The sequence below is a fragment of the Schistocerca gregaria genome, chromosome 8 (genome assembly GCF_023897955.1).
Source record: "Schistocerca gregaria isolate iqSchGreg1 chromosome 8, iqSchGreg1.2, whole genome shotgun sequence".
NCBI lineage: Eukaryota > Metazoa > Arthropoda > Insecta > Orthoptera > Acrididae > Schistocerca > Schistocerca gregaria.
The window spans coordinates 79,775,862-79,920,040 of record NC_064927.1 but is presented as its reverse complement, the minus strand read 5'-3'; the positions used below and the strand labels follow the sequence as shown (position 1 = coordinate 79,920,040).

At 39.7% G+C, this 144,179-nt stretch overlaps 1 protein-coding gene across 1 annotated transcript; it reads right to left on the bottom strand.

Annotated features, from left to right (window-relative positions):
• Positions 1–47,896: 47,896 nt before the first annotated feature.
• LOC126284388 (UDP-glycosyltransferase UGT5-like) lies at positions 47,897–108,876 on the bottom strand. Its single transcript, XM_049983276.1, has 6 exons — positions 108,758–108,876; positions 107,672–107,921; positions 106,785–107,377; positions 66,855–67,077; positions 61,362–61,581; positions 47,897–48,340 (listed from the first exon to the last, which is right to left on the bottom strand). Exons 1-6 carry the CDS (start codon positions 108,764–108,766, stop codon positions 48,037–48,039), a joined length of 1,599 nt encoding a protein of 532 aa, XP_049839233.1. The 5' UTR covers positions 108,767–108,876; the 3' UTR covers positions 47,897–48,036.
• Positions 108,877–144,179: the final 35,303 nt, after the last annotated feature.

Sequence of the window (144,179 nt, the reverse complement as noted above, 5' to 3'; positions counted from 1 at the left end):
CCAGTTGTACAGCCGACTTTGCTAGCGATGGTTCACTGCCTACTTACGTTCTCATTTGCCGAGACGATAGTTGAGCATAGCCTTCAGCTACGTCACTTGCTACGACCTAGCAAGGCGCCATTATCAGTTACTATTGATATTGTGAATCGTGTACCGTCAAAACCGACGTTCATCATTAATGGATTAAAGTTAAGTATTCCACCAGCTGCGTCCGTTTTTTCCTAAATTCTAATTTCGTTGTCATGTTCCAGACATCACGCTGCCTGCGTGAGCTAAAACGCGTGCATTTCGGCCTCCTCTAGTAACACGGTGTTCGCTCTCCTGCCAACCACAACATATACACTGCCACAATTCTGTAAACAATTAAATACTGGTCGGCAACAGCCACGTGAAACAGACACAAATTTTGTCAAGTCAAACAGCATCCTCAAAATTTCTCTTCACTCTTCGGCTCCAGACGAATCTGTCCGAGTGGTGGGAATGCGTATAAGATACAGTTCTGTTGGGGAAGGTCCATGGGAACTGAAGCATTTATCAAACATGGAAAGAATAACCAGCATCACTGTAAACTACACTGAAGAGCCAAAGAAACTGGTACAGGCATGCATATTTAAATACAGAGATATGAAAGCAGGCAGACTACGGCGCTACCGTCGAAAACACCTATATAAGACAGCAAGTGTCTGGCACAGTTGTCAGACCGGTTACTGCTGCTACAATGGCAGGTTATCGAGATTTAAGTGAGTTTGAACGTGGTGTTATAGTCAGCGCACAAGCGATGGAACAGAGCATCTCGGAGGTAGCGATGTACGACCATTTCACGAGTGTACCGTGAATATCAGTAATCCGGTAAAACATCAAATCTCCGACATCGCTGCGGCTGGGAAAAGATCCTGTTACCATGGGGCCAACGACGACTCAAGAGAATCGTTCGACGTGACAGAAATACAACCCCCTCCGCAAACTGCTGCAGATTTCAATGCTGGGTCATCAACAAGTGTCAGCGTGCGAACCATACAACGAAACTTCATCGATATGGCTTTCGGTGCCGAAGGCTCATTCGTGTACCCTTGATGACTGCACGACACAAATATCTACGCCTCCCCTGAGCCCGTCAACACCGACATTGATGACCCAAAACATGTTGCCTGGTCGGACGAGTCTCGTTTCAAATAGTATCGAGTGGATGGAGACAACCGCACGAATCCGTGGACCCTGCACGTCAGCAGGAGACTGTTCAAGCTGGTGGAGCTCTGTAAAGGTGTTGGGAGCGTGCAGTTGGAGTGCTATGGGACCCCTGAGACTTCTATATATAGTACGTACGTGTCACCTGCCAGAGTCGTATACGCCTCTGACAGGTGACATGTACGTAACCATCATGTCTGATCACTTGCATCCATTCGTGTCCATTGTGCATTCCGACGGACTTGGTTAATTCTAGCAGGACGATGGAACGCCCCACACGTCCAGAATTGCTACAGAGTGGTTCCAGGAACACGAGTTTAAACACTTCCAGTGGTCGCCAAACTCCCTATTATTGAGCATATCTGGGATGCCTTGCAATGTCCTGTTCAGAAGAAATCACCACTCCCTCTTGCTCTTACGGATTTATGGACAGCACTGCAGGATTCATGGCGTCAGTTTCCTGCAGCACTACTTCAGACATTAGTCGAGTCCATGCGGCACTTCTGCGTGCTCGCCGGGGCCCTACACGATATTAGGCAGGTGTACAGTTTCTTTGGCTCTTCAGTGTAGATATATTGCGAATACTCAACTGACGCACTAAAGATCTGCATGTGCTGCAGCACAAAGTCGTTTCCCTACTGATGGCGTGCCGTGCACAGTTGTAAGTCTCTGTGGGATAGTTCTGTTGCGCCTGACTGACGTTCCACGAACCTAACCGTCCTTGGCATGAGGTGACGTAGACACTGAACAGCGACGTACGCCACTGTACAGCTGAGTGGCTGCACTGGTGTTGTCGTGACCTACAGCGTCTGAGCCTCGGCAGGAGATGGCCCCGCCGCTGCACACGGCGGTCGAGTTCGGCTCCTTGATGCCGCTGCCGCACAGGGGCCGTGGGGAGGACGGCCGCTGCAGACGATGACCGCCCCCTGGCTGGCATCGATTATGCAAGGACATCACAGGGAGCCTAGGTTGCGAGACAAAAACCGACGATAAGCGAAGCACATATAAACTCCTATAACAAAAAGCCCTTCTCACGAAATTCAAAAATAAGGAGTCACAAATCAATAGTCAAACTGGAAGCCCAGTGCGCCACCCAAACACTGTCCATCACCAACCGTGGCCCATTTGAAAGGCTTGAGATCAAAGAAAGGATGACAAAAATAAAAATTCCTGGCCCCAGTTTCCATAATAACAGATCAGAAATGAAACTCTTTACCAAACTACTGACAAGCTCTCAGATAAAAGGAGGATAAGAATTAATGGACACAACCGCAGAATGAACCCATACAGGTTAATCAAAATTACACTACTGGCCATTAAAATCGCCACACCAAGAAGAAATGTAGATGATAAAGGGTATTCATTGGACAAATATATTATACTAGAACTGACATGTGATTACATTTTCACGCAATTTGGGTGCATAGGTCTTGAAAAATCAGTACCAGAACGACCACCTCTGGCCGTAATAACGGCCTTGATACGACTGGGCATTGAGTCAAACTGAGCTTTGATGGCGTGTACATGTACAGCTGCCCATGCAGCTTCAACACGATACCACAGTTCATCAAGAGTAGTAACTGGCATATTGTGACGAGCCAGTTGGTCGGCCACTACTGACCAGATGTTTTCAATTGGTGAGAGATCTGGAGAATGTGCTGGCCAGAGCAGCAGTCGAACATTTTCAGTACAGGACCTACAACATGTGGTCGTGCATTATCCTGCTGAAATGTAGGGCTGCGCAGAGATCGAATCAAGGGTAGAGCCACAGGTCGTAACACATCTGAAATGTAACGTCCACTGTTCAGAGTGCCGTCAATGCGAACAAGAGGTGACCGGGATATGTAACCAATGGCACCCCATAGCATCACGCTGGGTGATACGCCAGTATAGCGAGAACGAATACACGCTTCCAATGTGCGTTCACCGCAACGTCATCACCAAACACGGATGCGACCATCATGACGCTGTAAACAGAACCTGGATTCATCCGAAAAAATGACGTTTTGCCATTCGTGGACGCAGGTTCGTCATTGAGTACACCACCGCAGGTGCTCCTGTCTGTGATGCAGCGTCGAGGGTAACTGCAGCCATGGTCTCCGAGCTGACAGTCCATGCTGCTGCTAACGTCGTCAAACTCTTCGTGCAGATGGTTGTTGTCTTGCAAACGTCCCCATCTGTTGACTCAGGGATCGAGACGTGGTTGCACGATCCGTTACAGCCATGCGGATAAGATGCCTGTCATCTCGACTGCTAGTGATACGAGGCCGTTGGAATCCAGCACGACGTTCCGTATTACCCTCCTGAACCCACCGATTACATATTCTGCTAACAGTCATTGGATGTCTACCAATGCGAACAGCAATGTCGCGATACGATAAACCGCAATCGCGATAGGCTACAATCCGACCTTTATCAAAGTCGGAAACGTGATGTTACGCATTTCTCCTCCTTACACGAGGCATCACAACGTTTCACCAGGCAACGCCGGTCAACTGCTGTTTGTGTATGAGAAGTCGGTTGTAAACTTTCCTCATGTCAGCACGTTGTAGGTGTCGCCACCGGCGCCAACGTTGTGTGAATGCTCTGAAAAGCTAATCATGTGCATTTCACAGCATCTTCTTCGTCTCGGTTAAATTTCGCGTCTCTAGCACGTCATCTTCGTGGTGTAGCAATTTTAATGGGCAGTAGTGTACTTTTGACTTCTTCTGAAACAAAAGAACCAAATTGGTCTAGAGAGAGAGAAGTCCAAACCGAAAATGTAACCACAGATAAAACTATGGAAAGAAGCGGGAGAGAGAGAGAGAGAGAGAGAGAGAGAGAGAGAGAGAGAGAGAGAGGGGGGGAGGGAGAAGAACCATGCACAAAGAGAATTTCCAAGTCAAATTCGAAACCAAACGAAATATATAAGTCTCTGAAGAAGAAAGTAAAGCAACCTCAGAAAAAAAAAATGAAACAATGCTGAGCTAATAGAAAGGCACAGAACATTAAAAAGTGACTGATTTCAGGTAGCCCAAAGTCGGGCATAACGAAAGAAGAAGAAAGCACCATTTGTCACTTGACTAAACTGATGCAGAGGTTTATGCAAAATGTAAATACGAACGGCTGGACGGCCCTATCCAGTGTATGTGACACAATGATTGGCGTAGCTTACCGAACGACCAAAAGCTGAAAAGCTGTAGCGAATTGCGTCTTAGTAGTTCCTCCGAATTAAAACAGCTACCACTCAAATTTCTATTAATTTAACTCCAGGAGCGTTTAGGAGACCAGCATATTCGGCTTCGGAAACGATTATGTAGCACGCTGCATATGCTGCGTACATTAAAATAAATAATACTGAACAAGAAAGAGATCCACAACAGGCTGTTGTTGACGGTCTACTCTTATTCCTAAATTCACACTAACGTACAAAGCGTCAGCTTAAATCTTAGTGAACCTAAACTTTTGAGACTTTTCACTAAATAAAATTAGTAAAAGAAGCAGCTGTTCCGTGCTTTAGTTTCCAATACAATTTTTCTACTTGGAACATTTGTTAATTCAGAAGTTGCAGTCAGGATACCAGCAGAAAAGCGACTTTTCCCGGGAATGTGTCCCAAAATACTATATATTGAGCACACGTTGCAGTATTCTAAACGTCTTCGTTTTTCCTATGTCTTTGTGAAGAAATCAATAGAAAATTATGTTATTACTGCAGTCTCTGTTTAAGAACGGTATGTCTGACAGAGTGTCTTCAGTCTTTAAATATAATCCATGGAGAAGAAATAAAAACTTTGAGTTTCGCGGATGACATTGTAATTCTGTCAGAGACAGCAAAGGACTTGGAAGAGCAGTTGAATGGAATGGACAGTGTCTTGAGAGGAGTATATAAGATGAACATCAACAAAAGCAAAACGAGGATAGTGGAATGTAGTCGAATTAAATTGGGTGATGCTGAGGGAATTAGATTAGGAAATGAGACACTTAAAGTAGTAAAGGAGTTTTGCTATTTGGGGAGCAAAATAACTGATGATGGTCGAAGTAGAGAGGATATAAAATGTAGACTGGCAATGGCAAGGAAAGCATTTCTTAAGAAGAGAAATTTGTTAACATCAAGTATAGATTTAAGTGTCAGAAGTCATTTCTGAAAGTATTTGTATGGAGTGTAGCCATGTATGGAAGTGAAACATGGACGATAAATAGTTTGGACAAGAAGAGAATAGTAGCTTTCGAAATGTGGTGCTACAGAAGAATGCTGAAGATTAGATGGGTAGATCACATAACTAATGAGGAAGTATTGAATAGGATGGGGGAGAAGAGAAGTTTGTGGCACAACTTGACCAGAAGAAGGGTAGGACATGTTCCGAGGCATCAAGGGATCACCAATTTAGTATTGGAGGGCAGCGTGGAGGGTAAAAATCGTAGAGGGAGACCAGGAGATGAATACACCAAGCAGATTCAGAAGGATGTAGGTTGCAGTAGGTACTGGGAGATGAAGAAGGTTGCACAGGATAGAGTAGCATGGAGAGCTGCATCAAACCAGTCTCAGGACTGAAGACCACAACAACAACAACAACAACATCCCCCCTCTGAAATATTATTTTTAATATAGAATACAGACACATAGTTGTATAAATTTATAATTGTGAGTATTCTGAGTCTGGAAAAAAGAGGATGACAGTGCTCCCTATGACCTCTTTTACATTTATGCATAAGACTTTTTTTTGTAATTTCAAGATGTTCCTGGTGAGGGGAGTGCCCCCATATAGTCAGACCATATGAAATACATGAATGGAATACCCAAAGTATGTCACCCTAAGGTACTCTATGCTCACTACCTCCCTTAGTTTCAAGATAAGGTATGCCACCTGAGATATTTTTTCACATATGTGATTGACATGTTCCTCCCAATAGAGTTTAGAGTCAATGTAAATACCTAAGAGTTTTACCAACTTACTGCCTACTTCATCTGATGTTCCCATTAAAAGTTGTTAGGCTTTGTAGGGATTGCACAGGAGCTTATTGGCTGGGAACCAATCCAGGGCCTTATCAAGCTATAGATGGGATATTGATGTTTTCTGTTCTCTCTTGAGGTAACATCAGAAAACTGACAATATTACCTTAAGATCTCTACTGAAAGGTGTGCCACTAAAACTGGAAAAATAGAAGGATATCAGTAAACTGCTCTCAAAACGGTTTGGCAAAGCATGGAAAAGTAATGAGGGCCTCATCTTGTATTCCAGCCTGATGAAAAAGGAACATGCAGAGAATGAAGATTTCACTGAACAGCTCGATCAAGAGGAAAATTAATGTGGTGGTGAAGAAGGCACTGACTTCAGAATATGAACGATTTGCTGTTAAATTATTTTTTGTATACACATCATTACACTTTTAAAAATATTTAGGTAAGTAATGTGTATCATGCAACATTTACTTGTCTTTTTGGAAAATTTTGTAACATTATGATAATGAGCTTAATTATTGGCATTTCATATTTATATACTATGACTGAAATATTTTGTGATTTCAAATAACATAAATAATAACAGAACATCAATAATAATTCGAATTAAGGACAAAAATTATCATTATTAAGTTTTAACTACATTTACAAAACCCACCCTTATCCATGATGACAATTCCAAAACCCTCCTTATCCAATGTTGAAGTCCAAAACATGCCTTATCCAATCTTATTTTATAAATATCTTCCTTACATGTCACAAATTATATGCAGCTCTCAGATATATACATGTAAGTACCTCAATGTAATAAATACATTTCTTTTACTGAAAACTAGCAAGAACCTCGTTTTCCATCTCCTGAAAAATTTGAAAAATGGGTAAGGTGGAGTTTGGAACCATGCTCCTCAAAGGAAAAACTGGTAGAAGCAGATCTCAAGGAAGATCAATTTGGATTCCTTAGAAATATTGGAACACACGAGGTAATACTGACCCTATGACTTATCTTAGAAGATAGATTAAGTAAAGGCAAATCTGTATTTATAGCGTTTATAGGCTTAAAGAAATCTTTTAACAATGTTAACTGGAATACTCTCTTTCAAATTCTGAAGGAGGCAGGGGTAAAATAAAGGGAGCGAGAGGCTGTTTACAGTTTGTACAGAAACCGGATGGCAGTTGTAAGATTTGAGAGGCACAAAAGGGAAGCAGTGGTTGAGAACAGTTGTAGCTTATCCCCGATGTTATTCATTCTGTATGTTATGTTCTCAATATGTATATTTAGCAAGCAGCAAAGAAAACAAAACAAAAATTTCGCGTAAGAAATAAAAACTTTGAGGTTTGCTGATGACACAGTAATTCTGCCAGAGACAGCAAAGGGCATGTATGAGCAGTTGAGCAGAATGGGCAGTGTCTTGAAAGGAGGGCATCAGATGAACATCAACAAAAGTAAAATGAGGATAATGGAATGTAGTCGAATTAAATCAGATGATGCTGAGGGAATTAGACTACAAAATGAGACACTTAAAGTAGTAGATGAATTTTTGTATCGACGGTTGAAGTAGAGAGGACACAAAATGTAGACGGGCGATGACAAGGAAAACATTTCTGAAGAAGAGAAATTTATTGGTATCGAGTTATATATTTAAGTGTCAGGAAGTATTTTCTGAAAGTATTTGTATGGAGTGTAGCCATGTATGGCAGTGAAACATGATTGATAAATAATTTAGACAAGAAGAGAATAGAAGCTTTTGAAATGTGGTGCTATAGAAGAATGCTGAAGATTAGATGGGTAGATCACATAACTATTGAGGAGGTACTGAATAGATTTGGCAGAAGAGGAATTTATGTCACAACTGGACTAGAAGAACAGATTGGTTGGTAGGACACATTTTGAGGCATCAAGGGGTCACCAGTTTAGTACTGGAGGGAAGTGTGGAGGGTAAAAATCATGGAGGGAGACCAAGACATGAATGCACTAAGCAGATTCAGAAGAATGTAGATTACAGTAGTGAGAGTAGCACGGAGAGCTGCATCAAACCAGTCTCTGGACTGAAGACCACAACAACGACAACAACAGTGGAGCTACCAATGTTTCGCTCACAACTCACCCACTCAGTAAAGGAAAGAGCCCACTCCACAAACCACAAAGTGTCACTGACTTCCCACCATCCCTGACAAAATAATGACCTTTGCTCGCCTCTGCCACTGATGCTCAGTATCTTGTGTCACTAAACCCTGACTAGCTACATTTGGTGTCAGATAACACTGGCTTTATTTTGAGGTGTACAAGACAGGGAATTTGTGGTGTAAGATTCATAATGCCATAACCAGTTCACAGACAGCAGACTACAACCTGCAGCTGGTGGACAGTGTTTCAGTACACTGGTGAGTACAAATTGGTTCCAAATGTTTTTCCTTTTCAACTAATGCTTTCACAGTGTAAAAAACAATGTAAAGATGTCATTTTTTAAAAATTAACATTAGAGAATTTCTTTTCAGATTTTGTTAGATGTTCTTTTGACTGAAATTGTAATCAAATTTCTAATGTTACTTATTATAGAGCTGAGTGTATGTTCTTGTGGTCATACAAAGTATATTTGCAGGAATAACCATTTATTAAACAGGAAAGAATTACAATGACATATCATGAGTGTAACAGTATTGGAAAAATCACAAACAGGGGTACGTTAAACAGGAATGGGAACCACAGAAGTGCCGCCAGGCATTACCCTGAAAATTCCTTGCTATTACAACACATCCAAGCTGGAGTGCTGGTTAACATTGCCCGTTTCTTTCTGATGGAAATATCCAATACCTATGATCTTTTTTAATGAGTATAATCTCAGCTGTTTAACTAAATGGATTTCATTTCATTTCGTATATGATGTATTATATTTCAGGCAAAAATGTATAAAAAGAAATTAATTTGTTACCATCAACATGTACTAACTCTGTGTAAAATTCATCTTCTTTTAGAAATATTTGAAATTACAAAACATCTAGCATACTCAAAATTCATACTATTAATTACACAATCTAATGCTAATTATTAAATTTATTTCTGGACTCATTTTTATAATAATACGATATTGTGAAGATTCTTCTTTTGTCAAAGAAATTTGTAAACACTTTTTCTTTTGTAAATTCTTTGGAACATTGTGAGTATGGCTGAGTGAGCTAGGAGTAGTGGGCATGGCTCTGATGGAATTGGCCATGTTTTTAATTTGGCAACAACAATGTGAATTTGTGTTTTAAAATGGAGATTATAAAGTCAGTGTGATATAGAAGAACATGACTTACTGAAAGTTTATCTAATCATCTGGAACCCACAAAGATGACAAATTTCAGCCTGAAGAATCTTTCCCTACATATAAAAAACTGCAGCCAACAATATGATAAAGAAGATAAGTAAGAAAATTACTTGTACATCTTGCTGTTGTTGTTTTTGTTGTTGTTGTGGTCTTCAGTCCTGAGGCTGGTTTGATGCAACTCACCATGCTACCCTAACCTGCGCAAGGTTATTCATCTCCCAGTACTTACTGCAACATACATCCTTCTGAATTTTCTTAGTGTATTCATCTCTTGGTCTCCCTCTACAATTTTTACCCCCCACACTGCCCTCCAATGCTAAATTTCTGATCCCTTGATGCCTCAGAACATGTCCTACCAACCGGAGCCTTCTTCTTGTCAAGTTGTGTCACAAACTCCACTTCTCCACTCCTAATTAGTTATGTGATCTACCCATCTAATCTTCAGCATTCTTCTGTAGCACCACATTTTGAAAGCTTCTATTCTCTTCTTGTCCAAACTATATATCGTCCATGTTTCACTTCCATACATGGCTACACTCCATACAAATACTTTCAGAAATGACTTCCTCACTCTTAAATCTATACTTGATGTTAACAAATTTCTCTTCTTCAGAAACGCTTTTCTTGCCATTGCCAGTCTACATTTTATATCCTCTCTGCTTCGACCATCATCAGCTATTTTGCTCCCCAAATAGTGAAACTCCTTTACTACTTTAAGTGTCTCATTTCCTAATCTAATTCCCTCAGCATCACCCGACTTACTTCAACTACATTCCATTATCCTCGTTTTGCTTTTATTGATGTTCATCTTATATCCTTATACCAAGACACTGTCCATTCCGTTCAACTACTCTTCCAAGTCCTTTACTGTCTCTGACAGAATTACAATGTCATCGGTGAACCTCAGAGATTTTATTACCTACTCCGAATTTTTCTTGTTTCCTTTAGTGCTTGCTCAATATACAGATTGAATACCATTGGAGAGAGGCTACAACCCTGTTTCACTCCCTTCCCAACCACCGCTTCCTTTTCATGCTCCTCGACTCTTATAACTGCCATCTGGTTGCTGTACAAATTGTAAATAGCCTTTCGCTCCCTGTATTTTACCCCTGCCACGTTTAGAATTTGAAAGAGAGTATTCCAGTCAACATTGTCAAAAGCTTTCTCTAAGTCTACAAATGCTAGAAATGTAGGTTTGCCTTTACTTAATCTTTCTTCTAAGATAAGTCATAAGGTCAGTATTGCCTCACATGTTCCAACATTTCTATGGAATCCAAATTGATCTTCCCCGAGGTCAGCTTCTACCTGTTTTTCCATTCATCTGTATAGAATTTGTGTTAGTATTTTGTAGCTGTGACTTATCAAACTGATACTTTTCACATCTGTCAACATCTGTTTTCTTTGGGATTGGAATTATTATATTCTTCTTGTAGTCTGAGGGTATTTCGCCTGTCTCATACATCTTGCTCACCAGATGGTAGAGTGTTGTCATGACTGGCTCTCCCAAGGCTGTCAGTAGATCTAATGGAGTGTTGTGTACTCCCGGGGTCATGTTTCGACTCAGGTCTTTCAGTGCTCTGTCAAACTCTTCACACAGTATTGTATGTCCCATTTCATCTTCATTTACATGCTCTCCCAGTTCCATAATATTGTTCTCAAGTACATCGCCCTTGTATAGACCCTCTAAATACTCCTTCCACCTCTTTACGTTCCCTTCTTTGCTTAGAACTGGGTTTCCATCTGAGCTCTTGATAATCATACAAGTGGTTATCTTTTCTCCAAAGGTCTCTTTAATTTTCCTGTAGGTAGTATTGTAATGTACCCTCTTTCGTCCAGGGTGAAAATCAAATATCAAGTGAAAAACTTTCAATTCATTTAAATGCTATTTCAAACCCTGAGATTATGATGATCAATTGATGACACCCCACCAGCTTGGGTGGTCTGTATCTACAACAGACGATGTTAAGCTTAATATTTAGACAACAGAATGATACATCACAGAATACTAAAGCTAATTAAAATACCTTACCTTTAGATGCTGAATTTGGTCTCATTGTCTTGATTCTCGCCATGGTGCGTTCCATCCATCTAACATTGTTAATATTAGGTCCAGGTCTTTGTGTGCTAATGAAAACTGGTACTCGCTTTTTGTTTTACTATTGATTATTCATTTTTATTAATTTAACTTTTTCACAATAATTTCCATCTTCCTATCACATACTATTTATAGACACTCTCTATATAACATGACAGACTTCCTACCGTACTCCCATCAACAGTCCACTTCACAAAAAAACATGCTCTCCCCACAACCGTCCAACTAACTCCCTCCAACAGTCACCTTAACAATGTCCGACTCTCTACCTTTCACACACGAATGTCTTTGGCTCACACTGGTGCCAACATATTCTCCAGAAATAAACAAATAAAGTTCACATTATAGAATAATATAATAAAAAATATTTGAGCAAAATTAAATACTACATACAATAATATTAAATTAAAAAATCATAGAAATGAAATTGGAGCACTGACCCTGCAAGGGCAGATGCGACTATAAGGGTGGTATCGCACTCTTCAGTAGTCCGTTACATTACACACCGTCCTCGAGATTTCATGCAAAAGTATTTTGCAAGAGATCTCGACTGATACGCAAAGCAACGAACCATAGGTTTTTTTTTTTTTATTATTTGTCCCCTTAATCGTCTCATCTGTCAAATTATATCATGGTAATTTTCCTGAAATCATACAACACTTAATTAGTCACATATAAATACATTGGTATCTCACCTAGGATGCCTCTTCCCTACCATACTGGGTTTGATTACCAGAGTTCACTTACATATTCATATAATGATTGTACAAATATATTAGACACTAAAAGTAAGACATAAAAGATATAAATGTGGTTTTATATCGACTTGGTTTTAACATCAGCTAAAAAGGTTATTTTCAATTTAGTCCAGACATCTACTGAGAAATATGTGGCTAATATTTTTTTTTATGTAAAGAGTATCATTTGAACAATCTCAGTTAAATAAGCATCTCAGCGTCCTCATATCAATAAGTTTTCCATAATGTAATGTAACATAGCTAAAAAGTGAGAGTTTAGAAATGGCAGTGCAATGGGATCATGTTAACCCAGCCATCATCAGTGGTATCATGCTTCACTTGTACATATGTATACAATAATTCAAATGTACCAATTCAGAGGTGGCATTGCAATGGGAATCTGTAAACCCTGTCAAATGTAGTGGGAAAGTACTTTTCTCACAAATATAAATTAAATAGTAATAAAGTGAATACATGTAAATACTACACAAAGTTTTGTGTTTGTCAGTTCCTGCATGTACTTTATCCTCTAATCCTAATCCACTCCATGCTGACACTCAACCAACCTACCCTTATCTCATATTCTGTGTCTATACAAGATTAATTTCTTTCAGAGTTAGTCAGTAAAACATAAATCTGCGGAGATACAGAGCTCCATCCACATAAAAGTGTTGTTGTTTTCTCAACTGATCAGAACAGAAGCTAGCAATTGCTTGGTCAGGTCAGTTTTTCAATATAAGATAATAAAATAGCTAACACACTTCTAATCCTAAAATTCAAAGAAAATATAAATACATATATATGAAAATTCCCTCTACTCATGGCATAGGCAATGTGTAATCATGTAAAGTGTACATCTATGTACAGTGTGTAGTCCTCTCTCCATACCCAGTTCCTTTGTCACATAAAACATGTAGATTAGTTAATTATATAGCAGAATCATCCACCTTCTGCCACCAATACTCAGCCTTCAATCAATCTTGGCCATATGCACAGGACGCAAGACTATACAGTATGCAGAAGTCCAACCAGTACCAAGGCACACAGTGTCTATGTGTCTCCATGAGAACCACATAGTATACACAACTGTGGCAAAACAGGATCACCCTCACTATTAGAGTATGAATGCTGGTTCACTCAAGATCAATTGCAGTTTTTCATCCTCATACTTCAACTCACATATTTTGTAGTTAAGACAGGTTACTCTGGTCATAACTTCTCGCAGTCACATATCCATATCGTAGCATATAAGTCACTTCACAAGTGTAAATTTGTGGTTAGTGTAGTTGCCTATGGCATAAGACATGATGTCTACTCCCCATTTAATTAACCCAAACTGAGCTGACCACACAACAAAACCAAAGTTTTATAGCTTTGTGCACAAGTAAGTGAAATAGTCAGCATTTTGATATCTGCAGTTTCAATGTATATCTTCAGTAAGTGATTAATTCCAGATTTCTAATGTCATTTAGAGTGTACAGTTTTATCATATATAGACTGCTTTCACAGTTATTTCATAGATCTCAGAATCAAATCTTGACAGAATTACCTAAGTGTTTGTGTATTACAGACACAATATTGTCAGTGGCAAGGTAAGTTTTGAATTATATATCTCAGAGGTACAGAACAAATGTCACACGTCTGGAATTTTGACTAAGTAATAACGCAAGGCATAAAGAAATTTAAATATTACATAAAAAGGATTCACGAATAAAAGTTTACCACTGAAAAATCTCATCTACTGTTGTTTCTCTCCAGTCCTATCATTGTGTTTTTATGTTAGGTATCAGTAAATCAAAATGTACATTTCTAAAGGGTATGGTATCCTATTCAATCCATATATACTTGAGGTAATAGTAGATAAGCCTCACAACAGGCAATGGTACAAATTATTATACTTAAGTACTCATATTTTGTGAGTTATGCCCCAGTCCATCATTGTGTTTTTATGTTAGGTATCAGTAAATCAAAATGTACATTTCTAAAGGGTATGGTATCCTATTAAATCCATATATACTTGAGGTAATAGTAGATAAGCCTCACAACAGGCAATGGTACAAATTATTATACTTAAGTACTCATATTTTGTGAGTTATGCCTCAACAAGAAAAACAATGTATAGCATATATAAGTGTTCTAAAACTATAGTTCAGGTAAGTTTCTCACAGAAATGATAATTGTTTCACTGGTTAAAAAGTAAATGCCTGTCCAGGTATCTACTTTGTGCACAGTGCACATGTTTTCAAACAAGATAACACTAGTGATCTGTCTTGAAGCAACATGGCCCAATACTGCATTAAAAGTCCATAGTTATTGGACAAGACAAAGTTATGCAATAAAAATGATAATACAAAAAGTTAAAACTCCATAAGCATAAACAAGAATAGAAACATGAAAACTTCTCTCCCCAACACAAATACTTAGCATAAGAGTGTGTTGGTCAGTTACTCATAAAGTCTGGTTCATAAAGGATCTTCATAACAAAATGTTACAAACAGTTTACACTGTGTATAATAAATATCAATAACAATGATATTAAGCATAATGTCTAAATGAATAAGCTCTTTTGAGCACAACATAGTCATATTCAAACAGATGAAGTATGGCCTCATCAACTTACACTAACACAATGATACTAAGATTAAAAATTTATATTTTCAAATCACATGAGTATAAAGAAACATTTAAGTTTTGCACTCATCGTGCAAGGCAAGAGCATAAGATATTCATTGTAATAACCATAAATATATACAAAGCAAAATGCAAGATTAAACAGCAAAGATACAGATCAAGACAGAGTCACAAGTTTTCAAAATTGTGACACTGTAAACTTAGCTTGGACTTTTATAATGCTTCAACTCCATGATGTTACGTAGACCAAAAAGTTTTCTAGATTCACGATAGATCAACCTATAGGCATTTGGATGTGGGTTCTCAGATATCACAAATGGTCCTATATAAATATCAAAGAATTTCTTAAGTTCCCCACACAATGTTTTCACTAGGACTAAATCTCCCACATTAAACTCGTACATTTTCCCCCTCTTATCATGTCTACTTTTCCTAATTTCCCCTTGCTTTTTCATGTTGTTCCTTACAATCTCCTCTCTTTCTTCTTTTGACAAGCTGTTACATGCTGGAAACTCAATCAATTCACTAATAATATTTGGTGGCTTTTTATCATAAAGTATCTCATGTGCAGAGAATCCTGTTGAACTGTGCTGTAAGCTATTCATCACATCTTCAAGTTTGCTAATGTAATGTATCCAAGTGTTGTGGTCAGTATGACAGTAAGTCCTAAATAATCTCCCAATTTCATGCATGTATCTTTTGGCTGGGTTGCTGGATGGGTGATAAGCTGAAATAAGTATGTGGTTGATCTCCTCTCTCTATATAAATGTTTCCCAACTTTTGGATGTAAACTGTGATCCGTTGTCACTAAGAATTGCCTTGGGTACACCTACACATTTAAAATAGTCACGGGTAAAACATGAAATAATGTTTTTGCTAGTAGCATTCCTCAATGGGTACAACTTAATAAATTTGGAAAATAAGTCCACCACTACAAAAACATACATAGTGGTTGGTAGTCACCCATACAAGTCAATTGCTACAACATCAAGCTGCTGTTTCGGAAATATATTTTGCATCTGACCTCTACTCGTTTGATTGGTTACCTTGACACTCTGACACAAGTCACAAGTGGACAAGATTTTCCTCACAGTCCTCGCCATATTGTAAAAGTAAATGTTTTCTTGAATCTTTTGTATACATTTTGCTGCCCCACAAAGACCATAACTTTCATGGGTATATTTTACAAGTAATTTGACAAATTCATATGGCCAGTCTAACTTCCATACCTCACTATCTTCCTTCATCCTCCGAAATAATATATCCCTATGAACTTTGTAATACTGCCCTACTTTTTCTTTTCCTTTCTTTCCAATATAACTTTTCACCAGTTTCCACTCTTCATCATGATTCTGAAACCGTCTAATGTCATTGCAGATTTTCACGACATCTTTTTCCTCATTTATCCCTTTTAAATACATAATTTTAAATTCATTACCTCCTTCATCACCATTGTCACCAATAGATTCTCCCAAAGGATGCTTTGAAAGAGCATCTGCTATGCAATTTTCATCACCTTTAATACACTCCTGGAAATGGAAAAAAGAACACATTGACACCGGTGTGTCAGACCCACCATACTTGCTCCGGACACAGCGAGAGGGCTGTACAAGCAATGATCACACGCACTGCACAGCGGACACACCAGGAACCGCGGTGTTGGCCGTCGAATGGCGCTAGCTGCACAGCATTTGTGCACCGCCGCCGTCAGTGTCAGCCAGTTTGCCGTGGCATACAGAGCTCCATTGCAGTCTTTAACACTGGTAGCATGCCGCAACAGCGTGGACGTGAACTGTATGTGCAGTTGACGGACGTTGAGCTAGGGCGTATAATGGGCATGCGGGAGGCCGGGTGGACGTACTGCCGAATTGCTCAACACGTGGCGCGTGAGGTCTCCACAGTACATGGATGTTGTCGCCAGTGGTCGGCGGAAGGCGCGCGTGCCCGTTGACCTGGGACCGGACCGCAGCAACGCACGGATGCACGCCAAGACCGTAGGATCCTACGCAGTACCGTAGGGGACCGCACCGCCACTTCCCAGCAAATTAGGGACACTGTTGCTCCTGGGGTATCGGCGAGGACCATTCGCAACCGTTTCCATGAAGCTGGGCTACGGTCCCGCACACCGTTAGGCCGTCTTCCGCTCACGCCCCAACATCGTGCAGCCCGCCTCCAGTGGTGTCGCGACAGGCGTGAATGGAGGGACGAATGGAGACGTGTCGTCTTCAGCGATGAGAGTCGCTTCTGCCTTGGTGCCAATGATGGTCGTATGCGTGTTTGGCGCCGTGCAGGTGAGCGCCACAATCAGGACTGCATACGACCGAGGCACACAGCGCCAACATCCGGCATCATGGTGTGGGGAGCGATCTCCTACACTGGCCGTACACCTCTGGTGATCGTCGAGGGGACACTGAATAGTGCACTGTACATCCAAACCGTCATCGAACCCATCGTTCTACCATTCCTAGACCGGCAAGGGAACTTGATGTTCCAACAGGACAATGCACATCCGCATGTATCCCGTGCCACCCAACGTGCTCTAGAAGGTGTAAGTCAACTACCCTGGCCAGCAAGATCTCCGGATCCGTCCCCCTTGAGCATGTTTGGGACTGGATGAAGCGTCGTCTCACGCGGTCTGCACGTCCAGCACGAACGCTGGTCCAACTGAGGCGCCAGGTGGAAATGGCATGGCAAGTCGTTCCACAGGACTACTTCCAGCATCTCTACGATCATCTCCATGGGAGAATAGCAGCCTGCATTGCTGCAAAAGGTGGATATACACTGTACTAGTGCCAACATTGTGCATGCTCTGTTGCCTGCGTCTATGTGCCTGTGGTTCTGTCAGTGTGATCATGTGATGTATCTGACCCCAGGAATGTGTCAATAAAGTTTCCCCTTCCTGGGACAATGAATTCACGGTGTTCTTATTTCAATTTCCAGGAGTGTATATTTGATGGTGTAGTTAAACTGCTGAAGAAAAAGTGCCCATCTCGTGATTCTACTATGGTATAATTTACATTCTTGTAAGTAGGATAGTGTTTTATGATCTGAAAAGACTATCACCTCGTGACCCAATAAATAATTCTTAAATTTGGAGAAAGCCCAATGAACGGCTAACAATTCCTTTTCTGTAATGGTGTACTGCCTCTCGTGTTTTTACAATGTCCTGCTGGCAAAAGCAATAGATCTATGTTCTTCCACCCCATTCTGACTTCTCGCTTGGAAAAGGTGTGCCCCTAAACCATAGTTACTACTGTCAGTCATAATACAGAAAGGCAACCCAAAATCTGGCCTACATAAGATTTTACTATTTACCAACTGGTGTTTAATCTCTTCAAAAGCAATCTGACAATCTTCATTCCAATCCCATATAGTATTCTTTTTAAGCAAATTCCCTAAACAAGGTGCATTAAGAGCCTGAGTAGCACAATACTTCCTATAGAATCCACACAGTCCGAGAAATGACTTTAGCTGTTTCTTATTCCTAGGTGGTGGAAACTTTGCAATTGCTTCAATTTTCTCATCATCTGGCATAATTCCATTGTCAGATATAATGTGCCCCAAAAATTTTAATTGTTTCACTGCAAATTTACATTTCGATAACTTCAGTGACATTCCTCCTTTTCTAAACTCCTCACAAATTTCCTTAAGTAACCCTATGTGTTCTTCCCAACGTTTACTGGATACCAAAATATCATCTACATATATAGTTAATTTATGTAACAATTCCAACACATAATCTAATGCTCTGATAAACTCTGCAACAGATACATTCAGCCCAAATGGTACTACACTAAAGGTATAACATTTTCCATTATATGCTGTGTATTTCTGAGATTCCCTTGCTAATGGTATTTGATGAAATCCAGAGGTCAGATTGAGGCTAGACATAAACTTTACATGTTCAAACTTGTGTAGTAATTCATCAATGTATTCAGGATGATCAGTTTCCCTACATAATAATTTATTGAGGAACCTAGAATCTAGGACAAGTCTTACACTATTATCCTTCTTGGCAATGGCTATGATAGGATTATTATATTCACTATTACACCTCTGAATAACCCCCCAAGTCTGCATCTTTTCCAACTCCCTCTCTACAGCTTTCCTCCTGCTTAATGGAATCCCATAAGGTTTAATGAAAAATGGATCATGCGGTTTGAGTACAAGTTTACATTCATACCCTTTCACTCTGCCTGGTCTGTCACTAAATACATCAGAATATTCCCATAAAAGTTCCATGAGATCAGATTGTTGTTCCCTAGTTAAACTCTCTGCTTCAGCAATCTTATTTTCTACTATGCTTTGATAATTTTTGTCATCAATAGAAGTCTGTTTTTCAAAAGGATCAGTGCATCTCCCATCATCTAAATAATCCACCCCCCTGATCTGATTATGACTATTACTATTCTTCTCAATGAAGCTCTCTGTATACAACTTATTTTTATCTGTTGGTTCCCTAAATTTGACAGTTTTGTTTTTCCAATTAAATCCCATATCCACTTTTACTATCCAATCCATACCTAGAATTATGTCCTCACTCAGGTCCGGAATGACAAGACAACCCTGATTAAAGACCACATTTCCAACTTTGAAAGACGAAAGAATTTGACATTTTACTGTTTTACTGAATCTTCCTGTCGCTCCCCTAATTTTAACCCCAACTACTGGGGTTTTTATTTATCCTATCCCTCAATTTTTCACTGATTCCTGATATCAGGCTTCCAGTATCAATCAAACAATAACCTGTCCAATCATTAATACAAATTTGCACGTATGGGCTCCCTACAATTTCACTCTCCTACTCACCAACATCTTCATGCATCAAATCATCTTCTATGCTTTTAAAATTCAGATCATCATTTTGTTTGACATAAGCTAAACTATTTTCAGTCTGTACATTGTGCAGAAGCCAACTAGGATTCTCAACACAAACATAATTAGACACATTATTATTATCAGTAATCATAGGCAATTCTTTACATTTTAACCCTGTTTTTGTTTTTTCCCACCAAATAGGATATACCTTCTTGCAGATGGATAACAATTGTATCCAAAACATATTATGTTTATTAGCCTCATTAAGGCTGTCCCACAATCTACAAATGAACTCTTGTCCCTGGTTTCCTAAGTTAATAATTACCTTCTCTTCATTCGCAATATTAATGTCATCCCTGTCTATCCCCTCGATTACTGGTGATGTATTAACCCACGTGATTGTAGACTGATCCTCTTGTACTGAATGATTATTTTCTCTAACACTATTACCCTCCTCCTTCATAACTACATCTGCATCATTCTTAATCACAACAAATACTCTTATCTCACTTCTATATTCCATATCATCACTATCATCAACTGCCTCTTCCTCAGCATCATTTAACTACTCACCATTTGACTCAACTTCCCTAACCTTAGCTACTTCAGTACGACTTCTCACATCAACATCACACTCTACTTCTTCTAATTCTACAACCTTATTATTCAGTACTTGATTGACATTCTCACCCACAGAAGTTTTTACATCACTCAGATCTCGATTTACTGCAATTTCATCAGAATACATTAATGCATTTATTCCGAAGGTATCATAACTATTATTAACATAGGAACACCCACCTACATCCCCACTCACATCACTTTCTTCCTGCCTAAACAAATTATTCATTATCTCCCCACTAACCTCTGAATCTTCATTACTAATGTGTCTAGAATTATCTGTGCTCATAGCCTTCTCACTGACTTGCTGCCAAAACTGTTTATCAAATGGTCTCTTATCAATTTCCAGTGCTCTTGTCACGTTATTACTATGTCTTTTTCTGTAATCATTTTGCCCATACCTATTCTGATTCCACTTAGCCTGATTTCTAGCATTATATCTGTTCGTCCCAAACTGACAGGCCCTCATTGGGACGGGTCTTAGTTTAACCGGCCTTGCCCATTCCCATCTTGTCTTCCGTCTGGATTTTCCCATTGTCTATTTCTGTTCCCACCATAATAATTACCTCCCTTATTCTCATGTTGACGCCAGTTGCTATTCTCTCCTCTATTGAAATCTCCCTGAAAATTACCTTGATGATCCTGCTGATTATTCCCATTATGATTATTTCGCCTACCATTATTCCCATTATTAGAATTTTGGTTCCACCCTCCATGATTTTGTTCATAATGATGCCCATTAAATCTTTTGCTTCTTTCTAATGCACGGTCCAATTTCTCCACGTAATTCAAAAATTGTTCAACTGAATCATCTGGCCCCTATACCAAGTCCCACTGAACTCTATTTGGTAACCTCCTTTTTAGAGCGTCTATTTGCGTTAGTTCATCAAAAGGTCTGTCTAAATGCACCAACTTTCTTAGCTGTTTCTCGCAAAATTCCCTCATTGTACCATCACATTCTTTATAATTAGGCGCATTAAGAAAATCACTTTTGATTTTAGCCTGAATAGACGCTGAGAAAGATTTGTTCAAAAACCTTTTTTCGAATTGACTATAGGTTAAATCAGAACTGGAGGTTAGATTAGCCCACGACAATGCTTCTCCATCTAAGAATTTTTTAACAAATTTGATCTTTACAGTGTCACTCATTTCGAATGAAAAATTGTCACGACAGTTCATAATGAAGTCAACTGGGTGTAATTTTCTGTCTCCAGGAAAATTACACACGTTTGTACCCGGCCAAAATCCGTTAAATCAAGTCGCTACCGATTTCATAGCTAAATTATCCCGAATTTCATTTAATTGTTTCTGTAGTCGAACTACCTCATGCTCATTGTCTTTAATTACATTGTTACAAGAATCTACATTATGTTCAATAATTTTCACTTTTTCTGTTACCTTGTTTTCGAACAATGACAATTTGTCATCGACATTTTTCGTATGTAAGTCAATTCTGGTAATCATTTCCCTATTTTTAATTTTTCTCTCACTCGAAAATGATTCAAAATACTTCGCGGTTTCTTCCACTTCCCGTTTGATTGTTAATTCGACTTTATTGAGTTTATCTTCCACATTGTCTACCCTATCTTCAATTTCGTCTGTTCGCTCCTCCAAACTGGTTTTCGTCTCTTTCATTTCCAATCTGATAGTTGAACATTCATTAAAGAATTCCTTAGCCAATTGGCTATTTTCTTTTAAAAGCTTCTCTTCTAAATCAGACACTTTCTTTTCCATACTTTTCGCGTTTTCTGTAATTACATTATTCAAGAAACTAAATTGTTCAGAACATTGCTTATTCAAACAACTAAACCATTTATTCAAAGTATCGAATTGTTCAGCATTCTGTGTTAACAGTAATGGCAACATAGCGGACGTATCTAATACTTCAACCTTTCCTTCCGATTTTTTACCTGCCATTTCAGTACTAGTACTTGCTTGAACACTTTCGATAGACTTTTTATCCCCCTGCTGATTTTGTTCCAACTCGTCTATCACGATCATTTTTAATCGAATTAAGAAACTCTTGCTCCGACAAAACGCCCAAAATGTCAACAATACAAATAACTTAATAGGTGTACTTATCTCGTTTTTCCGCGTGGTCCCACGTCCGTTATTATTTACTTTTCTTATTCTTGTTGGACTGTTACTTCCATTTGTCAGTAGATTATATTTCCTTTTATTTAGATCGTTCTCCTCTTCTTTCTAATACATTATTAGTCCATACCTGTTAACATAAAACGAGTATCAGTCCAATAATGCAATGGATCCTGGACAAGAGCCCCCAATTGTAATGTACCCTCTTTCGTCCGGGGTGAAAATCAAATATCAAGCGACAGACTTTCAATTAATTTAAATGCTATTTCAAACCCTGAGATTATGATGATCAATTGACGACACCCCGTCAGCTTGGGTGGTCTGTATATACAACAGATGATGTTAAGCTTAATATTTAGACAAAAGAATGATACATCACAGAATACTAAAACTAATTAAAATACCTTACCTTTTGATGCTGAATTTGGTCTCATTGCCTTGATTCTCGCCATGGTGCGTTCCATCCATCTAACATTGTTAATATTAGGTCCAGGTCTTTGTGTGCTAATGAAAACTGGTGCTCGCTTTTTGTTTTACTATTGATTATTCATTTTTATTAATTTAACTTTTTCACAATAATTTCCACCTTCATATCACATACTATTTATGGATACTCTCTATATAAGACGACAGACTTCCTTCCGTACTCCCATCAACAGTCCACCTCACAAAAAAACACGCTCTCCCCACAACCGTCCAACTAACTCCCTCCAACAGTCACCTTAACAATATCCGACTCTCTACCTTTCACACACGAATGTCTTTGGCTCACACAGGTGCCAACATATTCTCCAGAAATAAATAAAATTCACATTATAGAATAATATAATAAAAAAGATTTGGGCAAAATTAAATACTACATACAATAATATTAAATTAAAAAAATCATAGAAATGAAATTGGAGCACTGACCCTGCAAGGGCAGATGTGACTATAAGGGTGGTATCGCACTCTTCAGTAGTCCGCTACATTACAGTATCTATCTTACCCCAAGTGAAACAAGCCTCTACATACTTACATTTGTCCTCCAGCCATCCCTGCTTAGCCATTTTGGACTTCCTGTAGATTTCATTTTTCAAACGTTTATATTCCGTTTTACCTGCTTCATTTACTGCATTTTTATATTTTCTCCTTTCATCAATTGAATTCAGTATTTCTTCTATTACCCAAGGATTTCTACCAGCCCTTGTCCTTTTACCTACTTGATCCTCTGCTGCCTTCACTACTTCATTACTCAGAGCTATCCATTCTTCTTCTACTGTATTTCCTTCCCCCATTCTTATCAATTGTTCCCTTATGCTCTCCCTGAAACCCTGTATAACCTCTTGTTCTTTCAGTTTATCCAGGTCCCATCTCTTAAATTCCCACTTTTTTGCAGTTTCTTCAGTTTTAATCTACAGTTCATAACCAGTAGATTGTGGTCAGAGTCCACATCTGCCCCTGGAAATGTCTTACAATTTAAAACCTGGTTCCTAAATCTCTGTCTTACCATTATATAATCTATCTGATACCTTCTAGTATCTCCAGGATTGTTCCATGTATACAACCTTCTTTCATGATTCTTAAACCAAATGTTCGCTATGATTAAGTTATGCTCTGTGCAAAATTCTACCAGATGGTTTCCTCTTTCATTTCTTACCCCCAATCCATATTCACCTACTATGTTTCCTTCTCTCCTTTTTCCTACAACTGAATTCCAGTCATTCATGACTATTAAATTTTCATCTCCTTTCACTACCTGAATAATTCCTTTTATCTCATCATACATTTCATAAATTTCTTCATCATCTGCAGAGCTAGTTGGCATATAAACTTGTACTACTGTAGTAGGCATGGGCTTCATGTCTATCTTGGCCACAATAATGCGTTCACTATGCTGTTTGTAGTAGCTTACCCACATTCCTATTATCCTATTCGTTATTAAACCTACTCCTGCATTACCCCTATTTGATGTTATAACCCTGTAGTCACCTGACCAGAAGTCTTGTTCCTCCTGCAACCAAACTTCACTAATTCCCACTATATCTAACTTTAACCTATCCATTTCCCTTTTTAAATTTTCTAACCTACCTGCCCGATTAAGGGATCTGACATTCCACACTCCGATCTGTAGAATGCCAGTTTTCTATCTCCTGATAATATCCTCTTGAGTAGTCCCTGCCCAGAGATCCAAATGGGGGACTATTTTACCTCCGGAATATTTTACCCAAGAGGACACCATCATCATTTAACCATACAGTAAAGCTGCAGGCCCTCGGGAAAAATTACGGCTGTAGTTTCCCCTTTGAGCTGTTCGCAGTACCAGCACAGCAAGGGCGTTTTGGTTAGTGTTACAAGGCCAGATCAGTGTATCATCCAGACTGTTGCCCCTGCAACTACTGAAAAGGCTGCTGCCCCTATTCAGGAACCACACATTTGTCTGGCTTCTCAACCGATACCCCTCTGTTGTGGCTGCACCTACAGTACCGCCATCTGTATCGCTGAGGCATGCAAGCCTCCCCAGCAACGGCAAGCTCCATGGTTCATGGGGGGGGGGGGGGGGGGGGGGGGGGTGGTTATACATCTTAATCCTCTTTTTCAAACATTTTGTACAACTTATTCCTCTCAAAATGTTTGAAAAAAAGCAATTAATCTTATTGGAGAGACTGAAAAACTACTGGGTGATGTGGGAGGGTAAGATTACACAAGGCATTATCAATAGTAAAATACATTGATTATTAATCAACACTGGGGCTCACATCTTAGTGATAAGTAAACAGTGCACTGAGGTCAGGAGATATGGCTCTCCAAGATACAAGTTAATTGTTATAGGCAGTAGTGATGTATATTCAGTAGGCTGTATGTCACTGACCTTTCACATACAGGGTGCATGATTCCAGGAGGTTGTGGAAGTCGTATCAAGGGTAAGCGATGAATATGATGCTATCCTAGGGTTAGATTTCTTGAATAAACATCATGTCATAAACAACCTCGAGCTGCAAACAGTGGAGCTTAGAGAACCATTGTTTCAATTAGGTGACATAGCTGCCAAAGTCACACTGCCACAAGATTCCTCTCCCCAGAAAGAAGAATCAACTAAACTGTTACCTTCAAGGCACATTCGCAGATAAAATACCATTTGGTACAGAAAAACTACTTTGGGTGGACATTAATGCTGCTTTACCCACAAACACACTATGCATAGTGGAGCCTCTCGAGCAAAATAATGAATTAGACACAGCAGATTGTTTTGTGTGGAGGAGTGTAGTTTGTGCTGCAACAATTGGAGTACAGAAGATACTGGTACATATAGATAATTTTGGGACAAAAGACAAGGAGTTACAAAACGAAATGTTATTAGCTAATAGTGGAAACATATCAGAGTTTTGCTGTATTTTTGGGTTTAAGAGCATTGCAGAATGCCGCCCATGCCCACCTGTTAACAGAAGAATTTTTTATTTCAGGCCTCCATTGGTATTTTTCAGTTTATTTTTGTACTCATACTGTCCTCACCAGCTGAGTTTTGTTAATTTTTCACATTTTTTATCGAATACTCACCTGCTACAAACTGTAGATTTTCATTCTGATGTGTTTTGCTGGTTTGTTTACATATTTTGATCACTGTTTTGTTCCTCATTTCACCTGTAATTTTGCACTGTTCTTTGTATTCATTTTTCTGGTCAACCAGTTCAAGTTCACTAATTTAAGATTCCAGTGTTTTTAGTTTCTTCAAAAGGTCACAGTTTTCTTTTTTAAGCACATCTATAATTTTTTTTCAGAAAACTCATGCTGTAATTGCACACTGTTGTCTGATACACATTCATTATAGTACAAGCCTGCTTTGTTTTCAGTCTTGTAGCAATTGGACTTATACTTTTTAGTTTAATGCAGATGCACTGCAAGCACTTACACATTTTTGACACAGCTTTTTGCATCTTTCATACACAATACTTGCACTTACACAGTATTTTGTACATAATTTACAGACCATATTTTACTTTTCACCGATTTGATTGTTACGTTAAGGCCATAAGCCACTGTGTTGTCAGTGGTGAGAGATAATGTCTGAAATTTGGAGTTCTTGGCACTCTCTTAACATTGTGGATCTCGTAATATGCAATTTCCTAACTGTTTTTGAAATGTAGTGTACCTTGCATCTAGCTTCAACTTCTATTCTACATTCAAAGTCAATTAATTCCTGTCATGCAGCCATAATCACATCAGAAGTCATTTCACATGAATCATCTGAGTACAAATGGTTTCTGCACCAATGTACTGTCATTTTACACCTTGTGTACTCTATACTATCATCATCTGTATATGTACATATGACTATTTGATGACTTTTGTCACATGAGTGTATAATGTTTTAAGGAAAATGTAGTATTTTGTTTTGTGACAAATGAAGAAGACATTATTTTGTTACCTTTAATGTGGTTCTACTCTGGATAGAATTACTGAAGGCCTCCTTAGACACAGAACAAGCATATGACAGTGCATGTAGAAACAAGATTTGGAAGTCCCTTGGGAAAAGAAGAGTAGAAAAGCAGATTACATTAAGCATAAGAGAAATGTATGTTTAATGAGAGTTGTTGTAACTGCGACCGGGACGGTCGTGGGGTAGCAATGATGGAAAGCATGGCGGGACCCACGGAGAGGCCTGCGAGCAACAACACAAAGGGAGAGGATGAACACGACCAAGGAAGTACAGAATGAATACAACAAGACTGAACAATGGAATCACAAGGAAACAAACACGTTCACTTGTACAGAGAACAAGAAGTACGCTGTCTAACGCTAGGCGAGGTGTCAACCGACGTACGCAAGATTAGACTGGCTGGCTGAGCGAGAGGCAGATGCTTAAGTACGCTATTGGCCACTGAAAGACGTGTTCCACTGTGGCACCCCCACACTAACAGTGGGCCAGGAGGCATGCATCGCTACAGCTTGCGGCGCTATGGTGCAGAGACCTCTATGGGTCTTCGACGTTCATGACATCTGGCACGGTACCCGATCCCTCCCCCCTGAAACTTGCGTGTAGTGGTGGAAACGCTCCTGACGGTGCCAAGGTGGGCGGCAGTGGGAAGAGGAACTGGGCGTATCAACCGCAATTGGTGGGGTGAAATGGACGCTTGAGGTATCCATAACAGCCGATCCAGAGTCCAGGGCAAGGGAGAGAGCAGCAGGTCCACCCGGAGGTGAAAAGGGCCGTAGGCAGGCCCATGGGGAGACAGCAACCAGGGGCTGGGACGGTCACTCGAGGGCCATGTCCGTACCCGAAAGAGGTAGGGAAACAGGCAGCGGCACGAGACCCGTGGCAGCACGAGGGTGGAGCTGATTATGATAGCGGCACTCCAACCCTTTCAATGTCTGCACCAACGTCACACACCCCCCATGGGCTGTGACGACCGTGGCGGATGTCCAACCTGCCTTGTGCCTGTACTCGCGGGGGCTCACATGGCCGTGCCAGGGGCATACCACTGTGAGGGCTGGGAGTGGGGGCGGGAGGAGGAAGGCATCAGCAAATGGAGCAGGGTCTGCAGCTGTCGTCCATGAAGGAGCTCTGCCAGACTGCATCCATCAATTGGCGTAGTGCAATAGGTGCTCAAAAACAGGCTAAGGGCTGATGTGGTTGGAGATGTGTCGACCACCTTACTAAACTGGTGTTTGAAAGTGCAGACAACCCTCTCGGCAGCGCCATTGGACGAAGGGTGGAAAGGGGGACTACGGATATGTTTGATACCGTTGGCCTGCCAGAAGTCGTGGAAGGAGGAAGCCGTGAATTGGGGACCATTATCGGAGACCAATGTGTGGGGCAGGCCCTCGATAATGAGAACCTGGGCCAGGGCCTTCAGTGTAGCCTCCATGGTGGTGGATGCCATGCGGACAACATATGGGTATTTGGAGTAGGCATCAATGATGAGTAACCGCATGGACCCAAAAAACGGGCGCGCAAAATCAACATGGATGCGATCCCAGGGCCAGCGAGGCACCCACCTGGTGACATGCAGACAGTGCATCCATGGACCAGGTGCTCAATATCGCCATTGATGCTGGGCCAATACACATGCAGGCGAGCAAAAACTTTCATACGGGACATACCCCAGTGAACACGGTGTAACAAACTGAGCAACCGAAGCCGCAATGCCGGAGGGATGACCACCCGATGGGCATCTGACTCCGTGGCCAACAGAAGGTCATCATTGACCATGGAGAGCCTATGGGACAGGTGGCGCCAGGGGCTGAAATCGGACTGCATCAGACGAGTAACATAGTATGGCCACCCGTGGACCACGTAGTTGAGAACCTGAGCAAGACAGGGTCGCGGCGGGTAGCCGCAGCAACATGAGCAGCCATAAGAGGCAGACTGTTCAGCGCATCCTGGCGGGTGGAATCAATGTGAAAGCAGAGGACCTCCTGTTGTCAAAGGCAGGATCAGGGCCTGCTGGGAGATGCGAAAGAACGTCCGCATTAGCACTGTAGACAGTGGGCTTATACCAGACGGTGTAAGTGTAATTACATTAAAACAATGCCCAGCGCTGGAGTCATTGAGCCATCCACTCGGGAAGGTGGGAGTGGGGTCCAAAAATCGTAACCAAGGGTTTATGGTAGTCAGGAGGGTGAACTTTGCCCCCAAAGAGATAGGTGTGAAATTTTTGGACAGCAAACATGATCACGAGGGCCTCCTTTTCTATCTGGGAGTAGTTCCGTTCTGCTGGTGTCAACGTCTTAGAGGCAAAAGCAATGGCCTGTTCAGAGCCATCAGCATCCCGGTGTCCTGGGACGGCCCCAATGCCATATACCAACACATCAGCTGCCACAACCGAGGGGCGGTCCGGAGAGAAGAGAGTAACGCAAGGGGCGGACTTCAGCATAGCCTTTAAAAGCAGAAAAGCCTGGTCACAGGCAGGAGTCCAAATAATTGCGATACAAGTGAAGCAGCCTGGGGCAAGAACTTTAAGTAATAAGTAACCTTGCCCAAAAACACCTGCAGTTCAGATAAGTCCTTGGGACGAGGAAGGGACTCAATGGCCGCGAAATTATGACCCGAAGGGTGAATGCCATCTTTGCTAAGCCAGTGGCCTAAGTATTCCACTTCCAGTTGAAAGAAAACAACAGCCGACAGTGTAGACCAGCAGACTGCAGAGCGTGAAATAAGGTGCTGAGGTTTTGCAAATGTTTCTGGCGGGAACGCCCGGTGACCAAGATGTCATCCAGATAATTCATACATGCAGGGATGAGTTGTGTAAGCTGCTTCAGGAATTGCTGGAAAATGGTGGGCGCCGCAGAGACACCAAAGGGAAGGCGCTTATACTTATACAATCCAAAAAGCGTGTTGATAATCACGATGTTCTGAGATTCGGCATCTAAGGGCAACTGGTGGTATGCCTCAGCCAGGTCGATCTCAGAAAAATACTCCCCCCAGCAAGCTTGGCAAGAAGGTCTTCCTGTCGGGGAATGGGGTATGTGTCAACAAGGGACTGAGCATTGACTGTAGCGCCGAAGTCCGCACACAGCCGAAGGGATCCATTGGGTTTCCGTATGACCACCAGTGGTGTCGCCCATGCAATGTAAGTTACAGGTTCCAGCACGCCAACGGCCTGGAGCCGATCAAGTTCCTGCATGTCCACTGGCCATAAGGCCACTTGAAGGGGCCAGGCCCGGAATAAATGAGGCTGTGCATCCGGCCGTAGGGTGATGTGCACCTGAAAGCTGGAAGCACATCCGAGATCCGGAGCAAACAACGAAGCAAAAGCTGAGCACAAATTGTTCGAGTCCTGAAAGGGAACAGCCGTGGAAACGACCTTAACTTCATCAGAAATTGAAAAGCCAAACAGTTGAAAAGCAGCCAAAAAAATATGCGAAGCTGACGGATGAGGAGCCGGGGAACACGCATGTACGTCGCCTGGACGACAAACTAGCCACGAAGAGGAATGGAACCGTCCTTGTAGGCGACCAAATGGCGAGTGGAAGGTAACAACACAGGAGAGCCCAACCGAGTATATGTCGCCATATTAATCAGGGAGACGATGGCCCCAGTGTCGACCTAAACACTGAAATCCTCTGTCAAAATGTAAAGCGTGAGGAAAAGTTTCTGCACTGATGGATCATCCTGAAGGACGATTGATTGCAGAGCATGGATGGTATCTTGAGGCCCAGGAGGAGCAGGACTGGATTGAGTCGAGTGACTATGACAAACCAATAGGATGAGGCCCTCCTTGTTACGCAGCGTGCACATTTTCCAGCGCTGGGGACAATCAGCCCGTGAATGGGCAGTAAAGTACTGTGGGCAAGATGGAAGTGGGCCACACAACCGGTGACAATGGGCGACCGAAGGCACCAATGCCGTAGAGATGTCGGAACACGAGGAGTCCTGACGGCGCCGGTCTCTGTCGGCCGGGACACGTCGACATCGCAAGGGCAGAACCCGCCGTGACGCCGCAATCGCTTTCACCCATAAGACACTCATTAGCCGGTTGAGCAATTTCAAAGGAGTGGGCAATGCGGAGAATTTCTTCCGAGGAGGGGTTGTCAAGTTTCAATGCCGCAGTATGGACCTCAGGTTCAGGAGCCAGATGAACCACAACATCCTCGATCAGGGAGGCCACATACGAAGCCTTACATTGCTGATTGGTGCACATAAACTTGCATCGACAGCTGAGACCCTGGAAGTCCATGACCCAGGAACGATACGATTGACCAGGCTGTTTATGGTACTGGTGGAACTCCAGCTGAGAGGTGACCACATGGTAGCATTGGGAATAGTTTCTTCACATAAAACTTCCAGGCTGATAGGCCGTGGTCGAAGTATAAAACTCTCTCCTGATGTTTCGTCTCCAACTGCGGGAGACACCCTCGGAGGTAAAGCGGCGAACTGCTACCTCAGAGGATGTCTCCCACAGTCGAAGACAAAACGTCAGGAGAGAGTTTTATACTTCGACCATGGCCTATCAGCCCGGAAGTTTTATGTGAAGACAATACCGGCCATGAAATCTTACATTGTATGATGGGAACAGTTTGTCAGCCAAAGGCAGATCTCCTGGAAAGAGAGAGCCACAGGAACAGACAATGCTGCCAACTTGCCGAGAAAAAAGACTGTGTCTGGAGAGACCAAGACAAAAACAACGACCGCTGCAAGGAGCCGTTCGTGACTTGAAAAGCCGTGAAATTTTGTTTCAGCTGATCTAAGTAGTTTTCCCAGTCCTCTTTAGCATCATTAAAGGGTGGAAATGACGGCAGATGCGGGAAAGCATTGGACACCTGAGGACTCTGAAGCTGTCCGTTAGCAACTTCAGTGACTTTTGTAAGATGTCTAACTGGAGCTGCTGCTGCTGCATGAGCAGCTGCTGTTGCTCCAGAAGACACACCAACTTCACCTCCCTACCAACAATGACCACCGTTTAGCTCGTGGCCAAAATGTTGTAACTGTGACCGGGACGGTCGCAGGGTAGCAATGACGGAAAGTGCGGTGGGACCCGTGGAGAGGTCCACAAACAACAACACGATGGCAGAGGATGAACACGACCAACGAAGGACAGAATGAATACAACAAGCTCGAACAATGGAGTCACAAGGAAACAAACACGTCCAGTCGTTCAGAGAACAAGGAGTAAGCTGTCTAATGCTAGGCGATATGTCCAGAGACGTACGCAAGGTTAGACTGGCTGGCTGAGCGAGAGGCAGGCGCTTAAGTACACTTTTGGGGGCGTCGCTATCGGCCACTGGCACCACGTGTTCCACTGTGGCGCCCTCCCATTAAAAGTGGACCAGGAGGCGCACGCCGCCACAACTTACGGAACGATGGTGCAGACCTCTATGGGTCTTTGACGTCCATGGTGTCTGGGGAAGATTCAAATTACACAGCGCGTGGTAAGAGAGGAGTGTGAGATGCCTGAAAGAGGAGACAGATCAGAACCAAAGAACGACTTGAAGCAGGGAAGTGCTCTCTCAAAATTGCTCTCATCATTGTGGGGATGGCTAACATAATGTCTAGAAGGACACAAGGAAGTGGTGAAGGTAAGACAAAAACAAAGGTGTTTGTGGATGACTTGATGGTTTGGGGAGATAAGAAGGAGGAATTGTGGAAGCATTTCAAAGTATGGCAACAAATAGACAAAATAGGGTGTGGGATGAAATTTAGAGTAAGTACTCGTATCTGAGGGTATTTTGAGTTGCAACTGGAACAACAGCTACTGAGATGAAATTCTTGAGAAGCAGTGCTGAGTGACAAATAGGGACAGGTTAAGGAATAAGAGGATCAGGGAGTTTGTGAAGGAGAAACCATTAAAGGATAGGATGAAGGGCTCGAGGCTTAAATGATGTGGTCATGTCAAGCGAATTTAGGAGAAGAGGATACTCAGAAAGGTACATCATCTTAAAGGGAAGACAAAAAGACCAAGTGGAAGACCAAAAAACAGGTGGCTGGAAGGAGAGAAGGACTGCATGTGAGAGAGAGAAGACTGGATAGAGGTGGAGAGGTCCCTGTCCAACCAGACCTAGGCAGCAGTTGAAACTGTACAAGAAGATGATAAATTTGGCTTTTTCTCTGGAGTGGATTTACTGCAAAGTAACTGGAAAATCATAAAATTTCAAATTTTGTCTGAATTTGCCTTGTTCTTACGGTCTTAGTTGTAATACATCTTGTTCTTGCTTTATCCATACATAGCAGAAAATAACAACATACTTCCTTTTATTTTTTATGATTATTCATATTATTTATTGTGTGCATGGAAAATTAAGAAATAGCTTAAAATGTGTACATTCAAATACTAAGGAAATAAAATTAACATGTCATTAAACTACAACTATTTCTTCAAATGAAACATGTCCATCTCTGATACTGCTGTGAGGAGGTTCTTCTTGGTGGGTGTGTCAGTACAAAATCTCAAAAACATTGAATAGGTTGTCTGTGGTCTGGACTTCTCCACACTCCCACAGAATAGATCTCACACCAATGATGCGTTTCTCGAACTCTCAGGGGCTAAGCTAAGCATTCATTTTGTGGGTGTGCGCTTGGCGGCCCTGGGGTTCCTGAGCCAGGGACTGGTAAGTGTCAGCAGTCCCCTGTCACCATAAGCTCTGGTCATGCTTCAGTGAGTACTGTGTGTGGCACAGTGTGGAACATGTGAAGGGAAAAAAAAACACGACAATCTCTAGGTGTGCTGTGTGACGATAAGATACATGGACACATGGCTCTCGAGATGGAACAGTCGTTAGTGGAGAACCTATGTGGAACCTGCCACACCTCAGTTGAATGTGGAGCTCTGTCTAGGTGGACTTTTATTTCCTTAGCTGCTCGCAGGACTGCGATGGAGTGTTCGAATTTTTCTCTTCCTCCTCCCGTTACAGAAGATGGGCCACTGGTAGGCACCAACAGCCAATCAAACTAAAGGTCTCTAGTAGCCAGGTCTCCAGAACATCCAGAAAGCTCACTGCCTTGGGGAGTATGCAGTAGAAGGTGAAGTGCACAACAGCCTTGAACTATAGCAAAGGGGTTGTGAGTTGCAGGGATCTGGTTGCCATTTCCTGGGATGGACTGAAAGCTTGAGTGATCTCAGGAAAGCATTGTTGATGTGCAATACATAATGAAAAGGGTGGATGGTGATCTTGTAGAATCAGACTCATTTATATTGATTTTTAGCAGCACAAAACCTCCAGAGCATATTAAGGTTGGTTTCCTTTTCCTCAGCATGAGCCTAGAGAAGTGGTTGGTGCTTGCTAGATTTTGGCGTGAGCCGCACCCTAGAAGTGAGTTCTCATTGGTCGTAAGTGCTGACAGCCAATGAGAAGTGAGACGGAGAGATATAGTTTTGAGTGTGGGAGAGGGGTGAGAGAGTCACGAGCTAGCTTTGATTGGAGGCGGTAGTGCTGGATGTGACTTTTCGCATTATGTGTAGGATGAAGTCTTGGGATGACTTCCGCATTATGGTCCAGTGTTAATGGTATCTGGTGGTGACCAGAAACTGTTTATGAAAACTTTAGAGTGTTGTGATCATTCATTCCGACAAAAATCACGAGTGAACTTTGAATTATATAGCGTGGCAGTACTGAGTATATTCTTACTGAGTATTTTATGGCGAGCATAAACTTTAACTAAAGACAACCACTGAATATCATGTGCAGAAGTAATTGGCCAATCATTGACTGTGTTACAAGTAATTGGTTTTGGATTTTGGGAAGGTAAAAGTTCTGGCTGTTTTAGGTATGGTGATAACTGTGAGCAGAAACTTTAGTAGTTTTCGTAAATTTGGGCTGATGATCTTACTTAATGGCAATAAAGATCTATTGAAGGTTTAAATTTGAACTTCATGTTTAAAATATGAGTGACATCCCCTTTCTGAATCATTTCTTTAATGTACATAGACAATTTTCAGCAAATTTTACTTATAGTGGCCTCCAGCGTGTAGCTATGAGGTTACAGTTTCCTCAACACTGCTTTTCTGTGATCTCTTACGTAGCTGCAGTCAGGAGTTTATGTGTGAAGATCTACCACTGTAAAGAGGTAGGTGAACAAAAAATTATAAAAGAAATTGCATTGCAGCAGCTGGAATGTATAATCTGTCACAATTGGAGCATTGCACGCTCGCACGTAAAAATCCGGCACAATTGGTGCATCGACTGGGAAAGAGAATGAAACATTTCATTAAAAGCAGTAGTGTGCATGTAACCGGATGATAAAAAAGCACTAGCGAATAAATAGGAACTGGGGAAAGGACACATATTAAGAGCGAACTATCGCCACATGGACAGAAAGACAGTGATAACCCATGAACTGCGAGTGTGTTTGATGTGCTTGGCGGATGAATTTTGCGGTTATGTCATGCTGACTGAAGTAGCTGATAATGGCGACATCTGGCAGACTATGAGCTACGAGATGACGCAACAGCGGCTGAAGCATTTGGCAGCACTGACCGGATTGGTGGCCTATTAACTGGTACATGGTGATCGGACCCGCAGCCTCAGCTAGCTGTGTTGGAGACATCAGAAGCTCAAAGTTAAGTACTGTGCTTTTTAAAACTTTGTGTGTGTGTCTGTGTGTGAAAAAACTGAATAAAATGGCTGAGTGTAAGCAAACATTTGTAGAGGACGAACTGAGGGTAGATAGGGGGAAAGAACAAGGGGAAGATATTTATGATCACATGAACTTTAGTTTGGATGTGTCCCACCCCAATTTCAGTACTGGTTTGACAGAGTCATTAAGTGTTAATTATGGATCGGAGGTGGAACAGAATGTATCAGATCCCAGTGTTTTAGATCTACCTGTGGCAGTAGCTAATATTAATGGAAACATTGTATCAGTAAATGATGGGGCGAAAGATAGTGTGGCAGGTATGTTAATGAGTCTGTTGGCAAAATTGAATGGTTTAGATGCTAATATGACAAAAATGGATTCTAATATGACGAAAATGGGTACCTCATTAAGTGATGGGATGGAAGCTAAAATGACAAAAATGGGTAGATCATTAAGTGAGGATATGGAAGCTAATATGACCAAATTAGGTTCAGATATGACAAAAATGGTTGTGCGGTAGCATTCTCGCTTCCCACGCCTTGGTTCCTGGGTTCGATTCCTGGCGGGGTCAGGGATTTTCTCTGCCTCGTGATGACTGGGTGTTGTGTGATGTCCTTAGGTTAGTTAGGTTTAAGTAGTTCTAAGTTCTAGGGGACTGATGCCCATAGATGTTAAGTTCCATAGTGCTCAGAGCCATTTGAACCATTTTGTGACAAAAATGGGTTCTGAGATAGATTCAAAAATGAGTGGGTTAGAGTCAAAAATGAGTAATATGGGTGAGGAAATAGAATCTAAGCTGGATTCAAAAATTTCAGATGTAAGAGATTGTTGGAAGCACGACATGGCAGTGCTTAGTAATAATGTAAAAATTTAAATAAATCAGGTTAAACAGGAATGTACGCAAACTATTGTTCAAGTAAAAAGTGAATTAACTACACAAATCGAACAAGTTACTGATGACCACCAGCAATTTAAAGTGCATGTAAATTCAGAAATAGTGAAGGCTCGTGAATATATCAAAGGGATAGAAAATTATAGTGAAATAAATCACACTGCCTTAGAATGTAAATTGAAGGAAGATAAAGGGGCACAGCTAATAAATAAAGTCACTAGCTTGGAAACTGATATTAATCAATTCAGTGAATGTGTGAATGAGCAATTGTGTGATCATGACTGTTGGCTAACAAAAGTAGAACAGTGTGTTACTAACAATAGTGGTAGCATTATGTCTAGTGGAATAGTAGAATCCACTAAAATTGCTTATGTTACCCATTGACAGTTTCTCAAGTTTGATCCCAATAAAAGTGTACACCCATCTGAGTTTTGGAATGACTTTGAGGATTACTTGCCTAAAGTGTGGAGTGATAAGCAGAAGATCAGATTTATTACTTCAAACTTAATGGGGGAGGCAAGAATCTGGGGGAACGTAGCCTCAGAAAAATATACTAAATTACAGGAATTTAAACATGCTTTCTTTGAGGAGTACTGGGGTAAGCGAAAGCAAATGGATGTACTTAACCATTTCTGGTCTGGGGAAAAATACAACCCCAAGAAAGAAGGAATAAAAAGATTTGTACAAAGATGGGTAACTACTCTGTCCTATCTTAGTAATAAAGTAGAAACCATTTTGGGGGTAGAAAATAAGCTACCTTGGAATTGGAAGAATAAAATAATATCTGCACCTAGAGACAATGTAGATAAATTTGTACAATATCTAGAACGCATTGAATCAGTACTCAAAGAGGAGGAAAGCACGAGAAGAGAGTATCACCCTCCTGTTAGGCAGAATGACAATCGCACTGATGTAAACATAAGCAGAACGAGTGTGCAGAGAGGAATCGGATATCGAGGTAGGTCACGAGGGAGAGGCAGGAGATATGATAATCGGGTCAGTGACCGGGGGCAGTACGGAGATGGCCGACAGATGTCAGGAGGTGACACAACCAGCTGGCGAAGGACGTCAGTCAGCGGTGATGCACCACTGTCGGAAAACTTGTAGCTGTCTATGATTATGTATTTAGCATTCATAGAAAACTGCATTCCCAGTTAAAGCTGCTGGCAAAACCATTCATAAGAAAGGCACCAGTAAAACCACCTAGCACTAATATAGTTGCTACAAAAGAAGGGAAGAATAACGGGGAGCAACAGGAGACAGCAGAATTAATTAAAGTAGAGTTAATGGGGCACAGTAATATTAACAATAAGAAAAAGAACATGCTTGTCGAAGAAGTAAGTACTGATAATAAGGTTTTGAATCAGGAGGCGAAGGTAAATCTGCACAGCGAAACAGATGACCATCTGTCTGACAGTGATGGAAACAGAAATGAAGCAGAGGTCATAGATGTGCTTAACAGGTTATTTGAAGTAGTTGAGGGTCGTGAAGAAGAAGAGAAGAAGGAAGAAGTGGAGGATATATATATTGCTGATGACACCTGGGTTAGGGTCGCAGAAACAGAGGTGAGTAAAGGAAGAGAAACACTAGAGAGATGTTTCGATTTAGCACTAGTGGACAGACTGGTAGGAGCTGCCACTAATAATAGGGATAATATGAAGCATGACGGAGACCCTGTAAGCGTGAATGTGATATCCACCCAGAAGACAGGTTTTGACAGAAGGGAAATGGTGCAGGATTTATTAGACAAAGTAAAACTTGAAATCAAAAAAGAGTTAAGGGTATTAAATGAGAAGGTATAGTGTTTAATAGATACAGGATCAGAGGTGTGTGCTGTGTCACAAAATTTTGTGAATGGACTTCCAGATAATAAACAAGTAGTAAAGATGCCAGTAAGTGGCTTAAATATAATTGTAGCAACAGGAAAAACCAAGAAGTTGGTAAAGCAAGCAGTATTCCTATCCATATTTGTAAATGAGGTAGTAATTAAGCAGAACTTCTTAGTAATAAGTGGACTAAGTGTAGACATGCTGGTGGGTGCTGATCTTCTTAGTAAACATGAAGGATGAGTAAATTTCTGGACAAATTATATAGTGGTTAGAATTAATAGTAACTTTATAACAATACCCTTCATAGGTAAGAGGCCATGTGATGATACAGAACTGAATGACTTTCCAATCTGTATTTGCAAGACCACAAAACGGATGGAAGGCTACAATGAGTATGGTGGAGGTAAAGAAGTGGATCTGTCTGAGTTGGATAGCATCAGAGGAGAACACCTCAGAGGGCTTTGCACTCTTTGCAGAACTAAGTGTGTGACGAACACTAGGTCTCAAGTTGTATGACAATACTATATCCTTTCATTTCGTATTGCCAACCTTCCCCTTATTTCATTCAGAACTTTTTACTATCTTCTTTCTTTCTTCACTATCTAGTGTTAGAGAGAGTACCAGGAGGTTGTTCTGGGAAGAGAGGCAGGGTGTGGCCTGCATAATGTCAGTAAAGGAGTGAGAGGCAAGGTGTTTCCTACTCAATCGTAGAATTAAGTATGTGAGTAAATGGCATGAGAACCTGGGAGGTTGTTTTGGTAAGGAAGGTTAAGGTATGATACAGAGCAGCAAGGCTGTCTGTAAAATAATAGTAATATGTTATAAGAAGAATATTTGTGTAAGGTAATGAGAAAATGTTTCAATAAGAATGTATGGGAGGAAATAATTACAGAGCAGCAAGGCTGGCTGTAAAACGGTGGTAATGGGTAACAGAGCAGTAAAAGTGTTGCCTGCTAAATAATAACAAACAAAGGAGTGAGAGGCAAGGTGTTGCCTGCTCAATGTTGGTAAAAGAAGGAGAGGCTATGTTTGTAAACAGAGTGAGGTAATGTAAGTAAATGAAAATGGGATCAAAGCTTAAAAACAGATGGATGTACAAATGAAAGAAGTGAGAAGGAACCTGACATAACCCAGAATAAATTGAGATGTTATTAACCATTACTAACCTGAGTGAGTGTAGTATGGATATGACTATGTAACAAATACTGAATGTGACTAGAGAAACCTGATGTTGAATTTTGTGAAACCTGAGTTGGAGATAATTGTAACAGAGCAGCAAAAGGCTGGCTTGAGAAACCCTAAGTTGACTTTAGTCAAAAGGAACTCATATATGAATCTGAACCATTCAAGTGCCCCAGAAGTCAATAGAACAATTTTAAGATTAGTAGTTTTAGGGAATGTGTAGTGTTTATATGTGTTTTCAGATGTTGTTTTTCTTGTACAGGACTGCAGGAGATTGCCTGGAGAAAAATTGTATATATATATGAATACTTTTGTGTTTTGTAAGGTTACGTGGTGTACTGGATTTGGAAAGCCATAAGCACTGGCTGAAATTGGAAGTGTATTTGAGTATTATTTGTTAGAAATAATTTGTATATATTTATATGTAACAGTAACTTGTTTGATTCATTGCGATGAAAAAAAAATTGAAGAAAAATTAATAGTAAATGTGCCACTTTGGTACTGCCTGTAGGAAAGTTAGTTCACTTTTAACTAAAAAAAAAAAAAGAAAAGGTATTTGTAAATGGAAATATTGGAAAGAAAATTTTGCATGATGACTTGGAAAAGTAGAGTTATTCAGTAAGAGTCATGAAAACTATGATTAAAATAATTTTGAGAGGGTTATTGTGTTAGGTTAAAACGTAGAATTTAAGGATGGAAACTGAGGCCAGCTGAATTTTTCAGGTGTTCTGGCATAAGGTTGTAGTAGCTCGAGACTCATATGGACCTCCAAAGCAGGACCGAGTTGGACAATGAGTGCTAGCAGAAGTGAAAAGTGTAAGTGTTCAGAGGTGACGCTCACCAAAGCGATTATGTTGTTAGTGTGCGTGTGATGTAAAATGAGTGTATTGTAGGTTTGTTTCTTTTTCAGCGACTTGTAAAAAAACATATGAAGATTGTAACTTTGTTTTAGTATTGATGATTTAACATATATGTCTAGAGTTAACCGAGTGTAGGTCATCAGCCCTAGAAATTGATGAATGAAATATATACAGAACCAGAAATGACAGATAATAATGGTTAAAGTAAATCATTAATAGAAAAATATTAAGAAACAAATATTTATTAAGAAATTAAAAATTTTAGTTCCTCTGGAGGTGTATGGCGTCGCAACTAGTGCGCGATCGCACACTTGTCTATTGAAAGCTTTACTTCAGAATGTATGTGGGCTGCAATGTAAGCCGGTAAAGTATTATACGGTTAGTAACGGACAAGTTGTGTCCTGCAGACTGACGTCACGACCATCTGTTGCAGCTGCATGTGTGAAAGCAGTGGAGTAGCGCTGGCAGGCCACTTACATTATACGAAACTTAAAATATTAATAACTAATGGAGGAATAACCTGAGGAACATCATAATTTAAATAAATACAATGATGTAATAGTTCACCTTCAGTGACTATGTACAATGATCTGATAACACTTTCAGTGTTCATATATAAATTTGGAAAATTTTAGTTTCAGAAAACCTCTGTGACTTTCTATAATAATAATTTCAAGAATACTAAGTAAATATGTGTATTGTGTGTTAGGGTGCGTGTGAATGAGAATGTGTGTTTGAGAGTAGGTGGGACATTCGGCATTATTAAAAATCATTCATGTAGTTCTCTACAGGAACTGGCAAGTGATCCAACTCTGTAACGTGGGAACAAATCCACTAGGGGTTCTCCTACTAGTGGATGTTGGATGTCCAAGTATGTATGTTTATGTATAAGACAGCCAGAACATTCGCGACTACATAATAAATTTCCAGATGTAGAGTGAAGCTTATAGTTCATTTTGTTTTGTTTATTTAATTAGAGAGTTTCGTGTTACTTAATTTGATGACGTCAATGAGCCTAGAGAAGTGGTTGGTGCTTGCTAGATTTTAGCGTGAGCCACACCCTACAAGTGAGTTCTCATTGGTCGTAAGTGCTGACAGCCAATGAGAAGTGAGACGGTTGTCCGCCTAGCGAGGAGAGATATAGTTTTGAGTGTGGGAGAGTGGGAAGAGAGTTGCGACCTAGCTTTGATTGGAGGCAGTAAAGCTGGATGTCACTTTGCATTATGTGTTAGATGAAGTCTTGGGATGACTTCTGCATTATGGTCCAGTGTTAATGGTATCTGGTGGTGACCAGAAACTGTTTATGAAAACTTTAGAGTGTTGTGATAATTCATTCCGACAAAAATCGCGAGTGAACTTTGAATTATATAGCGTGGCAGTACTGAGTATATTCTTACTGAGTATTTTATGGCGAGCATAAACTTTAACTAAAGACAACCACTGAATATCATGTGCAGAAGTAATTGGCCAATCATTGACTGTGTTACAAGTAATTGGTTTCGGAATTTGGGAAGGTAAAAGTTCTGGCTGTTTTAGGTATGATGATAACTGTGAGCAGAAACTTCAGCAGTTTTTGTAAATTTGGGCTGATGATCTTACTTAATGGCAATAAAGATCTATTGAAGGTTTAAATTTGAACTTCATGTTTAAAATATGAGTGACATCCCATTTCTGAATCATTTCTTTAACGTACATAGACCATTTTCAGCAAATTTTGCTTATAGTGGCCTCCGGCATGTAGCTATGAGGTTACAGTTTTCTCAACACTGCTTTTCTGTGATCTCTTATGTAGCTGCAGTCACGAGTTTATGTGCGAAGATCTACCACTGTAAAGAGGTAGGTGAACAAAAAATTATAAAAGAAATTGCATTGCACCAGCAGCAATGTATAATCCGTCACAATTGGAGCATCGCATGCACGCACGTAAAAATCCGTCGCATGGGAACAGAGCCAAGGGAGGGGTTGCTAGGATTATCAAAATAACCCACATCGCTCCTCTACTCTCCCCCTGACTATTGACCTGCAAGCAGTTGCTGTTGAAATTCATGTGTGTCAGAGGATCACTGTTTCTTCACTTGTAACAGAGTCTGAGGATCTGACAGACCTTATTGGACAACTCCCAGGACTATTTCTCATACTGTGAGACTTCAATGCTCATTATGTCTTGTGGAACTCGAGCTCTAGTTACCTGTGGGGTTTAGGTTCTGGGGAGCCTCCTGACATCTTATGAGCTGTGAATCCTCAACACAGACGCCTACACTCATTTCTGTGCTGCTACTGGGTCATATTCAGCCATCAACCTCTCTTTCTTTTCTCCAGTCCTTGTAGACTCTGTTCAATGGTAGGTCACTGACAACCTTCATTCCAGTGAACGCTTCCCACTCACATTCACCTACTATATGGAGCATTCCCTGAAGAAAGCCACCAAAAAGGATAGTGAACAGGGCGAACTGGATGCTGTTAAGTGAGCTAGCAGTGTTTGAAAGCCGTGACAGTGCCCAGACTAGGTGGATTACATTACAAAACTGATAGATCATGCTGCTGGCTTATACATCCCAAAGTCCTCACATCTTCTTAGGAGGCATCCTGTACCTTGGCAGACTGAAGAGTGCCACTAAGCAATGTGGATCAGGTACGCTGCAGTTCGTCACTTTAAGTACTGCCCATCAACAGAGAACCTCACAGCTTTTTGGGTTGCAAGAGCCAAAGCTTGACACATAATTAAGGAGAGCAAGCAAAGGTCATGTCAAGTATTCCTGAACTCCATCAGTTGTTCCACTTGTTCTACAAAAGTATGGGAACCCATCAGGAGCATTTCTGGTAAACACTGTCATTCACCAGTAGCAGCAGTGCTGAAACAGGAGTGCCCCAGAGACATTGCACAGACACTAGCAGAGCAATTTGCAAAAACTACTGCCAATTCCAGCCAGGATCTGGTGTTTACTATGTGAATGTAATGAGGGTAGAGTTGGACATCAGATCCAACAATTCTGAGTTGTAAAAATACCCTCTCTCCATGTAGCAACTGGAATCGCACTGTCTAAGACTCATGATACTGTACCCATTCACGACTAAATCTGGTACTGCATGCTTTGACATTTGTAAAAAGAAATCCCCCTTAACTGTCCTAATTTGAGATGGCAGACAAGTCACTTCCCCAACTTATGGAGAGGCAATTCTGATACCTCATCTCAAACAAGGATAGGACTGCACATGTCCCAGTAGTTACCAGAGTATTGCCTTAAAGAGTGGTGTAAAAAGACCCTGAAAGGAATGGTTAACTGTCATCTGGTCTAGTTGTTAGAGACAAGGCAACTCCTTACCAGCTCTTAGTGTGGTTGTGGTTTCTGAATTCATTCCACTGTCAACAACCTGACTCTGCTAGAGGTGGCTATTCAGCTGGCTTTGCTACATAAACATCACTGCACTGGCATACTCTTTGGTGTCAGTAAGGCATATGATACTGATTGGACACACAATATTCTTGCAAAACTGCATCTGTGGCTCTTTCATGTCATATGGTCTTTCCTGTCTCAGCAATTTTTTAGGTCCCAAATTGGTCAGATCATTTTCAACAAGAGAATGGTGTCCCTGAGGGCAGTGTTTTAAGTATTATCTTCCTTGCTACAGCCATCAATGGTATCATGTCTATTGTACAAAGTCCTGTACAATGCTTCTAACTTGTGGATGATTTTTCTGTTTCCTGTTCCTTCTCCAGTGTAGCAACAGCAACTTATTAGTTCAAATTTACAATATGGAGGTTATAGGAGTGGGCTATGAAGACAGGTTTTTAGTTTTCTATAGGTAAGTGTGTGTTTGTTCTTTTTAAACTTTCTCATAACTTTTTAAACTTCCTGACTTGCATATGAGCGACACCATTCTACTTTTTAAAGACTCAGTGAGGCTTCTGGGCCTAACTTTTTACTCCAAATTGCCATGGTTACCACACCTGAGAGACCTGAAATCCAGAACCTAGAAGGCACTGAATATTATAAAATGCTGTAGCCACAGGTCTTGGGCAGCAGACAGGGCCATTGGTGCAATTTTATAGGTTTTTTGTGCGTTCACAGCTAGACTATTGATGCACAGTGCATAGGTCAATGAGGCATTCTTATCTGAAGATTATTGATGCTATACACCATGAGGGGATTTTGCTAGCCACAGGTGCTTATAGAGCCAGCCCCATACCCAGTATCTGTGCTGAGGCTGGGGAACCACCACTCCTCATCTGGAGGCAGCTCCTCATGGTGCATTAGGACTGTAAGTTCATTACAGCTCCAAATTCACCTCCATACCATACTCTTTCTTGTCTGTCTCTGGAATACTTTTTCTCCTATTGTCCATGAGCAACAATGCTGTTTGGGATTAGGGCTGAGCATGTGCTGGAATCACTTTGTGTGGAGTACATCCGACAACAAATCAAGGGATTTATCTGACTGCCACCATTATTACTACAGAGGCCCAAGGTAATTTTAGATTTAGTGCAGTACAGGAGAGATTTCACTCCCTAATATGTTTTTAATACTTTATTTTGTGACATATTGAATTACCACAATGATTTGACAGTGGTCTCTATGGATGAGTCAAAATAAGCGGATTCCATTGGTTGCTCTGTTATTTTTCCTGATTGTGTTCTCAAGGTCAGACTACCTCGAGACTTCACTATCATTGACGCCAAACTGTATGTGATTTTCTGAGCACTGGAGTAGATGAGATGTGCATCAAGTGCTAAATTCCTTGTCTGTTCTGATTCTCCAAGTGCCCTTCACTCTCTACAACACTTGTACCTAGCAGATAAAATAGTCCACTATATCCAGGACACCCTCCTCCAACTACAACAGCTGGGTAAGGAGGTGTTTTTCTGGTGGGTATCAACACCCATGGGTATTGTGAAGAATGAAAGAGCAGATGTAGAAGTCAAGGACATGTGTTGTGATCCTCAGTTAGTTCAGTGAGTCATTCCTTCGTACACTGTCTCCTCACTGTTGAGGTACAGAATCATGCCTCGATGGGAAGATGAGTGGCTGAAGTGACAGATAATAAGCTGCATATAGTAAAGTGCACTATGCGGTCACGGCGTACATCCTTCCAGCCATGAAAATAGGATGACGTCCTCCTTACTTGTCTTTGCATAGACCACTGTTCTGCGACACATGGTTTCTTGCTCCAGTGTGAGGAAACTCCAATGTGTCGGGCTTGTGGAGTACAGATCACAGTGCACCACATTTTACTAGGCTGTGTTTCATTTTTGGGTCAGAGGGCAGTTGCAGATTTGCTGCTGGATCTGCCCTCTATTTTAAGTGACAATGAAAGAAATGTGGCTACAGTTTTAAGGTTTTGTGACCTGTTCAACTGGTTTTTGCAAATTCTAGAGCGACCTTAATGTGCTAAGAGGGTAACTGGCTCACTCATGTTTTTTGTAAGTGATCATCCAGTCACATTTCCCTGTGGCTTTCTTTTTTGTTCTTCTGTGGTTTTACTTCTGTTTTAATGCCAGGTATACCACCTTTCACCCTTCTTCATTGCATTAAAGTTGGTGAGCAGAGTGATTGTGTGGATCAGTGCGAGAGAGGTGGGATTGATTGAATGAATGGCATTTTATAGGTTTCAGGTTTCTTCTCACTCTGTGACAACAATTTTAGTCATTCTATCCATATTTGTTCCTTTTAATATGTGTAATAGTGCAGATAACCTTGATGTTGAGCACACACACCCACACACCCACCCACCCACACACACAAACACACACACACACACACACACACACACACACACACACACACACACACACACACACACACACTCACCTCTAGTTCTTGAGACTAACGCTGTGTTTTTATGATGCTGAAATAAAATCTACAAAGGATCTTGCCAATTAAATAATGTTATTTTATTTTTTTATTTTTTTTAAACGTGTCTACTAGCTACTTGTCTAAGGAAACTGTTTCTTGATTTAAACCATCTGCATTAGTCTGGAGGTGCTGGTCTGGTATTTTTATAGAAAGGTCAGAAAATGGGAAGAACTGTTCATGCAGCGAGCCTCCTGAAGAAAAGTTGAACCTAAAACAAGTTAACTGCCACAGTTTAAGGGAAACTATAGCAGCCTCATCACACTCAAGTGACTGGTTAAGACATAGACTGCTGGGTGCTCATTTTATTAACTGCTGCAGAGGATAGAGTGGGAAGCCATCCCTACTATGTGTTCACATCTGTCTCAGTTACCACGGACACATGCATTAACATATCTGAGGGGAAGGACAAAAATTTTAAGATGCATGTATCAGAAAGCATCACCTGTACAGGAATGTGACAGTTTCAATGCTACAATGAGCAGCAAGCTACCTTTAAAGCAGAGCTATTCAATGTAAGACATGAACATTTGAAGAATGACCTTTGTATGGAGGTTGTGCAAGAGCTTTGGGGCAGGGTCTATAAACTCCTGTCAGGGAAGATTAAAATACCGACAGTTTTGTCAATACTTATATAAGACAATGGAAGTATGACTCGGGAATTGAGTCAGCAGAATTTCTAATAGGAAGATTCTCTCTAATGATAAACATGCACAAATGAACCACAACATCAAAGACTAAGAGCAAATCTGGAGGATGCTAACACTTCAGATTCTTGCTAGTCCTGAGTCTTGGGCAGTGCACTTACAGGGCAAATAGGTCTATATGGCTTACAATCCATTGGGTCCATATCTTCAGACTTCTTAATAATGACTATGCTTGAAGTTTCCTAGAATTCTGAGACCCTTACCAGTGTTATACAATTACTGAATAATTGTATAAGAAAGGGGGTGATTTGCAACAGTGCTTCATGCAAAACTTGTTGGTGAATCCCATCAGGATCTGGGGTCTTCTTAGCCTCAAGTTTTTTCAGTGCATCCACAACATCCTTTTGTGGCAGTTCTCAATAATAATTAATATTTCAAATACCCTTGGTGACTGTGATGGCCTACAGTTTTCATCTGATTAAGCAGAACTGTTGTATTTTCAGTTTGTTTCCTCCACTTCCAACCAGATTGGTCTACATGCCTTTGCACTGCGAGAATCTTATAGTTTATTATAGACAGAAGTGCCAACTCAATTACAATTTAACAGATTATCATCCCAATTACAGCTCAATGAAATATCTAAGTACCTGTGGAACTCCTGTAATATCTGAATTTTATCACTTACCACCTTACACTGCAGATTTCTGATTACATATACTCACTGTCAGATCTTCTGGCTTTATATCACCATATTACAGATTTTTATTTCCATTTAATGTTATTCTAGTTGCCCACTCCTCCTTGCACTTCTGCTGCTCAGCTGCAACCAACTGCTTGATTGTAATTTTTTTCTGCCTGTACTTACAACTTCTCCTCTGTTACACTTGAACCCCCCCTTATTTTTTATTAATGCAGGGTTAGTCTTGTACAGCTCTGATTGCTTAGAGACTTTTTAATATTTTTGTTCTACCAAGATGTTTATGTAGGTTGTCATATTTGCTGTTTCTGAACATATTTTCAATTTATATAGAAATAGATATGTGTTGAACTGTATCCATATTGATAACAATTTTTGAAATATATTCAACTGTTACACCAACAACTGGTACAAAAAGCTGGACCTGCCTTTTACATATGCAAGTGAAAACAAGAAATTTTGTGAAACAAATGTGGGTTGAAGGTGGGGATAGCTGGACCAGTCATTTAAATTTACGTATGTAAATACTTAACAACAAGTTTATTAGTAATAAGTACAAAACTTTCATACAGTCTTAGACTTCTTAGAAATAACTTATAATGTTAGTTATTGAAAGAACCTTTAAATAAAAATATTTTTCAGTATGTCAAAGATGTAATTATTAATCATTCTTTTTACTCTTCAATTTCTTTGACTGAGTAGAATGTTTTTGACCTGTAAGCATTCTAAGAAGATATTTAATTAACCCAACACTTGCTAAGCATATTAGTGTTATTACAGCCAAAAGAAAACCAACAATATCTAGCAACATGTACTGGTACCATGACAGATCGAGAGCTGCAGAACGAAGATGATGAGCACCATTGTGTCTTAATACATATTCAGTCCAATAAACTGCTTCCTCCAATGGTTTAATTGGGCGATCGTGGAATATGCGGTTTCGTTTCAGTACATTTTCCTTGTACCTGAAACCATTCAACAGTTTATTATGATAATTGCTCATGAATTCAGCACATGAAATATTTCTGCAAATTTAATTATGTCTGTAATCACTAAAAACGTTAGTGAGGACATAACCAGAAACTGTTTTCCCAAATGAGTGAAAATTACCACCTCACTGCTTACAGCTCATGAGGCTATTTCTGTCCATTTCATTTATTTGAGGTCTTGGCTGTGAATGAATTTCTCCAGCAAGTTGACTGCAGGAACTTGCATATCACAGAAAATCACTGGTAACTGTCTGCTATAGACTACAGTTGGCTGATGAGACCCAGGGGATAAAATATACCATTTTTTAGAGGCAGTATTTTTTTAAGACTGCCTGATGAGTGTTCATCTTAGAGGGTCAATCGTAAAGTTTCAAATGATAAAAATTAAGAATTGATGATGTGCAGAGGCAGGTGTATTGAGATTGATAATGACATCATTTGGGAATGTCTTCTGTAAATAAATATAAACTGAATTGAAAAATAGATAAAAATGAATGAGATTAAAATTAGAGAGATCTGTGATTGGGCAGTGGTAACTCAACTCTTGTGATTTTGGTGCATCATCCACATACACGATAAGAAGGGGGAAGGGTACATTTATACTGCCTCTGGCTCACTACATACCACCCACTATACATTATCCTTACAGATCACATATGCAGATATAAAAATAGAAAGCAAGAGAGACTGTGGCATATGTTACACCATGTTGGTGATAAAATACATGTTAGTGGTACTGAATTTATGCTAGTGACTTAGTACTCAGTTTTTCTTCCACAGCAACAGCTACCCTATCACATTCTACATAATCACTTTCTTTCTGGTATGCAAGTCACAGTATGGGTAAAATATAAGTAAGATACAATATGGTACAGCAGATTTACATTTTATTGAATAAATGCATACACAGGTAAAGACACACAACTGTATAACATGGATAGTATGACTGAAATGAAGTCTCTGGTCGAGTCACATATACTGTGCTCATGGCACATCAGTCATGTATTTGTAGTGGCTGTCCAGCGCACAGGCTATGGTTACACTAACGGGTCACAAGTATCCTGGCATCAAACGGCATTGGTCATATAATGAATATTACCACAATTTTTTACTGTTAAAGCACTTAATATTCAGGGAAGGTATTCTGCAACTTTCCAGTGCAGTGCATAATTTATTTCTGCTGTTTTTGAAGCATGATAAGTAGTTTTTACTGGGTTTTGGGGCAAAATGATTTCTCGTGCAACCAATGTTCTAGTTTATCTCAAAGATGTCTGATATCCCTTGCTTTGTGGATGGAAGCATTAGGCTTATGATACAAAAAAGATCAAGGTCTAAATACTTGTCTGACACTGTTCAGATTGTTTTTATGATTACTGATCTTACCTTTACATACTGAAACTAATAGTCTGATCACATACCAGGATAAATTATCTCATATCATTACATCATCTGCATTGAAATTGACTATCTCCACAGTGTCCAGACAAATCACAACATCCATGTAGGATGATGTGAGTGCCGCATTATGCTCATTGACCCATTCATCCATAAATCCTTTCGCTGTACCTTCAGAGACCAATGGCAGTATTGTTGGCACCATCATAATCCCCACTCCAGTCGTCTGGCTGATCTGATGTGGTCCACCCCGACTTCCTCTCCTGTGCCAACTTGTTCATCTCAGAGCATCACTCACACCCAATATGCTCAGTTATTTGTAGGATATAGTCCAATCTCTGTCTTTCCCTACAGATATATGCTCTACTGCTCTCTCTAGTAATCATGGAATTTATTCCCTGATTTTGTAACAAATGTCCCATAAGCCTATTGTTTTCCTAGTAGGTGTTTTCCATATGTTTGTTGCCTTCCAGTTTACACAGAGAAATTCTTCATTTCTTTTCTTATGTCAGTGTACTTCATTTTCAGCATCATTCTGAAAGCACATCACACATACTTTGGTTCTCTTCTTTCCAATTTTCCAACAGTCCATGTTTCATTCCATACAATGTTGTGCTCCATATACCCATTACCAGAAATTTCTTCTCAAATTAAAGCCAATGTTTTATACCAGATGACTTATTTTAGTGAAGAATGCTCTTTTTGCTTGTATTAGTTTGCCTCTTATATTCTCCTAGCTAGAACCTGTGATGAAGCAGGCTGGCTCCCACTATCCTTCTTTGAGTATATTACTATATCAAATATTAAATCTATATAAAATTTGGTAATCAAAAGTAGTTGCAATTATAAAATTTCATACAAATAGCCATCGGGAAAATCTTATGCACTAATAAGTAAATTTGGAAGGAAAGATCACTTTAGAATTAAAGAGCTGTTTTTCCTCATTTCAGTAACACATTTACATTAGCCCAAACTTGATTGGTTTAAAAGCATTGATAATTAAAGATTTCACCTTCTCTGAACTTCAAGTGTCACTTATAGCCAAACTACTGTACATTTCCAGGATATGTTCATATATTTATTATCACTTTAATTTTATGAAGCCAATGACACCCAAGTCGAACAACAAGAGTATCTAACTAAAAACTACCAAATTTTCAATAATTAAAATTTAACTATATGATGGCTCCCATGATCATAAACCCATGATTACCACTGCATAGGCATACTTAGTACTGCATTTTAATAGATTCAAGGGCCGATAAAAGACAAACTTTCTAACCTATAAACTTTATTAAACTTTACAAATTAATAAAGTTCATTAACATCATGGTGCAAATCTTTATAACAGCAGCACTTGCACCATTTCAGTTAGTCTGTTCTTAGTCTGCCTCTATTCTACTCTGTCATTGTTTAGCACAGCTTCAGTCTATCTAATTTGCATTTTAGCCCAGTCTTGAGAACCATTCATTTAGTTCAAACTGAGAGACCATATTTTATAGTTATGAACAGTAAACATCAAAATGTGCAAATTATGATTCAGTTGAATAATATCTGTAACTGTAGTAACAGTTTCATGACTTTGTTGTTTACTCAGTTGCATGCGAACCAATTTACAGTCTGTACTGTGAGCACTTTTGCTTCTTGAAAAGATAACTATTTAGCTCCGCATATGCCCATACTAACTATCTGTTTGTAAACGTTGTTGGAGATTGCACAAGATGTGGTCATCACTGGTAGTTTCTGAAGGATATGATTAAAGATTGATGAAATTCCAGTTTGGAACTTAAATATAGAAGCTTCTGGCTATTCATTTTAAGGATAAATCCTACAACAACGATTTCAGGTGGCTGCTGCTGCTGAAGGCTTCTACCATAACAGGTAGGTTTAGTTACATGATAAACAGCAGTGCATTATTTTGTTTCTAATGCAGGAGCATTCCTTAATTTCATCCACTACATGGTCCCCAATTTTGATGTTAAGTTTACCACTAATCTCAATTCTGTTACTCCCAATTGCTTTCATATTTCTTTAAGTTAATCTCAGTCCATATTCTGCACTCAGAAGCCTGGTCATTCAATTCAACATGTCATGTAATACTTATTTGCTTTCACTGAGGTTAATACTGCCATTAATTAATGTTATCACTGACATCATTTCACCCTGACTCTTAATCCCCCTGCTGAACCTTCCTTTTGTTTCTGTCATTGTTTCTTAAGTCTACATGTTCAAGAGTAGGGGAGAAAGACTGTATCCCTGTTTTATGCCCTTTTTAATTGAAGCACTTCAATTTTTTGTCTTCCATTCTTATTGGTCCATCTTGGTTCTTGTACATATTTTATATTACCCATCTTTCTCCATAGCTTACACCAATTCTTCTGAGAATTTTGGACGTGTTACTCTATTTGACACTGCCAAACACTTTTTCTAATGAAATTTTCACTCTGCAGCAGAGTGTGCCCTGATATGAAACTTCCTGGCAGATTAAAACTGTGTGCCGGACCGAGACTCAGGACCTTTGCCTTTTGTGGGCAAGTGCTCTACCACTGAACTACCCAAGCACAACTCACGACCTGTCCTCACAGCTTTACTTCTGCCAGTATCTCATCTCCTACCTTGCCCACGAAAGGCAAAGCTCTTGAGTTTGAGTCTCGATTCAGCACACAGTTTTAATCTGCCAGGAAGTTTCACTTTTTCTAATGTCATATCCTATCAAGGTGTCCTGATTTTTCTTCAAGTCACTTCCATTATCATGTGCAATGTCAGAACTGCCTCTCTGGTGCCTTTACATTTAATAATGGGCATTCTGTTGCACTTCCTCGAACACTTTTAGAAATTCGAAAGGTATGCTATCTGTTCCTTCTGTCTTATTTGATTGCAAGTCTTCTAAAACTGTGTCATACTGTGACTACTGGATCCCCTGTGTCTTCCAAATTGACATCCATTTTTTCTTCTATCAAATGAGGAGATAGTTCATCTCCACACAGAGACCTTCAATGCACTCTTTCCACCTATTCACTTTCTCATCTGCATTTAACAGTGGAAGTCCTTTTGCATTCTTAATGATGACATATTTATTTTTAATTTTACAGAAAATTATCTTGATTTTCTGTTACTGAATGTGTCCTTCTGGTGACCTATTTCCTTTTCAGTTCCTTCATATATTTTCTGTAGCCATTCTTCTTCAGTTTCCCTGGAATTCTTACTGATCTAGTTCCAAAGTAACTCATATTGCTGTATTACTTTCTTTTCTTGAACATTTTTATATTTCCATCTTTCATCAAGCAGTTGAATTATTTTTCCTGTTCCCCATGTTTCTTTTCAGTTATGGTACCTCTCTATGCATCCTTATAGCCTCAAACTTTTTGCACATGATGCAGTTATCTGTAGCAAAATACAAAGTGAAACAGCTGCACAAATATTCAGTCTGATCTTTGTAATGTTTCACACTGCTGCAAACTTTGCAGATCTGCTTTAAATGCCTAGAAATGTAAAATGTTCATTTCAAAAAGTTAAAATGTGCAATATCTCATGTATACAATATCAGTGAGCTACAAATGGAGTCACTCTACTCATACGAGTTCCTGGGAGTAACAATTTGTAGAGATATAAAATGGAATGATCACCAAATACTCAGTTAGAGGTAAAATACAGGGAATATTTCCATTCATTGGTGGGACAGCAGCAAATGAAATCAGTCTTTAAAGGAGCTTCTTACAAAACACTATTCAAGCCCAAATTAGAATATTACTCAAACTCAAAATGTGTGGAATCTACACCAGATATACTGAATATATATGAAGAAGGGCAGTGCAAATGGTCACAGATTTGTCTGATGTTTGGTAGAGCTTCATCGAGGGAATGAACCTGCCTGAACTGGCAGGCACTTGAAGATGGACACTTCCAAAGTTTCAAGAAGCAGCAATAAGTGAGGAACATAGTCATATACTACAACCTCTTATGCATCAAAGCTGTAGGGATCACATAGGCAAGCATGCAGAGAGACATTTAAGTAGTCATTCTTCCCACACTCCTCACATGAACAGAACTGGGAGTTCTGATAAGTGGTACAGTAGGAAGTACCCTCTGCCATACACTTCATTGGTGTGCAGAGGGAAGATGTAGATTTGTATTCTGTGTTTACCCTTGTGATCAGTAGTTTCTGGAGAAAAGTGCAACATGAAAATAAAGTACCATGATCGATCAATTGATCATTGCTACTAACCTCTGTACTTGAGTTGTAATGAAAGTTCTGTGCAGTAGTTGATGTGGATATTTGTAGATTCATTTGTAGACTGGTCTTTGGAATTCAGCAGTCTGATGTTACACATAGTGCATGCCCCATGGTTTCAAAGGGTCTTATCATTTGAAGTGGAACACAGAAATTGAAATCTCATGTATAACTAATTAAAAAGAGGTACTAAAGACTCCTATAGCCTTGTTTTGCTAGAATCTTAGAAGTGGGAAAACAATCAGTCCTGAGAAGTGTCAGATCTCTTATGTTTAATATTCTTTCAGTAGAATGAATTTAAACTAAGGAGCATCCTGAATGATGGATAGACAATATGATGCAAAATTGATTTCGAGTGTGGGTATGCATGCCATGCAGTCAGTGCTTACTGCACAGCACACATTGCACTTAATTTAAAAGGGAAAGAGAGTCAGGAGTGGAATTAACAGAACACATATTTTACAATTTCAGAAATTTAGCCACATGATTATTTATGCACAAACTACTCACAATCAAAAACTACTTTTAAATTGTTTAACTATTTGTTTACTACTGTTCTTGTCATTGTTGGCAACCAATTTACTGTCTCAGTATCCAAAAGGGGGCCTACAATGACAAGGTGTTTGTGATCAAATGGGTAACTGCACATTTGAGTCATGCCGGCAAGTACGCCACTGGTCCTGTTCGATAAACGAGGTGCCTGCAAGTTATTTGCAAAATATGATGCAAGGCCAGCTCAACAAATTATGGCCACGCATTGTCATTGGGAAGCCATCAGGTTGCAACAACTGCAAATCTTCATAGAGGTCCTCATTAAAAACACTGCAAATTCACTGAGTTTGCAGATGACACCCACGCATAGCTACTGTTGCTACTGATCAGTGCATGCGCACACACACAAGAATGATATCATCTCTTGCTAGCAGAAAATCCAGTAGAAGCACCTGGTTTTGCATGTGGTGGTGGGGAAGGGAACATTCCTGTTGGCAGTTGCCAGTTGGACACGGGCTGTTTGGAGAAAGTTCAGGTGCGGTTGCACAGATAGAGCTGTCTGCTAGAGCAGACCATACGGGCCTCAGAATTTGTAATTTAGAGGCACCGTACAGTTCCCCCCCTTCGTGAGAAGTGGATGCCAGGCTGGTGACATACGAGTGCAGCTCCAGGCCACCGGCGACCGACACCACGGATGTCAGTGATGGAGATGCACCGAGACCCTGGTCCAACATCGGGTTACCAAGGTAGTTCCCACTGTGTTGGCACAGGGACGAGGTGTCGTGACATACGGCGGAGGGGAGCAGCTGGGCCACTGCATTGGCCATGGTGGTGGGTCAGCAGTGTCGGGTGGGTGGTAGTGGCCAGTCCATGACCTCGGCAGCTGCTGCATTGATGCCTAGGTGGATTGTTGCAGCACGTGGGCACGTGGCAGGGGAAGGCAGCTGCAATGGCCAGCGGCTTGTGAGGTGGGGCAGCAACAGCAGACGGGTGGTCGCAGCTAGTCACTGACCTCAGCAGCCACGGCGGGTGTGCAGTAGGGCACGGTGTGCAGTAGGGCACAGTGCTGCCCATTACTGCGTGCCAGGGTGGTGCCATGGCGATGGAGGCATACGTCTGTGGTGGGTGAGCGGCACTGGGAGTTGGTCTGGCCTGTGTGGCTCAGAGCACAAGACAATCAGCTGGACTTGCAACTCAGGGAAGAGCACGCTGTGTGGGGTGGCAATGGATGTGGAAGGGGCGCCGGGTTGTGTGAGGAGCTGCTCCGCGATGCAGCCTCACTGGATACGGGGCAGCAGTGGCTACTGGCATAGGCAGGCTGTTGGCTGCCGAGCACAGTGTGGCCAGTGCATTTGGTGTAATGTGTGCCAGAGTGTGTGGGCATCAGTGAGTGCTCCTGCCGTCTCTGTCTTCTGATAGATACCCTGGTGGAGTGCCGGTGGGGGTAGCGGGGGAAGGCACCACTTCTCGGGTGCTCAAGGCTGCATTCTGAGCAGTGGTGAAGGCCACCAGGCTGCTGGAGGAGTGGCACCTGTGGTTCTGTCAGTTGGTGTCAATGAAGCACTGAACTCGGTGCCACGCATTGTGCCTTCAGAGTCAGGTTTTTCACGCTCCAGAACAATGGCAGGGAGATGGGGGTAGCAAATGGGAATGATGTGGCTGCACCTGCATTTCAAGCACTAGTGATATTGGGGTGAGCTTTGGTGTCAGCAGTGGCATCTGTGGTCACTTGGGATATCTCGACTGACAGTGCTTCGTCGGCATCGTTGACGCTGAACATTTAAGCTTGTCTTAGTCTGTTAATGGACACCACTGACGGGACACTGCAGATGTGCACAGTGAATGTTTTGTTGCCTTACTGCAGAACGAGGTGAGGACCCGAGTACCGTGGACAGAGTGGGGGCTGACAGGCATTGACCCACACCGTCACACGAGTGAACAATGTGAGATCGCGGTGCAAGAAAGTTTTGTGCTCCCATGTAGTCTTGCAGCTGCTGGGATACACGATCTTCTATCACCATGGCCATGTCATTCTCTGTATGATCCTGCCCAGTATGGATGGCCGCCGACAAGCTAGAACTCCAGTTGTGGAAGTGGAGTTTGTCCAACGAGATGTGGGGTTCACCTAAGGTTCAGAGGTGCTGCAGGAGCTGGGTGGATATCACATTAGAACAATCAGCTAATGAAAACAAAGCCCTGGAACTCTCTATTTCTGACAGTGCAAAGTGTGTTATTAGGCACTTTTTCAGTTAATTATAGCTGCCAGACAGTGGGGCATAGACCATGAGTCTGAGCTGAGCTATGGTAAGGGTGAACTTCATTGTGTTGCTTGTAATTGCAGACACGGTGAAGATCACCTCCGTTGATGCAAACCATATAGGTGGGTCATGGACATCGAATGCAGGGAAGTGGGTGGAGGATCTGCCAGTTGATTTGTCAGCACTGGGCCTGTGCAAGGGTTGCAGTAGTGCTCGTGAGTAGTCAAACTTCATGAGGAACTGATTAAAGCTAGTTGCCTGTGTCTGTGGGTCAGGAGGCTCATTTGCAAGGCCATGATCAAAGGGAATGCTTTGCACCATGGACAAGGTTCCAAAGGTGTGCTGCATCTTGTTAATAAGTCTGGCAGTACAGATGGGAAGAGGGGAAGACAAGGATTGCACAGTTGGTGCTTGTACCTATGCTTTGGAGCAGGGAGTTATACAATGGGCACTCTAAAGGAGACACGTGCTGTGTGGAGAAAATCAAGAATTTGCATAACCAGTGTGGGTAGACATGCTGTGCTCTCAGTGATTACTACACAGCATGCATTTCCACTTAATTTAAAAGGGAAAGTAATTGGGAGTGCAGTGGATTGGAATGTGTATTTTATAAGTATCACAAGGTTAGAAATTTAGCCATATGATTATTTATTTATGCACAAACTACACACAATCAAAAACTACTTATAAATTCTTTAACTGTCTGTTTGCTTCTGATCATGTACTTGCTGGCAGGAAATTTACTGTTCTGATTTGTGAAAGGGGCTTACAATGAAAAGGTGTTTGCATTACATTAGGGAGCTGCACATCCTATTCATGCTGGAGGCTATGCCACTGGTCGTCTTTGGTAAACAAGGTGCCCGCAAGTTATTTTCAAAATATGATGCAAGGTTGGCTCACTAAAATATGTCCATTCACTGCCATTGGGAATCCGTTGGGTTGCAGCAATCACAAGTCTTCATACTTTGTTTCTTTTCATGCTTATATTATTTGATTTAAAACATAAGATATAAACTTATTTCTCACCACCAATCAATTCTTTTCAAGTAGGAGCCAGAGACTGTTAGCTCACCAAAACTAATATAATAATATGCCCTCTTCTCCAGGCACAGAACACTTGGAGCTTGAACTGGTTCTGGCGCAGAACATTTATGTTATAATACTGATAATATCATTTTCTTTTTCGTCCTCCTTTTTCGTCTTTTCCTGTTGGAAATCTGAGGAGCATGTTAATTCATATCAGTTTCATTCCTTCTGGTCTTTTTCCATGTCTGATATTCTTTTGTTCTCATACTTTGTAACCTCCTTCACTTTTCTGTACATGATGATTTTGTACTGTTACTAGTTCTGTCCTGTAAACCTGTGGCATGGTAAATTTTTTATTTAAATAACTCCTTCTCTTGTTCCTGCATTTCCATTTCTTCCAGATCCCTTTCAACCTCCTGTATCCAGCATCTATTAGTTCTTAGCTCATCAGAAACTATTATTTGTTGTATTAACCTCCCTTGGTCCATTCTAAGTATGTGTCCAAACAACACATTTCTTCTGTTCTGGATTATGTGCAACATTTTCTCTACTTTGGTACACAGTTCTTGGTTTGCTTGTATGATAAATTGTCCATCTTCTGTTATTGCAGGCTTTGTTGGCGTATTTCAGCTATGAAATCTTCACGAGTTATCAGCCGAGTGGCATCACCTTCTAGTCGCAACATTTCAATGGATTGCGTATCCATCATCTTCGCCTGATGATGATGGATACACAATCCATTGAAACATTGCGACTAGAAGACAACGCCACTCAGCTGATAATCCATGAAGATTTGATAGCTGCCCATCTTCTGTTCTTTGGGGTCTCAATAGCCTCCTGACAATCTTTCATTCCACCAGTTGGATTGGATTGGATTGTTTGGGGGAAGAGACCAAGCAGGGAGGTCATTGGTCTTATTGGATTAGGGAAGGTCAGGGAAGGAAGTCAGTTGTGCCCTTTTAAAGGAACCATCCTGGCATTTGCCTGGAGTAATTTAGGGAAATCATGGAAAATCTAATTCAGGATGGCCGGAAGCGGGATTGAACTGTCGTCCTACTGAATGTGAGTCCATTGTGCTAACCACTGTGCCATCTTGCTCGGTATTCCACCAGTTATAGTCTCTTAAGTACTCTTGTTCTTACTAGGATCAGAGTTTGTGCTGTGTATGAAGTTTTAGGGTGAATCAGTGTCTGGTAATGTCTGAATTTTGCAATGATTGGTATATTCTTCTCATTGTAGATGTTCAGTTAGTTTGTACCTTTTTTTGCTGCAATTGCCCCTTTTTCTGACAGACCAGTTTCTATCTGTTCTCCCAGGTATTTAAATCTCTCTACCTTTTGAATTTTTCCTTCTGCTGTTGTCATCCATCTAAAAGCTGCCTTGACATTTGTCATATACTGCATCTTCTTGATAGAGATCTGTAGAACTGCTTTAATCACTCATCCCTGTAGTTGCATGATTTAGTTAACTACCTCATTAAATGATTCTGACAATATCACAATATCATCTGTGAATGCTAGACAATCTGTCTGTATTCCTTTTTTCTTGCACCCCAGCCATATTCCACCCACACCTTTCATTTCTTGTCATTAGTCACTGATCACCTTATTGAGTATGCACTCTGGTTTTAATTTTGAAGGCTTCAGAAAGCATTCCTCTGATTTAACCTTGGATGTTGTGTAGGGTATGGTCTGTTTAATCAGTTAATTGGATTTTCTATCCAAAGTCATCTCCTCCGATATTTGAAACAGCATTCATCTATCTACTGAACCATAAGCTTTCTTGGTGTCCATGGATGTGATCACAAAATTTTTGTTCCATTGTTTTTATTGGCTATTATCAGTTTAAGATTCAAAATCTTCTTATTATGATGTCTCCATGTTACTCACCAATTTGTGGGTTTAATTGTTTTTCCACTCTTTTCAGCAGTGCTTTTGAGAAGACCTTATAGTCTCTGGTATGAACGATATTTTTTCTTTACATATGTGAAAAACATTTTATTTGTGCTCAGATCCTACAACTGACTGGTTACTATTACTCTGCTGGCCATTAAAATTGCAACACCAGTGAGGACACAAAATCACCAAATTTTACATATTTTGTATACACAATATAGTAGGAAGGAAACACAATTAAATTTGTAGGTAATCAGGGGATACACAGTGTGCTAAATTGATTGGCTATTATCAGTTTAAGATTTAAAACCTTCTTATTATGATGTCTCCTGGTTACTCACTGTGTAATACACAGTGCTGCCACCTCTGACACCATAAATGGCTCTAACCCAGCTGGACATTGAGTCAAACTGAACTCGGGCAATGGATATTGACTCGTAGGCAGATTTCCAGATTATGACAGGCAGTTGTCATAACTACCTTTGCTATTTGTGTGCACTCCATGGATTTGAACTTCTGTATGTACATTGGCTACATTCTTATATCATGGTTCACAGAATTCATAACTTAATGCTCACTACATTACTTGGATTTCCACAACAGGAAGAAAGTGTGAAGAAGTGAGATTGATGCTTTTATCATTGTATGCCTGCCTAGGCTAGTAATACTTTTGTGGTATCTGAATGAAACAGACATTGTTGATAATTCACACCTGTACAAAATAATTCAAAATTAATTTGCTAAATGTGAATTCCTCGACACCAGCTCTATAGGTATAGATGTACACCCCAATAGTGATGAAAATTCTCACACCTCACTGTTGGGTAGTAGATCTTTACTTGATGCAGCTGATGTTGAAGGAGTCACATACAACAAATTAATTTTGAATCAAATGTGATTATGTTGTGTGTCCAGTAGCATCTCATATCATCACATCAGGTGTTGGGCCCATACAATTATGACTCATACACTCTGGCATCATTTGTTCTCTTCTGAACCTCCACAATCAGATACATACATTGTGGCACTGTACACAGAAATGGGAGAGTTAATAACACCTCTGTGTTTAGCATTGTCAGGCACATGACTGCCGACACACTTCCCTTCTCATGTGGCTGCTTATCTTGCTGGAACTGAGCCAGTTTCCCTATTCGGAGTACGTAACATAACTGCAACCCTGCCCAGCAGAGTGAACGACACATCTGTCCTCAAAGGCGCTAGTCGTGTGCGGCTCTTGAGATCCTGCATGCCATTGAGATTGGCCTCCTGGACCCCCTGACTAAATATTTGCTTTACAGTCATGGGATCTGGATAACCCAAACAGCAATATCATGGAATAATAAACTGCTGTCCCAATAGGGCACAATTATGCCACTGTTGAATTGAAATGTGTGCTAGTAGAGGCCTCTCATTCTTAAGTGAAGCATAACATGATGTTCTTACAAACAGCCAGAATTCTAATTCAGTTTTCTGAATGAGAAACCTGCTCTGTAATTCTTCCTTACGTGCAGAATATAGTTGGTGTCACTCTCGTCTACTTTATGTGGCTGTGCTGAAATGCTTACATTTGCATATCTGAGCATGTATAACAGTTTTTGCCAGTACAACATTTGCTGCAGGCTGCCTTCAGACATGCAATTTAAGTGGCTGCAGTGTTATTGTGAGTTAATGGAGTAATAAGTAACAGTAGAGGACCTTACCTGTGATTGTTGAGAAGTTCAGAAATAGCCCAGGTTAAGGAAACCTCAGTAATATTCTGAAAGTCGAGCTGTAGCCCAATTCCAGCTGATACACTCCTTTTCACATTTGCATGTTGATCAGCCATTATAGGTATTCCGATGATAGGAACACCACGGCTGATAGCTTCTATTGTACTCATAAGACCTCCATGAGTAATAAAGAGCTGAACGTTTTTATGAGCTGGAATATTAACAGATAGTTTTAATATTATCAGTACAATAAAGTCATATGAAATAGTTATATTTGAGATAATGATGTTTGAAAAACAGTGAAAAAGTGTTGAGACTGTTTGAGAAAATGTTTACATGTTAAATAAGCATTAATTACTCTAAAGGAAACTGATAGCAGAGTTGTTATTTAAAACAGCAAGGACAATAAAGCATATATAGAATACCACTTTGATCAAACCAATGTTTATTATCTTTTATGTTGACTCAGTCATGTCTTAGTGTTGTTTCACCATCATTAGTACTTTTTATTTTTAATTGTTGTCATTACTTTAAGAAAGAAAGTTATTTTGGAAACAAGTTCACACATATATGAAGATGCTCTTAATATTTGGTGAATAGTTTTACAAATCACTAACTTACATTCCAAATCTGATTTTTTATGTAGCTTACCTTACAGTTTGACATCTGCTGTCAATAAAGGATTTATGTTAACACACTTGTTTGTGAAGAAAGTATTGTCAAAAATTACGTTAGTGGGACATGATTATGATTGACATGCTTTTATACATTGTGGGCTGCAATTTAGAATTAATTTTCTTGTGAGCATACTGGGGACTTTCAGCTATACATTGAGCATACTAAATGTAGCCTCCATCAGCTGTGACATTTGGCCTAATGTTCTTTCCATTATGTAAATGCACTTTGGTAAAATTCTGGGGATTGACTTTTACACCGTCCCTTGGCACAGGAAATAAGGTCTTTCTCACTAACAAATGTTTTACCACACAGGTAGGTCTTCAGACAACCAAAGAGGTAAAAATCAGATGGAGCCAAGTCCAGACTGCAGGGAGGATGAGGAACAATTCTCCAACCCATTTTCCCAATTTCCTCCTGCATCATAAGGGCAGCATGAGGTTTGGCATTATCATGGCATAGTCTGATGAGCTGACCCTGAAGCTGTGGTCTGTGGGTCTTGATGGCATGTCACAGCTTGTTCAACGACAAACAGTAATGGTCACAGTTAATTGTGGAGCCAGGTTCCAAAAAAGTCAATGAAAATGACACCACATTCATCCCAGAAGAAGGAGGCCATCACCTTTCAGGCTGCTGTTCATGAAAGTCTCACTTTCTTGTTCCAAGGGGAGCCTGGACAGCGCCACTCCATGGATTAGGTTTTGCTCTCAGGTTCAGACAAAACCAAACATGTTTCCTCCTGGGTAATGACACCAGCAAAGCAATGTTTCCACTCTTCAGTGAAGGTCTTCATGAGACCCTCACACACATTCTTCCTCATTGTTCTCATTTCTCTTGTTAATAGTCTAGGCACCCAACATGCACAAATTTTTCTGTACCCTAGTGACTGTGCCAGTGGTACCACATTATCCAATGACAAATGAGTCATTTCAGCAAGCTATCATGTCATCACGAATCTGTTATTTTGGATGATTTGATCAATAGTCACCTTATTCACATCACTCACTGCCATCAATGGTCTACAGCATCGTGGATTGTCCAGTAGAGAGAAATCACCTTCTTTAAACCTCTGCAACCACTACTGGATACTGCAGTGATCCACTGTGTCCTCCCCGTAAATAGGGAGCAACTTCGTGTGAATTGATGTGCCAGAGTCATCACTGGTCTTAAAGAGGACTCCATCACTGACAGTTGTTGCAACCTGACATCTACTTCACAGTCCATTGTGACTTACCTATACATAAAAGAAAATACTTTTATATACCAACTTACAGCTAAATATTCAAAGTATGTTCACAAAAAAATTCATTCTCCTCCTGCAAAAAATAAAAAAAAATAGAGATGACTGTGCAAAACTTTTTGAACGCCATTTGTAATTGGAAAAGCAGTGTATATCTTACCCAATTGCTGTCTGTTTCATATGTGTATCTGTCTCCAGGTTTGCAAGACAGTTTGTAAGTACTCCTGCTGGTAAGTTGGAAATATATCATTTAAAGTTAAATAACTAATGCCTCTGTGCTTAGGCCTCATGGGAAAAGCATTGACAACTAACTGGTCATATGACTGAAATCAGTATGATGATGCATAGTGTTAGCACACCACTTTTCTTCCCTTTAATGTTGGTTTTTAAGATTTATGTGAAGTTAAAAAGCATGTGCCATATTGAGAGTCAAACTAGGAACAATACCTTTCACAGGAAATCCACTATTGGTTGTATTATTTTAACATGCCTCCAGGGCTAGTTCAAAGCTTCAAGTTATCACTTGTTTCTCACAATATTTTCCAAGCTCAACAGAGGTTAACACATTGTGATGCTGAATGTCATTGCTTGGAGAAACAATACATTGGAGGGTTTTGACTTAACCACATTCTCAGGAGTGTTACTGAGAATCTAAGTGTTGACTTTCCCATACTCAGATCTGTACTCCTCCATCGAGTAGTTTCTCAGATGTATTCTCAAGGCTGAGTGTGTTCTATAAGAGCTCTACCACCAAGAGAAAAATCCTTGGCAGTACCACAAATAGAAGATAATGTGAAAGAACTCATAAGAAATATACTGATGAGGTGTAAAAGAAAGTAGTAATACAATTATGATGAAATTGTAACACACAGATGTACTGTGATGGTTATTTTTACACGTATTTAAGTTCTCACAAAACTGTTTGGATGGTGATGACAGTGTAAGACCTACACCCTAAAGAAATTAATAATAAAAAATAGCAAATGGGGGAAATTATTTATGAACTTTGAAAAGAAAGGCTCATATTAGGTGTAGTGGTAAGAAACAGGAAAGTTCCCCACTGTGGAGGACCTGTACTATCCCTTCCCCTTCCCCATTCCCTCCAGACTGCTGCTGCTATCCCATGTGATAGCTGCATTCAGGCCTGAGCTGCTGGAGTTGGCGGTCATGTGTATTTGAGGTGTGCTTGCACATGTGTATGAATGGTGTGTGTTTCTCTTTTGCTGATGAAGGCTGTGGCCGAAAGCTATGTGTAAGTGTCTTTTAACTGTGCTCATTGGCATCTTAACATGTCTTCCTTATGGTAGGTAGTAATCAATATTTTCCTTGGCAGTCATGTGTACATGAGGTATGCTTACTTGGGTGTATGAATGGTGTGTCTTTCTCTGTTTCTCTTTGTTGATGAAGGCTGTCGTCAAAAGTTTTGTGCAAGTGTCTTTTAACCGTGCTAGTCTGCAACTTAACATGTCTTCCTCATGGTAAGTAGTCATCTATATTTTCCTACAATTTTGATATTCCTGTATAGAGTTTCCATTGTTAGATATTGTGGTTTGTTAGTTGTGTAGATGCTATACATATGATGACTGGAAATGGGTCATAAAGGCATTAATTGTTGATAATTACACAATAATTCCTAATCTTCATGACAAATGAATTTGATTTCAATACAAATGTTAAGGTGCATAATCCCATACAAAGAAGTGTATAGCAGAAATATTCTGAATCAATAAATGTTAGTTTTTAAAGAAATTTCATTCCCTCTCTTGCTTTAGTTTTTGCCTTTTGCCTTTTGCTGATGAAGGCTGTGGCCGAAAGCTATGTGTAAGTGTCTTTTAACTGTGCTCATTGGCATCTTAACATGTCTTCCTTATGGTAGGTAGTAATCAATATTTTCCTTGGCAGTCATGTGTACATGAGGTGTGCTTACTTGGGTGTATGAATGGTGTGTCTTTCTCTGTTTCTCTTTGTTGATGAAGGCTGTCGTCAAAAGTTTTGTGCAAGTGTCTTTTAACCGTGCTAGTCTGCAACTTAACATGTCTTCCTCATGGTAAGTAGTCATCTATATTTTCCTACAATTTTGATATTCCTGTATAGAGTTTCCATTGTTAGATATTGTGGTTTGTTAGTTGTGTAGATGCTATACATATGATGACTGGAAATGGGTCATAAAGGCATTAATTGTTGATAATTACACAATAATTCCTAATCTTCATGACAAATGAATTTGATTTCAATACAAATGTTAGGGTGCATAATCCCATACAAAGAAGTGTATAGCAGAAATATTCTGAATCAATAAATGTTAGTTTTTAAAGAAATTTCATTCCCTCTCTTGCTTTAGTTTTTGCCTTTTGCCTTTTGCTGATGAAGGCTGTGGCCGAAAGCTATGTGTAAGTGTCTTTTAACTGTGCTCATTGGCATCTTAACATGTCTTCCTTATGGTAGGTAGTAATCAATATTTTCCTTGGCAGTCATGTGTACATGAGGTGTGCTTACTTGGGTGTATGAATGGTGTGTCTTTCTCTGTTTCTCTTTGTTGATGAAGGCTGTCGTCAAAAGTTTTGTGCAAGTGTCTTTTAACCGTGCTAGTCTGCAACTTAACATGTCTTCCTCATGGTAAGTAGTCATCTATATTTTCCTACAATTTTGATATTCCTGTATAGAGTTTCCATTGTTAGATATTGTGGTTTGTTAGTTGTGTAGATGCTATACATATGACGACTGGAAATGGGTCATAAAGGCATTAATTGTTGATAATTACACAATAATTCCTAATCTTCATGACAAATGAATTTGATTTCAATACAAATGTTAAGGTGCATAATCCCATACAAAGAAGTGTATAGCAGAAATATTCTGAATCAATAAATGTTAGTTTTTAAAGAAATTTCATTCCCTCTCCTGCTTTAGTTTTTGCCTTCAGACTATAGTACCAACATTTATGTACTACATCTATGTTTCTATATGTAAAACGGGAAGTAGTTGTATAGAAATAGAAGAAAGAGTTATTTGAATTAAAACCAAAGTTGAGAATTATGCTAAACTCATAAGCTAATGTATTTTTAATCTTCCATACAGAATATCTCAAAAACTGGTCATCTTCCTCAAAACATGTGTATAACCTTCTTTGAGCAGAAATTCGTTAGAAATATTTGTTATTGTAATACTTGTCTTCAGGAGTGAAGTGTTTATTGCAAATATTGCAAACAGGTAAAAAAATTGAATAAAGGGCTAGGGGAGGGGGATACTCACCCACTTGTGGAGGAAACTTCTCCATTTCTAACAACTTACATCCACTATAAGTTTCTCCCTACATCCACTATAAGTTTTTCCCAAAGTTTTAAAACTTTGTGCATTACTCCTCCCTCCCCCCCCCCCCCCCCCCCCTCATTTTTTCCTAGTTTGCTTGGCTACTCTGTAAGCAGCAAAATTAATTGTGTGTGTGTGTGTGTGTGTGTGTGTGTGTGTGTGTGTGTGTGTGTGTGTGTTGAACATATCTGAACAATTTTTACAAAGTATAAGTCAACACAAGTATGGACATTAATTAGTAAATCAATTATTGTTCTTACCTAGTAAATCAGTCTGTGGGAGCCACTTATCAATTTTTACATTCTTTGGTTTTCCTGGGATATTATCTGTTTCGTATTTCCAAAGAACACATTGCTTCAACTTCGAAAATACATTAAGGAAAATTGTTCTTTTCTCTTCTGGGAAATCAGCACTCCTTAAATTCGAACCCATGCTAAAATACACAACTCCTTGTGTACATGTGTCAAGATAATTCTGAATATCCTGCAAAAGCCATATGAGCATTATTAAGTGTTACCAACCAATGCATTAGTGATCTGGCTTATGCAATTAAGGTTTTTTGCAAACACATATTGCACTGCTAGATCTCAAATACAAGTTTGAAAGAAAGGTAGAGAATTTCAGATAGTTAGCAACTCATATTGGCAATCAGTGGTTGGGCTTCCATCCTTCAATAAATGAAGCAGTGTATAGCTGTTACCAATATAGTGTTCAGTGGCCCCTTTATCTCCTGGGTACAGAGCTGTGCTGTATTTCTTATGTGTACCTGTTATCCAAGACATTTACACAACATCTTTTCAAAGTTGCTGTAGATATTAAAAAACCTGCATTGTAACAATCTGAACTTTAATGAGCACATGTTTCCATCGAAATTTCTTTAATTTTCCTATGGGTGGCAATTCTATAGTTATGCATGTTACTACAGGTTTGCAGTCCTCTTCTAGCTATTAATGCTTTGGCATTTTGCATTTCCTGCAAATCTCATTTTTAGACCACTATATTCCTGTTTGCTTGCTTCACTAGTTGTGTTCCTGGTTTTTTCTTACATTCAGTAACTCATTTGCTATTCAAGGGTTTTTTCTGGACATTGTGTTTTGCCTATTTGATGTTCTACTGCCTTCAGTATTTCATTTCTTGAAGCTATATATTTGTCTGCCAGCCACAATGGCCTGAGACAGTGGCTATTTCTGTGTGACTTGTGCTTATGTGAGTGTGCATGTGTTTTCTATTTACAAAGCAGGTCTTTTGGCTGAATGCTTATTTAGCAGTCTTTTAATTGTGCTTGTCTGTGACTAAACACCTTCTCTATGTGGTGGCTAGCAATCTATCCTTTTCATAATATTGATGTTATTCCATCTTCGACTTCCCATTGTTTCACTTGTCTTGTATTCTTGCCTCCTGTTGCATCCTTTGAAATTGTTGAAAATTTCTGATTCCTTCAATTTGTCCAGATTCTACATTTCTACAGCTTCTTTAGAATTAATCTGCAGTTCTTAACCAATAAATTATAGCAAGAGTTCATATCTGCCACTTGAAATGATTTTCAGGTTAAAATGTGCTTTTGAAATTTCTGTTTTCCCATTATATAACCTATATGAAAACTTCCAGTGCTGCCAAATCTCTTCTATCTATACAACTGTGCTTCACAATTTTTAAACAGTGTTTCTGGTTAAATAATACTCTGTTTATAGTGTGTTAATCTTTGTACATATATATCTGGCCAATAAATGTAAATAAAGCTGTAAGAATGATATATGTTGTCCCGTTAGTTATTGTACAGTATGTGAAACAGTGCCAAAACCCGGGAGTGCTGTGACTATTGGTGAAGGAACCAGCTGCTAGACGGAAAAGGAATAAAGGAAACAACATCCACTTGTTTCACGTTCTAGCCCTATAGCAGGGCTATAGGGCTAGAATTGAGCAACTAGAAAATTATTTTGAACAATTAGTTCATGAGCCCACTCAAAGTGTAAATGGTTGCGAAAGCATACTTCACCTTTAAGCAACAAATAATCCTGGACAAATAGTGAGTATCGTGACGAATACAGGGATTAGTGACCACAAGGCAGTAGCTGCTAGACTGAATACCGTAACTCCTACAACCATCAAAAAGAAATGCAAAGTATATGTATTTAAAAAAAAAGCTGATAAAATGCCCTTAATGCCTTTTTAAGAGACAGTCTGCACTCCTTCCAATCTGATCATGTAAGTGTAGAAAAGTTGTGGAATAATTTCAAAGAGATAGTATCAACAGCAATTGAGAGATATATACAACATAAATTAATAGGTGATGGTACTGTCCCCCATGGTACACAAAATGGGTCAGATCACTGTTGCAGAAGTAGCGAAAAAAGCACGCCAAATTTAAAAGAAGACAAAATCTCCAAGACTGGTAAAGTTTTGCAGATGTTCGAAATATAGTGCGTTCTTCAATCCAAGCATCTCAATAATTCCCACAACGAAACTCTGTCTCGAAATCTGGCAGAAAACCCATAGAGATTCTGCACACCAGTGGCAAGATGCAATCAATACCTTCACTGCATGATAACAACAGTGAAGTCACTGATGACAGTGCCACTAATATTGAACACGATTTTCTGAAGCTCCTTCACCAAAGAAAATGAAGTAAATATTCCTGAATTCCAATCAAGAACAACTGACAAGATGAAAAACATAGAAATAGATATCCTCGGTGTCACAAAGCAGCTTAAATCACTTAATAAAAGCAAGGCTTTCAGTCCACATTGTATACCAGTCAGGTTCCTCACAGAGTATGCTCATTCACAGAGAGATCCGTACCTAAAGACTGGAAAATTGCTTAAGTCACACCAATACTCAGAAAGGGAAGTAGGAGTAATCCATTGAATTACAGGCCCATATCACTAAAGTTGATTTGCAGTAGGGTTTTGGAACATATACTGTATTCGAACATTATGAAGTACCTCAAGGAAAACGTTTTATTGACACGTAGTCAGCACGGATTCAGAAAATATCATTCTTGCGAAACACCACTAGCTCTTTATACTCATGAAGTAATGATTGCTATTGACAGTGAATGTCAAATTGTTTCCACATTTTTAGACTTCCAGAAGGCTTTTGACACTGTTCCTCACAAGCATCTTCTAACCAAACTGCATGCCTATAGAACATCACCTCAGTTCTGTGACCGGATTCATGATTTCCTGTCAGAAAGGTAACAGTTTGTAGTAATAGATGGAATGTTATTGAGTAAACCAGAAAGAATATCCGACATTCCCCAACAAAGTGTTATAGGTCCTCTATTATTCCTGATCTATATTAATGACATAGGAGACAATCTCAGTAGCTGTCTCAGATTGTATGCAGATGATGCTTATATTAGATTAGATTAGTACTTGTTCCATAGATAATAAATACAACACTTCATAACAATGTCAATGAGGTTAATAAAAGGTGTCATTTACCATCTTGTAAAGTCATCAGATGACCAAAACAAATTGCAAAATGATTTAGATAAGATATCTGTATGGTGCAAAAAGTGGCAAATGACCCTGAATAAAGAAAAGTGTGAAGCTATTCACATAATTACTAAAATAAATCCGCTAAATTTCGATTACACAATAAGTCACACAAGTGTGAAAGCTGTAAGTTGAACTAAATACTTAGGGATTACAATTACAAATAACCTAAATTGGAATGATCACATAGATAATGTTGTGGGTAGAGCAAACCAAAGACTGCAATTCATTTTCAGAATGCTTAGATGGTGCAACAGATCAACTAAAGAGACTGCTTACACCACGCTTGTCTGTCCTGTTCTGGAGTACTGCTGTGCAGTGTGGAATCCGCATCAGATGGGACTGATGGATGACATTGAAAAAGTACAAAGAAGGGCAGCGCATTTTGTATTATTGTGAAGTAGGGGAGATAGTGCCACAGACATGATACATGAACTGGAGTGTCAATCACTGAAACAAAGGCGTTTTTCATTGCGACAGGATCTTCTTCATAAATTTCAATCACCAGCTCTCTCCTCTGATTCTGAAAACATTCTGTTGGCACCCACCTACATAGGGAAAAATGATCATCATGATAAAATAAAAGAAAGCAGGGCTCGCACAGAAAAATTTAAGTGCTCGTTTTTCCCACATGCTGTTCAAGAGTGGAACGATAGAGAGACAGCTTGAATGTGGTACCCTGAACCCGCTACCAGATGCTTTATTGTGAATAGCAGAGTAATCACATAGATGTAGATGTAGAGTACCTTTTCCCTGGCAGGCACAAATTAATGGATGCACATACTAACTCATATATATTAACAAAGACTGAATGCATGGGTGGTGAGTAGTGACATTTTTAACATTATATATTTTTTGTTGTACTACAATCTTTGACTGCTAGTCTGACAAGAATCTGCTGACAACAAAATGTGTCAAAGGCTGTAGGACAAAGAATATGCCATAATTTGTAACTGCTTTGAATGGGTGTTACATCACAACTGTTTACATCATGGCCAACCAGGGATAATGGCCTGGGCACTGCAAGCTATCTTGTTTGTATTAAATAGGCAGAGTAGAGCTGTGGCTGTATGTTTACATCAACTGAAATAGCAGGAAAATAGTTGTCTTAGAAAACCATAAACGTCTGAAACCTGATAATAAGCACATATTTGGTATTGTGTTATGAGTTCTGATGATTTCCACCTTAATAATACAAAAGAAGTATTGTTGACAAATGCAACCAATGTAAATGTTAAGAGCTTCATTACAGATACACAGTTCATGCAGTTGTGAAGTGGGTATGTGAACGTAGTACCACATTTGCATTTTTTTTAATAATGTGGACAGATTCTAAGACTACTATCAAAATTATGGAACTAACCTTATGATTAATATTAATCATTATAATTTCGCTAGTCAGTTCTATAAGAAGGATGCCATAAGTTGAGGAGTTTGAATATTTACTAAATCTAATGATTAATAATGTTGATGGCTGTAACTCAAATATCTCAAAAGAATTATTTTCTCAGTATGTCCCTTTTTGTTGGTAGCTCAGTGATATTAACTTTTAGATTCTGTTGTTGATACATGGAGGCCAAGTGTTACGGTGACTTGTGGTTATTCATAAGTCAATAATAGCTAACAGAATTCATCAAGTAAATTAGTATTATTGCATGCAAATTGATGGTTGTAACTCAAATATCTCAAAAGAATTATTTTCTCAGTATGTCCCTTTTTGTTGGTAGCTCAGTGATATTAACTTTTAGATTCTATTGTTGATACATGGTAGCCAAGTGTTACAGTGACTTGTGGTTATTCATAAGTCAATAATAGCTAATAGAACTCATCAAGTAAATTAGTATTATTGCATGCAAATTGATGGTTTATATGTCTGAAGAATACCCACAGTTCTCTAGATTTATCAAATACAAAAGCAAGTTTGAGTACTGAAAAGTATTTTGTACAAGTGTGTGGGGAGCTGGGTAAAGTAATAACTATAGATCACTTACATGGGACATAGACACTTTCAATAATAGTCTCTTCTGGACAATATGCTTACAGAAAAAGATACTGTTATTGGCTGTGGGATTCCAGTATAAATCATGTGAATGAATCTGCATCTAAGGAGCTATTTCTTAATGTATTACATAGCTTCAGCATGTTTCCTCTCATATGTAGACCCACAAGGTTAATGAACAGAAAAGCAATTTCCATAGGTAACATTAGGCTTCTCTACTGGTTAATTTGTTACTGCAACCAGGTTTTCTGCTTTCATATTCATTAGCTTCACCAACTCATTTTTATTTATAGTCCATATATGTAACATTGTTCTCTCAACTAAATTTAGAAAAAGTTGTGTCGATAAAAATGCCAGGCAATAATATGTAACTCCAGTAAGTAAGACTCTGACTTATCCAGAAGACTGAAACAAAAAAAACCTTTTTTCTGTTGTTGTCAGTTGATGTTGGATCAAAATACATAAATAAACTCTCAACCAAATTGTTACCTTCCAACATAATCTAGACCTTGAGCTGCACTACAGATCAGATGTTGGATCAAAATACATAAATAAACTCTCAACCAAATTGTTACCTTCCAACATAACCTAGACCTTGAGCTGCACTACAGATCAGTCTGTCATCACAACCAAGGTTTCAGGTTTGGGGGCTCCAGTATGTAACTTTAGCCTATAATGAGTAATGAATACTAGTTAAAAGTGAGTTCACAATCAGATAATAATGCTTCTTGTAATAATTTCTCTTTGGCATTCATGATTAACTTTGAAATGTTCTTTCCAATCAAACTGACAAGTTTCCATTTATGTAGGAGAACTAAACCTAGTACCTGCATTACATCAGCCATTAAGATTTCCTTCTGGGGTTTAACAGGTATTAATTGACAATTCAAAATACTAACAGATCTCTAGTTTACAGAGTATGTAAAGACTTATAAGAAAATATGTTGTTTGTGGTTTTGTAACATACAATTTTTCATCAACATCAGCCCAAGGGAAGAAGTCCATTTGTGTAAGGAGTGACCTGGGTGACATTTTTGTTGCTCCTCACAATCCAATCACTTTTCATCAAGTACCTCATCAGTGTAGTTATGCACAGTTGTTGAAAGTAAAGTGAGTTTAAATTGTTGATTATTTTTAGTCCCCTAATAGCATATCTTGTTCACATTTCCAGATAGTTCCCTCCATCTTAAGTTCCAGCAATCAATCAAGACCAAAGTACTCCACAACATGAGATACCACCATAAATGGTAACACCAGGATGATTTAATTGCATCTCAAAAACAGGTCTCTGTACCAATAGGTACAGCTGTTTCTGTTTGAAAGTTGCATCACTCCAGCTTATCTTAGAAAAATCGCACTACCACCTTCTCTTCATTTAACGCTGTCTCACAAAATTTAAGCCTATGTTTGATATTGACTTCCAATAGCCCATGTACAAGACAAAATATGTAATGTTCGGATTTTGCCTTATGTAAAATTCTGCACTCAGAAATTTTAGAAATATTCTGCTTGAGAGATAGCCTTTGAGTAGACTTTTAGGGCTCTGGATAAGCACTTGTATAACTGAAACCTATAGATGATGTAGCTGATGATGTGGCTATCAACTGCAGAACCATGTTTCTCAAAATGTTTCCCTGAATTGTAGACAGCATTCCTTGTAGGTTGAACAGTGTTGAAATTATTATTTCATGCACTTATTATTAAGTTATAACCACCTTTGTATCACATTTTCAAGTAAAAACTGTTTCACCATCAGAAAAAATCTTCACAACATATTAGAATCAACAATGACCAATGTCAGATATTTGATTTAATAGCATTGCACTCTGGTGTTTGTATTAATTATCTGGAAAAGAAATACAGCGGTGCACTCTGGTGTTCAGCTCTACAATTATCACAATTAAATGAGATAACATTAATATTTTCAATGGGCACTGAGTTTTTGCTGCCCACATATTCTTTGTCATTTGGATATGGACTGTGAAAAGATGCATAAAGTGTACATTTTTTCATGTGTGACAGGCAGTTCACCACTAATTTATTACTTTCATCAACCTATCCCAACACTGGGCAAAAAAAAAGCCATCATAAATTTAATACACAAGTGATGTGAGTATCATATACAATGGAACAGTGTGGGTACGGTGTAATAGAGCTGTTTACAAGTCTATTACAAGAAAATGAATGTAATTTTGTTTGTTTTCATCAACTGAGTAGCCCAATGAGATTTGGCATCAACTCTCCAGGTTTCTGGAAGTATACTACACTAACTGGTCAACTCTTCCTCACACAATCGACTGCTGAGCAAGTACAGTTGCTCACCCATGGTTTGTGTATTTATGAAATTCACATTAACTTCAGTTGTGTGCATACTTCCTGTATTAGATTAGAGAGATTAGATTAGATTACATTAGTACTTGTTCCATAGGTCATGAATACAACACTTCATAATGATATGGAACCATTTGCCATTGCTTTTACAGTGAGGTTCACTGTGGAAAATATGATGACCAAATTGAGAAGAGAGAGGAGGTAAGCAAACTTCTACATCTACATCCATACTCCGCAAGCCACCTGACAGTGTGTGGCATGGAGGGTACCCTGAGTACCTCTATTGGTTCTCCCTTCTATTCCAGTCTCGTATTGTTCGTGGAAAGAAGGATTGTTGGTATGCTTCTGTGTGGGCTCTAATCTCTCTGATTTTATCCTCATGGTCTCTTTGCGAGATATACATAGGAGGGAGCAATATACTGCTTGACTCTTCGGTGAAGGTTTGTTCTCAAAACTTTAACAAAAGCCCATACCGAGCTACTGAGCATCTCTCCTGCAGAGTCTTCCACTGGAGTTTATCTATCATCTCCGTAATGCTTTTGCGATTACTAAATGATCCTGTAACGAAATGCGCTGCTCTCCATTGCATCTTCTCTATCTCTTCTATCAACCCTATCTGGTACAGATCCACACTGCTGAGCAGTATTCAAGCAGTGGGCGAACAAGCGTACTGTAACCTACTTCCTTTGTTTTCGGATTGCATTTCATCTAAAGTTAACTTCATTTATTACCTAATTAATGGGAAATATATTATTCTCAAAATACAGTATTCAGAACAATAGACTAACAATTGCTAGGAAAAATACCTACTACAATGTTTACCAGCAAACAGCTTATTTTGAATTAAGATAGGAACTTCAAACAAACCAGAAAGCATCAGCACAACTGAAAGTGGTACAGGTCCACTGTGTTTAAAGATGAACACACACACACATAAAATAAACACATTATTTTTTGTGTTTATCTGACATGATCATTCAGTGCAGGAGGCAATTTATTTGTACATGGGATCTATTACCTTTGTACAGTAGTCTTCTATTGAAAATCAATTTGTTTGCCAAGATATTAAATTAAAGCAATTACCAGATTACTAGATTTGACAATATGTATTATCATCCTCAGATCCATAAAACTGGGCAGCAGGAGTTACATCATACAATGCTTGCACAACCCTTGCTACATGAGGACTGTACCACATGCATAAAAGGTTGAATCATTATAGTGACATGCCAAGTGTTCCATCATAAAGTATGTACTCCAAGCTGTATATACTTCATGGCAGAACACCTGACACATCACCCTGCCATAAAGAAGTAGTCTTTTCTACCATCACTAAAGCTTTCATCTCGTAAGTAAAGATGGGTGTGCTTTGTCACATTTACAACTATATTAGATATCCTTAGTCAACATCACCTACAGCAAATATGTCACTGTATTGGACTGTTTGCAGTGAGGCTGAAGCCACCATCTGTAACTATGTAATATGAGGCACGATAGACAGAGCCTATACAGTTTTGCACCAGTACATAAATATGAAGGGGATCAAAAAGTTTCTAGCCTAACAAATTAAGAATGACAGAAATGTCATAATACCATTATTATTTGATATAATACCCATGTACACTAACACAATTGTGAGCATGCCAAGGTAACTTCTGCAAACCATTCAAATAAAAGATCAATTTTGAATATTACCAAATGTTCACAGCGCCAATCACTACATCAGCACTGTCAAATCATTGTCCTTTGAGATCTTTGTTAGGTTTTGGAAAAGAAAAAAGTCTGATGGAGCCAAATCTGGAGAAAATGGCAGATGAAGTAACAGTCCAAACCTGCAGTCATGCTGAGTTTCCAGTGTTGTGAGGGCTTTGTGCACAGGTACATTGTGCTGATCAAAAGAGCTCCTATTTTTCTTTATCTCTTTTCTCAAACAATGCAGGAGTGTGCAACAGTATGATCCATTGATAGTTATGCCCTTTTGCAAGTAATCCAGCATAATTACACCTTCTGCATCCCAGAAGACCGATTCCATCACCTTAACGGCTGATTTTTGCATCTGGAATTTTTTTGCTGTAGGGGATGATGGATGTTTCCATTGTTGTGACTGTTGCTGTGTCACAGGATCAAAGTGGTGAACCAATGCTTTATCCATTGTCACATACATTGCAAGAAAGCAGCCTTCATCTGCTTCAAATTGGCAGATGATTTCTTCACAACACTGCACACACTCCCATCTCTGATCTACATTTAAGTCTTTTGGGACCCTCCAAGATAAAACTTTCTGCATTCCCAAAATATCCACAACAGTGTCATGAGCATGCCAATGGGAGATTCCAAACATGGTTTCAATGTGCTGCAACATGGTCTGATGATCTTGCAAAATCATATCATGAATTGCAGTCACTGTTATATCAGTGGCAACAGCGATAGGCCATCTAATCCTTGGTGCATCTTCCATATTCGTTCTTCCAGGTTTGCAATTGGACACCCAGTTTTTCACTGTTGCATAAGAAGGAGAACTCTCTTTAAGTATATTCCGCATGTCCTCTACACTTTCCTTGGGCATCATTCCCCTCAAATGAAGATATTCAATCACAGCATGGTTCTTGATTCTCTCTGTATTTGCCATTTTGCTTGCACAATGCATCCAAGTGGTGAAACTAATGAAGCTGAAGCCACGAAATTTTGACTCGTATGCACACACACGGTCACGATGAAAGTAAATGATGATGTTTGTGAAAGACATTATAGTAACTATTTTGGGCTAGAAACCATTCAACCACCCCTCATAGCCACTCAGCTCTTAAGCACATTTCAAATATTGAATTTTCTAATTAATTGTTTCCTTGTTGGTGACATAATTTGTGTATCATGACAAAAACAGCTATAAATGATTTAGTACAACCTTGCAGGAATGTTAGGTGCTTCAACTGAAAGAAAAATTTACACATTTAATTTGTTTTATTTTTAAGGCAGTTTCAGCAGAAACTGTAACATGGCATTTAAACAAATCTGCACACCAGCAAACAGTTCAGAAATTTCTGTGATGTCAAATCTAAATCTTAATGGAGGAAAGTATTGGCACATGTTTCAGGCACAAAGTAATTAAACTCAACCAATGGTCTGTGTCACAGAGAAATAAGTGAATTATGGTAAAGTACACTGCAAAAAGCGAGATTCTAAAACAGTGCTATGCTTGATGATATTGAAACATTATTAAGATAAAAGCAAATCATGCTTTCACAAACATTTACACTAATATTTCACTGATTGTTTGGTAAAATAATCAAAGTGACCTCACTGAATAAATAAGTAAAACATAATTCAAAAAGTTAGTAACACATACACAAATTTTACAGCAAATTTTGCTTCTTTGGCAGGATCAACTCAAGTGCAATTTTCTTCACTTCAGTGTCTGATGATCTTTTTTTGCCCTTCTTTGTGCAAATGTACTTCTTTTTTGTAGAAAAAGAAATCTTTGAGGTGCACAATGTCACCTCAAATCATACAAGTCAAGACTGAATGTGTCATATCACTCGTTCGAAGTTTGCTGAAAAATATATATTTTGAAGTTTCACGTGATACCTCTCCATAACTACAATATTTTGATTTTCTGATGATTTGTTGAAGTGCTACAGCTCTCTCTAAATGAGAATATTTGTGAAAATGTTATAACAAAAGGGAAAATTGAAAAATTGTAATAAAGAAACCAAAAGTGATAGAGATCTGAATTTATTTTCAATAAATACTTTGTCCTCAATCTATGGGCATGGTTAATACATACACACTTCAGAGCTTTTTTTAAATAAATAAACTATGAAAACTTGTAATTATGTTTTGAAAATATGAATAGTCACAGGATGTTAAGTGTCTTGAGAAATGATAAAGTGCAAGGACTGCTAAATGTCAGCCATGACATTAATGCATGAAATTCTTAAACTGTCAAAATATTTGTAGGTAAAGCTACAGGATCTGAAATTTTTTGTTATTTACAAATTATTTTCTTCAAAATCCCCATCCTAAATGTTCTAAAACTTTCGTGGTACGTTAGTTGGTCATTGTACTTTTTGTGTGCAACACTTGTCTGTAGAAAATGTGAGAAATTTTAGGGTAGGCCTAGCTCTACTATCGAGGTCAAAAATCATGGACGCTTCAATATTCAAATTCATCACTGATTTTAAGTAAATGTCATGCAAAACTGGTATTTTTTAATCAAAATAATTACTTTGCAACATTATAAGTGAGTAGGAAAGCAATTCATAATTTTACAACAAAAATGAGAGAATTTATATAATATTTATACCCATTTTTCATTTTATGATATTATTATTGTCTTCTGTCTTGATTTCACTTCTTCATGATTTTCCATGAATTAAAATTGCCTACAATGTAACAGTCAACACTGCACTGTTGAAAAGAGCTCATTTGTTTATGTTTTTGTTTGTTTGTTTGTTTGTTTTTTTTTTTTTTTTTTTTTCATCTGCTTCTCATTGAACTTGTATAGCTGAGCCAAATTTTCACATGGACAAGGATGACCCATCCAGAGGAGTTCTTGGAAAACGAGAACTGCACACTAATCTTTTGATGATGGCCATTTGAAAACATTAGCAGGACCATGAGGTGCCATAAAGGAGACAGAGATACCTTGCAACTCATGATAGACACTTATTATGTATTTCACCCACCACTGATTGTCATAACACAAGAAATGAAGTGGCTCACCACAAAGTCAACTAATATATACAGTGGTCTCTGCATTTCGCACACAGCAGCACCCTGCATTATGTGGAGAACCATTCTTGCAACGTATGTACCACTCTGGGATCCAACCCTGTAATGAATTGATTGGATTCCTACCACATACTTCATAGCAGATCAATTTTCTTCCTTTTTTTAAATGAGTTACTAATGTTGATACGGCGTGTACAAATCCAGTAGTATCTCTTATAGCATCAACAGCTTCATGCTGGAGATTAGATCTTGTTGCAAGATGTTTACAGAGACCTCCTACCCCATCACATCCACTTTTTTTATGACTTGTTGCTAAAACTACCATTAAAAAAAAAAATCCTGTGCTACAGTGTTGACCATGCTCAAAAAACTGAAAGCAGTTTTTAAAATGATATGCTGCACCATCAGTCACACACACATGTTTAGGAAATACATGGCCTCTAGATGCTATGTCATCAGTTATGCTGACAGCATAGCATGCATGTCCACTGTCATGAATGAGATCATTATTGACAAAGCAAAGCAATGTGTTTTTCCAAGAAATTGAGCAATACGTGTGAATATTGATACCTGTGATATGTGCCAATGGTAACATTGAATTTCACTCTGCAAACCAACAGACCAGTTCTTAGCAAAGTTGAAATGAAGAACTAATGTGTCAGTATTCTGGGATGTGCCGGATTTTATTTGTGCTATGGCCTGTCCCTGAATTTTCTGGATGACCCAACGCCTAATGACTGCAACAAACTTCTCTGGCTCTACTGTCACCTTCATCAACTGTTCTCCCTCCCACAATGCATAGGTTAAGCCATTGTCAGCATCCTTAAGGTTTAATGCTTCAACAGTCATCACTTCAGCAATGGACATATTGCACACTCCTGCAATCAACATTTATGTTGTGGTTCTTGACATATACATAAAAGCATCAGATCCATCTCTGTTTACTTATTTCCAGTGACACTGCTTGTGGTGAAACAAATAAGTTTCAGATTAGTGCAGTAAAAAAATATGTGTACATACTTCCTCCACTGGCAGGCATTTTACCCATCTTGGTTGTAAGGAGTAGAATTTTGTGAGACCAATTTTTAAATTTGGGTTCTCTTCTATCATTAGGAGATATGCTTCTCATATTGATCTTGTCATATATCTTTTTATCTTTTTCACCATTTTCACTAACAGACTTTGGCTGCTGCAGTCTTTGTCATCGCTTAGGTAAATTCCAGAACAGTAAATGTACCATTTTGCTTCCAGTAGTTTTCAGGTTTCCAGCCTGACCCCATCAACATTCTACCACAATATTTTGGCCCAGAGATGTCCGGCCATCCTCAGGTGAGTAGACGAAGTACTGAAGACTTCTGATGCAGTCATGGTATTTACAGCAAAATTCACAAATGCGAATCATACTGCGGTTTATGGAACATGTGTTAGGAGGTGACATGTGTGAGGCAGCCAACTTGTGTGAGGTGCCTCAGTGGTGAAGTAAGAACAATATAATCGCTGAGCATGTCAATTTCATTGTGACTGCATAATTTTAATAATTGGATTCCAGTTTTTATCCAGCTGAAAGCCATTATCACGATTCATTAAATTATCAGTAAGACGTATTTCCACAGATTCTTTAATTACAGAGACCCAGAAGCTGGAAACTGGTGCTAAAAAATAGACAGAGTACTAAGTTTAATCATTTTGCAACATGTAAACTGCAAGAAGCCCCTTCTGGACGATCCATTGTGAATCTCACAGAGAAATCGTTTGACACTGTGATAATGTCAGTGCTTGTGAAAGGTTTAAACTTTGCTCCTACAGCTTCTTCATGACCTTTAATGGATTTCATGTCTGCCCCCAGTAGGTGAATGATCAGAGTGATGGATTTTCAATCCTCCGGCCCTGGGATCGATTCCCGGCTGGGTTGGGGAATTTTCTCCGCCCAGGGACTGGATGTTGTGCTGTTCTCATCATCATCCTATCATCCTCATTGACTGCAGGTCATCTAAGTGGCATCAAATTGAAAGACCAGCTAGCACCTGGCAAACTGTCTGCCCAAAGGTGGGTCCTAGCCATATGATTAAATAAATAAATAAAACGGATTTCATCAGTTCTATTGAGGAGGCTATTAGATCTCTTTCTGAGGATTCAGAAGACAAAGTTTGATGGGAATCAGGTCGTACCTTGCTGAAATGTGCTCTGTAATGGAGTAACATCTCTCCAGTAGAAAGAGCTGCTCTTTGCAACCCCCATGAAGATATTGGCACAGTCTTACTCCCTGCTGATAAGGATAATGCTACAGTTTGGTTGAGAAGGGAAGCCTACAATGAGAGGATACATAGTCAGTGAAGTGATTCTATGTACTTCAAAATCGATAATGTCCCAACAAACCATATATCCAGAAAAATTGCTACTCTTTTGAAGGATAATTCTTTACCTGAACAAGTTATCAAGAGGCTGAGACCACACAATGCTGTTTCACCAAGAACGTATAGGCTGCCTAAGAATCACAAGGATGGCATTCCACTATGACTGATAGTGCATAATATTGGTGCTTCTAGAATGTTTCATGGTGCTTCCACTTATTCAACTGCAAATCATCTGGCCTCCTTACACAAGCCATATGTGGGTAGGTGCTGCCACAGTACACATAATTCAAAGGATTCTATCAATTGTTTGAAGACAGTTAAGCTGAGCATCTCAGATTTACTAGTTAGCTATGATGTGGTCTCCCTTTCCACCAAAATGTCTTTATTTGACTCGCTACATCTTATTGGTAACTTGTTCAGGGTTGATTTGAAGGGTTCCTTTGAGCATACTCCCTCCTCAACTTTTTTATTATTTAATAACGAATTTTTTGAACAAACTGACGGTATCACCACGGGGAGTCCCTTGTCCCTTGTGGTAGCCAATCTTTTTATGGAAGACTTTGAGGAGAAAGCTCTTGAGTCTGCCGCCTTGAAGCTAATGTTTTTTTGGCATTACGTAGATGATACTTTCATTGTATGGCCTCATGGCAGACAAGAACTGGAAAAATTTCTTTGTCATTTAAACTCTTCACATGAGAACATCAAGTTTACTATGGAGATTGATAAAGACAGGACTTGACCCTTTCTAGAAGTGTTACTATGCCATAAGAATGATGGGTCTTTGGGACATTTGATATACAGAAAACCCACATATACAGAACTATATCTTCAGGCATCCACCTGCCATTACCCCGTACAAACTGCTGGTGTCCTTAGTGCTTTGATTGATTGGGTGCATGTAATATCAGATGCTCATACCTTTCATGAAGAATTAGTGCATCTGGAGAGGGCTTTTAAAGAGAACGGCTATACTTCGTGTCAAATATGGAATGTCATGCACAATTATAACAACAAAAATCAACGCTCTGAGGAGACTGATGATGACTATAAAACAACTGCATTCCTTCCACATACCGGGAACATGTCTTCTAAAATAGGCAGATTGCTTAGAAAGAATAATATTAATGTCATCTTCCATCCCCCAGAAAAGAGCAGGGCCTTAGTCAGATCCGTTAAAGACGATTTACAATTGAGGAAGATGTGTATTTATAAAAGTTCCTGTGAGTCTGGCTCTGCATATATAGGTCAGACCACACGAACAGTCCAGGAATGCTGTGTAGAACATGAAAGGTACACCCATCTGAGGCGACCTTTAAAATCAGCAGTAGCAGAACACTGCATTTCCATGGGACATTCAATGGAATATAATAATACCAAAATTTTAGCACCGCATTCCAGCTTCTGTGACTCTGTAATTAAAGAATCTGTGAAAATGCATGTTGCTGATAATTTAATGAATCATGATAATGGATTTCAGCTGGACAGAAATTGGAATCAAATTATTAAAAGTATGCAGTCACAATGGAATCGACATGCTCAGTCGAAACTCAGTGATTAGATAGTTTTTACTTCATCTCTGAGGGCAACGCACTCTAATTGGCTGCCTCACACATGTCACTTCCTAACACATGTGCTGTAAACTGCCAATACGATTCCCATGCGTGGATTTCGCTACAAAATACCTTGACTGTATAAGGTCCTTTCAGTACATCGTCTACTCACCTGAGGATGGCCAGACGTCTCTGGGACAAAATGTCGTGGCAGCATGATGATGAGATCCAGCTGCAAACCTGTAAATATGCCAGGAAAATTTCAGAAGGCATGTATCATCTGGCAACGGATGCCCACAGTAAGAAACTCAGAATGGCCAAATACCTTTCACATTCTTAATTTATGAGATTTTGAAATCAAATAATGCAAGGAAGTGGGTATATACTTCTGTATCTGCTGCTTAGAGTAGCTGCCTGGTTTTAGTGTCAGTAACTCTACCTTCTCAGTGGCTGCTGAGATAGCAGGATTTGTCTTTTGAAACTACACATTACTTTTCATGGACATATCACTATCTTATGGTTCTGCACCAAGTGCATCTACATTATATACTTCACAAAGTTTTGAAGATGTTGCTTGTATAAAAGTTGTTTCAATTTCTTCAACTTTTCTTTTTACATACTGTTTTCTTCTTGTGCTTCTTACCTCTCCTGGGTGCTTAAGGGGTTACATGGTAGGGGCTACAGCAGAAATGCTAACATTCAATGCATCAACAACTTCACACCCAGGAATATAAACATCTGCACTGTCTTCTTCTTCAGTTTCACATTTGGGTGATGGTGATCATTCAGGTGGGCTGTCACTAAATTTCTTCTTGTAGTAAGTGTAGCAATTCCTGCACAATGGATAAGATGCTAATACCATTTACTTGAGAACAAAGCTATTTCTGCAATACCTCTGACAGATTTCCAACAATTGTGAACTTTTCTTATACACCACGTTCTTGTTTTTTTTTTTTCCCCACAGTCCACACACCTCACGCTTTCACTACTGTACATCCTCACTGACCTTGTATGTATAAAAAAGTTCAAACCACACACAAAACTTGATACAGAACAGTTTATGTATAAGTTCTCACTCATCTGTTATATGGATAAGAGCTCTGGAAACAGTGTTGCCAACATGCATATTTTACACTAGAAATTCAGTGGTGTGAAATATGCAGAATGTTGAAAAATTTTTAACATTTTACAAAACAAAATATTGCACACTGTGTTTAAACTGATGACTAACATTTTAACAAGATAATAGTTTGTGTAATTACCAAAAGTTTTTGAATAGGGGTTTTTACGTAAATAATTCCCGCCCACCCCCCCACCCCCCATGAACCATGGACCTTGCCGTTGGTGGGGAGACTTACGTGCCTCAGCAATACAGATACTCGTACAGTAGGTACAACCACAATGGAGGGGTATCTGTTGAGAGGCCAGACAAACATGTGGTTCCTGAAGAGGGGCAGCAGTCTTTTCAGTAGTTGAAGGGGCAACAGTCTGCATGATTGACTGATCTGGCCTTGTAACACTAACCAAAATGGCCTTGCTGTGCTGGTACTGTGAACAGCTGAAATCAAGGGGAAACTACAGCTGTAATTTTTCCTGAGGGCATATAGCTTTACTGTGTGGTTAAAAGATGATGGCGTCCTCTTGGGTAAAATATTCCGGAGGTAAAAAGTCCCCCATTCGGATCTCCAGTTGGGAACTACTCAGGAGGACATTGTTATCAGGAGAAATAAAGCTGGCGTGCTATGGAACAGAGTGTGGAATGTCAGATCACTTAATCGGGAAGGTAGGTTAGAAAATTTAAAAAGGGAAAAAGATAGGCTAAAGTTAGATATAGTGAGGATTAGTGAAGTTCAGTGGCAGGAGGAACAAGACTTCTGGTCAGGTGACTACAGGGTTATAAACACAAAATCAGATAGGGGTGGTGCAAGAGTAAGTTTAATAAAGAATAAGAAAATAGGAATGTGGGTAAGCTACTACAAAATGCAAAGTGAACGCATTATTGTGACCAAGATAGATACGAAGCTCATGCATACCATGGTAATACAAGTTTGTATGCCAACTAGCTCCACAGATGACGAAGAGATTGATGAAATGTATGATGAGGTAAAATAAATTATTCAGATAGTGAAGAGAGACAAAAATTTAATTATCATGGGTGACTGGAATTCAATAGTAGGAAAAGAGAGAGAAGGAAATGTAGTAGGTGAATATGGATTGGGGGTAAGAAATGAAAGAGGAAACCATCTGGTAGAATTTTGCACAGAGTATAACTTAATAATAGCTAACACTTGGTTTAAGAAACATAAAAGAAGGTTGTATACATGGAAGAAGTCTGGAGTTACTGAAAGGTCTCAGATAGATTATATAATGGTAAGACAGAGATTCAGGAACCAGGTTTTAAATTGTAAGACATTTTCAGGGGCAGATGTGGACTCTGACCACAATCTATTGGTTATGAGCTATAGATTAAAATGGAAGGAACTGCAAAAAGGTGGGAATTTGAGGAGATGGGACCTGGATGAACTGAAAGAACCTGAGGTTGTAGAGAGCCTCAGGGAGAGCATTAGGGAATGACTGACAAGAATGGGGGAAAGAAATACAGTAGAAGAAGAATGGGTAGCGTTGAGGGATGAAGTAGTGAAGGCAGCAGAGGATCAAGTAGGTATAAAGACGAGGGATGATGAAAGGAGAAAATATTAAAAATGCAGTAAACGAAGCAGGCAAAAGTAATACAAACATCTCAAAAATGAGATCGACAGGAAGTGCAATATGGCTAAGCAGGGATGGCTAGAGGACAAATGTAAAGATGTAGATATGCCTATCACTAGGTGTAAGATAGGAAAATTAAAGAGACCTTTGGAGAAAAGAGAACCACTTGCATGAATATCAAGAGCTCAGATGGAAACCCAGTTCTAAGCAAAGAAGGAAAACCAGAATGGTAGAAGGAGTATATAGAGGATCTATACAGGGGCGATGTTCTTGAGGACAATATTATAGAAATGGAAGAGAATGTAGGGGAAGATGAAATAGGAGATATGATACTGCATGAAGAGTTTGACAGAGCACTGATAGACCTAAGTTGAAACAAGGCCCCAGGAGTAGGCAACATTCCATTAGAACTACTGACAGCCTTGTAAGAGCCAGGCCTAACAAAACTCTACCATCTAGTGAGCAAGATGTATGAGACAGGCGAAATACCTTCAGACTTCAAGAAGAATATAATAATTCCAGTCCCAAAAAAGCAGGTGTTGACAGATGTGAAAATTGCCAAACTATCAGTTTAATAAGTCATGGCCGCAAAATACTAACACAAATTCTTTACAGACGAATGGAAAAACTGGTAGAAGCTGAGCTCGGGGAAGATCAGTTTGGATTCTGTAGAAATATTGGAACATGTGAGGCAATACTGACCCTACGACTTATTTTAGAAAATAGATTAAGGAAAGGCAAAGCTACATTTCTAGCATTTGTAGACTTAGAGAAAGCATTTGACAATGTTGACTGGAATACCCTCTTTCAAATTCTGAAGGTGGCATTGGTAAAATATAGGGTGCGAAAGGCTATTTACAATTTGTACAGAAACCAGATGGCAGTTATAAGAGTCGAGGGGCATGAAATGGAAGCAGTGGTTGGGAAGGGAGTGAGACAGGGTTGTAGCCTTTTCCTGATGTTTTTCAATCTGTATATTGAGCAAGTAGTAAAGGAAACAAAAGAAAAATTCGCAGTAGGTATTAAAATCCTTGGAGAAGAAATAAAAACTTTGAGGTTTGCCGATGACATTGTAATTCTGTCAGAGACAGCAAAGGACCTGGAAGAGCAACTGAATGGAATGGACTGTGTCTTGAAAGGAGGATATAAGATGAACATCAACAAAAGCAAAATGGAGACAATTGAATGTAGCCGAATTAAATCAGGCGATGCTGTGGGAATTAGCTTAGGAAATAATAGGCATAAAGTAGTAAATGAGTTTTTCTATTTGGGGAGGAAAATAACTGATGATTGTTGAAGTAGAGAGGATGTAAAATCTAGACTGGCAATGGCAAGGAAAGCGTTTCTGAAGAAGAGAAATTTGTTAACATCGAGTAAAGATTTAGGTGTCAGGAAGCCATTTCCGAAAGTATTTGTATGGAGTGTAGCCATGTATGGAAGTGAAACATGGACAATAAATAGTTTAGACAAGAAGAGAATAGAAGCTTTCAAAATGTGGTGCTACAGAAGAATGCTGAAGATTAGATGGGTAGATCACATAACTAATGAGGAGGTGTTGAATAGGATTGGGGAGAAGAGAAGTTTGTGGCACAACTTGACTAGAAGAAGAGATCAGTTGGTAGGACATGTTCTGAGGCATCAAGGGATCACCAATTTAGTATTGTACGGCAGCGTAGAGGGTAAAAATCGTAGAGGGAGACCAAGAGATGAATACACCAAGCAGATTCAGAAGGATGTAGGTTTCAGTAGGTACTGCGACATGAAGAAGCTTGCACAGGATAGAGTAGCATGGAGAGCTGCATCAAACCAGTCTCAGGACTAAAGGCCACAACAACAACAACATGTAAATAATTTGTAAAGCCTCATAAAAGTGCAATTATTTGCATTTTTAGTAATAAAAATTTACATAATACAGATAGCTGGAGTGGAGATGATACGGTTTATAATTACATGAGCAGTATCCGGTAATATGACAGAAAACAGCATTCTGTAACATTCCGAATTATAAAAAAAATGTTTAAGTGGAAAAATTAATTTAATTTTCATATTTTTATCTTAAATTTGTAAGTTAAAAGTGGTCATTAGGCAACTAAATTTCAACACACTAGAAGGGAGCTTTAATACAATACATCTGCTAGGTCTCCAGTTTGTTTTGGTTTATTAGTTTTATTTTTTTTGTTCTCTAGTGTTTTAAGAGTTATTTACAAAATATACATTTTTCAAAAAATATACAAAAATTAAGGTAAAACAAAAATTACAGTTATGATGTACAGGTCTAATATATATTTTTCCAGAGAAATTCAAGGTCACAAGTTGGCATGACCTGTATGATTTGAGATATAACCCAGGTTCAATTTTTTTGTTACCTGTTGGAAGTGGAAGGAGGAGCAGAATAGATTGCCACATGTAAATATTCTGCATTCTTTACTACAAACTCCAGAGGAGAAATAAATTCCTTCAGTGCTTGTGCTCCTTGATGACTTTCAATTGACTTCACAATTTTTGTGAAATACTAAATAACCAGCCTTTTTTTCTGTCTACGAATCAGTCATGTATTTCAATGTAGTGCATGACATATCTTGTAGGCTGATTTTCTCATTTTATAAGCAGCCTGCATTATTTTTTTGAGTAGCTCTTTTCATTTCGATAATTAACATTCTTTGCATCATTTAGATGATATAGGAATTGTCATAATACTGTCCGGAAAATTCACAGCAGAATATTACAAATTTCTATCAAACACATAAAATTAACATTATAAAATACGTTGAAAATTAAAACATTGAATTAATGGGTTGTTCTTTTACATGCTCTTTTAACATGTACCGTATGTGATGAATACATTTTGGAAAACACATATTACACATAATTTAGAGTTTAGAGTTAAAAGAGTATAAACGAGACACAGAACCAACTATGAGAACAACATGATATTGACAATACAACTATCAGTTAGTGATAGTGCAGAGTCTTGTGGTTTCATTGCATCACAGACTTTAATAGACTGGCAAACAAGATGTATATGGTTGCTTATGTTCCAGGTAATCACTGCATCAGTACAAATGCAATTGAAACCGTGTAAGTCAGTTAGTGATAGTGCAGAGTCTTGTAGTTTCATAGCATCACAGACTTTAATAGACTGGCAAACAAGATGTATATGGTTGCTTATGTTCCAGGTAATCACTGCATCAGTACAAATGCAATTGAAACCGTGTAAGTCAGTTAGTGATAGTGCAGAGTCTTGTGGTTTCATTGCATCACAGACTTTAATAGACTGGCAAACAAGATGTATATGGTTGCTTATGTTCCAGGTAATCACTGCATCAGTACAAATGCAATTGAAACTGTGTAAGCAATCAGTCAGTGCATCGAAGGTTACAGCTACATTCAGTTTTCTGCACTGAAATAACATACAATTCAGCTGACTTCTCTGACATGACATTCCAACAAATGCTGTCTACCTTGCAGACAGAATTTTCAGACATTCCTCAGACCTCTGATGTCTCAGTCTTGAAGCAGATACTTTCTTTGTAATTTTGTCACTGTGAACAATAATATGTTTGTTGGATTACTTATCCCTCAAGAATTTCATCAAAGCATAAATACTCTTATCCAGTCTTTTAATCTTTTTGGCTTTAAGACAGATGTGATTCAGATTTTTATGCATATTGTGAAGTACCATGTTTGTATTTATGCCAGAATGCATTCCGTAGCAATGACCCCATTCTGAGGCACCATGAATAAACTTTTCAGTATATTTTGCAAAATTTACTGTCAGGTCACTGGCATAAAGCTCATCAAGTAAATTTTTTTCCCATGGTTTTGAATGAAAAAGTGTCTCTCTCATACATTAATATTTCATTTTTTCTGAACCTCAACCTGTATGTCTTTTTCTTTTCTTTTATTTAAAATTTGTCTCCAAGCACAGTCTACATGCCAATCACAATAAAGTTGATTAGTTGTGCTTTCTGGTTGTAAAGACATTCATGCCCAAAAAAACACTTTCTGCCATGTCAGACACAAACCATTTAGGTTTCAACTCTGAATCACAACAGGAAAGTAATGTCTTATAAAAAAGTTACATAATTACTGTATCATTTCTGTTCAAAAACATGAAACCACAACGAAATCCCTGATGCATGTCACCTAAAACTAATAACATGAAAAGCTCAAAGTTATAATCATTCTGTCCATGTGCCCCATCAATACAAAGATGATCACTTCCAAATCTTGAAAGTAGCTGAAGTTGTGTATCATTTGCAATCAAGGTAAAAGTCTTTATTTTGCATTGTGGATAGCCAGCTACAGCTAGGCCTTGAGTGTTGTACAGGCAAATAACATTTGAAGTATGTTTCATCTTGTTTACCCACACATCAACACTGATATAAAAATTACTATGAGACACAGCATTGCTATTTAAATTGTGCTGTTGGACAATGTTATGCAAATCCTTCCTGTTTGCAAGATGCAAATGAATTATTTCATTACCAACCACAGAATCATGAATACTATCAAGAGTGGCATCCATAGGCACTTTCATTTCTATTTTTGATGCAATTTTATGTTTATTATCCACCAAACGATACATTCTTGCAACATCAAAACTGTGGCCCACATGGGTGGCCATAAACTCAACTGATATATTTTCTGTTATGGGCAACTATTTTATTGGAACCTGATACTTTTATTACCCTAAAGTTTGCACCCTTAGAACAAAACTGCCCATCATGATTGACAGTACAGATATGTGACAGTTGCTCCATTTATATTTTTGCTAGATGAGCATCATTTTACATAAATTGATGTGGTGTCACAGTCCAAATTTTTTTCCACTCACAGAACTGATCCATAACTGGGAACAGGAAATACTTTTTTGTCCAGTTCGATATTGTGAGTTATGATGAAATGTTCACTCATTGTTCCCCACAGTCATTTTTAATTACATGGTGAACAAATTATGCCAAAGGATTGTGTCTTTTCGTCACTATTTTTGTGCACCTTTTTTTGTGCTTTTTCAGGCTGAACGAGTCCCTGAAGCACTTGTTACAAACATCACAACTGCACTCTACTTTTGCTTTGTGCTTGAGTTTTGAATGAGATTAAAATGTTCTCCCATTCAAGAAATTCATCACACTTAAACAGTTCATCTTGTGTAAAAGCTAATTTATTTGGAAAATAATGCTACCCACACTACTATTCACACATATTTTCCCATGACTAATAAGCAGTACACTAAACATTTGTGACACTGTGCTCATCCAAAGCAGTTAGACATTATGAAGTCTTCATCCTAATGCCTTTGACACATTTTGCTGTCAGCAGATACTTCTGCTAGTCCATAAAGGTAATCTGAGACAGCACAATATATACAGTTTCTTGTCTACTTATTTGTTAGTGTATGACATCAGTTCGAAGTACAATGGCAGAGACAGATATAGAAATATGTTTACACAACTTGAAAAGGAAATGAAAGACTGAATGAACACAAGTAACATGATTCAGTACAGCAGTTGATGAAAGAGATACATGAGAAGAAACAGATTACGAGAGCTTTCAGACATGACTGCAAGGGTCATAAGATCATTTGGGAGTGATTGACAATCCAATTTATGATCTGCTTTCTGACACAGACTATGACACCAATGTCAGTAGGTGTGAGGAATATGTAGACATTGCTAGAAAGGCAATTCTGAAGGCACCTAGGAGCACTAATGTTAGTTTATCATCATCAAATACAAACACAACACCAGTTTCATCCATTACAGCATCTCTGACACCATCAAATCAGAGCTATTTTCAGGCAATGTGGAGAAGTGGTCTCAATTTTGGGAGCAGTTTCAGTCGACCATTGACAGCAATGCTTTGATTTCTACTACAGACAAACTTGTCTTCCATCAGGGATATTTAAAAGGAGAGCCAAAGAACTTGGCTGAAAGCACCCCCAATTACTGCAGATATGCATGAGGAAACGAAACGTATATTAGTATCTCACTATGGAGACAAAAAGAGTAAAATTCAGGCTCTTTTTGATTAGCTTGAAACTATGCAACTGATCTCACACGCATCAACAGGTACATTGAACACTACATATATTGAATGTAACAAATGCATACAAGCCTTATGAGCCTTAGGCTAAATTTTGACAATTATGGCCACATGTTAACACCCAAAATTCTGCATCTGTTTCTGGAAGATATCATCAGATACTGGGTTATTCATGCTAGAAGAGAGAGGATTGCTGAATGCCACATCACAAAGCTAACGGAATTTTTGAATAATGAAGTAGAAGGCCCTATGATCACCCACAGAATTAGTTTGTAGCATTTTAGATACATTCACATCAACAGCTGTGACTCTAAGGGGATGGGAGAGCCACGTAAAAAGACAGAAAAAGAACTGTCAAAATACTGCATGTTTTGTAATTCACATCTCCACTGGGCACATGAGTGTATGAAGAAATTGAATGTCAAGGATAGGATCGAGAAATCAAAATCCTCACATCTATGTTTCTTGTGTGTAAATGGAGGGTGTAACATCAGAATAACAAACTAGTTTGTTCTGGATGCAAAGGATCCCATCATGTATCTATCTGCAAAGAAGGAACGCAAGTCTCAGTGAGGAAGATTTATGTTCAACATCCTCTCTCCATGTATTTTCAAACTGCCTCTGTTTGGATCACAGCTCTGACTGGATTGAAAAAATTTACCCACTGTTTACTCATGCTGGGAGCCAATGCATCTTCATCAGCATGAATTTGGTCAACAGCTTGCAATTACAAGTGATAACCTGCCAACCATTAGCTGTTGTAGGAGTTGAGTCAACATAATTCAACAAATTGCAGGCTCGTTCACTTCAAGCTGACAAGATTTCTAGATTTGGATGGATTTTCAGTGGGTGCAGGTCAAGTATTATTGTTAGGCTTATTATTGATAGCCATGTGCACCTCAATGAAGATTATGCATCCTTAGACAAGGACACGCGTTGTATCTGGGACTTAAGCTGGGTCCACACAATCAACAATAGTGTCACCACAGGTAGTGGCATACTGCAGTTTCATTGAGGCTGCATGAGTGAACTCCCAGTTTTTATTGGCACAACTTAAGAGATGCAACTTTTGTCACACCTCAAGAAGTTCAGCTTGGTTGAACTTTGTGTTATTTTGTCAAAAACTGCCACTCTGAGCCTGTGGCTGTGTAAAAACATATGTCGCCTCTTACGTAGAAGGTTACAGCAACCAGCCACTTTTTAAAATGCTGTTTTTTATTTAAACAGTGCAACCCAGTTTAGCCATCTGAAGATGATCCAGTTGGTTCGAAACTGGTAAATGCACTGTTTAAATAAATAAATATTATTATAAAAATGAATGGTTGCTGTAATCTGCTATATAAGAGTCAGCCTATATTTGTCTGCAATTTGTTGGGCCACTTTCCTTCTGCCACTGCTCCCAGGTGGCAGTATTATGAACTACACGAGCATTTTATTACAGTTATAGCACAGTAATTGCTGCTGTATTCCATTGAATTTCAGAATATTTTTATTTTATTTCCGTAAAAAGGGAAAACACTGGTGGGAGGTACACTGACACAGCTTCTAGAACTAGAATAACAGCAACCAATGTTTGAGTTTCTCCAGCAGTATACGTGTGTGTGTGTGTGTGTGTGTGTGTGTGTGTGTGTGTGTGTGTGTCTTGGAAGAGTGGCATGTCTGTAGATGACACATACTAGCTGTTGCTCTACAGCAAGTCACAAGCTGTGACACCACGTTACATGCATGTGTAAATCTGGCTTTAGAATTGATGTGGATGAAAGAACAGCAAGAATGATCACTCTCACCGAAACATGACGCTGTTTTGCAGAACTTCCATTATATGTTCCAAATGGTGAAAGGCAGAAAGTTAGTTTCATTATTAAGAAAGAAAGATATGATCCTGTCTTCCAATTATCACAATGCAGAAACATGTTTTACATCATTACAAAGAAAATTTTCTACTAATGTTTATTTTTGTGAGATGTATTACTCTCAGATGTTTCTATATATCCAGAGTGAGCACACTAAAAGGATCAATATGCAGGATACCTCAAATGATGTATTCTACCTTCGTCATCATGCAGTGAAAAAGGAAAGACTGGGAATTACAACATGGAGAATTGTATATGACACTTCATCATGAAAAAATGATTCACCATCACTCAATGACACACTAATTTCAGGACCAAAACTGTTGCCTGGAATACAATCAACTTCAATTAGTTTCAGGATGTATCAAAACGCCATTTTTGGAGATGGCACTCAAGCATTCTTAAAATTGTCACTGAATGAAAAGGATAGAGACTGAATGCGACTTTTCTGGTTTTGTGTTAGTATAGAGAAGATGCAAACTGGTAAACTACAAATGACGTTGTTATTTGCAGATTTACTCACTTAGCATTTGGCCTCACACACAGCCCATTTCTCCTATCTGCAACACTGTGTGAATTAGCTACAAGGTTTCGAGACACTTATCCTATTGCAGCGGAGTTTGTAGATAAGAGCACTTTAATGAATGAATTTGCCGCCAGCTGCAAAGACAACAGTACAGTCGCATCTGTATACTATCAGGTGACACGTCTGTTGCAACAAATAAAACTTACAATGGCAAAGTGGGCTACAAATTCTAAAATACTAAAGGGTATTTGGAAAATGGAAGAGCGATCAGTTAAAAAACATACCACAATTGTAGGTATTGACTGGGATAATGAATCATATTCAATCCTCTTTGATCACCATCTCATTACCAACAAATTACAAGAACGTCAGTTACTACACACAACAGTGAAATTTTATGATCATGTTGGCATCTTTTCATCGATATCCATTACAGGAACAATCCTCATTCAAGACATGAGGCATAGATAGTGAAGACATCTGGCCTGCAGACTTAGCCCCCCAACTGGTCAAACCTCAGGGAAGCATCTTGGCTCCACTTCTCTTCAACATCTATGCCAATGACCAGCCAGAGACCCCAGGCACAAGGAGATTCTTATATGCAGATGACTTAGCCCTTGCTACGCAGAGCTCATGCTTTAAAAGAGTGGAAAGAAACCTAACAACAGCACTTAGAACACTGTCAAGCTACTATAATCGGAACCAACTCAGACCAAACCCTTCGAAGACAAAAGTGTATGCCTTTCATTAAGGAACAGGGAAGCTAATCATGAGCTACATATTGCATGGTCAGGCATCCAACTCTAGCATCATCACACACCTAAATACTTGGGAGTCACTCTCGATAAAACTCTGACATTCAAAACTCAATGCAAGAACACCAAAATGAAAATCTCCACTCGAAACAACCTAATTTGCAAACTAGCAGGGACACAGTGGGGATCACATCCACAAACTATTCACTGTTCTGCAATGGCACTGTGCTTTTCCACTGCTGAATATGCTTCTCCAGTCTGGTACAGGTCATCTCATGCCAGAGAAGTAGATATTACTCTCTACGAAAACTGCAGGTTGATCACAGGTTGCTTAAGACCTACCCCAACTGATAAGCTCTACTGCCTGGCTGGAATAGCACCGCCATGGATATCCAGAACAGTGGCTGCCAACAAGGAGAGACTGAAAGTGGAACAGGACAGTGCCCATCCACTGCACGGACATAACCCACCACAGCAACAGCTGAGATCGTGAAAGAGCTTCCTGAGAACATCCGAGAAGCTCACCATTTCACCAGAGAAGACAAGGCTGGAGTTATGGAAGAAGTCGACGCCTCAACTGCAGACACCAGAAGCTGAAGAACTACCACCTGGACACAACGAGAGCTGGCTGGTGTGGAAATCTTTAAACAGATTACGATCAGGAGTCGGACGATCCAGAGACAACCTGAAGAGATGGGTCTTCATAACAGAAGATTCCTCCTGTGATTGTGGACAAGAACAAACCACAAGCCACATGCTCCAGTGCCTTTTGCACCCTACATCCTGCATGAAGACTGATCTCCTGCAAGCCACTCCAAGCGTCTTGGAGGTTGCAAAGTACTGGGCACATGTAATATAAATACAATTTGTGTATATATATGTACATATTTATTGATGTGTATGGCTACTGCAAATTTGTATGTTTCTCATTCGAGAATAAAGCAGAAGTTTTAGACATCACAACTCATTCATCTTCAGTCATTCAGATTAGTCCAGCTGGAGAGGCTCTCACAGTCAAAAACAGAAAATTTCGCAAATTCACTTTTTTTGTGATGCCCCCAAGAGGGCATATGGAGCAGTGCTGTACATTCGAACATCCAACACCAAAAATACATTTGTCTGTTTGATTTTGAGTAAACACAGAGTTTTTCCTATCAGAATGATAACACTTCCATGACTTTAATTACTAGCAGCTCTACTGGGTACACACCTTCCGAGATATTTCAGCTAGGCTTCTGGATTTTACATCACAAACACAATAATGTGGAGCAATTCTAAGGTGGCACTTGGCTGAATATGATGCAACCAACATCACTGCATACATTTATTTGTACAGAGTAACTGAATTCCATTAATTTTTAATGCCATCATAGTGGAGACACTGCCATACCACAGCCAATCTTGCAGATTTGCTATCACAAGGAATTTTGATACAACCTTCGACCTATGGTGGCATCTCAGTGTTTATGATGTCATATCTTTTAAACTGTGTGTTGTACAATGATATATAAGCATGGGCACATTCAGCAGCATATGTGGATACTGTCTGCAAAATGAGATGGAAATAGGATTAATAACAAGGAAGTAACAAATTTGAACATCATAATGCAGCATTGTTTCACATATCTCATTGTTTATGATGTCATATCTCTGGTCTATGATAGGTAGGAGATTCTTACCCCCAGAGCAATTGTTGCCTGGCAGTAAGGGGTATGTGTAGGTACTAAGTTTGGCTGAAATCAGTCCAATGGATTAGGAAGAGATGGGGAACATCCATCCATTTTTATAACATGTGTAAATTATATAATACACTAACAAGAATTGGGAGTGATTCGACAAAGAAATATGAGATAAGAGAATTACGAAACATGTCATGTTGATTCTAGTCTTGAAATGAACTTATTTCATTGAGTAATCGTTAGGACAATCTGTCACTGCAGATTATAGAAATATTCACAAATGTAACATGCGCACACACACACACACACACACACACACACACACACACACACACACACACACATTGGCTGATATGTAAGGTAAATTAGAGTCCTGAGGCTTAAGAATCATTTAGGAGAGAAAAGTATCATTTGTTTCCAACCAATAACAGACCTGAAAATAAAAGAATATTATCAATATAATAGGGGGAAACATTCTACGTGGGAAAAATATATCTAAAAACAAAGATGATGTAACTTACCAATCGAAAGTGTTGGTATGTTGATAGACACATAAACAAACACAAACACACACACACAATTCAAGCTTTTGCAACCAACGATTGCTTCATTAGGAAAGAGGGAAGGAGAGGGAAAGACGAAAGGATGTGGGTTTTAAGGGAGAGGGTAAGGAGTCATTCCAATCCCGGGAGCGGAAAGACTTACCTTAGGGGGAAAAAAGGACAGGTATGTACTAGCACACACACACACACACACACACACACACACACACACACACACACATCCATCGGCACACACACACACACACACACACACACACACACACACACACACACACACACACATATCCATCACACAAGCACATCCTTTCATCTTTCCCTCTCCATCTGTACACACAGTTCATGACCTGTGGTTACTGTAGTTAACTGTTCTTCAATTAAGAAAAGGATTGTGTCAGTACACCTGATTACCCACATGTAATTTGTTGAGAGTTGATGGTGGTTTCTATTTCTTCATCTGCTAGTGATTTTCCCAGAATCTTCTGGAGACAACATTTCATAGTTCCTACCATGCATTCCTACCAGCCTCCCCAGCAAGCTGTTCATGCCACAATAAAGTTCAAAGAGACACCTTGGTGAGTGAAGTGCTGGCTAACCCTTGTGTCTCTGAAGAAATGAGTGATGTCTTTCAATTCTGCATTTGCTTCTTGAAATGCTTTTGCATTATCTGAATAAACAGTATTTTCTAGTCCTCTCTTTGTAGTAAATCTTCTGAAGGCCATCAAAAATTTATTTGTGCTGACTTCTAATGCAAGTTTGAGGTGGAGAGCTCTTGTAATAGCCCATGTATACAGTAACTTATATTTTTGTTTAAGTTGCTGAGTTTGGTGGAAAAATGATTCTATGAAATCTCAGCCTGTTACTGTAAATTGCTTAGTGAATTCAGTGTGGTCAGATGGTAGAGGAGGTTAAATCTTTGGGCACTTCTCTTTTGCATCCTCAGTCACTTCTGGCTATCTTACAAGGGAGACACATGTGTACAACTCCTTTTACTGTTTGTCTTCCTCTTAAAACCCAATATTCATTCCATAATTCAGCTAATAGTGTAGCAGTTCCTCGATGGTGTAAGCATATGTGTGTTTGCTGAATAAGTGACTTTGTAAATGGATGAGAACATTGGAACAGTAGTGGATGCTTTTCCAGTATACTCAGATCCACAAAGTGAAGTCATCCTTTAAGTCATATGAGCTCGAGTTGGAAACTCAGTCTTGTTTTTAAGCGTGTAGTATTCCATGGAAAGCTTTCCATGTCCCACTTCGTTTTGATGATTGTAGTTCATAAGCAATGAATTTACCATTAATCTTTTCTGGACATGTAATATTATGGAAGAAACAAAGAATCCATGTCATTATGTTTAACAGTTTTCAATAATAACTGTATTTTGATGTGCCGGTGGGACAAACTCACACATTAATAGCTAAGGTTTGTTCGTATATCTTTCATGTCTCTGGTAATGGGTCACAATAGATTTGTTGTTGAGACCAGTTTCAGGTATATGAGTTAGTCATTATTAAATTCCAGTCCACCATAACAATTAAATTTTCATTTTCTTTAATGATCTGATAGTATATTTTATCTCATCATACATTCTTTTAATCTCTTCATCACCTTTGTATCTAGTAGGCATATAAACTTGTACTTTCATGGTGGGTGTTTGGTTTGTATCCAGTTTTGCTAAGATAGTACATCTGTTGTGAATCATATGTAAGATAGTATGCTTTTATTTTCAGATCTTTTATTGGTTGGAAACAAATATATTTTTTTTCTCCCTGATCAAATAAGTGCATTTCAAGGGTAGAATCAACATGACATGTCCCATAAATTCTCTCAACTCATCTTTCTTTGTTCAGTCACTGTTAACCCATGTTAGTATATTACATCATTCATACATACTATAAAAATGGATGTATGTTCCACATCGCTCGATCTATCCCTCATCCACTGGACTGATTTCAACCAAACTTGGTACATGCACGTACCCCCTACTGTCAGGCAACAATTGCTTTGGAGGTAAGAACAACCTTCCTATCAGAGAGAAAAAAAAGAAAAAAGAGCAAGCTGCATTGATTTTGTTGTTGTGGTCTTCAGTCCTGAGACTGGTTTGATGCAGCTCACCATTCCACTCTATCCTGTGCAAGCCTCTTCATCTCCCAGTACCTACTGCAACCTACATCCTTCTGAATCTGCTTAGTGTATTCATCTCTTGGTCCCCCTCTACGATTTTTACCCTCCACGCTGTCCTCCAATACTAAATTGGTGATCCCTTGATGCCTCAGAACATGTCCTACCAACGGATCCCTCCTTCTCATCAAGTTGTGCCACAAACTTCTCTTCTCCCTAATCCTATTCAATACCTCCTCGTTAGTTATGTGATCTACCCATCTAATCTTCAGCATTCTTCTGTAGCACCACATTTCGAAAGCTTCTATTCTCTTCTTGTCCAAACTATTTATTGTCCATGTTCCATACTCTATACAAATACTTTCAGAAAAGACTTCCTGACACTTAAATCTATACTCGATGTTAACAACTTTCTCTTCTTCAGAAACACCTTCCCCGCCATTGCCAGTCTACCTTCTATATCCTCTCTACTTTGACCATCATCAGTTATTTTGCTCCCCAAATAGCAAACCTCCTTTACTACTTTAAGTGTCTCATTTCCTAATCTAATTCCCTCAGCATCACCCGACTTAATTTGACTACATTCCATTATCCTCGTTTTGCTTTTGTTGATGTTTGTCTTATACACTCCTTTCAAAACACTGTCCATTCCGTTCAACTGCTCTTCCAAATCCTTTGCTGTCTCTGACATAATTACAATGTCATCGGTAAATCTCAAAGTTTTTATTTATTCTCCCTGGATTTTAATACCTACTCCAAATTTTTCTTTTGTTTCCTTTACTGCTTGCTCAATATACAGATTGAAAAACATCGGGGAGAGGCTACATCGCTGTCTTACTCCCTTCCCAACAACTGTATCCCTTTTATGTTCCTTGACTCATAACTGCCATCTGGTTTCTGTACAAATTGTAAATAGCCTTTTGCTCCCTGTATTTTACCCCAGCCACCTTTAGAATTTGAAAGAGAGTATTCCAGTCAACATTGTCAAAAGCTTTCTCTAAGTCTACAAATGCTAGAAACGTAGGTTTGCCTTTCCTTAATCTTTCTTATAAGATAAGTTGTAAGGTCAGTATTGCCTCACGTGTTCCAGTATTTCTACGGAATCCAAACTGATCTTCCCCGAGGTCGGCTTCTACTAGTTTTTCCATTTGTCTGTAAAGAATTCATGTTAGTATTTTGCAGCTGTGGCTTATTAGACTGATTGTTAGGTAATTTTCACATCTGTCAACACCTGCTTTCTTTGGGATTGGAATTATTATATTCTTCTTGAAGTCTGATGGTATTTCGCCTCTTTCATACACCTTGCTCACCAGACGGTAGAGTTTTGTCAGGACTGGCTCTCCCAAGGCTGTCAGTAGTTCCAATGGAATGTTGTCTACTCCGGGGGCCTTGTTTCGACTCAGGTCTTTCAGTGCCTTGTCAAACTCTTCACGCAGTATCGTATCTCCCATTTCATCTTCATCTACATCCTCCTCCATTTCCATAATATTGTCCTCAAGTACATCACACTTGTATAGACCCTCTATATACTCCTCCCACCTTTCTGCTTTCCCTTCTTTGCTTAGAACTGGGTTTCCATCTGAGGTCTCGATGTTCATACAAGTGGTTCTCTTATCTCCAAAGGTCTCTTTAATTTTCCTGTAGACAGAATCTATCTTACCCCTAGTGAGATAAGCCTCTACATCCTTACATTTGTCCTCTAGCCATTCCTGCTTAGCCATTTTGCACTTCCTGCCGATCTCATTTTTGAGATGTTTGTATTTCTTTTTGCATGCTTCATTTACTACATTTTTATGTTTTCTCCTTTCATCATTTAAATTTAATACACTCCTGGAAATGGAAAAAAGAACACATTGACACTGGTGTGTCAGACCCACCATACTTGCTCCGGACACTGCGAGAGAGCTGTACAAGCAATGATAACACGCACGGCACAGCGGACACACCAGGAACCGCGATGTTGGCCGTCGAATGGCGCTACCTGCGCAGCATTTGTGCACCGCCGCTGTCAGTGTCAGCCAGTTTGCCATGGCATACGGAGCTCCATCGCAGTCTTTAACACTGGTAGCATGCCGCGACAGCGTGGACGTGAACCGTATGTGTAGTTGACGGACTTTGAGCGAGGGCGTATAGTGGGCATGCGGGAGGCCGGGTGGACGTACCGCCGAATTGCTCAACACGTGGGGCGTGAGGTCTCCACAGTACATCGATGTTGTCGCCAGTGGTCGGCGGAAGGTGCACGTGCCTGTCGACCTGGGACCGGACCGCAGCGACGCACGGATGCACGCCAAGACCGTAGGATCCTACATAGTGCCGTAGGGGACCACACCGCCACTTCCCAGAAAATTAGGGACACTGTTGCTCCTAGGGTATCGGCGAGGACCATTCGCAACCGTCTCCATGAAGCTGGGCTACGGAACCCGCACACCGTTAGGCCGTCTTCCGCTCACGCCCCAACATCGTGCAGCCCGCCTCCAGTGGTGTCACGACACGCGTGAATGGAGGGACGAATGGAGACATGTCGTCTTCAGCGATGAGAGTCGCTTCTGCCTTGGTGCCAATGATGGTCGTATGCGTGTTTGGCGCCGTGCAGGTGAGCGCCACAATCAGGACTGCATACGACCGAGGCACACAGGGCCAACACCCGGCATCATGGTGTGGGGAGCGATCTCCTACACTGGCCATACACCTCTGGTGATCGTCGAGGGGACACTGAATAGTGCACGGTACATCCAAACCGTCATCGAACCCATAGTTCTACCATTCCTAGACCGGCACGTCCGCATGTATCCTGTGCCACCCAACGTGCTCTAGAAGGTGTAAGTCAACTACCCTGACCAGCAAGATCTCCGGATCTGTCCCCCATTGAGCATGTTTGGGACTGGATGAAGCGTCGTCTCACGCAGTCTGCACGTCCAGCACGAACGCCGGTCCAACTGAGGCGCCAGGTGGAAATGGCATGGCAAGCCGTTCCACAGGACTACATCCAGCATCCCTACGATCATCTCCACGGGAGAATAGCAGCCTGCATTGCTGTGAAAGGTGGATATACACTGTACTAGTGCCGACATTGTGCATGCTCTGTTGCCTTTGTCTATGTGCCTGTGGTTTTGTCAGTGTGATCATGTGATGTATCTGACCCCAGGAATGTGTCAATAAAGTTTCCCCTTCCTGGGACAATGAATTCACGGTGTTCTTATTTCAATTTCCAGGAGTGTATTTCTTCTGTCACCCAAGGATTTCTACTAGCCCTCATCTTTTTACCTACTTGATCCACCGCTGCCTTCACTACTTCATCCCTCAAAGCTATCCATTCTTCTTCTACTGTATTTTTCCCCCTATTACTGTAAATTGTTGCCTTATGGTCCAGCTGAAACTCTGTACAACCTCTTGTTCTTTCAGTTTATCCAAGTCCCATCTCCTTAAATTCCCCCTTTCTTCAGTTTTAATCTACAGGTCATAACCAATAGATTGTGGTCAGAGTCCACATCTGTCCCTGGAAATGTCTTACAATTTAAAACTTGGTTCCTAAATCTCTGTCTTACCATTATATAATCTATCTGATACCTTTTAGTACCTCCAGGGTTCTTCCATGTATACAACCTTCTTTCATGATTCTTAAACCAAGTGTTAGCTATGATTAAGTTGTGCTCTGTGCAAAATTCTACCAGGCGGCTTCCTCTTTCGTTTCTCTCCCCCAGTCCATATTCACCTACTACATTTCCTTCTCTCCCTTTTCCTACAACCGAATTCCAGTCACCCATGACTATTAAATTTTTGTCACCCTTCACCATCTGAATAATTTCTTTTATTTCATCATACATTTCTTCAATTTCTTCGTCATCTGTAGAGCTAGTTGGCATATAAACTTGTACTACTGTAGTAGGTGTGGGCTTTGTATCTATCTTGGCCACAATAATGTGTTCACTATGCTGTTTGTAGTAGCTTACCTGCATTCCTATTTTCCTATTCATTATTAAACCTACTCCTGCAGTACCCCTATTTGATTTTGTGTTTATAACCCTGTAGTCACCTGACCAGAAGTCTTGTTCCTCCTTCCACCGAACTTCACTAATTCCCACTATCTCTAACTTTAACCTATCCATTTCCCTTTTTAAATTTTCTAACCTACCAGCCCGATTGAGTGATCTGACATTCCACACTCCGATCTGTAGAACACGAGTTTTCTTTCTCCTGATAACGACATCCTCTTGAGTAGTCCCCGCCCGGACATCCAAATGGGGAACTATTTTACCTCCGGAATATTTTACCCAAGAGGACGCCATCATCATTTAATCATACAGTAAAGCTGCATGCCCTCGGGAAAAATTACGGCCGTACTTCCCCCTTGCTTTCAGCCGTTCGCAGTACCAGCACAGCAAGGCCATTGCTGCATTATGACATTTAAATTTGTTAGTCCTTGCTACTACCCCAGTTTGCATCTTACTTTGCACACAGTACCCACATGTATGCTGCTGAATGTGTCCATGCAAATATATCACTGTACAACACATAGTTTGAATGATATGGCAGCATAAACACTGACATTCATGGAAAAAAGCTGCATCATGCGTGAAATTTTTAATACCATCCATTTTTCTTTACTACCAAGATACTCATACAGTCAAGCTGAAGGAAATACAGTGAAGTCAACTTAAGGAAATCCCTGACATCTGGCAGCTCTTTTTATAGCTTTAAACTATGAAGCACAAATAGCTGTAGGCAAAAACAATAAATAGAACTATGAAGAAATGTTGCCATAGAGATGTTTACATAATTACATTGCAGAAACACGAAACAGTTGTACCCATAATTCATAATTTCAAAAGTGTTTTCGTCAATACACGGAAATGAATTTGTTTTGGTATTGCAGTACAAATACATTTCATTTTTTTTCATTTCATTTCTAATAGAAAACTGACAAAATGGACCATCAGAAATGCCATGTTTGTCACCTAGTATTAACATAAATAAGTTATAGTCCACGGATCCTGAGGAGAGAAGTGCAAAGAGTTCAAAAGTACACATTTTACTTAAGTGTAATACAACAGAAGTCTTATTCTGACCACTGGAGGTACTTGAAAAAAATTATCATATGAAAACCTGCTGCAAACTGAAAAGTAAAAACAGTACCTCAGTGACTGAATTCCTGAGCCACGTAAAATGTTACTTTACAAGAATGAAGCTAGAATTTTGAGTGAAAGGAAACTAAAAATGTACTTCAGCATTTTTCTGTGCTTACCTGGAAATGATCTCTACATGGTGTTACCAAAAGGTACAGCCAAACATTCAGGAAACATTCCTCACACACAAAGAAAGAAAATATGTTATGTGGACATGTGTCCGGAAATGCTTACTTTCCATGTTAGAGCTCATTTTATTAGTTCTCTTCAAATCACATTAATCATGGAATGGAAACACACAGTAACAGAAAGTACCAGCGTGACTTCAAACACTTTGTTACAGGAAATGTTCAAAATGTCTTCCGTTAGCGAGGATACATGCATCCACCCTCCATTGAATGGAATCCCTGATGCGGTGATGCAGCCCTGGAGAATGGTGTATTGTATCACAGCCGTCCACAATACGAGCACGAAGAGTCTCTACATTTGGTACCGGGGTTGCGTAGACAAGAGCTATCAGATGCCCCCATAAATGACAGTCGAGAGGGTTGAGGTCAGGAGAGTGTGGAGGCCATGGAATTGGTCCGCCTCTACCAATCCATCGGTCACCGAATCTGTTGTTGAGAAGCGTACGAACACTTCGACTGAAATGTGCAAGAGCTCCATCGTGCATGAACCAAATTTTGTGTCGTACTGGTAAAGGCACATGTTCTAGCAGCACAGGTAGAGTATCCCATATGAAATCATGATAACATGCTCCATTGAGCATAGGTGGAAAAACATGGGGCCCAATCAAGACATCACCAACAATGCCTGCCCAAATGTTCACAGAAAATCTGTGTTGATGACATGATTGCACAATTGCGTGCAGATTCTCGTTGGCCCACACATGTTGATTGTGAAAATTTACAATTCGATCATGTTGGAATGAAGCCTCATCCGTAAAGAGAACATTTGGACTTAAATGAGGATTGACATATTGTAGGATGGGCCATTCGCAGAAGTGTACCCGTGGAGGCCAATCAGCTGCTGATAGTGCCTGCACACGCTGTACATGGTGCGGAAACAACTGGTTCTCCCATAGCACTCTCCATACAGTGATGTGGTCAACATTACCTTGTATAGCAGCAACTTCTCTGACGTTGACATTCTGTTTATCGTCAACTGCACAAAGAAATTGCCTCAGCCATTGCAGGTGTCCTCGTCGTTCTAGGTCTTCCTCAGCTGCGAGTCATAGGCTGGAATGTTCCGTACTCCCTAAGATGCCGATCAATTACTTCGAACATCTTCCTGTTGGGACACCTTCGTTCTGGAAATCTGTCTCAATACAAACATACCGCGCCATGGCTATTGCCCCTTGCTAATCCATACATCAAATGGGCATCTGCCAACTCCGCATTTGTAAACATTGCACCAACTGCAAAAACACATTTGTGATGAACACTAACCTGTTGATGCAACATACTGATGTGCTTGATGCTAGTACTGTAGAGCAATGAGTCGCATGTCAACACAAGCACCAAAGTCACCATTACCTTCCTTCAATTGGGCCAACTGGCGGTGAATCGAGGAAGGACAGTACATACTGACGAAACTAAAATTAGCTCTAACATGGAACTTAAGCATTTCCGGACACATGTCCACATAACATCTTTTCTTTATTTGTGTGTGAGGAATGTTTCCTGAAAGTTTGGCCGTACCTTTTTGTAACACCCTATATATCATGAATATTTTATGCATATATGAGACTGGAATTCTTGGATGGAATGTGAATAATGGAAGGAGTAAAGTTAACCATTCATCATATAGTTGAGAGAAACAGTATCAACCAAGTTTATGTGTCTGTAAACCATCAAACATCTCAACTACATGGTTAATGGTTACCTTTATTCCTTTCATTATTTATGTAAATGTTAGTTTCATATAATTCAGTGTTCCAAACATATATAAAGTTAAATAACACAGAATTTCTGTTTGCAAAAAAATGTAATAATTTTGATATTCGAAACACTCAATGTTAATCAAAACCTAAATCTTTCAGCTGTAATGAAATGAAAAGAAAATTAAATTAATCTTATATAGAGACTAAGCAACTGGTAAAAATACTGTGCCAGAAGACACGGCATAGAATTTTTGGAACTGATACCAATGGTAAGTATTTGGCTCTCAAAGACTATATTCTATTCTCAGGTTTCTCTCAGTTTATATAATAATTTTGTATTATGCCATAATTTGTAAGATTTATTATTAATTTTATGGGTGTAAAAATTAAATGAAATAATATTCTAAAAAATAGTAAAATTAAAAATGACAAATACTTAATGGAGATGCTATGTACTCTTGTTGCTTAGGCTCACCTTTGGTAGCTTCTCTGGTGGAAATATGTGCATTCCACCTACTTCAACCCTGCTGGGTACATTTGGCCGTGGATATCCAAAACTTATGTGGCTGTTAACCAGGATGAGAGAGGTGTTACATTCAATATCTGCTATGCTTGGTATATAAGGATCATTGAAATATTTCCTTACAATAGCATCTGCTTTTGGCACAAAGTAAAAACGACGTGTTATTCGTTGGTATGTAGCCATTAACATGTTTGTGAGACGTTCAGAAAATGTCATGTGGTCTGTTACAGCTGAGAGACCTTCAGAAATATATGACAGAGGAGTTGGATTTCCCACACTATCAGATGTCCAAATAAATCCTGGACCTGATGGCATTCCAACTATAGGTATGTTAAATTTGTGTGAAAAAGCAAGGAAACATTCATCAACAAAAAGCTGCATGATCAGTAGATCGTATGTTTTCTGTTCAGTGTGTATAAGCCTTTGAACATTTTCTTCTTTCAGCACATTTTCACACATTTCAAGTCCAACATCATACAGCAGAAAGATCATACGAAGTATACTGGAATATGGACTTTGATTGAAAATACCTGGCCTGAGGGCACCTGTTGAAAACAAAATAATTTCATTTTATGTTCTGTTTTTGCTTTTTTGCCGAAACCATATTCTAAATAAATTTATAAATCTGTGATAGTATACAAATCTAACGATTATATTCACCAGTGGTAGACAAGTGGTAAGTAAAACATTAAATAGAGATCGGTGTTGAAATAAGATTTTTTTGTGTACTGTCTGCATCAGAATTAGTAAAAAATGTATGCATTCCTTGAAATAAATAATATGTTAGTAATGCTAATATACAATACTAAAGCTTTAACACTTACTGCAAAGCTACTAACCTCCCATATTCCAGTGTTTCCCAATTAGTACTGTCTCCCATGTATCTGGCATGTTCTTCTCATCAAAAGGAGTTACTACTGTTAGATTATGACCCCTCTTGGCAAGTTCAATGAGAAGAGGCTGCATAGCGGTCCAGTGACTTCTGGCAGGTATAGGAAATACTGCCAATATGTTGGCACCTTCAGAATATGATAGTAGCCCTAAACTGCTTATCAAAACGGGAACCAGTAGAAACTTCCAGTGTAACATCTGTAAAAAAAAGTTTAAGTATTATTCATAAAAGCTCTATATGAGTTGCAGTTCTAATTAAGCTTACTGATGAATGATCTCATGTACTTTTTATCACTAAATGATTAATTATTTGAGCACAGTTAGTGAAGCTCACTTTATAGGTGCTAACACCTAAAACTACTTCAAGATTATGAGCAGTGTTTGCTAGTAAGCTACTTCTGTTGCTCTTTTTCCAGGGAATTGTCGAAGAACGGCAGTTCCACAAATAAAATGAACAACATATCACAATATTTAATCTTCTTCTTTTTCTTTTTCTTTCAAGAAATAGGTGAGTTGTCTGTTTATGGAAGTTATCAACATTTCATTGGTATTTGAGTGTCTTTTCTACTGCGTTTGTTTCCATTTCCATTTAGCTTACAAGTGAAATTGCTTGTTATCCAAACTTATGTCAAGTTGTTTTTCTTCCTTGGAAGGCAAAATTTAAGAGAGTAGTGATATTTGGAGCCTCACTAATGGTGATGATGGATATGTTGCCTTAGGTCATTTAAAGAAGGGATTACTTTTTATTTAATTATGTTGCTGCTAATTATACTGTAAATTTTAGATAAAACACAATGTCCAGATTATTCAGTATACCTACATGATTCTTCATATCATCACCAAAAATATATGTAGTTTACTGTTCTACAATTACACACTCATGTTTAAAACATATGACTGTAGTGAATTATCTTTCATTTTTTACTGAGTGGCCAGAATGTGTTATCATGTGTCTTAGATAGTTAATAAAATAAATCTGAGTTAACTTACTTGCTTATAAAATCATTTACAAAATCAAAATGTGTAATACATACTTTGCACATGTTGTTCCTCTTGCTCACAACTAAAACATCAATAGAAGATACTTATATGTTATCTCTTGAGTTTTATCCATTCCAGTATAAAACAACTCTTCAGTTTTATCTACTCCAGTGTCAATACGATAAAAGATATGAAGTGATCTTAGATAGCAAACAATATAAATGATAGCAGCTAAATGCAATACTTACTGTTTTTATAGGTGAAACACAAGCTTTGTTGGTATTGAATTTTTGCTTTTTCTGTGTCTGAGTTTAGTAATAGCAATTGTTTTATAATTTTTTTTTTAAGAATAAAAAAAAGAAATATTACCGTTATCCATAAATCTGTGTGCAACATTTTAAAGGGTCTGCCCACGTAGAAAAGTAAAATCCACAGCTTATAGAGGAAAAGCTCATTTTTCAGTAATTGTATAGCACTTAAGTCCAGCTGATAGCAGCATGCAGTACAAAACCTCATGAATAAGCATCTACCACAAAAGTTAACATAAAAAATATGTAAGCAAGATCTGAATAAACACTGAGTGATTATGATGAAACTGGTGGTGTTCTGAGTGATGCAATGTGGACTGTATTCATCTCAGGATGCTGAAACATCATTTTATGTTCATTAACTGGGGTGAGCACGCAAAATAATGAAAAAAATAAAAGTTCACCAGGTGAAAATATGGTACTGTAAGCAGTGAGAAAGTGGTGAGGATGCAGGAAAAAGGTAGAAATAAGCAAAACGATAATGGTGTTTCTGGCAAATTTATTTGGACATGGTCAAAAATTACAACATACAAGGGTTCAATATTATCTCCCAACTCAGTAACACACTGCATCCATAAGATGGCAGTTGACAGTTGCTTGTAGTGTATCTCGTGTAATCAGAGTGATATGTTGTTGTATACTACCCTTCAGATCAGGATGAGTCCAGATACATTCCTGATAGACATGACTTTTCAAATATCCTGACAACCAGAAGTCATGTGGGTTTAGGTTAGAAGATCTGGAAGACAATACATCCTGAAATTGATCTGGTCATTGTCAAATGTTTCTTTAAGTAAATCTTCCTCCTGGCAAGTGACATAAGGTGTCACTCCATCTTTCATGAAAATAGAGGTGTGGACACTGTTGCACCCTTGTAAAACAGGAACCACATGTAGCACATGGAGGTCCTTGTAATGTGAGATATCACTGTACACTTAACAGGCCTGCAAGGTGTTATCTCCTCAAAGAAAAACTCTTCAAAGATAAACAGTCTGAGAATGAAGGATGATGTGAAACCACACCACACAATCACATAAGCTGATAGCAGTGGATGTTCCTGCACAACATGTCACAGAGTAGAACCTCATATGCTGCAGTTGCGTGTATTCACTGCATCAAGTAAGTTGAAATGTGCCTAGTCCATCCAAAGAATATCCTCCAGCCACATGTCACTCATTTCCATGTGTGCCAAAAAAACAAAAGGCTACTCGTGGCATTGTAGCCTGTCCTGGAGCTTCATTTGGTGCACATTCTGAATCTTGTAGGGATACCGGTGTAAAATGAGCTGCAATATCTTTTGAACTTTTGAGCAGGTGAGAGACGATTCTGTGAGACAGCTTGAGCACTGGCTGCAAAATTTGAGGAATGTTCTGGGGGTTGACTATAGCTACAGCAACATCGACAGCTGCAGCTGCCACAGGAATGGGCTGCCTCCATCTCCCTGCTACTACACATAATTCTTGACCATATTCTTTAGCCAATTTATTGGAATGGAGCCTCTTCACAGCTGTTTCTGTTGGCGATATTCCCACAATACAGTGCTGCTATTGCTAACGTTTCAATAAATCAACTTTACCAGCAGTGCATAGGCTTTCTTGTCAGTAGGTGTTGCATTTCATGCAGAAAACTTCACCTTCTTAAAGCTTTGATACCAAAAGTCACCTCACAAAAGAAATCAACACACATTGCCTAGCAATTGTTGTTGTGGTCTTTGGTCCTGAGACTGGTTTGATGCAGCTCTCCGTGCTACTCTATCCTGTGCAAGCTTCTTCATGTCCCAGTACCTACTGAAACGTACATCCTTCTGAATCTGCTTGGTGTATTCATCTCTTGGTCTCCCTCTACGATTTTTACCCTCTACGCTGCCGTCCAATACTAAATTGGTGATCCCTTGATGCCTCAGAACATGTCCTACCAACCGATCTCTTCTTCTAGTCAAGTTGTGCCACAAACTTCTCTTCTCCCCAATCCTATTCAACACCTCCTCATTAGTTATGTGATCTACCCATCTAATCTTCAGCATTCTTCTGTAGCATCACATTTCAAAAGATTCTATTCTCTTCTTGTCTAAACTATTTATCGTCAATGTTGCACTTCCATACATGGCTACACTCCATACAAATACTTTCAGAAACGACTTCCTGACACTTAAATCTATACTCAATGTTAGAAAATTTCTCTTCTTCAGAAACGCTTTATATCCTCTCTACTTTGACCATCATCAGTTATTTTGCTCCCCAAATAGCAAAACTCCTTTACTACTTTAAGTGTCTCATTTCCTAATCTAATTCCCTCAACATTACCCGACTTAATTCGACTACATTCCATTATCCTCATTTTGCTTTTGTTGATGTTCATCTTATATCCTTCTTTCAAGACACTATCCATTCCGTTCAACTGCTCTTCTAAGTCCTTTGCTGTCTCTGACAGTATTACAATGTCATCGGTGAACCTTGTTTCGACTCAGGTCTTTCAGTGCTCTGTCAAACTCTTCACACAGTATCATATCTCCTGTTTCATCTTCATCTACATCCTCCTCCATATTCATAATATTGCCCTCAAGTACATCGCCGTTGTATAGACCCTCTATATACTCTATATACTATATATTACAACGAAGTGGGATGAGGTGTTAGAAATGAGAAGTAAACAGTAATAAAAATAAATGCAGATATCTGAGCTGAAAATTTTATAAACACTCCTTGCTTTGAGAATACTTTCTCAGCGAAAGTGGCAGTTGTGACAATGCTGACACCAACAAGAAACAGTCACATGAGATTTGTAAATATCTGGATACAAAGATTGCCTCTTCCAGTCACAAAAATGAAATATGAAGGAAAATATTTCCAGATGTAGGAAAATGAGGAAATAAAAGATTATAAAGCATTTATTGGGAGAGACATGGAAAATAAAGGGATGAATACAGAAGAAACCTATCTTAAATCTGTTTAATTGCACTCAAAATAAGGAATTAACATTAGTTCCAAAATCTCAAAAGTAACCTTTAGCTCATAATGCAATGGGTCATTTTTACTATGTGTTGCACCTCTTGATAGACTCAAATAAATTGATTACTCAATACATAGACTTCCTTCAGAGGTCATATTTTTTGTTTGTTATGATTAAATATGTTTTAGAGCATTTTTACCTATGTAAAAATATAAAAATATGCAATAATAAATCATTTCAAAATAAGATTCAAGCCACTAAACATTCTGTTAAACATGTTTTGCTTTAATCCTTAACATCGAAAAAACTTTTGAAATTATAAAATTATTATCATTACTTGTTGTAATCTCTTTAGCCACTTTTATATTGTCTCATTGTCTCTGTAGAGCTGTATCATGGGAAGCGAGGAGAGGAAGTTGGTTGGTGGCCAGTATCCTCAATCTATTACATAAACTGCACACAATGAATAACTGGGTTCTTTGTTCATAAACAAAGAGGTATGCTGTGGTACAAGCTCTCTTCTGTATATGCTGTTGAAGTACAAGTCTGCTATTTTCACTATGAGGTTGCTATGTGCTGCCTGTCTGTGCTAGAGGCTAAGTCTGCGGCTCCATCTCAGTGACACAATGGAAATCCAGAGTATACACAACTAAACTAACTTATGTAAGAGGCTCAAACTAACTGGCTAAACTGGCCCTCTGGTCCATGGGGGCAATCCTAAATACTGGTAGCTGAGAGGGCTTTGGCGACACATTTCCAGGGAGTCTTGTCATTAGCCTCTATTGACACTGTTGTAACCTCTTGCTGCATGGTGTGCTGGCGCCAGCACATAATTACTATATTTTTTGATTATAATTCGAAAAGTATGTGCAATGTAAATTTTGTAAAACATTGATGATATACATTGTGCCTTTGGTTGTAAATATTTATATGTAAATTTAGATTGCTACTTACCATAAAGATGACACATTAACTTACAGACAGGCACAGTTATAAGACACTTACATAAAACTTTCAGCCATGGCCTTCATCAGAAAAAAAAAAGAAACACACACAATTCACACACACGAGCAAGCACAACTCATGTGACTGCCAACTCCGACAGCCAGGGCCAGAATGCAGCTATAACATGCGATGGCAGCAGCAGTCTGGAGTGTGTGAGTAAGGGGAAGGGATAGTAGTGAATTGGTCAGAAGGCAGAGGAACATTGTCAGGTAGAGTGTGCAGAGTTTAGAATCCCAACAGGCACAGCATCAGGATGAGGCAGGGAGGTGGGGGGAAAAAAGGAGCGGAAAGAAGAGGAGCAGGGAAGAATGGGTAGGTGTGTTCACAGAGGGTGGCAAACAAAGAGGCTCGGAGGTGGGAATGGGAAGGAGGTGATAGGACAGAGGGCGTGGACACTGCTGGGTGGAGGGTGCAGGGATGGTATATTACTGTAGGTTGAGAATGAGATAATTATGCAAGTGGACCATGTGTCATAAGGATAGCTCCCATCAGCGCATTTCAGAAAAACTGGTCGTGGAGGAGAGGATCCAGATGGCTTGGGTGGTGAAGCAGCAATTGAAATGCAGCATGTTATGTTCTGCAGCATGTTTCTTTAATTGATTGATTTTTATGGGCCCAGTTGTATTATGCAGCACAAATTGTACAATTGATATTGGACAGGTCAAAGAAAGTTGAGGTAATACACAGTCCTAGCAAATAGTAGCAAATTACCATTAGGTACATATTCTTGCAATTTAATTTTTAAGTAACTTTTTTTGGATGCATCCTTGGAAATACTTTTACATGACAGAAACAGTGCTTTATTATAGAAACAGTGCTTTATTATGAATGCTTTTAGTTCAGTTTTAAATTTTGGATGCATAGCAAATTTTATTTCCTCTGGTATACACCAAAGTTGAGTATGCTCCTCTGATACACTGTACTTCTATGATATTTTTTGTGAATATTTGATTTCCCTGTGGCACAATACTTGTGTACATTTTTATTTTGTAGTAGTTTGCCTGTTTTCAAGAAGTAGTATCTAGCTAAGCAACAGGTTGGCCTACTTTCCCTTTGGCCACAGTTTGGTGATGGATGTTGATGCTGGTGGACAGCTGGATGGTAGTCATATCAATACAAAAAGTTGTGAAATGTTGCAACAGATCTGGTACACAACATGGCTGCTTTCACAGGTGGCCCAGCCTTCAATAGGGTAAGATAAGCCTGTAACAGGACTGGAATAGGACATGCTGCATAGGTGGATTGGACGGGTCTTCCACCTCAGTTTCCCACAGGGACATGACCCCTGTGCCAAGGGGTTGGCATTACAAGTGGCATATGGGTGGATCAGGATGTTGTTGTGGCTGGGTGGGCGATGGAATGCCATTTTAGGAGGGATGGGAAAGATCTTGGGTGAGATGTCCCTCATTTCAGGGCATGACAATAGATAATCAAAGTGCTGACAAAAATGCAGCATCTCATGCCCCAAATTCCTCCGGCTGACAATTATAGTTTTCCTATTGATCATATTTCCACATCCTTGCATATTTTCAAGTTTTATTTTCCTCACCTACCTGTGCCCCACGAGCTCCCATACCTCATAGATTCCTTTTTCCCATGTTTTTTTAACATATTTTCATGTGTTTGTGCCTATTTTCATGTATATATTCATGTTTTTACATATCTGTACTTTGGATATCCATGTGTGTTTTTTTGCATACCTGTGCATGTTTTGTGTGTATCTGTGCTTGTTTTGTGTGTATGTGTGCACGGTTTTGCATGCCTGTAAGGACATTTATCCATCTTTTTCTGTTATCCTGCTCCTCTGAACCATCCAACACTCACATTTATCCATTTCCCATGTCATTACCCATTTACCTAAAGTCATCCTTGTACAATGAATCCCTGCTCTATCTTTCTGCACCAGTTCAGAAAAAGTACCTCTTTCCTTGGCTAAAGCTCAGTGACACATGCTGTTCCTTAAATGCTGTCTGAACCATGGAATTATACCCCATCCCTCCACCCCCTCAGTGGCCCAACCATAAAAGTTCCTTTCTCTGGATCCCACCCCCACTTTGACAATGAGTTCCACCTTTTCATATTCTGCCAGTCCCTATCCCTCACAACACTGAACCCTGCCTCTCCCAGCTCATATCAACATCCAACTGTGGTCCTTCCCCAAGTCCCTCCCAAAGAACACCAACCTTTCAGCAGAGGGAAGGAAAGCTACACAGCCTCATAACAGACCCTAACCTAATCATTCTCCCTACTGACAAAGGCTCCACTACTGCCATGATGGGTCGCAGTGACTACCTGTCAGAAGGCCACCGCCAATTGTCTGACTCATCCACCGATAAACTCTGATTGAGTGATCATATCCCAGAAGTTCAAAAAAAAGTTCAATATAACCTCCATTCTCTGTCTAAAGCCTTCAGCCCTTCCCAGAACCCCTCCCCTGAATCCATTTCCCTCCTCACCCCTGTGACACTTTGCACACCCACCTTCCACATACTCCCCAAATTCACAAACCCAACAACCCTGGATGTCCCATTGTAGCTGGTTATTGTGCCCCAAGGAATGTATTTTGGGCCTCATTGACCGACATCTCCAACCAACTGCCCATAATCTACCCTCCCACATCAAACATACCAACTGCTTTCTTCACTAACTCTCCACCATCCCCACCTCTCCACCTCCTGGTTCCCTACTGCTCACCATTGATGTCACTTCATTATACACCAACATCCATCTTGCCCATGGTCCTGATGCAATTGAACACTACCTCTCTCAATGCCCTCCAGACTCCAAAACAACTACCTACTTTATAATTCACTTAATGAACTTTATCCTAACTCACAATTTCTTCTCCTTGAAGGGAAGGTATACAAACAAATCTGTGGCACAGCTATGGGGTTTCACCTGGCACCCTTCTATGGCAACCTGTTCATGGGTCATCTAGAGGAAATCTCTGTGGCCTCCCAGAGCCCCAAGCCCCGGCCTGGTTCAGGTTCACTGATGATATCTTCATGATCTGGTCGGAAGGCCAAGACACCTTATCCTCATTCCTTCACAACCTCAGCACCTTCTCTCCAAACCACTTCACCTGGTCCTCTCAATCCAATGTGCCACCTAAGATGTTGATTTCCTCCTCTCTGATGGCTCCATTCACACATCTGTCTACATTAAACCTGCCAGCCACCAACAGCACTTACATTTTGACAGCTGACATCCCTTCGACATCAAAAAGTCCTTCCCACACAGCTTTGTTACCAGAGGTCAGCATATCTACAGTGACAAGAACTCCCCTTCCCAGTATACTGATAGTCTCACCAAGGTCTTCACAGACAGAACTACTCCATGGATGTAGTCCACAAACAGATTTTCTGTGCCATTTCCCCACACACCCCCAATTGTCCCATCATCCTCAAGAGCCAGCCAGCTATTAAAGAGTGCCCACTTTGTCACCCAATATCACCCTCAACTAGAATAACTGAACCACATTCCTAGTCAGGGGTTTGATTACCTATCATCTATAATACAATGTGGGGAAAATGCTTTTTGTTTGTGGTATTGCACATCATGCCCTGAAATGAGAGACATTCTACCCAAGATCCTTCCCACTCCTTCTAAAGTGGTGTTCCATCATCCACCCAACCACCATAACATCCTGGTCCAAACCTGTGCCACTCCTTATCCCAACCCCTTGGCACAGGGATCACATCCCTGTGGAAGACCTATGTGCAATACCTGTCCAATCCACCTACCCAGTATGTCCTATTCTGGTACTGTCACTGGCTTATTTTGCTCCATCAAAGACCAGGCCATCTGTGAAAGCAGCCATGTTGTGTACCAACTCTGCTGCAACCACTACACAGCTCTTTATATTTGGTATGACTACCAACCATCTGTCAACTAGGATGAATGGCCACTGCCAAACTGTGGACAAAAGCAAAATAGACCACCCTGTAGCACAACATGCTGCAGAACATAACATGTTTGATTTCAACGACTGCTTCACATTCCAGACCATCTAGATCCTCCCTCCCATCACCAGCTTATCTGAATTATAGAGATGGACGTTATCTTACAATACATTTTCACTTCCAAAATTATCCTGGCCTCACCTTACGGTAACCTACTGCCCCCACACCCTTCAGCCAACAGTTTCTGCCTCCTTGTCCTATCACATCCTTATCTCTCACATTCCCTCATCCTCTTTTTGTGCCGCCCTCTGTCAATGTACCTGTCATAGCATCCAGGTGCTGTCTAGGTGACCTTTCTTTCCCATTTTCCACTTCCCTCCTTTTCTGCTCCTCTTCTTTTCCACACCTCTCCTTTTCTGCTCTTCAGCTTTCCCTCTCCTCTCCTTTTCCACTCCCCTCCTTTTCCTCTCAACTCCTTCCTTGCTCCCCATATTCCCCCTTTCCTACCTCTTGATGCTGTTCCTGGCAGTCTCTAATCCCTGTATGGTTTACCGGACAATGCTCTTCTCTCCCTCCACCTATACCCTGCTATCCCTTCCCATTCCCTGTCCCATTCCAGATTGCTATTCATATGACAGTTACATTCCAGTCAAAGCTGACAGTGGTGGCGGCCTAGTGTGCATAAGGTGTGCTTGCTTGTTTGAATATGTATATGTTTTCTTTATTGAGGAAGGGTTTGCCTGATAGCTGCATGTGTGGTTTCATTACACTTGATCACCACACAATGGTACATCTTTATGGTGAGTAGCAATCTAGCTTATTTCTTCCTTAACCTGGAGTTTCCCAATGTAAGTAGAATCTATCTCTTTCACATTGTTGATCTTCCTACCTGGAGCTTACATTGTTTGAGTATAAATATCTCTCTGTTGCTAGTTGAGCATTGGTGGTCTCTAACTTTCTAGGCAGTTCAAAGTGAGTAGTAGTTGATGTCGATGTGATATAGAAGATGCCAATTCACATTTTGTTCAGTATGCTACACTGTTAACTGTGTCTGTTTGCATTGTTTAAAAAATAAATATAAACTTCTGTACTTTTTGGTACTAATGTTAATACACAAAATGAAATGAATTGAAAGAACCTTTTGCATAGTGTACAAACAATTCATACCTCAGGATGACTGTTCAAGTACTAGGAAGAAGGTGTGATTGACATCAAAATTATTTATTATTTACAGCTTTCTCATTGACATTACAATTTATGTTCTAATCCATTGCCATTTGCCTCAGCTCTTTAAGCAGCTGAATGACAGTGAACCAAATCAATTCACTGTTAAAGTGACATTTGCAATAAATGTTATACTTTTATTTTAACAAGAAAAGTGAGCAGGTTTAGAATCTGCTCCACACAGTTTCCAATATTGCTGCAGGCTTATGCTTTCTTCTGTTTTCACTTACCAAAGCAAAAAAAGAAACTAAATGATATACTCAAAATGTGCCACCAGTTTATTTTCATGATTTGATTCAGTACTTTGTCATTACTTAATTGATCTACCCACCAAGACTTCAGCTTTCTTCCATAGCACCACATTTGAAAAGCTTCTGTTATCTTGTCTACACTTCTTATTGTTCTCTTCCATACAAGGTCACACTCCACACAAGTACTGTTAGAAAAGACTTCATAACATTTAAATTTATATTCAATGTTAGTAAATTAATCATTTTTAGAGATACTTTTAATGCTGTTGCCATTTTGCATTTTATATCCTGTTAGTTTAATTCAACTACATTTCATTACCCTCTTTTTATCTTTGTAGGTGTTTATAACATCTTTTCAAGACACTATCTAATCTGTTCAAATGATCTTCCAAGTATTTTACCATCTTCAACAGAATGACAATGTCATCGGTAAACTTAAAAGAGAGGCCTTCATAGGCCGAAATTACTCTCCTAGCCTTGCACAGAAACAGATCTCCTATACATCATCTCTCCACTCACCTACCACGTCTCACATCCCCACTACCCTTCTCATCCCTCCCTCAATAGTTATTCATCACCCACTGAAACTATAGAATATACTTGGCCATCCCTATTCAACCCTTGCTCTCATCCTCCTGCATCATGACCAATGTCCTTGTAATAGACCTAAATGCAAGACCTATCTGATACCTCCTCCCACAACCACTTACTGCAGTTGGTCACAATCATCATGTATCCCATCAAATGCAGGGATACCTGTGAAAGCAGTCATGTGGTCTATAAACTAAGCTGCAGCCACTGTGAGGAATCCTATATGGGCTTGAGAACCATCAAGCTGTATGTCCACGTGAATGGCAACTGTGTCCAAGAGACAACTGGATCACCTATTTGCGGATCATACTGATCCATCTGCATCCTTCCTACCAACACCATCTTCACAGCATTACTCCTTCACAGCCTCTGACATCTGCATCCTTCCTACCAACACCAGCTTTTCTGCACTGCACAGGTAGAAACTCTTCCTGCCACATATCCTACAGTTCAGTTATACCCCTGATGTCAACCTTCGCTACTCCCTGTCCTTCACCTACCTATCCCCATCCCTGCTCCTACTCCAGCACTAGACAACCTTCTGTTCTACCAATGAACCCACTAGTCTTTTCTTTTTTACCCTCCTCCAATTCTCTCCTTTTCCTCTCTCCTTCCCACCACTCCCCTCAAACCTTCTGACTGCTCGTAGGAGCTCTACTGTTGCCCTGGCCTGCTCGATTACCAGATCTGTTTCAAATCAAGCACATATGGGACACACCTGTACAACACAATGCATGCACATTTGCGTGCTTGTATTCAAAATTCTGATGGTTACACCATTCATTAATGTACCAGCATTTCACATTTGCAATGGATCATATCATGCTTATGGCAACACATGATCTTATCATGTTAAGCACTTAAATGCATTACCTAGACTAATATATTCTCAAAATTGCATTACTCTACATTAATTATTTTTTGGTGTTGCAATTTTTTCTGTCAGCATAACTGTAGTTGATAATATGATAAAACAAAATACAACAAATGAAGTATGTACAGTACCAAAAATTCCACATATAAACCATCCAGTTGCATTAATCCCAGCAACTGATGCAGAAGTTTCGAACCTAGTAAAACAAATAAAAGTCAAATATAGTGTTTACATCCTATTTCATAAAGGAATGAGGGAAATTACACTAAAGCTCTTAAACATGTGGCAAATGCCATAATATGAGAAGATATATTTGCACATTCATTACAATACAGTAAACTAAAGCCGGCATTTAAGAAAGGTAACATTCACTGATCAGCCAGAACATTATGACCACCTACCTAACAGTTACTATGTCCACCTTTGGCACCAATAACAGAGGCAACGCATTATGGCATGTAAGCAAGGAGGCCACGGTAGGTCGCCTTCCAGGAACACTTAATTTTTACCAGAAATTATCCACTCCATTCAAGGTCTGTTAACTGCAGCATTGTCTGGTCCTAAAATCAATGGGAAAGTGCCTATCATGGGGACAGATGCTATGAACTCTGCTTTTGAGGCAACTAAACAAAGTAGAGTGAATGGAGCATTCCTCACACAGCCTGGATTAGAAGCACTTCTCATGCTGGTGGTCAGTGCAAGAAACTGCTACTAGTGCAGCAAAGCAATAGCACATAGATGGTGCATGACAGGCACTAACATTTTATTCATACGTAGTCTCTGTCACAGCAAAAATGGAGGGTGTTTGATCGTGAAATTCCTGCTGTGTTTGAAGCTATTAAATATTTTCGCATACCGCAGGAGACAGGAGAGCGTGCGCTTTCCACTGACCACAACACAGAATAACGGTTAATGCTCACCTTAGCAGTTCAATCAGTTGGAATTTATTGCCTGGTCCGGCAAAATCTTAAGGCAAGATAACGAATCAGCATTGGCATTTTTGCACCATCGACCAATAATGGATCTGAAACTTCGCACACTCTGCTGCAGAGTGAAAATCTCATTCTGAATAATAGATCTGATAATGATAATGGAAGAGTGCACCACTGCAAACAATGTGCTGCTTTGTCTGGCACAGTAGCCGAAGGGTTAAGAAGACCAACCAGTGGCTTGTAATCTTTGATCAGGTAAAATGTTATGGTACTATACTACTTTACCTAAAAATACCTGCAGATCCTTAATAGAGTTGGCTGTGGCAAAGCTGTAATTGTGTTGACATGGTGACGCAATGGCTTGACCAATGTGCAAGAAACCTGAAAACCTAGGTACTCAACTTATGGCAGAATAAAAGAGATTTCACAAGGCTGCACTTGACACCCACACAATGCATAACAAAAAACAGCAATCAGAGAATGCTAAGGTGGTCTTCAGGGAAAGAACAAAAAACAACGATATTGTCAAGGTAACTGATGCAGCCGGGCACTACATCGAAAAATTGTGGGTGCACTAGCAATGCCAAAGGTAACTGTTGATATTGCTGTAGGTCAAAAGGTGTATTGAAAACGACAAGGTGCCTAGTAGTCCCATGCAAGGAGAGCTGGATGTATGCTGGATTTTGCGAGTAACTCGTCAGGGCAGAGTAAAGTGTATGTATCTACCACAGACTGTGCATTAACTGTTACACTGAAGCTGCCACAGACGTGAAGCTTACCTGTCAGCTTCTTAACAATGACCAGTGATGTAGCCCATCACTGGAGTAAATAGGTAAAATGACAGATTGATCTCAAACTATCTAATTTGAACTTGACTGAGTCGCACAATGTGACAGGCACCTACTGCATCAGAAAAAGAGGGCAGGCACCTTCTTTCATGAAAATGTGGGGCAGAAAACCAGTAGCATAACTCAGTCCAGGGGAAAACAGTACGAAAACTCAAGAGCAGAGGAATTCTAATTGTTGAGACAGAGCTTGATCTGACACTAAATTTACCTCATCAGCAACGGAGAAACTTAAAGTTTTAACCACATCTAACCCGAATAGATCTGGGGTAGGGGAATTATCCACAACAAGGAAGATGAGATGTGAAATAACAGACTTGTAAGAGACAGGAGCAAAGAACTGACCTAGGATCAAAATCAGCTGTTTATTGAGCTAATCAACTTCCGTGAAACCTGTTTGAGGGGAGGGGAGTCCAAATCCATGTACGTTTGTGCATTTACTAAAGTCACTGCAGCTCCTGTATACCCTTGCATTTATAGAGGTTTATTACACATATATTAATCCACCCTACCCCCACATCTTTTGTTGATTGTCACTGAATTATTAAACTCTTCTCATAAGCTTCATAAACTTTTTAATTATCTTCTTTTCTTGTAGTTGGCTCCAGTTCTTCACATCTAGGGGCTGATTCTCGTAGCTGAAATTTTTGACATTATAGGTTCTCATGGTTCCAATTGAGTAAATAATGCTGAAGTATTTCCTGAGCAGTAATTTCTGTCTTTACATTAATTTTATTCTCTCACATTTTTCTATATCACACTGTCTTTACAATTTCCAGTTCAACAAAACTGAAAATTACATTGTTCTTCCAGAAAATAAAGACATGTCCAATCACATCAGAGGAATGTTCACTACTAATCCATTCTGCAGTACTAACAATATTATGAAGAGTTTACAAATTTTCTTGACAAATTGCTTTTTATTAATTTGTATTATTATTTTATAAATGAATCCAGAAATAATTTTAATTAATTGCACTAAACTGAAATAACAACAGAAATTTTAAATGTGCCAAATATTTAGTAATTTTGAATGTTTCTAAAAGAAAAAGGATTTTAATTGTACTTTCAAAGTTTGTACATATCAACTGAAACAATGAAAATAAAGTAATTTCTTTTTATACATTTTAGCCTGCAATATAATACAGTGTGTACAAAACCACAAGCAATTCTTTTTTTTTTTAAAAAAAAAAGAGATAATATTAACTCCTTTAAAAATTTGTAATTATCTTTGGTATCGACTACTTCTGTTGAGGAAAAGTAATGCTAGAACGTGCAAGTCAATTAACAATTTGTTTGGGAAGACAGTCATTGTAGAGATACAGTTTGTGTCCGTCAGTATTACGGTGTCTGCCATTTTGGAAGAGGAGTTGCACACTGATGCAATGTGGCCTTTCTTTCAACACTTGTCGCAAACAGCCCAATGCTTAGGGATTGCAGCACATTCATGTTGGACGAAGCAGTACAGGCTAGACACAAGGGACCAATGTGGCCATTGTTGCAATGCAGCCTGTTGGTGCTGTGGCCTTAACCGACACTGCCCCATGTGACACTGAGTCAAAGGTTGTATGGTTGCAATGACTCCCCCATCCTGAACACTTGTAGCATGCCTAAGAGGTGTTGACTGAGCAACTTCTCATACCCCCACCATGCAGCAATCTGATTGCCTGTGGCACATGACAGTTAAAACGACTGTGCTATATTGAGCACATCCATAAGCATCAGCTTCTCTGACTGAAACACTTTTTATGGACTTCTCTATCCAGGGCCACACAAATAACAATGTCATACACCATGTGATCAGCATGGATTCGTGATGGATAATAGTGACAAATTTACAGCAGCTCAACCTGTGTAATATTGCAGTCTGTGCTTTGTAATATTGGTTTGGGCATTTCTGACAATGGTAAAATTCTGCATGTCTTGCAATGACATGCACTGAAACGGTAATAGGTTGAGAGAAGATTACACATCTCACCAAATGATAAGCTGGCCAGTTTTTACAAAGGTGTAAGTTTGCGCAACAACTGATAAATGAGTGGCGAAAGCTAGGAAAGAAAGAAAGCCGTACACAAGTTTCCATCACCCACGTGAAAAACTCAGAAATGTTTGTGTAACCTTGTCTTGTAGGAGTCACAGTTTTCAGCCAATTTGTCATATGCTGGAAAGAGTGACAGTTGGGGAGAGTAACCTTCTATTTACACACAGATGCTCTTCCACTGAGAGCAATGACAGGAGCCTGCTGCTGTTCCACAAAAGCTTGGTGCTGGGCAATGGTGCATTGGAGTATTTCCTCCATCAAGATGTTTGCTGGGTGACGTAGCAGTGATACTAACATGTGGAGGAAACGTAACCATCACTTGTTGCCAAGTTTTCTAGAGCAAGGAACATAATTCTTTATAGAGCGACTTGTAAGATACAATGAAGTACACACTATGCATAGCACTGAACACAATGACTGGACAACAGTAATACAGGTTAAAGGACAGGCTGAGCACTTATTTGTGAATGTTTGTATAACACTGTTTCTTTGGTGGTTCACAAGAGCACACCAGTGGGCCAACCCACGTGGTCTCTATAAGTGGGAGTGTGACCTGTATGGACACGATCTCTGAAATTGCGTGCTTCATGAGTGAAGGTACACCAGGTTTGTTCTTAATAAATGTTTTGACTGTAGTGCACCAGAATTGATATTTCATGTCTGTGCCTGGCTGAGTTTATGAACACTTATAATATTCTGTTCAGAAGACTACCAACTAATCCTGCAACACACTTGTACAATGTCCCATTTATTAACTGGAATTCTCCTTTGGTCATTTCCTTGTTTTTCAAGGCTTGTATTGTTTGCATCAACCCTGGATCTTCCCTCTATTCAGCAGCAACACAATTTAATGCAGCAACAACTGAGATTTCATGCACATTGCTGTGTTCTGCCAAAGGATTTGTTGAATGACAGCCAGCGTCCTCGTGTTGGAATTTGTACCGTTGTGATGATGTACTCCCAGCCTCAGTGCCCCTCTCACCTGTCGACCCAACAGAGCCTTGGGGCTAGTAAGCCAGGATAAAGAATGTAGATCCATCGCAGTGGTGAACAGTTTACCAAGTAAATATGCCTGAAACCTGTTGATGGCTCAAGCAACAGAAAGACACACTTTCTCAGTTGCAGAATAGTTCGTCATGGGCTTGAAGAGTACTGTGGGACCAAAAGCTATCATTTTTCCAGCATATTCCTGAATTTGCACTAAAACTGCTCCTATTCCAAAACAAGTAGTGTCTGTGTAGTGTCCTGTCTCAGGATTCTCATTGTACAAGGGTAGAACTGGAGATTAGGTTAGTGCATCCTTAAGGAGAAGGAACAGTCTTTCTTGCACCTTGTTCCAGTCAAATTTTGTCTCTCCCCACAGTAGTTCTTACCAAGGATGTGACTTAGTATAGAAGTCATTTATGAATCGCCAGTAGTACAAGCACATTTGGAGAAAATTTCTCACACCATGAACATGCTGAGAAGGTGGGAAATATTTGTCTGCTATTATTTTCTCTGGATCAGGACAGACACCATTGCCATTCACAAGGCGACACACGACTTATCTCTTGGGCAATGAAGAGGCACTTTTTTGTGTTCAGGTGGAGACCTTCAGCATGGTTGTTAGTCGGTTTAGATATTCTTCAAAGGCCTTTGAAAAAATGACAGTGTCATCCAAACAGTGAAGACAAATCGTCCATTTAAGGTGTTATAGCAGGTTGCCCATCATAGATCCGAAGGTGGCTGGAGCATTACATAGTCCAAATGCAATAACTTTTAACTAGTAGAAGCCATCAAAAGTTATGAAAGCAACCCTTTCTTAGTTGACCTCATCAACCTTAATTTACCAGTAACCTGTATCCATGTCCATAACTGAGGAATACCTCACGCCTTTCAAGCAGTCCAGAGTGTTGTTAATAGATGGCAATGGCTAGATATCTTTCGTTGTGATTTTGTTGATTCATCAGTAGTCAAGGTAGAAAAATCATGTGCCATGCTTTTCCTTCAAAAGGACCACTAATGAGGACTAAGGACACTCTGAAAGTTCAGTGATATCATCTTCTGTAGTTTTTCTGGGATAATCCATCATTCAGCCACTGACACACTATGCATGAGCACTGGCTAATCAGTGAATGGTCCACAGTGTTGATACGGTGTTTTATTATGACCCACTTCATCTGTCTTTTCTTTGCCCTGGATTTCAAAGTAGCTGAAAATTTTCACAGAATTGCTGTTACTTGCTGATGTTCATTGATCAGGCCAGATCCTATTGGCAGTTCAATAGTAGCTTCCTACCCTGAATTCTTTGCGGTGGTTGTAAAGTATGATTCTTTGTCGATGATACTTAGCTGCACATTCTGGACTGATTCATCTGTCGCTACACAAATACTTTTAGGGATCAGATGTGGCTGATGTTGACTATTAGTGATCCAAAGTTCTCCTCGCCACCTACAATGCTTACGATCATCGCTGGCACGTAGATTTTGTTTGCAAGCCTGAATAGCTTTTTGCAGTCAATAAAAGCTTCACATCTGAACATCTTGACTGACAACTGAAACTCTTAATGGTACCAGGATAACAATGTCTTCAATTGCAAGCAACTGACGAGAGCAGTCTTTGTTATGTGTACTTGTTGGACTAGCGTCATCAAATCTGGAGCTTTTATCTTTCACAGTGTATGACTGCTTGTGATGTCTGCAAGAAGTCCTATACAAAAATAATATCATGACTACATTCTGTTAAAATGACAAATTTGAAAGGCTGTATTCTGTTATTAATAGTTCTTGAAATAAATGTTCCTGTTGGCTGGATGTTTTCCCCATTTGTGACCTTCAATACTATCTCTTTTTGTTTCACAGAACATAGCCTTCGTTAGCTAGTACTTCAAGAATTTGACGTTACAGAAAAAGAAGCTCTTTAGTTGACTAGTGCCCTCTGCTCTGCTCTCTGTACAGTGACAAGGAATGGCTACGTCACGTTGGGGAGCAGTCTTGTCCAGAGTAAGGTGACAAGGTTCGGTCTACAGGTTGACTATCGTCATCTGCAGCTGACTGGTGTGACTGGCACTGTTGTGATCATCAATGTCTTGTGGGACAATAATCATCAAACACTGGATATCTTTCTTCGCAGTAGTGTACAATGTGTCCAGGGTGGCCACACGAAAACAGACTGGTGTGTCGTCCTCCATCCTCCAAATTTCTGTTCTGCTGTGGGGTATTCTACTTGACAGAGTCGGTCGTTCCTGCATTGATCAGATGTGGGCTTACCATTTGATGGTAAGGGCACAAGTCTGAGTTGATCGAGTCCATTGTTCATGGTGCACTCAGCTCGTGATGAAGGTTGGTAGCAAAGAGTGATACACCTCTTTTTCGACATATTTATTGCCTCCTGATGTTTCAGGTCAACAATCACAGCTGCTATCTTTTGTGTATTTATACATCGACATCCATACTCCGCAACCGCCATGTGGCACGTGGCAGAGGGCAGCCTGTACCACTATTAGTTCTTCCTTTCCTGTTCCACTATCAAACAGAGAGAGGAAATAATGACTGCCTATATGCTGTCGTATGAGAACTAAATCCTCTTACCTTATTTGTTCCTATGCAAAAGGTACGTTGGCGGCAGCAGAATCATTCTGTAGTCAAGTCCAAATGTCAGTTCTTGAAATTTTCTTGAAAACAATGTCACCTTCCCTCCAGGGATTCCCATTTGAGGTCCCAAAGCATCTCCGTAATTCTTGCATGTTGTTCAAACATACCAGTAACAAATCTAACAGCCTGCCTCTGAATTGCTTCGATGTCTTCTTTTCATCCACTCAAGCAGTGTTCAAGAATGGGCCACACTAGCGTTTTATATGCCGTCTCATTTACAGGTAAAATAAAATTTCCTAAAACTCACCCGATAAACCTAAGCTGATCATTCGCCTCCCCTACTACAACACTTATATGCTCATTCCAATTGATATCACTTTTCATTGTTACGCCTAGATATATAATCAATGTGACTGTGTCGAGCAGCACACTTCTAATGGTGTATTCAAACAATACAGGTTTGTTTTTCCTATTCATCAGCATTACTTTCAACATTTAGAGCTAACTGCTTTTCATTATGCCATATAGAAATTTTGTCTAACACATCTTGTATCCCTCTACAGCCACTCATTGATGACATCTTCCCTTACACCAAAGCATCATCACCGGACAGCTACAGACTGCTGCTCACCTTTTCTGACATGATTTGTGTGTATAAAAAATAAATGTGGTCCTCGATGTACCTCCACTTGTGACACACGTGACTTCAGAGATCGCACGTCCGTACAGTTCACTTGCCCACTTGTAGAGACCACCAGAGTGAGCCCCTGGCATGTTCAGGTGAGCATCAAAAGAAACAGTATTATTTAAACGATCAGAAAAAAGTGCTCCATCTATTCCATAACCTGCATTACTGTTGTCCGGTGAATGTGTTTAGTGCTACGCACAATCTGTACAGCATTGTACTTTACGTGTTGCTTTACGAAGTGATATGTTCCATAAACTGTGTTTATTCGTGTTACAGAAAACTTGGTGAAGACTGAGGTTACGATTTCTCCACACGTTAGTGTCAGTGCTATATCACCGAACGAACATCTCGATGGATGAAATATTCCGAAGTGCCATTGTCCAGCAGCAAGCTTTCGTGGAACAACAGCAGGCTCTCACCGTCACTCTCAATTGAGTGGCATCTGCTTGTTTACTGTAGCTCTTTTTGGCATGCAATGAATTGGCTGACATTTGGGACTACTGCGAAACATGATTTTTGCCATTCATTTATGAGATAATGTGCAAACTTGTGACTTTGCAAGAACTGGTCAGCTTATGATTTGATAAAATGTGCAGGTTTGTCTCAACCTATTACTGTGACAGAATGCATGTCATTGCAAGACGTGTAGAATTTTACCATTATCAGAAATGGCCAAAGCAATCTTACAAAGCATAGGCTCCAATATTACATGGATTGAGCTGTTGTAAATTTGTCACTAGTACCTATCATGAATTCTATGCTGATCACACGGTGTGTGATGTCTGGTCCTGGGTTGGGAAGTCTGTGAACTGTCACGGACCTCAACCAATCAGTTTGCTGCGTGGTGGGAGTTATGAGAAGTTGCTCAGTCAACACCTCTTAGGTATGCTGCAACTGTTCAGGACGATGGGGAAACCATTGCAGCAATACAACCTTTGGCTCAGTATAACATGAGGCACCGTTGGTTATGGCCACAGCAGCAACAGGTCGCATCACAACAGCGGAACATAGGCCCCTTGGTCTAGGCTGCACTGCTCATCCAACTTGAATGTACTACATGCCCGAAGTGTTGGGATGTTTGCAGCAAGTGTTGAAAGAAAGTTGGTGATCTGATTTAACTGAAAATTTTGTGAAGAGAATCTCTGGAGAAGTGGTGCTGGAACAGTAATGACATATTACGAAAACAAGATTCAAATTGACACCAACGAAAAAATAAAAGTTATCTTTGGTTTCTAGTAATTCATCCAAGTAAGCAAATGGATTTTATTAATCTGACTGGTGATAGGAAATCAGTTGATACTGAAATTGTTCAGTGAAGTGAATTTTTAAACACTATTTGCATTTTACTTGAAAGGAGGATATTATGTATCAGAGAGTATACCTTTCAATTGCATGGAAGCAATGATGATCTCTGGTGAACACGAATTAATAAAAACTGCAAATGTTTGAAATTTCATGGCAGTATAGACCCCTATCTGTCGGATATATGAAGAATATTTAACATTAACAAGCCAATCATTACAAAGAAACAGATAAAATACCAATTGTGTTTTAAGAGAACAAAGATACTGTGACTGCTGAGTTGATGAATCGTAAGCGCAATCTCTGTTGAGTACAGCAATCGGATAGTCAATGAATACAGTTGTAATGAATGGTCGGTGAAAATAACAGTATTTACCTGGTACATTATTGAGGTAATACCCACATTCAAGACATGAAAGTATACAGGAACCTCTCAGCATTAAATTATCTTCAGATGTATGTGAGATGATATTTGTGGGTGCAATTTATGATCTGACAAAGAGTAGATATGTCACCTTAGATACATACTGCAGTATGACAAGCTATCCTACATTAAAAAGATAATACCAATACATGTACTGTCTGCAACATAGGACAGATATGAATACTTTTGGAGTAAAGGAGACTTCTCACCAAAAAGCGTAAGTGTTGGGTTGTCAATAAGCACACACAAAAGAAAGAAACCTTCCTAGCGTTTGGAGATGTCCTTTGGTGTCGAGCTAGAGTATTTAAAAAAAACACACACACACACACACACACACACACACACACACACACACACACACACACACACACACACACACACACACACCTGCAAAAACTAGCAAGTTTTCTGTGCCTCGACACTTGTGCTTTTCAAAGAGTGGTCTCCAAGTATTTGCACTGTACAAGAACTTTCCTATACACTTGTGGGACAGATACAGTAATTTCCTTATGAATGCTGAAGCTTTTTTCATTAACAGCGAATAGGCCGACCACGTTTCTATTTCAGTTCTTCATTCTTTGTGTATGCTTTCAGATCTTCACTACATTTCTTCTTGCTGTCTTCTGACCATATTGAAGGAATCTTTTTAGCTATTCTGTCTTGAAATCCTTCCATTTTCAATACTTTTTCCCAAAAGGTTTCTCCATTGTTTATATCATCTGTTTTTATATTGTTTCCTTCTAAATTCTTATTTACTTCACTGACCTAGCTTCTTGTGGATATCTTATCCCACAAATACTTGAAAATCATATTAGTAAATCTGCTATCTTGAATTCAAAATACAGAAGTTGTCTTTTTCTCATTATGTTTTAAATATTTTCTATATTTTGGTACATTTCAACATAACTTGGTAATTTTTAACCTTCTGCTGTGTTTTGTGGTCGTAATATTTTCCTTATAATTCGCCTTTCTAGTACTTCTAATTTACCTAAATTATAGTTTAATGCCAGGCATTTGCTAGCATAGGCATTCTGGCTTCATTATTGTGTTGTAATGCCTTATTTTTGCATTTTTGAATAGGCACTTTTTATTGTAGAGGTCTTTGGTGATTCCATATGCTCTTCCTGTTTTATGCAGCCTTTCCTCAATTGCAGATTTTTCCTAAATATTTTGAATTTTTTATCTGTCTATTAGTCCAATATCTGTTTTCAGTAATTCTGGAACATCATTAACGTTTGTTACATATTTTCTTTTCTCTGCAGAAATTCTTAAGCCAGTTCTGCTGGTTATTGCTTCCTGGAGATTTTTTGTGCTACAGCAGATGCCACATTTTCAGAAAGTCTAGCAAAATCACCTGCAAATGCAAGATGGTTGATTCCGATCATTTTGCTTCCTCTTCCTAATCTTGTTGGTAAATGTTGAGTTCAACAAGTTTTTCATTCCAAATTCTTACGGTTTTCTCTAACACACTATTAAAATAAACTGGGGATAGGCTATCACCTTGTCATACGTGTTTTTATTTTGAAAGGCTGTGAAATTTCTGCCATAAATTATACTTTACAGACTATATCTGCAAGTGTTTCACAGATTAGGTTTGCCAGTTTATACTTTATGCCAAATTATTTTATCTATAGATCCTCTGTCAACAAAATCAAAAGCCTTTTTGAAATCCACAAATGTAACTACAGTCTCCTTTGAATTAAATAATCTGTCGAAAATTACTGACTCAAGATTAAATATTTGTCCTGAGCATGGCCTTCCCTTCTTAAAACCACCTTGATATTCACTAAATGAGTGTCTAATGTTGTTTGTATTCTGCTTAATAAAATCTTGGAAAATATTTTACACACTACTGGCAGTAAAGAGATTCTTCTGTGGTTGTTCACATCCTGTTTATTACCTTCTTTGTGGAATGGATGTATTGTGGTAACCTATCATTCCTCTGAGATTTTTTTCTGTTTTCCAGATTTCTTCAAAGAGTAAATTTTGCTCATTTGCTATATTTGGCAAGGACCACTTCAAGTGTTCAGTTGCAATAGAATCTTCTCTGTTGTAGTTTCTGAGGGTTTCAATTACTTCTTCAATTTATTCTATAGGTGGTAGTAAATGTTCTTCCAAACTTTCATTAACATCTGACAACTCTAATTTATGACTTGGTTCAGGACACTTCAGAAGCTGATGAAAATATCTTGCTAGTATTTCACAATTTTTAGTAGTGTTTAACCTGATTCTGCTACTTCCATTTTTGAAACAGACATTTGGGGTTGGTACCCTTTTAATTTATTCTTAAAAGTTTGATAAAAGTCACAAGTACTATTTATTGCAAAGTTTTTGTCTATTTCCAAAACTTTCTCCTTTTCAAAGGCTCATTTGGTATTTCTGATTAAACTGATTGAGCATTTCTATTTTTCCCATTTTGTAGCTCTCTTAGCATATTTCATTCCAACACATTTCTCTTTTACTAACCCAAATGTTTTCTGTGCACCATTATTAATTGCTTTGGATATTTCTTGACAGTTACCATGTTTACACACTTTAATTCTGTCTTGATAGTTTTTAATTGTGTTTGTTGTAGTAAGTATGTCTGTATTACATGTCATTAACCTTTGTGACTTACTTTTTTCTTTATTAGATAGGAGTTTGACCAATTTTACAGACGTTATGATCAAATTCAGATTCACCATTCCTTACTACTTTCACATTCATTATTTCCATTGTACTTTTTTTAAGAAAAAAAGATAGTCACGCGATCTAAGTGAAATTCTCCTAACACGGGGTTGGAAGATATTCATGTTTCAGCTTTCCTTGGGAGTTTCCTAAAGAAGGTTGACATTAGTTTCAGGTGAGAGCTTTGACACAAACTGATTAGCCTCATACCATTTGCGTTGGTTCTTCTATGAGCTGAGTATTGTCCTACTATATTTCTAAATCTCTTTCCTTGGTCTATTTGCACACTGTAGTTGTCTAATAGTAATATGGTATTCATCTTTGGAATTTTTCATATTTCAGTTTGTAATAGACCCCAAAATTCCTGTTTTTTGTGGATTTTTCCTGTTGTCTTCATTTATTGGTGCATAACAAATAACAAATGTGTAAGTCTTGCTTTTGCATTTAATTCATGGAAAAGATATTCTCTCTGAGGTGGTTTTAAATTCTCACATTTGCTGTTGTACTTTTCTGAACAAGGATAGCTGTACCCAATAAAGGCAGCATCTGATTCGTAATTTTGATTACTGGTTTGTTTTTGAGGATCTGTAGTTACAAGTATGTACTAGATTTTCACCTAGGAACCATGTTTCTTGAACTGCTAAGATTTGAATTTTGTTTTTCTCTAAAAGTTTTTCTAGGTCTTTATATTTACCAGACTGACAAGGGGAAGGCCTCAGACATGGCCTACCAATTCGGCTCAAATTTGGCAGGTTACTTGTGTACAACCTAAAACGAAGGACTCTTAGATATTTTGGGTCAACACCCCCGCAATTTTGAGAAAAATGGCCCCTAAAGGTTAAGACGAGCAATTGACTCAAAATTTGAGGGATCGATAGATAATTGTAAATAGAACATTTTTCATCATCAGGTACGGGGTCTACGAACCCAAACTCTTCCAGAAATCGAGGAAAGAAACTTCTACAACTGCCGCTTCTGTACCCACATGGTAAACGCTTTTCGCCCACACTTCGGAAGCAGTGTAGCTGTCGAAAGATTGTATTCATTACGTGTTCTTGGAGCCGTGAGTATATTCGTTTCGTATGTTTATATGACAACTACCACCCATCTAGTTGATCAAAGAAAAGTGAGGACAAGTAATAGTGACTGGAAGAGCCATTGTAAAGTGTTGACTATCCCAAGAGCTTTGAGAAATTTATTTCCCTACCGTATTATCATCATCATTCCTTATTGATTTACTTACCTTATTAACCCTCCTATCCCTATCAGTTGAGATATAGAAAAATACAAATGAAAAGAACATCCACTATGTTTCTTCAAGATTCGAGTGCGGGTTCTCTGATTCCCAGCAAATTACCTTGGCTGTTGCGGTATCTTTTTTCTTTAAATCTCATTTTGTTCGCTTTCGTTCGTTGCATCTGCTCAGGGCGGACGTTGTACGACATCCATTTAAATTCGTCATTGATCGATTACCTCAGTTTTTTTATTATAGAAGGCAGCTAACCCTCTGCTCGTCATAACCTGTAGGGGCGATTTTCTCAAAGACGTGGGGGTGTTGACCCAAAATATGTTAGATTCCTTCGTTTTAAGTTGTACACAAATCTGAGCCGAATCGGTTGGCCGAGTAGATGACTAACACTTAAAGTGAAGCTTTATATTTGAAGTTTTATTTTGACTCATCTCCAAGAAATAAAAGCTTGTAAAAATTTGCCTTCTGCCAACAAAATATTAATTACAAAGATGTACGATAGTCGAAGTCGCTCCTGCACTAGGGTCCATGCAGGCACACGGCAGACGGGGGGAGGGGGTGTTACTAGTTATTTGGAGCACCAATGTCATGTGTATTCTAGAGCCCCTTATGCATATAGTGTTCAGGCTGGAAAGAAAGCTTATAAGGGGCTTGTTTGCCCGATTCTTAAGTACTGTTCACCTCTCCGGGATCCCTATCAGGTAGGACTGATGAGGAGATGGAGAAGATCCAATGAAGAGCAGTGCGTTTGTCACGGGTTCGTTTAGCTGGCTAAGGAGTTACAGAGATGCTAAACAAACTCCACTGGCAAACATTACAAGAGGGGTGTTGTGCATCATGGAGAAATTTACTATTGAAATTTCGGGGCAGCACTTTTCAGGAGGAGTTGGACAACATATTACTCCCCCCCCCCCCCCCCCCCACAAACATCTCGCATATGACCACAAGGAGGAAACTCGAGAAATTAGAGCCAATAAAGAGCCTTACTGACAACCATTCTTGCCACGCACTATTTGTGAGTGGAACACTGTTGGAGGGATCACATAGCGGTACCAAAAGTACCCTTCGCCACACACCATTAGGTGGCTTGCGGAGTATGATGTAGATGTAGATGAGAGCCAATGTTCACTCGATATGTCTGCTGGGGAGCCTCAGCCGAGATATGGAGGTGGGCTTGCCAATGACCATCAAGTAGGTAGGGTGCTATTGTCTGCAAGTTGTTGGCACAAACAATGCCTGTTTCATGGGTTATGAGGTGAACCTCAGTTTGTGCAAGTGGCTGGTGAAGCTGGTGAAGACAGCTGGCATCATGTGTGGGGTGCAAGCAGAAGTTGCAATTTGCAGCATAGTTCCCAGAGTTGGTAAGGGTTTTGATCGGGGTTCTTTGGTTTGGAGTCAAGAGTAGGTCTAAGCCAAAGACTTCGACAAGTCTGCGACAGTCTTAGCTGCAGATTTCTAGGCCTGCAGTATCATGCGGGAATTTGTAGGACTCCCCTCGATAGGTCAAGGGTGCACTACACAAAGGAAGCAGCTACTCGAGTAGCAGAGTACTTGTCGAGTGCACATGAAGGTTTTTTTATGCTAGGTAGTAGTCTGAAATGCTCTGATGAACACTCATCAGTCAACATGCAGCAAGGGAGGTCAGACAGCATTCAAAATAAAGACACTTTCACTGCTGAAATTTTTATCAGTAAACTGTCGAAGTATTTATAATAAAGTCCCCGAATTTACTGCCCTCCAGAAAAGTTCTCACGCTCAAATTATTCTTGCAACCGAAACCTGGCTGTGATATTTAGCAAGTTGTGGAATGTATATCAGAATGATAGATCAGAGTCTATAGGAGATGGAATGTTCATTACAGCTGACAAAAATATTCTCTCTTTTGAGGTCGAAATTGGGTGTGACAGTGAAGTCATCTGGTCGTAGCAAGCAGATGTGGGTGAAACCAAGTTAATTGTTGGATGTTTTTACTGGCCATCTGATTTTACTGTGACAGTTCCAGAGTAATTCAAAGGAAGTCTATGGTCAATAGTGCGTAAACACCCAGATTATACAAGACTAGTTGGAGGCAACTTTAACCTACCAAGTACAGACTGTGATGTCCATGGATTCATTACGGGGAGTACAGACAGACAGTCATGTGAAGTACTTATGAACACATTTTCTGAAAACCGACGTCAGCAGCTAGCTCGGCAGCCCACATACAATGGAAATAGCTTACACCTTTTAGCTCGAATAGGTCAGACCTTATTGAAAACCTCAGTACAGAAACAGGGATTAGTGATCACGACATCATCACAGCAACACCGATTACGAAAGTTAATAAGCCTATCAAGAAGGCTACATAAAGCAGATAAGGCGTTGTCAGCATCATATTACAGACCTGGAATTGGAATCAATTGCAGTACAATGGATGTACACGAATTATGGGCAAAGTTTAAGCAGATTGTAAATCATGGTCTGGAGAGTTATGTGCCTAGTAAGTGGATGAAGCATGGGAACGGTGCACCACGGATTAGTAACAAAATTCAGAGGATGCTGAGGAAGTAGACGCTGTTGCACTCTTGCTTCAAAAGGGAACATACAAATGACAACAAGCAAAGGTTGGTAGAGACTTGGCGTCTGTAAAAAGATCTATGTGCGACACATACAACTACCAGCATCACACCTTAGCAAAAAGATCTGGCAGAGAACTCGAGAAAATTCTGGTCTTATGTAAAATCACTATTCAGTCCCTTGTTGACCAGTAAGGTGTGGCAGTTGAAGATAACAAAAAGAAAGCTGAAGTCTTAAATTTCACATTCAAGAATTCATTCACACAGGAGAATTGTACAAACATACCGTCATTTGACCATCAGGCAGACTCTTGTATGTACGACACAGTATCCCTCGCATAGAGACACAACTGAAAAATTTAAAGCAAATAAATCACTAGGTCCAGATGGAAAGCCAATTTGATTTTTCAAAGAGTACTCTACAGCACTGGCCCCTTAACTAGCTTGCATTTATCAAGAATCTCTCACCCAGCACAAAGTCCCAAGCAACTGGAAAAAAGCACGGGTATGTGTGTTGTGTTGTGGTCTTCAGTCCTGATAATGGTTTGATGCAGCTCTCCATGCTATTCTATCCTGTGCAAGCTTCTTCATCTCCCAGTACTTACTGCAACCTACATCCTTCTGAATCTGCTTTGAGTATTCATCTCTTGGTCTCCCTCTACGATTTTTACCCTCCACACTGACCTCCAATGCTAAATTTGTGATCCCTTGATGCCTCAGAACATGTCCTACCAACCAGTTCCTCCTGTTTGTCAAGTTCTACCACAAACTCCTCTTCTCCCCAATTCTATTAAATACCTCCTCATTAGTTATGTGATCTACCCATCTAATCTTCAGTATTCTTCTGTAGCACCACATTTCAAAAGCTTCTATTCTCTTCTTGTCCAAACTATTTATCATCCATGTTTCACTTACATACATGACTACACTCCATACAAATACTTTCAGAAACGACTTCCTGGCACTTAAATCTACACACAATGTTAACAAATTTCTCTTCTTCAGAAACGTTTTCCTTGCCAAGAAGGGTAAAAGAACGGACCTGCAAAATTACAGACCAATATCCTTAACTTCTGTTTGCTGCAGAATCCTTGAACATATTCTCAGTTTGAATACAATTCACATCTTAGACACTGAGAATCCTGAGTCCATAATCAGCATGGTCTTAGAATGTATTGCTCGCGCCAAACTCAGCTTGCCCTTTTCTCACATGATATACTGCAAAGTATGGATGAAGAGCAAAAGGCAGATCCCATATTTCTAGATTTCTGGAAAGCATTTGACACAGCGCCCAATTGCAGGTTGTTAATGAAGGTACGAGCATATGGAGTAAGTTCCCACATATGGCTCTAAGCACTATGGGACTTAACATCTAAAGTTATCAGTCTCCTAGACTTGGAACTACTTAAAGCTAACTAACCTAAGGACATAACACACACCCACGCCCGAGACCCTGTGACCATAACAGGAGTGCGGTTCTGGACTGAAGCGCCTAGAACCACTCGGCCACAGTGGCTGGCTCCCACATATGTACATGGCTTGAAGGCTTCTTTAATAATAGAACCCGATACGTTTTCCTCAATGGCAAGTGTTCATCAGAGACGAGAGAATCATCAGAGACGAAGGTTATGATCAGAGTATCCCAGGCAAATGTGATACGACCGCTGTTGTTCTCTATTGAACAACGAAAATAATAGATTACTGAAAATATATGTAATTGGATGGATAAAAATATCTACTCACCAAGCAGTGGCAGGAGAATACATACGCAAGAGGGTTTAACTTATGCAAGCTTTTGGAGGCAGTGGCTCCTCCTTCTGGCAGAAGAGTTGAAGAGGAAGGGAGAGGGGTGAAGGAAAAGTACTTGCAAGGTTAAGGAAACAAGGTACGGATCAGAAAAGACACCCTGAACCCTCAGTCTGGGGAGACTTACTGGATGGGTTAAGAAAGAGACTAATTGTTGGGGACTGAATCAGATGAGATTTGAAAACCTGAGAGTTTAGAAGTGGACGACAGGATAATATGCAATGCACAGATTACTACTGAAACAACATGCACAAGATAATAAGATTGACAAGCTAAGTGCACTGTATGTAACAGAAGTGGGGGGAGAACAGCGAAAAATAGACATGTCAGAAAATGATAGATGTAGAAAACCTAAATTGATTGAAGAAAGGAGTATGTACTGTGAAGAATTGCTGAGATGGAAGAAATTAACACAAATTAAGGCCAAGCAGGTGGCAAGAACCAGGGACATGTTGTAGCACTAGTTCCCATGTGCAGAGTTCTGAAAAACTGGTGTGTGGGGGGAAGAATCCAGATGGCACGTGTGGTGAAACAGGCTCCGACATCATGACTGTCATGTTGTAGAGCATGCTCTGTAACAGGATATTATGTATTGGCAGTATATACCATCTGCCTATGCCCATTCATCCTGACTGATAACTGTGTGGTAGTCATGCTAATGTAAAATGCTGAACAGTGTTTACGTAACAGCTGGTATATGACATGTGGTTTTACAGGTAACTGTAGACAAATGCAAGGTGACTTAGACAATATTTCCAGTTGGTGTGATGAATGGCAGCCAGCCCTAAATGTGGCAAAAAGTAAGCTGATGCAGATGAATAGGAAGATCAGAACTGTGTTCTGCTTGACACAGTCCCATCATTTAAATATCTGGGCGTAACATTGCAAAGCAATATGAGGTAGAACGAGCATGTGAGAACTGTGGGAGGGAGATCGAGTGGTCAACTTTGACTTATTGGGAGAATTTTAGGAAAGAATGGTTCGCCTGCAAAGGAGACTGCATAAGGGCAGGAGTGTGGCCAGTTCTTGTGTACTGCTTGAGTGTTTAGGATTCCCAGCAGGTCAGATTGAAAGGCGATGGTGGTGATGATGATGATGATGATGATGACAACGACAATGACAACTATGACAATGGCGATGATGACAACTACGACAATGGCGATGATGACAACTACGACAATGGCGATGATGACAACTACGACAATGGCGATGACTACGACAATGGCGATGACGACAACAATGACAATGACGACAACAATGACAATGACGACAACAACGACAATGACGACAACAACAACGATGGCATTTGGTTTGCGGGGCACTCAACTGCGCAGTCATCTGCCCCCGCACAAAGTCCTAGTTTTTAAGCACTCCAATTTTTACACAATCCAGTGTAGCCACTGTCACATATGATGACGATGAAAACACAAACACCAGCATCCTAATCTCGTGGGAGGGGATAAAGGCTGTCCCCATATGCAGAGTGTTTATAATGTATTAAAGTTTGCCTGTCTTCTCCACCAATTTGACGATGAGGCCACCCTCATAACAATGGAATCAGTATCTGTGAGGACAATGGGCAAATCACCACTGAGACTGAGGTCTGTCCTATTAATATATAGGACACACATAGCCACAATATGCTGAACTGAAAGTGGCACACCACGAACTTCACAGAGTGGTTGATCCTCCTGCCAGAGGAGGAAGCCACGTGTTAAAAGGACTATGCTTCCTTGACAGCTTTGTCGGCCATGTTGTTGCCCTGTATCCCAATGTGCCCAGGTACACTGGATAACATCACCCCCTTGCCACTATGTTGGAGCTGCTGTACAGAGTCATGGATGAGCTGAATCAGTGGGTCTACTGGATACATTTGGTGAAGTGCTTGCAATGCACTAAGCAAGTTGCAACCGACAAGAAACCTCGCACAGTGATGTCTGTGAACTCTCTCCAGTGCCATCATAATGCCATATAATTCCACATCATAATTCATAAATTGTTCTGGAAGACACACTTTAAAAACCCTACCAGGGAGCACAGTAGAACAACCTAAGACATTCTCTTGCTGTGATCCATCTAGTTAAACAATGATGAAACTATGGAACGCACTTAAAATGGATGAAAACAAGGTTGTAAAAACAAAATCTGGAGTACAAGTTATCTTCTACTGTTTCAAACTTAGAATCACTTCTGCCCTCAGAAGATGCCAAGGCAGCAATGTGTTCCATCCCTGGCTGCGTATTTTGATGCCCATAAGATCAGGGTCCTACAGACAATCTGTAGCATGTATCCCAAATGACTTGCTGGCATGGTGCAGATTGCTGAACAGCCACTGGTTGGTTCGTTTATTTGGGGGAAGAGACCAAACTGCGAGGTCATCAGTCTCATCAGATTAGGGAAGGAAGTCTGTCGTGCCCTTTCAGAGGAACCATCCCGGCATTTGCATGGAGCGATTTAGGAAAAACACGGAAAACCTGAATCAGGATGGCCGGATGCTGGATTGAACCGTCATCTTCCCAAATGCAAGTCCAGTGTGCTAATCATGAACAGCCGTTCAGAGGTGGGTTGGACCACCGAACTAAATGTCAGTGCTTGAGGTCACAAAGATATTTCCAGCATCTGTACAGCAAAAAGGATACGTCACTGAATTCAGAAGGGTGGTTCACCAGCCTCTGCACACACACACTCAAAACTGGGCTGGGCTGAAAGGCTTCAGTTGATATGCAAATGCCCTCATGGTGGACAGCACCTAACCTCTTGAGATATGAAGGATGGGCTGATCTGTACACCTTGCTGCCATTATCTAAACATGATTGGACAAATTCCCTATAAAACTGCAGGAGGCAGGTTCCCATGTTTTTCCACTAAGGCATTTCACAAAATTTGTTCGTAGGTCTTTCAGGTGTGGGAGCAAAGTTAATTTAGAGTCAAATAATAAACCAAAAAAGGGCACAGTGTCTTGAAAACTTACCATATTGTCCTCCACTGTGAGCACTGTTTGGTTAAAGCTTCGACGAGTGCGTTTAAAATTGATGCATGTAGTCTTCTCGGGTGAGAACTGAAAACCAGTTGTCATGGCCCAAGTTTCCAGCCCCCTAATCGTCAGCTGCAGTTGCCTTATTGTCGTTAGAAGATCTGAGGAAGAGAAGAGGATTGCAAAGTCATCCACAACAACGAGCATTCGACAGGACTCCTGACTGCAGAGGAAATGCCACTGATAGTGATGGCAAACAATGTGACAATGAGGACACTGACTTGGGGAACCCCATTCTCTTGGACATCACCAATCGAAAACGATGGTCCTCAAAAAAGCATTGGATAAGAAGAGGCAGGCATCCAGATAATCACCATTCATAAATTTGGCAAAGGATGTTGTTGTACCTCCAAGAAGTGTCAAATGCTTTTTTGAGGTTGGAAAACACACGACGCGAATAGTTTCGTCATAAAAAGGACTCCTGTGATGCTGCCTCCAGTAGAATTAAGGGTGGAACAGTAGCGTCTGAAACTGCACTGGGAACGGCTCAGATGACATCAGGATTCAAATACCCAGATGAGGTGGTGGTTAATCATGCGTTCAAGAATCTTACCCATACAATTGGTAAGGGCTACACTCAGGTAACTGTTAGGGGCACTACAGACCCTGCCTGGTTTCCAGAATGGAATTAATATTGCCTCCTTCCAAGTCGTGGGGTACTGTCCATCAAACCAGATCTGACTGAAACAAGAGAGCTGTCCTTTCACTACAGGGCAAAGATGACAAGTCATGGCATAATAGATCTCGCCAGGTCCTGGAGCAGCGTCTCTGGCTGCAAACAAAGCTGATTCCAGTTCCCACATGGAGACTGGAGGTTTGTAGTCTTCCTCATTATGTGAAAAGAAATTGAGCTTCCTCATCTCTGCAGTTCTATGGAATGCCTGAAAAGCAGGAACTCGTCTGGATGACACAGTGACAGTAAAGAAGTGTTCAGCTAAAACCTGAGCCATGTCTTCTGGCATGTCCACCAAGACCCAATTACTTAACAAGGCCGTAAGGGGACACATACTACCCTTGCCTGAAATCCGTCTTATTAGTTTCCAAACTTGTGCAGTGAAAGTGGACCGATTAATGGAAGTCATGAATTCCTTCCAGGAAGCACTCTTCTTTTCTTTTATCGCTCGCCTTGCACGTGCTCTCGCAGATCTTAGCGCATGAAGATTTTTTGTAGTTGGACAGTGTTTGTAGTTTCGCAGAGCTGTTCGTCTGGCCCCGATTGCCAATTGACAGTTGTCATTCCACCAAGGTACAGGCCATTGAGGTGGTGACTAGACCGGGGGATGGTTCTACAACAGTCCGTTTGATCTCACAAGCGATGTGGCCACCATCTCCTGTGGATAATCCTTTTGTTCAAAAATAGCCTGCCGATTGTACTACACTACTGGCCATTAAAATTTACTACACCACGAAGATGACGTGCTACAGACGAGAAATTTAACCGGCAGGAAGAAGATGCTGTGAAATGCAAATGATTAGCTTTTCAGAGCATTCACACAAGGTTGGCACCGGTGGTGATACCTACAGCGTGCTGACATAAGGGAAGTTTCCAACTGATTTTTCATACCGGCGTTGCCTGGTGAAATGTCATTGTGATGCATCGTGTAAGGAGGAGACATGCGTACCATCACATTTCCGACTTTGATAAAGGGCAGATTGTAGGCGATCGCGAATACGGTGTATTGTATCACGACATTGCTGCTCACGTTGGTCAAGATCCAATGACTGTTAGCAGAATATGGAATGAGTGGGTTGAGGAGGGTAATACGGAACGCCGTGCTGGATCCCAATGGCCTCGTATCACTAGCACTAAAGATGACAGGCATCTTATCCACATGACTGTAACGGATCGTGCAGACACGTCTCAATCCCTGAGTCAGCAGATGGGGACGTTTGCAAGACAACGAACATCTGCACAAACAGTCCGACAACATTTGCAGCGGCATGAACTATCAGCTCAGAGACCACAGCTGCAGTTACCCTTGACGCTGCATCACATACAGGAGCACCTGCGATGGTGTACTCAACAACGAACCTGGATGCACGAATGGCAAAATGTCATTTTTTCGGAGGAATCCAGGTTCTGTTTACAGCATCATGACGGTCGCATCCGTGTTTGGCGACATCGCGGTGAACACACATTGGAAGCGTGTATTCGTCATCGCCATACTGGTGTATCACCTGGTGTGATGGTATGGAGTGCCACTGGTTACACGTCTCAGTCACCTCTTGTTCGCATTGACGGCACTCTGAACAGAGGACGTTACATTTCAGATGTGTACGACCCGTGGCTCTACCCTTCATTCGATCCCAACGAAACCCTACATTTCAGCAGGATAGTGCAATCGCTGCCCTGACCAGCACATTCTCCAGATCTCTCACCAATTGAAAACATCTGGTCAAAGGAGGCCGAGCAACTGGCTCGTCACAATATGCCAGTCACTACTCTTGATGAACTGTGGTATCGTGTTGAAGCTGCATGGACAGCTGTACCTGTACACACCATCGAAGCTCTGTTTGACTCAATGCCCAGGCGTACCAAGGCCATTATTACGGCCAGAGGTGGTTGTTCTGCACCCAAATTGCGTGAAAATGTAGTCACATGTCAATTCTAGTATAATATATTTGTCCAATGAATACCCGTTTATCATCTGCATTTCTTCTTGGTGTAGCAACTTTAATGGCCAGTAGTGTACAACCAATTTGCCCTTGGTGTCATCCATCTGCATGGTCTCCTGTCAGCCACCATTCTAGTTGGCAGGTGGATCCACACTGGGAAGTGGTCACTGGAATAAAAATCTGTAACTTCTTTACACTGAACTGAGACTGCAATGGGTGGGGAACAAAAAACAAATGTCTATGGCTGAAAAAGACCCTGTAGTTGTGGAAAAGTGTGTCATCTGACCTGTGTTCAGAAGGCAGATGTTCTGAGAATGGAGGAGTTGCTCTATCATTTGAATCCTGGAGCAAGTGATAGCAGAGCCCCACAGCACATTGCGCGCATTGATGTTCGCCATGAAGAGGAATGGGCATGGAATTGTCCGAAAGAATTCTGATAGTGTGTTTGCATCCAAACCATCATTAAGGGCAAGGTACAAAGAACATACTGTAATATTAAACGGTGTGAGTACTCTCACGGCAGTTGCCTGCATGGTCATGGTAAGAAGGACAGGAGAGAAGAAGCACCTGTCATCGATGAAAACACCTTTAGTCCTGTCTCCAGTAGTATCATCTTTCCTGTGTGGATGGCAACCCCGTA

What these genes read in the sequence shown, in the direction of transcription:
- LOC126284388 (XM_049983276.1), bottom strand. An exon ending in GAAACACTGGAATATGGGAG is followed by an intron (nt 107,378 to 107,671) that starts GTTAGTAGCTTT and finishes TGTTTTCAACAG; the next exon opens with GTGCCCTCAGGCCAGGTATT. An exon ending in CCCACAGACTGATTTACTAG is followed by an intron (nt 61,582 to 66,854) that starts GTAAGAACAATA and finishes TTAATATTCCAG; the next exon opens with CTCATAAAAACGTTCAGCTC.